This window comes from Trifolium pratense, linkage group LG1 (genome assembly GCF_020283565.1).
Source record: "Trifolium pratense cultivar HEN17-A07 linkage group LG1, ARS_RC_1.1, whole genome shotgun sequence".
Taxonomy (NCBI): domain Eukaryota; kingdom Viridiplantae; phylum Streptophyta; class Magnoliopsida; order Fabales; family Fabaceae; genus Trifolium; species Trifolium pratense.
This window is the reverse complement of record NC_060059.1, coordinates 31,801,129-31,923,024: the sequence shown is the minus strand read 5'-3', so window position 1 is coordinate 31,923,024 and position 121,896 is coordinate 31,801,129. Positions and strand designations below refer to the sequence as shown.

Below are 121,896 nucleotides of genomic sequence, written 5' to 3'. Positions count from 1 at the left end.
ATTTTTATTTTATTTTTGTTACAAACAACTTAATTAATATATAATTAAAAGTATAAGTCCCGTAGAAACCACACCAACAAAAAAGTTTCCATATTAATATATGAGTATAAATATAACCCTATAATATATACACAAAATACCTATGAAAGTTTATCTAATGTACCCCCTCAAATAGCCCTCTTTATCCAAAACGATATAAGACCTGGCTGAGGTTTTTGTTTCTCTTTTATAATAAAGTTTTTGTTTCAAAAAAAATAAATAAATATAGGTCCCGCAAATGTTATAAAAAATGGACAAACTTATTAATATGAGTAAAACACATAGGTTCCCATAATCCCATGTACCCAAAAAAAAACACATAGATTCCCAGAAATCACACAAAAGATTAGGTTCTCGTACTAATATATGATTATAAATATAGCTCTAAAAAAAATAGTAAAAATTTGAAAACTAAAATTTATTTGGAAAAGTGCAAAAAATAGGTATTTATTGGTGAATTAAGATGAGGGTATAATAGGAAGATAATGTGCAAAAATTCACTTTCTTAATTTAGTGTTATCATTCTAACTGAACACTTATAAAAAATCAAAAGGAGTAAAATATTAAAAAGGAATTAACCATCTCAAGAAAAATTTTAAAATATTGAAATTATTTACTAACTTTCAAATATGACACAAAATACCCATGAAAGTGATGATGTGTCAAATTATTAAGTAGGGGATTTTCACATGTATCTAGTTTTCTTAGGTCCTTTGTAATATATATATATATATATATATATATATATATATATATATATATATATATATATATGAGTATGAATATAGTCCCGTAAAAATTATTAAAAAATAGGCGATCTTATTAATATGTTAGTGAAAATATATGTCTCACAACAATCATCAAAATAATTAGGTCACCGTATTAAATATGAGTATAAAGTTAGGTTCTACATAAATTATTAAAGATCAGGAAACCTTATTAATAAGAGGATAAATATAGGTCACTCACAATTCACACAAAAGATTATGTCTCCGTATAAATATATGAGTATAACTCGTATAATTATAAAAAAAAACAACTTTATTAATATAGGAGCAAAAATATAAGGCCCGGAGATATAACAAAAAAAAGAGGTTCCCGTATTAATATGAATATAGCCCGTAAAATTATTAAAAAAAATAGACAACATAATATATTAGTAAAAACACAAGTTCTTTGAGAATCACAAAAAATAGTAGATTTTCGTATTAATATATGAGTATAAATATAGGTCTCACAAAAAATAGTAAAAAACTGACAACTTCATTAATAAGAGTAAAAACATAGGTCTCGCATAAATCCCACAAAAAATTAGATCCTTGTATTAATATATGAGTATAAATATATGTCATGTAGAAATTATGAAGAATGAACAACTTTATTAATATATGATTAAAAATATAAATCTCGTAGAAATCATAAAAATAATAGGTTCTCCCATTAATATCTGAGTATAAATTTAGGTCCAACATAAATTATTTAAAATCAGGAAACCACCTCAAATATGACACAAAATACCCTTGAAAATAATTATGTGTCAAAAAATGAAAAAAGAGGAAAATTTGTGATTTCATATGTATCTTCTTTTTTCCTTAAAAAAAAAAGTATCTTCTTTTCATATATTGTAGATGTGTCATTATATTCATTCATCGGTCATAATTATTAATTTTATGTGAATTTCTATATGTTATTTATTTTATTTTTTTGTAAGGTAAAGAAATGTTTTAAATTGAGTAATTAAAACAAAATTAATACAGCCTATATAGTAGATTGTATAGGATATATCGATGCCCAGCTAATTGATTTTTGTTTAATAAAAAAATTGAATTTATATAAAGTGAGGTAATTTGAATTTGGGTTACATACAAAAAATTGGAGTTTTAGATAAAAAGAAAAAAATTGTGGGAGAAGTAACAAATAAAGTGGTGTTTTGTGGTTACAATTGGACATTTAACTCATATTGGTTCCAAAAATTTACAATATATGAAAAGAAAATTCATATGAAATCACCCTTGAAAATGATTATGTCTCAAAAAATGAAAAAGGGGCAAATTGGTGATTTCATATGCATATTCTTTTCATATATTGTAGATATAAAGTGAGGTAATTTAATTTGAATTTGGGTTACATACAAAAAATTGGATTTTTAGATAAAAAGAAAAAAATCGTGGGAGAAGTAACAAATAAAGTGGAGTTTTGTGGTTACAATTGGGCATTTAACTCATATTGGTTCCAAAAATATAACAAATTAATTCATATGGCTTAGTGGTAAATATAATAAAAAATGTAACTAAAAGGTTAAGTGCTCGAATCCTGCTTAGAAATGTTTTAGCATTTTTCTACTAATTTTTTTAATAAAGACACAAAATACCCTTGAAAATGATTATGTGTCAAAAAATGAAGTAGGGGCAAATTAGTGATTTCATATGTATCTTCTTTTTATATATTGTAGATGAATGAGAATGACTCCATTAAAAAATAAATTGAGGAAATAAAGTGTGTATTTGGACCATTGGATCAAATACATGTGATATTATTTCAATTATAAAAAATATAGAAAAGTAAATCAATGGTCAAAAAGTAAAAACTGAGGAAAATTGAGAAAATCCTTTCTCGGAATGAATAATCTTCTCACGATATGTTGGATTTAAAAAATATTAATATTTTCAAGGTGTTACTTTACTTATGAGGACCAAACCAAAACATGTAAATTATAATTTTTATTTTGAGTGAAACTGAAAATACAGAACTGTTCTATCAAATTCAATCTCAAAACGGCGGTGAAGCATGTTGGTCAGTAAAAAAAAAAAAGGTTTTGCCCAATTATAAAATATTAAATATCAAATTATACACAGTTTTGTAAAATTGGCTAAAAAAGTCTAACAAAAAAGTAAAATAGATTTGTAATAGTTTTGTTTTAAAAAAACAAATTTACAAAACTGTCCTTTATTTAAAACTAACTTAAACTAGTGGCAAAGGTTATTTTGGTACAAATATAAACGGTGCTCATTAATATTGGCTTTCCAAATTTGATATAGGACTTTGGGTCATGTATCAAATTTCATATTAATATAATTAAGTGAATATAAATTAGCAAATGAGTGCACAATATTTAATAAAATTTACCTAATTAACCCTCAATTTTCTAGTGTAAAATAACTAAATGTTAACAATTTTTTGTTCAAAGTAAAAATGTGCGCATTGCTAATTTAAACCTTCATGTTTTTAGGTGGATTTAAATTAGCAAGCCATCTATATATTTAGACTTTGATTAGGCTGAATCTTCACTATTACAAACGAAAATATCAATACTGTGATTAACGTTGAACTTGGTAGGGATGACCACAGTTCAATCTTCAACAGCTACGATTGGGAGGGGGCTAAAACCACTCAATATCATAACTGACTCAGAATCAGGTTAGACAATCTGGTGGATCGAATACTGATTTTTTTTAAAAATAAAATAAAATAAACCACTTAATGTGTGTATAAATATCACCTCATTTCCCATTATAATGCATCCAATATCACAATAACTCTCTCTTGTTCAATATACTTTCATTTAATTGTGTTCATATTTCCAAAATGCTTCAGAACATGAAGCATTTACCAAAGCCGTGTCTTATTGTGTTCTTTTGTTTGTTTGTAATGGCCACATCTCCTCATGCTACAACAAGAATCCAAGGCAGCAGTGAGGTTGATGCTCTGTTGAAGTGGAAAGCAAGCCTTGACAACAATAGCAAAACTTTGCTATCTTCATGGAATATTATTGGTAATAAGCATTGCAATTGGGTTGGAATCACATGTGATGACGAGTCAAAATCCATCTACAAGGTTAATCTCACTAATATTGGACTAAAAGGTACGCTTCAAAGTCTCAATTTTTCATCACTTCCAAATATTCACAGTTTAGTTTTATCAAACAACTCTTTCTATGGAGTTGTTCCACACTATATTGGTGCAATGTCCAATCTAAACACTCTTGATTTGAAACTAAATAATCTCTCTGGTAGTATTCCCAATAGTATTGGCAATTTGTCCAAACTATTTCATCTTGATCTCAGTTTCAATCATTTCACTGGAATTATTCCATCTGAGGTAACCCAATTGATTGGTCTTAATGTATTTTCCATGGCTTCTAACTCTGATTTAAGTGGATCCCTCCCACAAGAAATAGGTAGATTGAGGAATCTCACTACACTAGCTATAGCTTTGTGCAATCTCACAGGGACTATACCTACCTCAATAGAAAAGATAACCAATTTGTCAATTCTTGATTTGGGAGCTAACAAGTTTTATGGCAACATTCCTAAGAGAGTATGGAAAATGGACCTAAAGTATTTATCACTTCCATATAATAACTTCATTGGTTCCATTTCACAAGATATTTTCAAGTTAAGAAACCTAGAGATTTTATACCTCCAAGAAAGTGGTCTTTCTGGTTCCATGCCAAAGGAACTTCAAATGATGAACAATCTAATACAACTTGATATTAGTAGCTGTAATCTCACTGGGTCTATACCAATATCAATAGGAATGTTGGTCAATTTAACTCTTCTCAAGTTATTTAACAACCAACTTTTTGGCCAAATTCCTCATGAAATTGGCAACTTGGTCAACCTCGAAAGACTATATCTTAATAATAATAGTCTTTCTGGATCCATTCCTCGAGAAATTGGATTTCTAAAACAAACCAGCGAACTTGATTTCTCTGCAAACAATCTCTCTGGCACAATCCCTTCAACAATTGGAAACATGACCAATTTACATTTTCTTTACCTGTATGACAACTATCTCAGTGGTAGTATTCCTAGTGAAATCGGAAAGCTTTATTTCATTTCCACAATTCAGTTGTTATACAACAACCTCCTTGGTCTAATTCCATCTTCAATAGGTAACTTAGTCAATTTGAATACTATTGACTTTTCACAAAATAAACTCTTTGGATCAATTCCGTCCACTTTCGGAAATTTGACAAACCTTGCTATATTAGATCTTTTGTCAAATGATCTCAATGGAAATATTCCAAAAGAAATGAATAAGATTACCAATTTGGAAAATTTGCAGTTAGCTGATAACAATTTCATAGGTCATTTACCTCACAACATTTGTGTTGGTGGAATGTTAACTTGGTTCTCCGCTAGTGATAATCATTTCACAGGCTTAGTTCCAAAAAGTTTGAAAAATTGCTCCAGTCTTGTGAGAGTTAGGCTTCAAGGCAATAAAATAACTGACAATATAACAAATAGTTTTGGTGTGTATCCAAATTTGGACTACATGGAATTGAGTGATAATAATTTGTATGGTCATCTATCACCAAATTGGGGAAACTGCAAGAATCTCACATCCCTTAAAATCTCCAACAATAATTTATCAGGAATCATCCCACAAGAACTAGGTGGAGCAACTTTGTTAAGTGTACTTAACTTGTCTTCAAACCATCTTACAGGAAAAATTCCAAATGATCTAGGCAACTTGACTTCATTGATCCAACTCTCATTAAGTAACAATCACCTTTCAGGACAAGTTCCCGTTCACATTGCATCACTTCAGCATCTATCAGCATTAGAACTTGCATCAAATAATTTAAGTGGCTTCATCCCAGAACAACTTGGAAGCTTGTTTGGGTTGTTGCACTTGAACATGAGCCAAAATAAGTTTCATGGAAGCATTCCTTTTGATTTTGGCCATTTAAAAGTTATTGAAGATCTTGATCTAAGTGGGAATTTTTTGAATGGAACCATACCAGCAATGCTTGGACAATTAAATCACTTACAAACATTGAATCTGTCACACAATAATCTATCTGGTACCATTCCCTTGAGCTATGGTGAGATGTTAAGCTTGACAACTGTTGATATATCATACAACCGGTTGGAGGGTCCGATTCCAAACATTCCAGCCTTTCAAAAAGCACATATTGAAGAACTGAGAAACAACAAAGACTTGTGTGGTAATAATGCCTCTACCCTAAAGAATTGTCCAAAATCTAGTGGTAACTCTCATACTCCAAAGGCTAACAAAATTTTGGTACAAGTTTTACCCCTCACTCTAGGCACTGTACTGATAGCACTATTTGTTTGTGGGTTCTCGTATCATCGATGGCGAACTTCAAGCACAAAAGAAAACAAGGTTGCTGAAGAATCACATCCTGAAAATCTATTTGAGATATGGAGTTTTGATGGAAAAATGGTGTATGAGAACATTATTGAAGCCACAGAAGCGTTTGACAACAAGCATCTTGTTGGGGTTGGAGGACATGGAAGTGTTTACAAAGCAGAGTTGCCTACAGGACAAGTTGTAGCTGTGAAGAAACTCCATTCATTACAAAACGGAGAAATGTCGAATCTGAAAACTTTTGCAAGTGAGATTCAAGCTTTAACAGAAATCCGACATCGAAACATTGTGAAGTTATATGGATATTGTTCACACTCACGACACTCATTTTTGGTTTATGAGTTCTTGGAGAAGTGTAGTGTGGACAAAATTTTGAAAGATGATGAACTAGCAACTGCATTTGATTGGAAAATGAGGCTGAATGCCATTAAAGATGTTGCAAATGCTTTATGCTATATGCATAATGATTGTTCACCTCCTATCGTTCATCGTGATATATCCAGCAAGAATGTTATTTTGGATTTGGAATATGTGGCTCATGTATCAGACTTCGGTTCAGCTAAGTTTCTTAATCCCGATTCTTCCAACTGGACCTCTTTTGCGGGCACATTTGGATATGCTGCACCAGGTTAAATTCCTCTTTTGTAGTTTATCATTTATATTAATTGTCTACATTTCATGTTTGGTTTTCGAACCCTATTTTTCACATTGTTAATTGTTATTGTTTGTTACAGAACTTGCATACACAATGGTAGTAAATGAGAAGTGTGATGTGTATAGTTTTGGAGTATTAACCATGGAAATACTTTTTGGAAAGCATCCCGGAGATATTGTATCTACTATGTTGCAATCAAGTGGTTTATACCAAACAATTGATGCTATGTCATTGAATGATAAGTTGGATCAACGCCTTCCTCGTCCTACAAATGCTATCTGGAAAGAAGTGGTATCAATCATCAGAATTGGATGTCATTGCTTAATTGAAAGCCCGCATAGACGCCCATCAATGGAGCAAGTTTGCAATGAGACTGTAATGTCAAAGGCATCTTCAAATATAGCAATGGGGGTGATTTGATCTAATGATTTATTAGACAATTTTCTGTCCTTGTTTTGATTATAGGATATAAGTATTTTATCTTGAGAATAAATTATAGCTAAGAGTTAATCTTCTCCTTGATTTCAGTCAGATAGATAATGTATTGTTCTATTGGTGTGTAACTTTGTTGTATGAGTTAGTATTGTACTCATTTTAGCTTCTTTAAAAATAATACCACTATTCGTTTGAACGAACTTATATCAGTATATTGTATTGTAAGTTTTTTCTTTTCTTGGTTATCATGTTATTTATACGAAGTTTCTACTGCCGTTCCGTTTAGCAGTCACTGATATTCTTCGCTAAAGAATATGTAGGGTACATAAGGTGGATTCTCCCCTTCCCACTAATCTTTTTCTATACGCAAGGCCAGAGACCCCTTACTACTTGCTCTAAACATTCAAAACAGTTTCAATTTTATTTCAACTAGCTAGCTATTACTCCATTTTAAATTTTCACCAAAATTTCTCACAAGAACAGACATGGAACTAAAAACTTTAAGCATTTTAAGCCATATCTCTAGCAAAAAGCCATTTTACTTCTAAATCCAATAATTCAAGCATTTTATCAAATAGTTTGTGCACAATGATGATGATGCCATGGTGGTGAGAATACTAAAATTATTTAACCCCCAATTTATACCCTAAATAATCTAACCCTAATTCATTTTTTAAAGAATGCTTACCTTAAAAATTTGTTTGAAGGATAAACAGAGAGAGCTTCATATACTATGAGGAAGTGATTGCAACGAGGAGAGTGAGAATGAGATCACAATGCAGTGAGGAGAGCGAGAGAGATCGCAGAGACAGAACAAAACACAGAGGCAGCTACAAGCTCTAGTAAAGGTGTTTTATTTGTTAATTACGAGAATACCCCCTCTATACAATGTTCTCGTCGAAAAAACTGATGTTTAAATAATAAATATCATTACACTTTTTGTATTGGTAAATATGTCTTGAATTTAGGTAAATTCTAGTTCATGGTGGACCAGTCACGAATAACATTATAACGAATACGAATTTTATAAAATTTACCGTTGGATTGAAAGTTTAGATCATATAGATCATTCATAAAAAAATTTAAAAAAATTGAAAAGCATTTGATATGTTATTGAGACACATCAAGATTAACGGTTTATTAAATAACGTAAATCTTGATGGGTCTCAATATACTATCAAATGATTTTCAAAAAAATCTATAAAATTTATGGATGATCTATACGATATAAACTTTCAATCCAACAGTGAATTTTGTAAAATTCATATACGGTAGATCACTTGTCTACGGTGGACCACTTGTGAAAATGTCCACCGTAGCATTAGCCCTTGAATTTATTGTATACTATTTTAACTTTTTGTACCACTACCCTTTTTTTGTGTTTGTAAATTTCTTTATAACACGAACCTATATCACAATACTGTATTGTAGTCCCTCCGATCTTATATATTAGAAAAAATTGATTTTTTAGATTCATTGTAGAATTTATGTATCTAGACAATAATATAGTCTAAGTATATTCATTTTACAATAAATCTAAAAAATAAAAGGTTTCTTATATATAGGACCGGAGGAAGTAAGTTTTATTTTGTTAATATGTTATTTGTACGAAATTTTTAGTGTCGTATATCAGTGGTTAATTCTTGTTGAAGAATTTGTAGGATTCATAATGTATATTTTCTCTTTCCAACTAATTACTTTCGTACGCATAGACCCTTACTACTTTCTTAAAAAATATTAAGAAGTAGAGAGATTCATGATTTTTTTTTTTTGTCAAGTAGCCTAGTTGTTAAAAAATCCACCTTAAAGGTGAATAAGTGGAGTATCCCGGGTTCGAACTCAGACTCCTGCACATATAGTGCAATGTCCCTATCAACTAAGTTAAACTCACGAGAACCATGACTTATATATATATATATATATATATATATATATATATATTTGAAACTACGTTTTAGTTTTTTATTTTAGGATTTTATTATTTGCCAAATATTCATGTTTAGCACAAAATAACGAAAAAATGTTTTTGTTTTGATTTAAACTTTTGGATGCTAAATCCAAAACATTGTATGAGATTTGACACAAAATGATATTTAACCGGTCTCTACAATAATAATTTGTATTAAATCGGATGACTCGGTCTTTAAAAAATTCAAAACACTATGTAAAATAAAATAAATTCAAAACACTTTAAATTATCAAATAAATTATGAGGTAATTAACATAATTTCACAAGTTTATCTTTTAAATTCAACTCCATGGACTATAATATAATTTTTTTTAATAAAAAAAGTTAATTTTGAAAAAAAAGAAATTTTCATGAAAAAAATTATTTTCAAACAACTATATAATTAAAAATATTTCTATTTTAATTTTTTTTTTGACAATATTTATATTTGATTTATCTTTTTTGGTGGAAAGTATTTGGTTTATTTATACTATATATAAAGAGGATACAACATTAAGCCACTAGGCTTGATCTAGTGGTGAGGGGTTTAGGTAGTACGTTATAGGCTTAATTTATTTTAATATTTCTTATTATCTTAATTTTTTTTTAGTATTTTATAAATATCAACCCCGATAGACCACTTATATATGTAATAATCACATTAAAAAAAATTAATTTAAGAGTTGTCCAAATTTCAATTATTTTCAGTCAAAGCCATCTCCCTTTTGTTCCTAAAAAGAGCCGTTTCCCCCCTGTGTTCTGTCATCCACAATCCACATCCCTTCATTCAGACCAAACCACCCAAAAACAAAACAATAATAAATTAAATAAATAAATAAATAAATAACCATTCCTCACTCTTCAGTCTTCACAACCAACACAAATCAACAATGCTACTATACTCATTAATAATCCTAATCCAAATCTTAATCCTAATCCTAACACTAAACACTTCAATTTCCTCTTCAACCCCATCACCACCACATTCTCACTTCCAACATCTAAATGTAGAAACTGCAATCTCAGAAACAAAACTAAAACCCCCCAAAAAACCAAACCATCAAACCCAACAACAACAATGGAAAAAAACAAAACTTTTTCACAGAGACATGATAATAAACCTCAAAACAACCACCCATAAAACCCGAGTCAGCTCGCGAATCAAACGAGACATAAATCGAGTAACATTCCTACTTAACAAACTCAACAAACAAACACAAGAAACAAAAATAGCAACAGAAGCTAGTTTTGGATCTGATGTTGTTTCTGGTACTGAAGAAGGAAGTGGTGAATATTTTGTTAGAATTGGAATTGGTAGTCCTGCAAATTATCAATATATGGTTATTGATTCAGGAAGTGATATTGTTTGGATTCAATGTGAACCTTGTGATCAATGTTATAATCAAACTGATCCTATTTTTAACCCTGCTACTTCTGCTTCTTTTATTGGGGTTTCTTGTTCTTCTTCTGTTTGTAATCAGCTTGATGATGTTGTTGCTTGTCGTAAAGGGAGGTGTGGATATCAAGTTGCATACGGTGATGGATCGTATACCAAAGGTATGTATTGTATTGTACTACTAATGTACTGTATGAATACAGGACAGGATAATTGTTTTTTTTGCTTTTTTGACTTTTTGCTTTCTTGAAAAATTCAAAGACTTTTCATTTTGGTTTCACTTTACTTTTACAACAAAAATTTGCAAATAAGGATAACTTAGTTGGTAGGTATGAAGAGACATTATTGGAATGGCCGATGTTCGAACTTCGGATTCTCCACTTCTCCACATTTATAGTGTGAGTCTGGTCACTTGACTAGTGGACCAAAAAAGAAGTTTGCAAGTAAAATTGATGAAATAATCATATAATGTAGTTAGTCACTACTAGTTCATAGTTGAATGTATGTTTGGTTCCATATTTAGAATATGCAAAATTGATTCTAGAAGTATAGAATGATTTTCGACACGTTGGTTGTTTTCGAGTAGAATTGATTTTGTGTTCAGAATTGATTATAGCTTAGATGCTAGAATTTGTAGCCTATACATCTAGAATTATTCTTTAGTCATTTTACATAAACTAATCCAAACGGAAATCACTTTACTTTCGACTCATTGTTAGCTGGAATCAATTTTTAGAATCTCATTAAGTGATTTGAAATTTTCTATTTTACTGATATGTCACCGGGGCAATGTTAAGCTTGATTTTAATGTGCTTTAAAATAGAATAAAATCCATGATGTCTTATTAATCTAAATATTGTTTTTGAATGTTGATAAAGGGATACTTGCCCTAGAAACAATAACAATCGGGCGGACTATTATCCAAGATACGGCAATTGGGTGCGGCCATTGGAATGAGGGAATGTTTGTTGGAGCAGCTGGGTTGTTGGGCCTCGGAGGTGGGCCTATGTCCTTCGTGGGTCAATTGGGGGCACAAACTGACGGGGCCTTCGGATACTGTCTCATCTCTCGAGGCACTGGATCATCCGGTTCACTCGAATTCGGACGCCAAGCAATGCCCGTAGATGCTATGTGGGTCCCTCTCATACATAATCCATTCTACCCTAGCTTCTACTACGTCTCACTTTCGGGTCTTGGAGTTGGAGGCATTCAAGTCCCCATATCCGAAGAAATTTTTCAGTTAACCGATATAGGAACTGGAGGAGTCGTCATGGACACCGGCACAGCCATTACCAGGTTACCCACTATTGCTTACAATGCTTTTCGCGATGCATTTATTGCTCTGACAACAAATTTACCACGTGCTACCGGAGTTTCTATTTTCGACACATGTTATGACTTGAACGGGTTTGTGACTGTTCGAGTTCCAACAGTGTCATTTTATTTTTCGGGCGGTCAAATCTTGACCTTCCCCGCAAGGAATTTTTTGATTCCGATCGATGATGTTGGAACATTTTGTTTTGCATTTGCTCCTTCACCTACTGGCCTTACTATTATAGGGAATATTCAGCAAGAAGGAATTCAGATTTCTATCGATGGGACTAATGGTTTTGTAGGATTTGGACCCAATGTTTGTTAAAGCAAAGATTGTATTAGATGCCAACAAAATTAAACAATCTCAAATTTTTGTAGTCCATGTAATGTCACTTATTGTATCAACACATTTATTATAGGGTAAATGGTGTTTTACCCCCCTGCAAAATAGGCGAAATTTGCGTTACCCCCTGTAAATTTTTTTTTTTGGATTACCCCCTCGCAATGTGAAGATTCCGTCAATTACCCCCCTCGGTGCCACTTGGATTTGGAATCTTCATTTTTGCTGATGTGGCAAACCTAGGTGGCACATGACTGGACAAAAGTGATTAAATGACATGCTTACGTGGCCTTTAATTATTTTTATACTTTAAATAAAAAACTTTTCTATTTTTTTTTTTTATCTTCATCCCTACTAACATGACTTTACAATAACATCATCAATAAAATCCAGAAAAACAAAATCAACAAGAGCAACCCATTACCATCAATAAAAGGAAAAGAACAACCGCAACAACTTGAAGGTGATGAATTTACAAACAAAATTCTAGCTGGAAAATTGCTGCTGATGTCGTAGCTCGACGACGGTGCGCGCGGCGGAGGATATCGTGATGAAGCAACCAATTGACAGAACCTTGAATCTGTTTTTGTGATTGTAATTATCTAGATCTGAAACTTTTCTTGTTATTACTTTTTTTAGATATAAAATTTTAGGAACAAAAAATTAATGAACACATTGATGTGGTGATTTTCATATCTGATCCTTTCATTGTTGTTGTGGTTTTCTATATTTGAACTTTTTGAAGAACAAAATGAATGATTCTTTTGGTTGATTACTTGTTGTGGTTTCACGTTTTTCTTTAATGAGAGAGGCAGAGGCGAGAGATTGAAGAAGGATTCTATGAGTTTTCCGGCGAACGTCTCGCCGGAGAAGATGACCGGAGACGGCGGAGGTGGTGGCGGAGAGGCACTCTAACTTGTTATTCTCTTCACTAAAGTCACAAAGGTGGTTGTCTCGTGTAAAACGGAGATCTGTAGAGGAAGAAAAACATCTTTGAATTGGAAGAAGCTCGCCGGTATCTGGAAATTCACAGTGGCCTTCATGCCAAAGTTTCTAAAATCCATCATTGATTCTACTGATTTTTCCTTTTAATTTGTTGTTGATTCTAGTGGGCAAAATCCAACCTTTGAAGTTGTTGCGGTTGTTCTTTTCCTTTTATTGATGGTAATGAGTTGCTCTTGTTGATTTTGTTTTTCTGGATTTTATTGATGATGTTATTGTAAAATCATGGTGGTAGGGATGAAGGAAAAAAAAAGCAAAAGAAAATAGAATTTTTTTTTTTTAAGTATAAAAATAATTAAAGGCCACGTAAGCATGTCATTTAATCACTTTTGTCCAGTCATGTGCCACCTAGATTTGCCACATCAGCAAAAATGAAGATTCCAAATCCAAGTGGCACCGAGGGGGGTAATTGACGGAATCTTCACATTGCGAGGGGGTAATCCAAAAAAAAAAATTTACAGGGGGTAACGCAAATTTCACCTATTTTGCAGGGGGGTAAAACACCATTTACCCTTTATTATATATATTTACATATGTAGGAAGAATAGAATAATTAATTGGTCAAAGTGTAGTTGTTTATTTGCTTGCTTTCAATTAGTTACTAAACTGAGTTGCTAAAGCAAAATTTTAAGAAACTTGATTAGTTTATAGTTACTTTTTATATTTTAGTGTTGCTACTTGCTCGTGCAATGGAGGATCCAAAGTGGAGAGTAATAGTATATGTTAGTTTAGTGATGTGAATGTGTTTAGTGGGGGCAGGATCCCGACAATCCTGCAATAATCCTCACTATAGTCAAACAAAATCAAATGTCATTCATTTTTTTTCTAAGCAAAAAGGTCATTGATTAGGTTGCTTTGATTGGTTTGGTGCTAGTATTAGAGTAGATATATTTTAAACCAAGATATTGAGCTTAAATGGTTAATGAGCTCTACTAGAACAAATCGTTCGGAAGAAGCCGAATTCGATTTCTGATGGAAACAATTTTTGGTTGGACTTTACTTACCTCACGGCCGAATTTTAGATTACCAGATCCCCTTTCTCTGAAAACAGAGGATTAATATAAACAAAAAAAATTGGAAACCATTCACAGAATCACAAGGGTTTTTATTCAAGCGATGACTTCCCTCTTTGATCTAGAGATCAGATATTAAACAAACCACTTTCCCACTTCTTTTTTTTTTTTTTTTTTACAAATTACTAGTACTTTATCAAGATTAGAAGTAAGAAAATCAACTAGCCATTGACCTAACACTTGACATGATCATTCTCTTCAAGATGACTTTGACACCACAAGCTCCTTGCAAACCTGCTCCATGGTAGGGCGAGAACGCGGGCTTTCAATCAAGCAATACATTGCTACCCTTATCATTGATGCCACCTCCTTAACAATAGTATTTGTAGGATGAGGGAGACGTTGGTCAATCTTATCGATCAATGGCATATTATCAAGTGTGATGTCCATAGCACTCTGTGAAGGTTGTTGCCATAAAGAAGTTACAACATCTCCGGGGTGCATCCCCAAAAGTATTTCCAAAGTTAATACCCCAAAACTATACACATCGCATTTCTCATTTACCTCCATTGTGTACGCAAGTTCTGTAGCAAAAATTAAAAGACCATTAAGTTGTTGTGTTTTGCATCTAACTACAAAAGATACAATACAAAAATATATTATAACTTGAGTAAAATATAAAGACATGGAGTTAACCTGGAGCCGAATATCCAAAGGTGCCTACAAAACCGGTTCGGTTGGAAGAATCGGGATTAAGAAACTTAGCGGTTCCAAAGTCTGAAACATGAGCTACATACTCTGAATCCAAAACAACATTCTTGCTGGATATATCACGATGAACGATTGCAGGATAACAATCATGATGCATATAAGATAAAGCATTAGCTATATCTTTAATGGCATTCACTCTCATATTCCAATCAAATGCAGTTGCTAGTTCATCATCTTTCAAAATTTTGTCCATACTACCCTTCTCTAAGAACTCGTAAACCAAAAACGAGTGTAGTGAATGTGAACAAAACCCGTATAACTTCACAATGTTTCGATGTCGGATTTCTGTCAAAGCACTAATCTCATTTGCAAAAGCTTTTAGATTAGACACTTCTCCATTTTGTAATGAATGGAGTTTCTTCACAGCTACCACTTGACCTGTAGGTAACTCTGCTTTGTAAACACTTCCTTGCCCTCCTACCCCAATGAGATGTTTGTTGTCAAATTGTTCCGTGGCTTCGATAATGTTTTCATACACCATTTGACCATCAAAGCTCCATATTGCAAATAGATTTTCAGTTTGAATTTCTTCTGCATGCTTATATTCTTTTGTTCTTAAAGTTTGGAATAAAATGTATGAGAGCCCATAAACAAATAATGCTAACAATAGAGTGCCTAGAGTGAGGGGTAAAACTAGCACCAAAATTTTGTTAGTCTTATGACTATGAAAGTTGCTACCTGAAGTTGAGCAAGGCTTAAGGCCAGCGACATTACCACACAATCCCTTGTTGTTCTTAAGAGCTTCAATTGGAGCTTTTTCGAAGGCCGTAATGTTTGGAATCAGACCCTCCAACTGGTTGTATGATATATCAACAATCAATAAACTTAACATCTCACCATAGCTCAAGGGAATGGTACCAGAAAGATTATTATGTGAGAGATTCAATGTTTCTAAACGATTTAATTGTCCAAGCATTATTGGTATGGTTCCATTCAAAAAATTCCCACTAAGGTCAAGATTCTCAACAACTTTTAACTGACCAATCTCAATAGGAATGTTTCCTTCAAACTTATTTTGGCTCAAGTTCAAGTGCAATAAGAAAGGTAACCTTCCAAGTTGTTTTGGGATCAAGCCACTTAAATTATTTGTTGCAAACTCCAAGGTTTCTATTTTCTGCAATGAGGCAATCTGTACAGGAATTTCTCCTGAAAGATGATTGTTACTTATTGAGAGTTGGATCAACGAAGATAAGTTTCCTAGCTCCTTGGGAATTTCTCCATTAAGTTGATTCGAGGACAAGTCAAGTATATGTAAATTGGTTGCCCCAGCCAACTCTGGTGGTATACTTCCTGTTAAATTATTGTTCGAGATTTTAAGGGTTGTGAGATTCTTGCATTTTCCCCAATTTGAAGAAAGGTGGCCATAAAAATTATTATAACTCAATCCCAGATAGTCCAAGTTTGGATACACATCAAAGATATCTGCTATATTTCCAGTTAACCTATTTTGTTCAAGCCTGACTCTCTCAAGGCTTGAGCAATTCTTCAAACTTTCTGGAACTGGGCCTGTGAATTGGTTACCATTAGCAGAGAAACGTGTCAACTTTCCACTAACACATATATTGTGAGGTAAATGGCCTGTAAAGTTATTATAAGCTAACTGGAAAATTTCCAAATTGGTAAGCATATTTATTTCTGTTGGGATATTTCCTGTGAGTGCATTTGAGATAAAGGATAATACACTTACTTTTGTTAAATTTCTGATAGTGGAAGGAATTTGTCCATAGAAGTTATTTTTTGAAAGGTCGAGAGTATCCAAATTGACCAAGTTACCTATGGAAGGTAGAATTTGTCCAGTGAGAGCATTTGTGGAAAGAGATAATTCACGTAATTTTGTTAAATTTACGATAGCGGAAGGAATTGGTCCATAGAGTTGATTGTGTGAAAGGTAAATACTATCCAAATTAATCAGGGAACCTATGGAAGGTGGAATAAGTCCTGAAAGTTTATTTTGATCAAGAAAAATAGATTCCAGATTGACTAAGTTACCTATGGATGATGGGATTGGTCCAGCTAGGTTGTTAAAAGACAATTGGATTGTTTTTAGAGAACCAAGTTTTACGACTTCATTAGGAATGCTACCACTAAGATTATTACTATAAAGGTAAAGTAATTGTATATTGCTCAAGTTTCCTATTGAAGAAGGGATTGTGCCTACAATATAGTTAACAGACAAATCAAGTTCAACAAGTTGTTTCAGAAATCCAATTTCACGAGGAAAGGAGCCTGAAAGACTATTAGCACCAAGATATAGTTGCTTGAGGTTGACCAAATTTCCAATTTCACGAGGAATGTGGCCAAAAAGTCGATTGTCATGTAACTTGAGATATGATATATTGGCCAACTTTCCTATAGAACTGGAGATAGACCCAATAAGATTGCAGTTACTAATATCAAGATCTATCAAATTACCCAACATCCCAAATTCCTTAGGCATGAATCCAGAAAGGCCACTTTCTTGAAGATGTAGAAACTCCAAGTTTGGTGACTCGAAAATACTTTGTGGGATGGAACCATTGAAGTTATTATTTGCAAGTGACAAATGCTTTAAGTCCATTTTCCATATTCCACGAGGAATGGTTCCATAAAGGTTGTTTTGTGTTACATCAAGATATGACATGTTGGTTATCTTTTCTATAGATATTGGTATACTCCCGGTGAGATTGCATGAAAAAATATCAAGCTTTGTCAAATTCCTTAATCTACCAATTTCTTGTGGGAGGGAGCCACTTAAACCATTGTTAGTACTCATAGACAATACATAAAGACCAACTAATTGGGTTATCTCATATGGAATAATTCCAGTGAAATAATTGAAACTGAGATCAAGATAAGATAGTTTGGACAAATTACAAACGCAATTAGGAATACTGCCAGAGAGATTATTTAGTGAAAAATCAAGAGTGTTTAGATCAGACATTACACCAATTTGGTGTGGAACAACTCCGTAAAAAGAGTTGTTCGATAAAACTAAACTGCGAATTTTTGAAAGTGATGAGAAATTGAGACTTTGAAGTGTACCTTTTACTCCAACATTGGTAAGATTTACCTTGTAGATGGATTTTGACTCAACATCACATGTGATTCCCATCCAATTGCAAGGCTTATTACCAATATTCCATGAAGAGAGCAAAGCCTTGCTTTGATTGTCAAAGCTTGCTTTCCATTTCAATAGAGCATTTGCTTCGCTGCTTTGGATTTTTGTTGAAGCTTGATGTGATGTGGTCATTACAAACACATAAAAAAACAACAAAACACAATGCATAGGTAAGAGCTTCATAGTATGAAACATTGGGAATAAAAGCATAATTAATTATGATTATTATGATTAAGGTTAATAAGCATAGATGTGGGTGGTATTTATATAAGCAAAGAAACGTCAATAACCATATATAAAATTATTATTATTATTATAAAATAAATAAAGATAACGTTGTCTTGTCTGCACAACACCTTTGTCTTTGTTTTATATATTTATACATATCTAAAATTTCAATAATCCTTCCAACTCTTTCACACTTCATTCCAAACAATGGTAATTTTGTTTACCTTGAAATCATATATATGCTTTCACACATAAACAATTCCCCGACCCCTAATTTTCTTGAAAAAAATGTTCGGTATAATAAGTTTAATTTGTGTTCAATTATGAAGTAGTAATATATATAATATGTTTGTGTTCATTTGCGAGTTGTCATCATGGATGAGAAAGTTAGAATACCTCCATACAGCCATTCGTCATCAATTTGAAAGTTTTACTTTTAACTAGTCATGTATTAGAAAGTTGTGGGAGATTTCATAATTAATTGACAAATACCGTAAGCTAGTCCACACATGTACACACATATAGACCATGAAGTTCACCTTCTTCATTAAAATAAGGTTTGAATACTTTTTTTTATCTCTTATCTATATGAGTTTATGCAATTTAATTTCTTAATTTATGAAAATACGGTATTAGTTTTAAAATTAGAGACTAAGCGATAAATCAAATAAATTAAAAGATCAAATTGAACAAATTTGAAAGTAAAAGATTAAATTGAACTTTTAAAATACATTAAGAGACTATGTGTTGGTATTTCAAGTGTGACTTGAGTCTTGTTGGCGCAGCAGAAGATACACACACTTGAACTGCAAGATTGAACACTCACACACACCAGCTGCTATGGCACAGGGCTTGCCTATGAACACACTGCAGAATTGCTTGGCTTGCAGGTTTTGGTCAATTGAATGAAAAGAATGAAAAGAGAATGATAGTGTGTTGAAGAAGATGATGAAGTATAGAGAAAAAGTTAGTTTTATTCTTCCACATAGGGGCACAAAAGAGGTTACAATCACTAATAATGCACACATTGCATTTATACTAGTTACCACACACTTTGGTAACTTACTTAGATCCTAACTAACTTGTAACCGACCCTAACAAACTCAAAACTAACTATAATGACACTTCTAACTAACTACAAGTTTGTTAGATCAACTAACTAACAAACTAGCTTGCCACCTAAGCAAGTAGTTACAACAAACCTTTGGTTACTTACACAACAAGTAACACTTTGGACATATGAATTACACAAAAGAATTCTATGAATTTCAACACTCCCCCTTAATTCATATTGTCCACTGTCTCAATTCCCATTTCACTTCTCAGATTCTCAAACACTTGGACTGTCACTGCCTTGGTCAACAAGTCTGCAACTTGTTCTTCACTTCTGCAATGTATCAGAGCCAGGTTACCATTGTTTACTTGCTCTCTTAAGTAATGAAACCTTAACTCTATATGCTTGCTCCTGCCATGAGCAATAGAGTTCTTTGCAAGGTTGATAGCAGACATATTATCAATCTTCAAAGTAACTGTTTCACACTTGTCTTGGCTTATCTCTTCAATCAAATTTTTCAGCCAAATAGCATGACAAGTGCTGAGTGATGCTACAATATACTCTGCTTCACAAGAGGATAGGGCTACCACATGTTCCTTCTTAGAACACCATGAAATTGGTGCTCCACCGTAGAAAAACATATAACCAGCGGTTGATTTTCTATCTTCATGATCACCACACCAATTTGAATCTGTATAGCCAATTAGTTTGCATTCTTTCTTTCTGTCACTTGCAGGGAACATAATACCATAGTTTATGGTACCTTTCACATACCTAAGTATCCTCTTTACTGCTATTAGGTGTGAGCTTTTAGGCCTTTTCATGAACCTGCTAACAATTCCAACACTGTAAGCCAAATCAGGCCTTGTGTTGCACAAATATCTCAAAGAACCAATCAGTTTTGTGGGTGCCCAAATCCTATCGCTTTGGGAGAAAACCCGAGTTGACTGAGTTTAAATTTTCTCCGATTTCAGAAAATGGGTTTGGGGCGGATAATGGGGACATTGATATCCACCCCGAACCCGCCCCACTTATACAAAAATTAGATTTTACCTCTTTTAAATTAGAAACTCTAAACAATCTTTTAAATTACATTCATATATATGTTTAGTTTTTATTTTTAATTTGAGTATTAAACAAACTATTTTTTCTATTTCTTTTCTTTATTTACAAAAAATATTGTTGAAACAAAATAATTTTGGACATTTAACTTTTTTTTTAATAACAAAAATACTAAAATTCAATTCAAATTCATGTGGAAAGGGGCGTAACGGGGATTAGAGGTGGGAATAGGCTAGGCCGAGCTAGGCTTTGCCAAGCCTGAGCCTGGCCTGTCAAAAAATCGAAGGTCTGAGTCTGGCCTGTGGCCTATCATAGGCTTAAATTCTAGGCCTGAGCCTGGCCTTTTGAAAGTCTGATGTGGCCTGTTAGCCTGTTTAAAAGTCTATTTCATATGAACATATTTAAATAAATAATTATATTTATTTTGAAATATACTTATGAACTAATAAAATAATGTTCCATTTGATATTTTAGAGAATTTGACTATATATGTCATCATATTTCAATTCTAGTTTATAATAATACATTTATATATGTTAAAAACTAATGTAGATTAATAAACTTAAATTACTTAAAAAGTTAATAGATTTATAATTTAATCAAAGTATAAATTTTAATATATAAATAATAATCGTAATAAAAATATTATTCATGTTAACTTAAATAGGCCGGCCTAGTAGGCCTCAAAGGCTTTTTTAATGGCCTGCGGCCTGGCCTTTTTAGCTAAATAGGCTTATAAAAAAGCATTGGCCTGCTCTATTTAAAGAAATAGGCTGGCCTGGCCTGAGCCTATGTAGGCTAGGCCTTAAGGCCATGTAGGCCGGCCTGGCCTGTTCCCACCTCTAACGGGGATTCCCGAACCCTGTCGGGGATACCCGATCCCCGTTGGGTATGAGTTTAGGGTTATACTTTTTATCTCCGCTCGAAATTAGAATGAATTTGAGAAAACCCGAACTTTATGAGTTTGAGTTTGGGAGGGCAAACTTCGTCCCTGCCCCGCCCCATTAAGATGCCAATCACCAACTTGGTGAGATTGTCAAGTACTGTTGCATATAAGTCATTGAAAATTTATATATACAAAGTGAAAGGACTTATATTCAAACCTATTGAATTGAGATATATAACCCCCAATTATATTTTGGTCTCTAGTTTTTTTATGATATTTAAAATATTTAATTTAATTATTATTCATGTCGGCAAGGTGATTGAGTTGCCATGCCATAAAATATTGTCAACTCAACACAAAATTGAATGGGACTATAAAATCAGAAGGGATAAAATATACTATTTGTTTGCACAAGTACTCTCTAAAAGTTTAAGATTATTGGGGAAAAATCAAGGGGTATATATATATATAGGAATGAAAATAATAAATATATTTGAAAATTGAAAAGAGAGTCTTTGATGAAAAAAAATAAAAAAATTCAAAGTCTTATATTTAGGATGAAGCCATGAAGGTAGTACTATGAATTTAATATTTTGTACGTACTACTATTTTATTTTTTTACTCAACATTCAAATTTATATAAATATATTAATCGAAATCATTACTGTACCGGGCCATGGACCAGGGTGTGATTTGTTAAGGCCCAATACGAAAAAGCCCAATGGGAGCATCTAAAGGAGAAGCGTGAAAACAACAATGAAAAACACATGATAAGCATGATCCACCATGACTTGGAGAAGAAGGAAGAAACTTGGAGAAGAAGGAAGAAGCTTGGAGAAGAAGGAAAAGTAACCGCCCACTACCCATGAATTCCTCTCCAAGCAAGGCAGTTACTTAAGAAGCAAGGGAAGATTTTTTGCCTATAAATAGGGTCTGTTTCAAGAGAAGAGGGATAGAACTTTTTCACTGATTCTACATAGACTCACTCTCATCATGAGAAACCACCATATTTTCATTCTTGTAAAGAGAATCAATTTCTTCTCTGACATACTTGTATCAGTTATCAATCTTGAATAATACAAACCCCTATGTTCTGATCGAATTCTGACTTATAAAACTCTCAGGGTTGTTGGGATTGAACTGAGTGTAATCACACCATTTAATCAATAATACAAACCCCCTTGTTTTTTACCAGAACATTTTGGCGCCCACCGTGGGGCTGCGGTAAAAACATTTGATCCCAGCCTACCACATCAAACTAGACAAAAATTAAACATCTCCACATGGCTGGAGAACATGCATCTGTTCGCACACCATCCAAGAACCGCCACGCCGCCACGAACACACGAAACTGCTAGCCTATCTTCTCTATCGCGACTCTGCTCGCAGTCCAGATGGTGTTTTGTTCCAAATCTCACGCGTCACGTTGTGTGTCACTAAAAGAGAAAGCTTTATCCATATGTGTTCGTTATGGGCGCTGTTGGCCAAGCTCCAGGCGGCAACAACGAAGCCGCCGCCGCCGTCGGTTGGGGAGAAAATGGCATCGCCACAGTCAGACTTGTGAAGGAACCGTCGCGTCGCCGTCGGATTTGTGAAGGAATCGCCGTGTCATAGTTTGATTCGTATAGGAAACACCACATCGTCGCCAGGTTTATGAGGAAATCACTCCTGCGAGCACATAGGGTTCTCAACTTAGAAGTCAATTTGAAAGGACCAACGAGCGACATGGAGAATACGAATGAAACGCTTGGAATAAGAAAAGGTCAAATACAACTTAGAAGATCGGATCCGTCACGTTTGAATTGAAATGATGTCGCCATAGTTGTTGTGAATCTAACTCGCCGAACTGTCGCCACCGAATTACCGTCCAACATCATCGCCTCACTGTCGATCATTTTGTTGCTAGGCACTCCCGATCCAGGTGTTAATGTTCTTTTCCTCTAACTTACCACTTAATCATATAGTTCTCGCTCTCTCTATTGTGATAATATATTATTTGTGCGTATATACGTTATCGGTTTTATCAACATGGTTAATTTATAGTTCATGAATCACATTCTATCGCCATAATAATAATAATAATAATAATAATAATAATAACAATAATAATAATAATAATAATAATAATAATAATAATAATAATCCCATCAATGAGTAAAAGAAAAGAACATCGGTACTTATGTATTTCAAGGTTAATCACTAGAATGAGACTTGTTCTTCTCTTGGTGTGCCACTTTACAAGATCTAAATTCAAGAATCGCTGTTCTGTTTGGTTCAAAACTGTTTGTGCTTATTTGATATGTGATATCTTTAACCCTGCTGTAAATTATTCTAGCACACGATAAAATATTTTGTGTGATTGTATGAACTAACTTTCTTAAGACCTCATGTAAACATTTTAAACATGAAAGAACTTTTGCATGAAAGAACTTCAACTCTGATAAGTAGAATAAGTCAACACTTTAAATTAAAATGACCAAGACAAATATAACCAACAGAGGAAGTATAAAAATTTTCATATGTTTCTACATTTTTCCGGTTAAGAACTAAATTAGTATTCTTCTTACAAAGTATTTTGCTTTTTACTTATAACTAACATGAATATGCTTTCTCTACGTATCACATTTTTATTTGTTTCGTTTATCGATTAATTAAAATTAATCATACATGCAAAGTTTCAATAACTAATGGAGTATATGAGACTTATTATTAGCCGACCCGTTTTTAGTGCAGATACTTGAAGCACTTGCTATAATGTCACCTTCTTTGAAATTTATTCTTTTGAAATCTTGATTAGGAAATTTAGTTTATTCATCTATGATTTCTATTTTGATTCATTGATGTTAATCATAGTGCAGGACAACGAATAAATGTGGAAAATTAACATGAAAATTCAATAATTATCACTCGGCGAGATAGAATCCGCCAACTAATATTTCAGGTTGAAACATATTCCGCGATAACTACCGCAATGGAACTCAGTCTCGCCACGCCAAAACATAATTGTTTTTCTTGCTAGGCGAGGAGCGCCGCAACAAACCGCCCGTGGCGGTATCATTTTTGTTTGTCTTATTTCTCATATATTATTATTGTTGAACTTCTAATGTATCAAAGCTTATTTGCAGAAAATAAAGGAGCAATGGGATACTCTTTTCTCTCGAGAAAACATGAGTTTTTATCGAGGCTCATTGAATTTCAAAATTCTAGTAGTTTTTATCTCCTTACACATGTCAAAATATTTGCGTCAATAAAGGTCAACCTGATTAAGTTACGGGCTCTGAACCAACAAAAAATGGTTATCTCAAACTTGAGCTCTGAATCTTTATTAAAGATCAACTCAGATGTGAGCGCTGAACCAAAAACAAGGTTGAAAGGCCTTGGCGTTACCTGTAAGTCTTACGAGTTGGGTACGTCAGAAAAAGAAAATAAAACAAGGTTGAAAGGCCTTGGCGTTACCTGTAAGTCTTACGAGTTGGGTACGTCAGAAAAAGAAAATAAAACAAGGTTGAAAGGCCTTGGCGTTACCTGTAAGTCTTACGAGTTGGGTACGTCAGAAAAAGAAAATAAAACAAGGTTGAAAGGCCTTGGCGTTACCTGTAAGTCTTACGAGTTGGGTACGTCAGAAAAAGCAAAATAAAACAAGGTTGAAAGGCCTTGGCGTCACCTGTAAGTCTTACGAGTTGGGGGCGTCAGAAAAAGCAAAATAAAACAAGGTTGAAAGGCCTTGGCGTCACCCGTAAGTCTTACGAGTTGGGGGCGTCAGAAAAAGCATAATAAAACAAGGTTGAAAGGCCTTGGCGTCACCTGTAAGTCTTACGAGTTGGGGGCGTCAGAAAAAGAAAAGAAAACAAGGTTGAAAGGCCTTGGCGTTACCTGTAAATCTTACGAGTAGGGGGCGTCAGAAAAAGACAAGTTGAAATGCTTTGGCGCTACCTGTAAATCTTACGAGTAGGGGGTGTCAGGAAAAGATACAGCGAAGAAAGGCGAGATTATTGATGCCGCCAGAAAAAGCTTATACATAACCAAAGCAAGGCGATTCATCACAACGCCAAATCATTTGCAACCGCCAAAAGGCAACAGGTATAAAGTCATTCATAAATGATATATAATTATATTTAAAGTGCTAAAGACATTGCAGGTGCAAAGTTAAAAATTTCAAAGGCGAGATTATTTTCAACACCAAACACAAAGTACAGTGGAAGGGCGACTCCGAGCAGCGCCAATTCTTTCTAAATCTCCAAAGAAACAATAGTTACAAAATAAGGCGTGCAAGCCTGACAGTACGAAAATCAACTACAACGAGACAGATTACGCTAGACTACTTACAATCTTCAAATATAGAATGTCAAAAGAAAATAAGAAACTCATGTTGAATAGAAGAAGCAGAAGTACAGACCAACAAAGTTACTATCCTCAAAGTTTCAATTTGATTTCAAGAAGACAAGGAGGGACGAATCGCGAGAGATGAAGAGGCGAGATTGGTGACAACGCTAGCTTGAAAATGCAAATACAATGAAAAAAAGAGGAAGGGCGACTCGCCAACTTGCTCAAAGTCGCCAAGAAACAATGACAACAATATTCAAAGCCACAAATGGCGTACATCAAGATATTCAAAAGTCATAGAAGGGCGTACAAATTAGCTAAGAAATATCAACAACAAAAGGAAGGCAAAGGCGACAAGCAAACAAAGAATATGAGTCAGCAACAAATGGGCGACATAGAACAACATCGAGGCATAATAATTGCCAAGTGACTTCATTCAAAAGCACTTCGCCTTCTTGAAGCCTCGTGCTTGGGGGGCTGTGTACCGGGCCATGGACCAGGGTGTGATTTGTTAAGGCCCAATACGAAAAAGCCCAATGGGTGCATCTAAAGGAGAAGCGTGAAAACAACAATGAAAAACACATGATAAGCATGATCCACCATGACTTGGAGAAGAAGGAAGAAACTTGGAGAAGAAGGAAGAAGCTTGGAGAAGAAGGAAAAGTAACCGCCCACTACCCATGAATTCCTCTCCAAGCAAGGCAGTTACTTAAGAAGCAAGGGAAGATTTTTTGCCTATAAATAGGGTCTGTTTCAAGAGAAGAGGGATAGAACTTTTTCACTGATTCTACATAGACTCACTCTCATCATGAGAAACCACCATATTTTCATTCTTGTAAAGAGAATCAATTTCTTCTCTGACATACTTGTATCAGTTATCAATCTTGAATAATACAAACCCCTATGTTCTGATCGAATTCTGACTTATAAAACTCTCAGGGTTGTTGGGATTGAACTGAGTGTAATCACACCATTTAATCAATAATACAAACCCCCTTGTTTTTTACCAGAACAATTACAAATTCAATTTCGCTAAAAACTAATAAGGATGAATCTGTAAACAGACTCACGACATCCGAGTTAACAACATAAAACTGCCTAATGTCTAAGACAAAACCTACAATTGATATGATAAACTTCAAATGTCCGAAATAATCATGTATCCGGATCTGCAACGTTGATAATGCTATTGGATCTGCACTGAGTTGGGATCGAAACAAACCTGAAAATCTAAACAAAAACAAGACGGGACAAACTTCGTACTAAGACAGGAAACCAAAACAAAGACTGCACTACGACGAGATTAAAACAACACCAGATAAAAAAAAAATTACAAAAGAGAAAACTCAAATAAAAACCTAAAAAATATATGGATATCACTTATTTAAATAAAAAGAAATAAAAAGCATCAGGTCAAAATGGATCCTAAATCACCCATTCAAAAGTGATAAACCTGAAAGAAGAAACAAGAAGAAAAAATGGAGGCGACAGATAAAAAAATTACAAAAGAGAAAACTCAAATAAAAACCTAAAAAGTATATGGATATCACTTATTTAAATAAAAAGAAATAAAAAGCATCGGATCAAAATGGATCCTAAATCACCCATTCATAAGTGATAAACCTGAAAGAAGAAACAAGAAGAAAAAAATGGAGGCGACGGAGAGAAGAGATATCCCTAAATTAATCCTAAATCATAGAAACTAAAACGAAAATTTAATACTCCTTCCGTCCCAAAATATAAAATTTATTTGACTTCTACACGTATGTCAATTCACAATTCTGATAACTAATATCTTTGATTCTCTATTGTTAAAAATTATAAAACAGAATCTTATAGGTTAATATTAACATCTATATATTATTAAAAAAATATCGTCAAAACAAGATAAATGAATAGTATATTTAATCAAAATAATTCTTATAAAATTGAACAAATTTATAAAGACCAAAATATAATTTTATTTTTCTTTGGATTACTGTATAAAAATTATTTTAAAAAAAATACTAAAACAAATTGGCCCATTAAGGCGAATGGATTACACGCAACGGTCACATTGTGAATCTTACGCTAACTTGCGAGATGAAAAGAAAAGAATATAAAAACTCATTCTTTTTTTTTTTTTTGAAGGAAAAAAACTCATTCTTTCTTTCTTCTTCAAGAAACAAGAATTGTGGAGTGCGATAATCTCTTTTGATCAAACCTCTGTGGATGTACGGTGGTTTTTGCAACATCAACATCAACAAACAACATTCAATCTCTTATGTTTGAAACGGTAATTTTTTCAACTTTCTTTCCATGTATTTGCTTGTTGATTCAGATACCCATTTTCTCATTCTTAATTATTAACTCAAGATTCAATCTTCTGCTAACGAAACAAAACAAAGGAACCTTAATTTTGGAAAAGTGTTCTTTATGTCCAATGACCCTTTTGTTTCTTTGGTACCAATGTTTTCAAAGGATACCCATTTTCAAAACAAAAGAATTTTTTTGTTTGCTACGGTAATTTTTGAGATACCCATTTTTTTTTTATTTAGTTAAGAACATTCAATCTTTTGCTTTAAAAAAAAATACATCTTTACCCATTTTTCTAATTCTTGATCATTCAAGAAAATTCAATCTTGTGCTTGAGAAAAACAAAACAACCTTAATTGTGCAAAAGGTGTTCTGTTCTGTCCCAATCGAACCTTAAAAGACAGTTTTTTGTTTGTCACGGTGAGGGAGTTTCACCCGTTTTTGGGATTTTCATTCTAACATATTTGCCCCATCCTTTTTATAATTGATACATGTTGGGAACGATGGTGGGTTTCCAATTTTGAAGTGTATAAAAACCCTATAAGACTGTGAATCATTGTGTGACGGAATTTTTTTTCATTATCTGAAAAAGGGGTGGAGTATATTGCCCTAGTGACCCTAAATTTGACGGTTGGAATCGATGAATATACTTTGTTTTATAAATTTTGTAATGGATGGATCATAGATGCCTCAATGACAATAGAGTAAACTGTTGGATGAACTTAATGACCCTAGTCCCTGAATGTGAAAGCTATTTGTTGCCTTAATTTCTACTCGAGCAATTGTCGCTATCGGTGTCCGCTTTTCTATTAAAATAGTTATGAATTTTTATTCATAATAATGCATGAATGGATATATGTTCTGCTTTGTAGTCCCTAAATTCAATCATCTGCTTGAAAAAAGGTACAACTTCTGCTTGAGGGGGAAAAAAAACCTTAATTGTGCAAAGGTACAACTTTACCCATTTTTCTCATTCTTGATCATTCAAGAACATTCAATCTTCTCCTTGAGAAAAACAAAAGAACCTTAATTGTGCATAAGGTTTTCTGTTCTGTCCCAAAAGGGGTGGCGTATATTGCCCCAGTGACCCTAAATTTGATTGTTGGAATCGATGAATATACTTTGTTTTATAAATTTTGTAACGGATGGATCATAGATGCCTCAATGACCAATAGAGTAAAATGTTGGATGAACTTAATGGCCCTTAGTCCCTGAGTTTGAAAGGTAGTTGTTGCCTTAATTGCTACTCAAGCAATTGTCTCTATCGGTGTCCGCTTTTCTATTAAAAATAGTTATGAATTTTTTTTCATAATGTTGGATGAACTTAATGGCCCTTAGTCCCTGAATTTGAAAGCTAGTTGTTGCCTTAATTGCTACTCAAGCAATTGCCTCTATCGGTGTCCGCTTTTCTATTAAAAATAGTTATGAATTTTTTTTCATAATAATGCATGAATGGATATATGTTCTGCTTTGATGATCCGTAGTCCCTAAATTCAATCATTTGCTTGAAAAAAGGTACAACTTCTGTTTGAGGGGAAAAAAAAACCTTAATTGTGCAAAGGTACAACTTTACGCATTTTCTCATTCTTGATCATTCAAGAACATTCAATCTTCTGCTTGAGAAAAACAAAAGAACCTTAATTGTGCAAAAGGTTTTCTGTTCTGTCCCAAAAGGGGTGGAGTATATTGCCCTAGTGACCCTAACTTTGACCGTTGGAATCGATGAATATACCTTGTTTTGTAAATTTTGTAATGGATGGATCATAGATGCCACGATGACCATAGAGTAAAATGTTGGATGAACTTAATGACCCTAGTCCCTCAATGTGAAAGCTAATTGTTGCCTTAATTGCTACTCAAGCAATTGTCTCTATCGGTGTCCTTTTTAAAAAAAAATAGAATTTTTATTCATAATAATGCATGAATGAATATATATTCTGCTTTGATGACTCTTAGTCCCTAAATTCAATTCTGCAACTGCAGTTAGAAGTGATTTTGTATTATGAACAACATTCAATCTTCTGCTTCATAAAAACAAAACAAAAGAACCTTAATTGAGCAAAGGTGTTCTTTCTGTCCCGTGACCCTTTTGTTTGTTTGGCACGAATTTTTGAAAGTTTAACATTTTCGTTTAGTAAGGTAAATTTTGGAACTTTCATTTTTTATCCCAGAAAAACAGTTCAAGAACAATTTGGAGGTATTTGCTTATCTTACAAATGCATCACAGTTGGATGATCATACTATTCATCTTCTCTTCAGTGCTAATCGTTGGGAAAAGAGGTTTCTATGCTTTTGTTTTTATTTTCCTATCAGTTATGTTATTATCTCTCATAAGCAGCTTTTTGGGGTTTAGTTTGTGAAGTTTATGTCATGTGAACCGTGATTATGTCTTAATTTCACTTGTAGTTTTCTGAAAGCTTGTAGCTTCTAGGAGGACAGTCTTGTTGGGGGCTTAGGAGGTTTGTTTGTAAAAAGTAGTACGGAAAGAACAGCAAATTTTTTTTATTCATCACTTGCAAGTTTAATATATGGCCATGGACCATTGTCTAGCTAGAAAGGGGATAGAGTATTCCAAGAAAAGTGGGGATATAAAGGAAGAAATGGTAACCATAGACAGCTTAGGCATTTAAGTCCTTTGATCAAAACCTCTAGTTTCCTTAGCCTTTATGAAATCCGCAGAAGCAAGTTGTGATGATGTAGTGTTGTAAAGCTGGCATGGTTTCTGACTCCGAGGGAAGCATAATTCAATAAGCTTGATACATGGCTCTAGTTACTATGTTAATATGGTTATATCCTAGAATGTTGTTCTTATTAGCTAATGTTCTGTGCGAGTTTTATAGCAATAGAACCATTTGGATAATTTTGCTGGTACTTGCTCATGACAAGTGAAATTCCAAGATTTCTTTGATTAAGTTGTATTGTTGGTGGCAGGTCATTGATGGAAACAAAATTGAAAAGTGGAATAACACTCATTGTTGACCGTTATTCTTATTCTGGGGTGGCCTGTATGCTGATTTGGCATACAGTGATGGAAGCTTGCATGTAGAACACAACTGCTATGGAGTACCATAAGCCATGACCAAGTGTTTAAACTCAATTTTTTTTGTTCTTTAACAGATGGTTGTAATACTGAAGAAGTTAACATATGGGGCTCTTCTATCACCGTCTGAAGCTTCAGAGGATTTTCGTGAAGGAATTTTGTTGTGTTTCAGGGCACTGCTTTTGAATTTAAATTCCTGTTCTGATGCGTCATGTTCTTGTAAACAAATTCCTGGTTTACCTGCACTTTCGGATAATGTTTATAACCATAAACTTCATAAAAAATTGAAGTATGATTCAGAATCAGAAGAATGTTTACTTGCATTTCTTCTCAAAGTATGTTAATTTATACCATTGTAGAGTTTTTTTAGAGAAGCTCCAAATTAGTTTTTTTTTTTGGTTGGGACGGGGTACATGATTAAGTTTTTTAATAATTGTTTCTGATCACATTTTATTATGAAATAACCAAAAGAAATAAAAGGAAAACAAATTACCACCAATAGTTGTTTTGTTATCCACAGTTATTTCTATACTTTGCTTATATCATTCTTCTTGTTGTGTAAGAAACATTTTCCTTTATAAAGATTTGGAAATATTTTTTTTCTCAGCTAATCATTATCTTTTGGCTGTTTTTCTTTGAAAAGTTTACCTCTACAATACCATCTTTCATTAATGAATTATTTCATAAAAGAATTTGAATCAATTGATTTGTGTTGGTTTACTTTTGCAGGTTGGTTCTGCAGATGCGTTAGCCTTTTTTTTTACCTGGCATTGTTAGTAACTTATCTTAAGTTTTGCATGGTGCAAAAACAATGATAAGTGGGGCCGCCGGAAGCATGGAAGCTATTGACCTAGCAATTAGAGTTTTGGCTGAGTTCCTTATGATAGTTCTCCAGGATGATGCTAATACATCTGTCCTAGATATGGAAGTGTCTGCAAGCTTTGATTCAGACGAGTGTAAATCTACTATTTCTCTTTTGGACGAGCTTTGTCGCATGCAAGTTAAAGATTCTGTTAAAACAAAAGTTGTTGAAGATAGAATTGTTGAGTCAGAAAAAATAACTAGTTCTCAAACTCAAGTTGAAGAAATGGGAAGCACTGGTCCTGACGGAGAAACCTTGTCTTTGCATGTGACCTGAACAAAAGATTGGATCCAGAAGACATCAGCACATGTAAATAAGCTGTTGACTGCAACTTTTCCGCATGTAAGTTTGTATTGATGGTCAATAACATTCGTTTCCTTGGATTATTTTCAGCTTTCGGAGTTCTTTATGACCATAATGCTGTGTTTATTTTAATACTTCAACGTAATGATTTATGTGATCAGTAAAACCGTTGAATTTCAGATCTGTATTCACTCTTCACAAAAGGTCAGAAAGGGACTTGTTGATGCCATAAAAGGACTCTTATTGGAGTGCTTCTACACACTGGGAGACAGTAGACTGATGCTTCTGGTGAGCTCTGAACTGGTTAACCAGAAATAATGTTTTCTAGGTTTGTGCTATGGTATGTTTCACTGTGGCTGTCTGTTTGACATATTATGACGAAAAAATTGCTTATATAGTTATATGTGCCATAGCTTAGTGTAAGTTAGTGTCCTGTGCAAGCACTTAATACTGAGTTTGATATATGCCTCAGTTAGTGAAGGTAAAGGTGTAGTCTGTAACAACTCATTACTACCAATACATGTAGATCAGATTCAATTCTAGAACAATGACTTTCTCTCTTTTTTCATAAAGTACCATACTTTTTTTTATTCCAAGACATTTCATTGTCTTTTTGTTGGTTTTCTGTTTTATTTTAGAGTAGATTTATCCTCTGCCATATAATCTTCACTAGCAAATTTCTTTTTATTTAATTATTTTTGCTAATGATTCAGGAATGTTTATGTGCTCTGGCTGTTGATGATTCTGATGACGTGTCTTCAACTGCACAAGATTTCCTTGAGTGTTTGTTCTCTCAGAGTTGGAAATCTCGTATAGAGCATGATGCTGCTGAGATATTTATCAGGTTCTTAGTTTTTAGTGACACAAATTTCACACTGCAGCTGGTTCTGGTTGTCCCTTTATCTATGTCCTCGATCATAATTGTTACCTCATTTTGAGTTCAGGCACCTGGAAAAGCTTCCCAAAGTGGTGCTTAGCAACGAGGAGCCATTTGCTGTGTTACATGCTCAACAATTACTAATGATAATATATTATTCTGGTCCTCGTCTATTGGTGGATCAACTTCAGTCACCTGTATGTGCTTCTATAATACGAATATCTTATGTTCTTACTCTGTGTCTCTCTCTCTCTCTCTCTCTCTCTCTATATATATATATATATATATATATATATATATATATATAGGCAGTGATACTTTGACTAACAATGAATTTCACTAATCCAACCGTCAAATAAAAAATTCTTATTCAGTAGATCAATTCCACAATTTTTTATAAAATTTTAAACTATTTGATCCATCCTTAAATAATTTGAAATGAACATATAATAAGCTTTTCTAAAACATAAGTAAATATCAATAATAAGATTGCATATAGCTACGATTGGTGAAATTCATTGTTAATAATGAATTATTAGTAACTCATCTCAGAGTTACTCCTGGAGTCAACGTATCCCCCCTCATATGTATGCGTGTGTGTATCTTTGTATGGGACTATGTCGAACAATATGTAACATTTTTAATTTGTTTTTTGAAAAAGTTTATTTTTCCAAGTATTTTTCTCTGTGGCTCTTAAAACACTATTTTAAAATTTTGTTACCAAAAAGTATATATTAATATTATCCAAGCTATATCTGCCTCAACCACAATTTGACCATGATTAATTATGCCTTCAACTGGTGCCTTCATCAGTTTTGACGGTTGGTCTGCTTTTCTGAACCTTGCTCCTCGCATTCAAAACAGAGGCTAGATATAACACGTCTTTTTATGTTTATGTTTTACATATTAGTGAACTCTTTTCCTATTTTTTGTTCATTGACATCAATTCTTATGCTTGAAAATGATTACTTAAGAGTTGCTAAGTTCCTGGATGTTTTTGCTGCATGCCTAAGCCATAATTCAGTGTTCTCTGGTTCACTTGGCAAAATCACTTTATCAAGTTAATCATCAACCTTAGGGTACCTTCCCGGTGTTCAGTGTTCTCTAATTAATTCAGTCGTGGCCTTCCTCTTTTAAATTCTGGTGTCTGTGAAAACCCCAAGAGCAGCCTTATTGACAAAAAATATGTACAAGAAGCTGATAAAACTGCACAAAAGAAATATGAGCTTCCTCGTATGCCCCCTTGGTTTAGTTATGTTGGTAGTCTTAAGCTATGCCAGCCTCTTGCAAGGATTCTCCGACTTGTTGGTTTATCTATATTGGCAGGTGATTTCAAATTAATGTTATTTTGATCATGGTTCTCATAGTGTTTGTCTTTAGCCTGTAATAACTTTTGTTAACTTCGTCGTTGCTAGATCAAAGAGGTGAAGGGCTTCTGTCTCTGAGGGAAGCATAATTCAATAAGCTTGATACATGGCTCTAGTTACTATGTTAATATGGTTATATCCTAGAATGTTGTTCTTATTAGCTAATGTTGCATGCGAGTTTTATAGCAATAGAACCATTTGGATAATTTTTCTGGTACTTGCTCATGACAAGTGAAATTCCAAGATTTCTTTGATTAAGTTGTATTGTTGGTGCAGGTCATTGATGGAAACAAAAATGAAAAGTGGAATAACACTCATTGTTGACCGTTATTCTTATTCTGGGGTTGACCTTCTCATCTGCTAAGGGACTAAATATTGAATGGTGTAAGGCAAAAGATTCATGAGGACTTTCCAGGAGGTCTTCTATTCTAGGTCAGTCTAGAATTCACATAATTTCTTATGTTCTCTCTCTGTTAGTAAATGGTGAATTTTAAATTTTGCAGGCCCCGGAAATTGGATTGCTTGCTCCAGATCTTGTAGCATACCTTGACATGTCACCAAATGTAAGCAACACTTGCTATGTGGCCAATAAATAGTGGTTTGTTGGGTTAGGTTGAGAACATGATTTCAATGTTGCTTATTTTCATGCTGGAAAAGGTTTTTATTCTGTAAAGCGATGCTTATTTTCTATAATGTTTATCTGCTCCCTTTTCTATGTTCCATGTTGTTGGGTTGGGATATAAAATTTTGAATTAATTAGGGAGTGGGGCGTTGATTTACAAAAGCTAGATGTTACTTTTCTTCAGGAGGGTGGTTCAAGTCCTAATACATAAATGATTTCAGCTCTCTTTGCTTCTAAAGTTCATCCACCTTGATCTTCTGACTTTTTTTTTTCACTATTGATGGGTTACATTGTTTGAGGTTGGTTCATGCATGTTTCCCTGTTTCGCTTATTTATATTCTTTGCACATTCATATCAGAAAGAGGAGGGTATGGTGATGAAAGATATTAAAAGCTTGAGTTTCAGAAGAAAGTTGCCAAACATTACAAAGTCCTTCATGATGCCTCCTGGAAGGTAATGAACTGTTTTTCTGGCCTCAAGAACATTACAAAGACCCATTTTTTCATTTTTTATTTTGTCAAGAACATTCAATCTTCTGCTTGAAAAAGAGGTACAACTTTACCCCTTTTTCTCGTTCTTGATCATTGAAGAACAAAAAGAACCTTAATTGTGCAAAAAGTGTTATGTCCCAAGATCATGTTTGGTACCATTATTTTGAAACAACAGTTTTTGGATTTTTCATTCCAACATATTTGCCCTATCTGGTTTATAATCAATACCTGTTGGGAACGATGATGGGCTTGGATAAAAACTTTTAATCTCCTGCTTAGATAAAAAGTGATTGGATGCCTTGATGCCCAAAACATGCTGGATAAATTACTTAATGACCCTAGTCCCTGAATGTGAAAGCTAGTTGTTGCCTTAATTGCCTTAATTGCAAACGTCTCTATCGTTGTCCGCTTTTCTATTAAAAAAATTATGAATTGTTATTCATAATGATGCATGAATGGGTATATAGTCTGCTTTGATGACCCTTCGTCCTTAAATGCAATTAGAAGTGATTTGCATTATGAACATAATGACCTTGTCCCAAATGTTTCATATGTTTTGTAAGGGGTGGATGGCCTCAATGACCTTTGAGAAAAATGCATTATGAATTCTTTACTCATAATGGAAAAGTTGGATGGTGGCTTTCAAGGTAAATAAATTTTAATATGAAATTTTATTCAAAACGTGGATGGTGTGTATTGTCTTTTTATGACCCTAATTGTGAAACTTTCACCAGTGGTATGGCATACAAAGTTGGATATACTTTGTTCCATGATTTTTGTAAGGAATTGTCTTGGTGGCCCAAAAATGCTGGATGATTTCATATTGTGAAAGCTAGTTGTTGCCTTAAATGCAATTTTAATATAAAATTTCATTCATAATTGTGAAAATGTATATGGTCTCTCTATTGTCTTATTATGACCCTAATTGTGAAAATGTCACTGACATGATTTTTCTTTTTCTTTCCATTATCTATAAAGGGTGGTATGGTATACATGAACCCACTAACTCCAAATTCGATAATAAGATGGTTTTACTTTTTTCCCTGATTTTTGTAAGGGATTGTCTTCTTAACCCAAAAATGTTGGATGATGCCTTAATGCGAAAGCTAGTTGTTGCCTTAAATGCAATTGTGCTTTGATGAAAAATATAAAGCACAAATGTAAGGCACAAGTGTTTGCTATTGTGCTTTGATGACCCTAGTCCCTGAATTCAATTCTGCAAATGCAATTAGAAGTGATTTTGCATTATGAACTTAATGTCCCTAATGTTTCATAAGTTTTGTAAGGGAATGTGAAAGTTGGAATCGATGAATATACTTTTTCTTATAAATTTTGTAACGGATGGATCATAGATGCCTCAATGACCATAGAGTATAATGTTGGATGAACTTATTGACCCTAATCCCTGAATATGAAAGCTAGTTGTTGTCTTAATTGCTACTCAAGCAATTGTCTCTATCGGTGTCCGCTTTTCTATTTAAAAAATTATGAATTTTTATTCATAATAATGCATGAATGGATATATATTCTGCTTTGATATGACCCTTAGTCCCTAAATTCAATTCTGCAACTGCAACTAGAAGTGATTTTGCATTATGAACTTAATGACCCTTGTCCCTAATGTTGATTGATGCCTTAATGTGAAATATAGTTGTTACCTCAATGACTATAGAGTAACAGATGGATGAGATACTATGGAGTCGATGAATATATTATGTTTTATAAATTTTGTAATGGATAGATCATAGATGCCTCAACCTCAATGACTATAGAGTAAAATGTTGGATGAACTTAATGACCCTTGTCCCTCAATGGAAAATGAATTATGAATTCTTTATTCACAATGGAAAAGTTGGATGGAGGCTTTCAAATTCAAAGCAAAGCCATTTTAATATTAAATTTTATTCAAAACGTGGATGGTGTCTATCGTCTTTTTATGACCCTAATTGTGAAACTGCCACTAGTGGTATGGTATACATGAGATCACTAACTCCAAATTCGATGGATATACTTTGTTCCTTGATTTTTGTAAGGGATTGTCTTGGTGGCTCAAAAATGCTGGATGATGCCTTAATGTGAAAGTTAGTTGTTGCCTTAAATGCAATTTTAATATAAAATTTCATTCATAATATAAGGCATGGATATTATCTATTGTGCTTTAATGACCGTAGTCCCTAAATGCAATTTTGCAACTACGATATGAACTGATTTTGCAAATGCATAAGGCATTGCGTCCTTGTGTTTGATTAGCCTACTGATAAGGGTTTCAAAGGAATTCCTTAAGGAAGACATGGATCAACTGAAGCAAAGTACAAAGAAACCAACTCTTTGGAGTCTAAACTGTTTCTTATAATATCTATCTGGTATATATGGCATTATGGCCACGAGGTGGTATCTGTTAGTCTTTTTTACTGCAGATCTATTATGAAATCTGATAAAATTTGGTGGGTGTTGGTATAAGAATCAGACAGTACTATATATTTGTGTTGATAATTATAAATGTAAGTCTTGGATTTAGTAACTGAAAAAGGTAGAACCTTACCCATTTTTATCATTCTTGATCATTCAATATAATTCAATCTTCTGCTTGATAAATACAAATCCTTTTATTGGTGAACATAGCGGTGTTGAGGTTCAACATGCTAATAAGGTGGTTAATTCCCAAGGTTCAGCGGTGATTTCGAAACCGAAATCTCATGGAACTGTTAGTGTTGAAACTTGAAAGCATGCTGGTGGGTAAAGGAAAGGTTGATGGTTCAGGTGTTGGTGTTGATGTGATTTCATGCACGAACTAGAGCAAATTTCTATCCCAAATTTGAAAATGAGGTATATGATTCATGTCTCTGTTTTTTATGTTTTGATTTCATGAGTGGAGAGGTTATATTGTTGAATTTTGTCATGTATCAATTTTCCTAGTTTATATTTTTTTTTTCTTCATAGTAATTGTTTGAATCTCAGCCTTATGGGATATTAGACAATCAAACAAAAGAACATCCAAAGAAACTGATACGCTCTGTGCCGAGACCCTAAATTTGACCATTGGAATCGATGAATATACTATGTTTTATAAATTTTGTAACGGATGGATCATAGATGCCTCAATGACTATAGAGTAAAATGTTGGACGAACTTAATGACCCTAGTCCCTGAATGTGAAAGCTACTTGTTGCCTTAATAGCCACTCAAGCAATTATCTCTATCCGTGTCCTCTTTTTTGTCAAAAAATATATATTAATTTTTATTCAAAATCCATGAATGGATATCTATTGTGTTTTGGTGACCCTTAGTCCTGAATTCAATTTTGCAGTGATTTGAATTATGATCTTAATGACCCTATTACCTAATGTTTCATAAGTTTTGTAAGGAATTGATGCCTCTATGAGGCAATGGCGTCAGAGTAAAATGCATTATGACTCGAATCGTGAATCTGTCACTGATTTGAATTATGATCTTAATGACCGTATTACCTAATGTTTCATAAGTTTTGTAAGGAATTGATGCCTCTATGAGGCAATGGCGTCAGAGTAAAATGCATTATGACCCGAATCGTGAATCTGTCACTGATTTGAATTATGATCTTAATGACCCTATTACCTAATGTTTCATAAGTTTTGTAAGGAATTGATGCCTCTATGAGACAATGGTGTCAGAGTAAAATGCATTATGACCCGAATCGTGAATCTGTCACCGAGATGAATTTTTCTTCATTATCTATAATGCATTGTGTGGTAAACATGAGCCCTCTAACTCAAAATTCAACAATAAGATGAATATATTTTGTTCCGTAATTTTTGTAAGGGATTTTCTTGATGGTCCAAAACTGCATGATGATGCCTTAATGTAAAAGCTAGTTGATGAGAAGGAATTCTCAGGTTATGAGCTATTCAAGTTTTTTTTTTTATGATTTCAAACATGGTTGAATTATTCATTTTAGATTCATATAACAACATATTCTTATATATAGAACTTTGTTCAACAGTATAGTACACTAGTGCAGTTCTGTAATAGCCGAATGTCATCCTTTTAGATTCACAATGAAACCAATTTCCCATAGATGATAGAAGCTTTGGTTGCAGGATATAGAAACTAGGGAACAATTACAGGTGCTGGGAACTTTCTATTGAATCCCAGCTTTCTGGTTGCAGGATAGAAACTAGGGAACAATTACAGGTGCGTGCAGTCTATTTTTGTTTTTGAGAACTTATTCAGCCTATATTGACATTATAACATTAGATTCTTTTGAATTTATACTGACTGCTTTTACACAATTTCTGTTTGTAAGGACACAATTCAAGTATCATGGTCAACATGAGAATTTCTTGAGTTAAGGTCTATTTCAATGATCACATATTATCGAGATAACGAGATTACATTATGATGGTTGTTGTGTGCCGGGAAGTTCTGTTATAATGTGCCTAGAATGCTTGTTTAAAAATGATCAATTACATGAAAATAAGTAGTAGAGAAAGTGGTACTTTATGGCATGTATGGTTGATTTCGGATTTTGGAAGAAGGTTGCAAGGATGAGCGACTCAGACTTTTAATAGGTTTATTTCTCTCATAAGTCTAAAAATAAGTCATTTCAAAAATGATAATGTTTTATGTCATCATATAAGTATATGGATAATTAGTTGCCTTGAAATTTTGTGATAATACTGCCTATAACTAGACCAAGAGCTATTGAATATCAAACTCATAAATTTGAGTGAGACTAAGTTAGTTTGTTGGTAGTTCATCTTTAAATACTGACCAAAATTTGTATAGAAATCCTATGGTCAAATTAAGTATAGTTCAATTTTCTGTTTGATTATTAGTGGACTTGACTGAGGATAGTTTCAAAGCTCACGAGACTGTATTTTATATGTAATATTAGTCCCTATTCTTCTAAGTACTGATTTTTCAGCAAATATATTTCCTATATTGCTTGATTCTCTAATATGCTAAATGTGTAAGCGTGCTTGACTTGGAGCACTTGTGGAAAATTCTCATAAAGGGTGCAAGTGAGGACAAAACATACTGAAAAGATGAAAAGACTCGTGTTGTTTGTGGGGACAATAAGCAATTCTTAAAGCAGTCTGGGATGTTACATCATCACCTATGAAGGTACGTCTCATTCTAAACCTCTTTCTAACTCAAAAGTTTGAAGGACATAAATTAACTTATAAACAAGGACAAAATATTACTCAAAGGAATGATAAATTCACATTTAATTTAGTTAAGGAAAATGCTAACTAGTGCCCCTGGGGCACTAGTTAAAGAACTAAATATGGTAAACAAGTTCTATAGTTTATGTTGGGTGAACGCATTGTAGAATTTATGTTGGGTGATAAATACTATAGTTTTTTTATAAAACCTCTATGAATGTTGGTTGGACCACTCAATCATCTCTATTACTTTCAACATAATTTTGATCAAGAAACTAATATGTTTTGTGCCGAGACCTCGAAAGATAAACTTTTTGGTTTGATGAGGTAATTTTTTGAGTTTTCTTTTCACGTATTTGCATTGCTTCATGTCGAGATACCCATTTTCTCATTCTTGATTATTCAACAACGGTCAATCTTCTGCTTAATAAAAACTAAAGAACCTTAATAATTGAGCATGTGTTCTGTCCCAAGACCCTGTATGGGTACTGATATTTTGAAAGATTAAATTGTTTTTTTTGCTACGGTGATTTTGGAACTTTCATTCCAATATATTATCATTGAAAAGATGAACCCATGTTTTCATTTTTGATTGCCACTCAATCTTCTGCTTGAAAAAAGGTACAACCTTACCCATTTTTCTTGTTCTTGAGCATTCAACTGAACCTTAATTGAGCAAATTTGCTCTGTCCCAAGACCCAGTTTGGTACCAACGTTTTGAAAGATGAATTTTTTTTTTCATTTGCTACAGTAATTTTTTGTTTTCATTCCAATATATTTGATTTGTGGTTGATACCTGTTGTGATACCGATTTTTTAACTCTTGATCATTCAAGAACATTCAATCTTTTTTTGTTAACAAAAAATTAATTGAGGAAACGGCTCAAGTTGATTGATACAAGTTGGTTGATGTCATTCAGTGCAATTTTTATATGAACTAATTTCAAAAGTTTAAGACTCTTAAATTGAGGTAAGTAAAACTGTTTTTTTTTTTGAACGGCAAAATATATTATTATTAATAACTTGTCTCTGTACAAGACGAACAGAGGCCGAGAAGAAATGGAACTACAAAACAAAGGCGCTGTATATAAGCGGATCACCGGTGATTAAGCCAAAACCAAACACCACCTAATAAAGGTAAGTAAAGCAGTACTCTCAAAAAAAATTCTAATAAATTTTATGTCTTTATATTGTGCATAAAAGTATTTGATATTTAAAGATGTACCTATGAAAAACATCTCGAGAATGCGAGAAACACATCAACACATTAAAATTCCAAAAGCTACATGTCTTCTCCTTCCCCCACCTCATTGCTCACAGCCCTCATAAAATTCCAAAAATCCCCCTAATAGTACTTATCGGAAGATATCTTCCATTCACTACTTACAGGTAGATATCAAAATATAAGACTGGGTTTGCCTAAAAAATAGTAATTCCTACCAAAAGTTATATGTCATTTGCTAACAACTCACATTGGAAAATAGCTTTAGGTAGGCTGTAGGGAGATGATTTAGCAACTTGATGAAGAACTAGGATATGTATTGTGAGTTATAATCTTTCCGATAACTCATTTTCTTAGAGGATGTGTGTCGATTCTATCACCAGCATTTTGGAGTAGCATCTTCTAAACACATTGCCATTTTGTTTTTTTTTTTTAATAGACCCTGTTATCTACACAATCAGTCTCGATACGCCTAATTCGACAACATAGAGTACCAATAAAGGGGAAACTTCTCTCCAAACAGATACAATCTATTCCGAGGATTCAAACCCTAGACATATGGTTAAAAGGCCGAATCTAATAGCCACTCAGACCAATATTGTCTAGGAAATTTATTTGAAATGCTTGTTTGCGACTAATTCAACAAGCTTTGTTGGAGAGCTTGATACATATTAGGAGCAATTTCAGGGCATTAGTCTAGCTTATGACTGTGACAAGATTAAGTCTCATGGCTTATAGTCGGTTCTGTTCTTATTTTAGGTATTCTCTTCGCGTTGGGTTCACTTCAGTTAAATCTTGTTAAAGCAAACCAACGGTTGGTTAAAGCTATACTTCTTGCACCCTTGAGTTGTTTGTGCCATAGGCATGAGATCCCTTTGTGCTGTAGTTTAGGCTAGATCCACCCTTGAGTTGTTTGTGCCATAGGCATGAGATCCCTTTGGGCTGTAGTTTAGGCTAGATCCTTGCCTCTTGTCGATCCAGGATCTATTTTGGTAGAGCAGCTACATTGCATCGTCTGTGTGGCTCCCTGGACATAGTTTCTGCTGTCATTTGCAGTTCTGTTACTAATAATATTCAACTTTCTCTTTGAATGTTTTAGATATTCAACTGTTTCCTTTGTATGCATTTATAATAACATGTAATTTGAGTATTTCTTTTTTATATAAATCAATTAGGTGTGAAAGATAGAAAGGAGACATCTCAACTAGGTTGGTACCCCTATCCCTGACCACATAAAGTAACACCTCAAAGTAAAACATTATTAAAAGTTGTAATAGAGAACAAACATGTTGTAGGGACTAGACCAAAACTCAAGAAACAAACAGATATAAGTAACCGCCTCGTTAAAAACCTTATCAGAAAAATCCAGTGGAATAAAACTTGATGATGGAAAAAAGAGTGCAGTGCATACAAAGCAAAAAGCTTAAATAGAATCTACAAAATTTGATAAAACAACTAAAGTATTACAATTGCAAAACAGTGAAGAAGTAGTATTGAAGCATATTTCGTAGGACAATCTTTAGGCTATATATGCGGTTAACCCTTTGAAGATGATCATGACTTTACAAGTTGCTTGCAAACCTGCTCCATGGTAGGGCGAGAACGTGGACTTTCAGTTAAGCAAGAAATTGCTACCCTTATAACCAATTCCAGCTCTTGGACATTGTTTGAGGGATAGGGGAGACGTTGGTCCAACTTATCTATCAACAACATAGTATCATGTGTCAGGTCCATAACACTGTGTGGAGGTTGTTGCCACAAAGAAGTTACAACATCTCCAGGATGCTTCCCAAAAAGTATTTCCAAGGTTAATACTCCAAAACTGTAAACATCACATTTCTCATTTACTTCCATTGTGTATGCAAGTTCTGTAGAAATTGAAAAAAGCAAATTGAAAAAACATGAAATGAGATTAGAAATTTGTGAAATAATTACATGTAAATACTAAAGATGAACTACAAAATAATATAACCATCAATTCATAATATAAATAAAGCAAATTGAGTTGTCAAAAAATAAACAAAAGGAATTGACCTGGAGCAGCATATCCAAAGGTGCCTGCAAAAGAAGTCCAATTGGATGAATTGGGATTTAAAAACTTAGATGTTCCGAAATCTGAGACATGAGCCACATATTCCAAATCCAAAATAACGTTCTTGCTGGATATGTCACGATGAACAATAGGAGGTGAACAATCATGATGCATATAGCATAAAGCATTTGCAACATCTTTAATGGCATTCACCCGCTTATTCCAATCAAAATGATCAACTTCTTCGTTGTCCTTCAAAATATTGTGCACACTACCCTTCTCTAAGAATTCATAAACCAAAAATGAGTGTAGTGAATGTGAACAAAACCCATATAACTTCACAATGTTTCAATGTCGGGTTTCTGTTAAAGCTTGGATCTCACTTGCAAAAGCTTTCAAATTGGACATTTCTCCATTTTGTAATGAATGGAGTTTCTTCACAGCTACAACTTGTCCTGTAGGCAACTCTGCTTTGTAAACACTTCCTTGTCCTCCAACTCCAATGAGATGCTTGTTGTCAAACTCTTCTGTGGCTTCTATGATATTCTCATACACCATTTTTCCATCAAAACTCCAAATTGAAAATAAATTTCCAGTGTGTGATTCTTCTGTAGCCATGCATTCTTTGGTGCTTGATGTTTTACATAGATGATACAACAGCCCATAAGCAAATATTGCTAACAATATAAATCCTAGACTGAGTGGTAAAACTAGCACCAAAATCATTTTAGTCTTATGACTATGAAAGTTGGTACTTGGTGTTGAGCAAGGCTCAAGACCAGAGACATTACCACACAAGCCTTTGTTATTTCTCAATGTTCCAATCGGGGCTTTTTGAAAGGCTGGAATGCTTGGAATCGGACCCTCCAACCAATTGTACGATATATCAACAATTGTCAAGCTTGGCATTTCACCATAGCTTAAGGGAATTGTACCAGAAAGATTATTATGTGACAGATTCAATGTTTCTAAGTACTTTAAACTCCCAAGCATTGCTGGTATGGTTCCATTCAAAAAGTTCACACTAAGGTCAATATTTTCAATAACTTGTAGTTGTCCAATCTCATCGGGAATATTTCCTTCAAATTTATTTTGGCTCAAATTTAAGTTCCATAACATAGGGAATCTTCCAAGTTGTTTCGGGATGAAGCCAATTAAATTATTTGTTGCAAGTTCCAAGATAGTTAACTTTTGCAACGATGCAATTTGTACAGGAATTTCACCCGAAAGATGATTGCAACTTATGGAGAGTTGGATCAAAGAAGTTAAGTTGCCCAACTCCTTTGGAATTTTTCCATTAAGTTTGTTCGAGGACAAGTCAAGTATGTGTAAATTGGTTGCTCTAGCCAATTCTGGTGGTATACTTCCTGTTAAGTTATTGTTCGAGATTATAAGGCTTGTGAGATTCTTACATTTTCCCCATTTTGAAGAAAGGTGGCCATACAAATTATTATCACTTAATCCCATGTATTCCAAGTTTGGATACACACCAAAGCTATCTGTTATATTTCCAACTAATTGGTTTCGTTCAAGTCTCACTCTCACAAGACTTGTGCAATTCTTTAAAGTCTTTGGAATTGGACCTGTGAACTGGTTATCTTGAGCATTTAACAAAGTTAACTTCCCACTAACACAAATATTGTGAGGTAAATGACCTATAAAATTATTTTCACCTAACTGCAGATCTTCCAAATTGTTAAGCCTATTCAATTCTGTTGGAATTTTTCCAGAGAGATGATTTGAAATCACACTTAATGCACCTAATTTTGTTAAATTTCCGATACTGGAAGGAATTGGTCCATGGAGCTTATTTTCTGTAAGGTCAATAATCTCCAAACTGACCGAGTTACCTATGGAATGTGGAATTGGTCCAGAAAGATTATTATTGCGAAGAAAAATATAATTCAAATTAACTAAATTACCTATGGAAGGTGGTATTGGTCCAGAGAGGTGATTATTTTGAAGTAAAATAGAATACAAATTGACCAAGTTACCAATGGAAGATGGAATTGACCCTGAGAGTTTATTGTTTAACAATTGGATTGTGGTAAGGGAGTTGAGCTTTCCAACTTCATTGGGAATGCTTCCAATGATATTGTTTCCATAAAGGTAAAGTAATTGTAAATTGCTCAAGTTTCCAATCGTAGAAGGTATTGCGCCAAAGAGATGGTTCTTAGACAAATCAAGTTCAACAAGTTGTTTTAGGAATCCTATTTCTTGAGGAATAGAGCCAGAAAGACTGTTATTTCCAAGATATAGTTGCTTGAGGTTGATCAAATTCCCAATTTCACGAGGAATGTGGCCAAAAAGTTGGTTGTGGTGTAAGTGGAGAATTGATAGGTTGGCCAACTTTCCAATAGAAATAGAGATAGACCCAGTTAGATTGCAATTACTAATATCAAAATCTACTAAATTACCCAACATCCCAAATTCCTTAGGCATGACACCAGAAAGGCCACTTTCTTGAAGATGTAGAAACTCTAAGTTTGGTGACTTGAAAATACTTTGTGGGATGGAACCATTAAAGTTATTATTTGCAAGTGACAAATGCTTAAAGTCCATTTTCCAAATTCCATTAGGAATGTTTCCAAAAAGGTTGTTTTGTGCTACATCAAGATGTGACATGTTGGTTATCTGTCCTATCGATATTGGTATAGTCCCTGTGAAATTGCACGAAAAAATATCAAGCATTGTCAAATTCCTCAATCTACCAATATCTTGAGGAAGTGAGCCACTTAAATCTTGGTTAGCAACCATAGACAATACATAAAGACCAACCAATTGGGTTATCTGATATGGAACAATCCCAGTCAGATAATTGAAACTGAGATCAAGATAGGATAGTTTGGACAAATTACCAATGTTATTTGGAATGCTACCGGAGAGATTATTTATTGACAAATCAAGAGTTTCTAGATCGGACATCACCCCAATATGGTCTGGAACAACTCCGTAGAAGGAGTTGTTTCTTAAAACTAAACTGCGAAATTTTGGAAGTGATGAGAAATTGAGACTTTGGAGCGTACCTCTTAATCCAATATCGGCAAGATTTACCTTGTATATGGATTTTGACTGATGATCACATGTGATTCCTTCCCAACCACCACAAGGATTATTACCAATCCATGAAGAGAGCAAAGGCTTGCTTTCGTCGTCAAGACTTGCTTTCCACTTCAACAGAGCATCTGCCTCGCGGCTTTGGACTTTTGTTGCAGCATGAAATGGTGTGACATTTACAAACAAACAGAAGAACAAGAGAAGACAGGACATTGGTAAAAGCTTCATGTTCTGAAGCATTTTGGAAATTTGAACACAATGAAATGAAAGTATAATTGAACAAGAGAGTTATTATGATATTGCATGCTTTATAATGGGAAATGAGGTGGTATTTATACACACATTGATTGGTTTTTTCTAATTAACCCTCACATAAATTGAGGGTAGGTGCCCTATGATGATGTGGCACCAATGAAATTTATCCACATTTATTTAAGTCAAACATAATTAATTTTTTACCATAAAGTAATTTAGACTATTTTTATTTTCATTTAATTATATTTTATGTATTATATTCTATGAATTTATATTTTGAACCTAATTACTTCTGATTTGTTTGCTTCTTCTTCAAATTGTATTACGTCTCAAACAACTTTCTTCTTCGCGTAAAAAAAAAACTTTCTTCTTATTGTCAAAAAACTTTCTTCTTCTTCTTAATGCTTTCAATCTCTGCTGCAGCCTCCACCACCGTCATGTTAGCATTCTACGGCTCCTCCGCTTTTGTGTTATCCGATGTCAATCTTTACTGCAGTCTTCGCCACCGATCTATCGGATTTCTTCAAGATTCTAAAACTTGTGATTTTCAATTTCTTAGATGTTATGTTTTTTAGCATATTTTTTCCTGTTTTTTTTTACTTATTTTTTCATCGTCATTTTATTTTTGTTTTCTTTGGTTGTCCATATCGGAAAAAAATTAAAAATAAAATAGTTTAGAGAAGACAAAATGAAATTAGGAAAATGTAATCAAGAAAATTGATCCAATTGATTGGCCACTGAGTTAAGAAGAATTTGATTTATGATTGTTGACTAATAAGGAATATAATTCAATGTTTATTACCATTTTATTGAAAATTCAAAACTCAAATGAATCGAATTAATTGCACCAAGTAATGGGTTACAATGAGTAAACCGTCAAATACCCTCTTAAAATTTTAAAATACGTCAAATACCCCATGAAATTTGAAAATAGGCAAATACCCTTTGAAATTTTAAAAAGTCAATCAAATTGCCCCCTTGCACTACCAGTCAGAGTCCACGCCAGAAGGCAATTTGGTTGACTTTTTAAAATTTCAGGGGGGTATTTGTCAATTTCCAAATTTCAGGGGGTATTTGACGAATTTTAAAATTTCAGGGGGTATTTCACAGTTTACTCGGGTTACAATATGCAATAGACACGGGTTTTGTAAGGAATGATCTAGTAATAAATAAAAATGATTTGTTTTGCCTTTCCATAAAAGGAAATAGAGACTAGGTATATCAAGTAACATACTCTTAAACTTGCACACTATATCAAGGAAATATAGACCATTGTCGGAAAACAATCACACGGAAGCTTGATCGATCACAAGTGCGGTCTACCTAAAATTTATCCGATCAAAATGAAAAGGTTCGACTATTTTAGGAAGACGAACTAACTCTTGAACTTGTTTAGGGTTTAGGGTTTAACTATTGATCATAAGTAAAAATTTAAATAGTTCATCTGAACTAAAAGAAAGGTCGGACCATTGTCGCAAAACAATCACACAGAAGCTTGATCGATCACAAGTGCGGTCTACCTGAAATTTATCCGATCAAAATGAAAAGGTTCGACTATTTTAAGAAGACGAACTAACTCTTGAACTTGTTTAGGGTTTAACTATTGATCACAAGTAAAAATATAAATAGTTCATCTGAACTAAAAGAAAGATCAGACCATTGTCGCAAACCTAAACCTAATTACTTAACCTAATTTTTTCCCCTCTTTTTTCTAAGATCGACATCATATCGACCAACGTTAATCTATGCAATGATTTAAAGAGATTGAAAAAATAAATACTATATACTCCCTCTGTGTCAAATTACTTGTCGTTTTAGAAGGAAAAAAATTTAAGAAAGTGTATTTTTGCACTTAATTTCCTATTATACCCTTATTTTAATTCACCAATAAGCTTATTTTGTTTTTTTCCACGCACTTTATCTTTCCAATAAATTTAATATGTTATGTACCAATTTTTTTAAAAAACAAACATATTTTTTTTTGAAAACTTAAAAAAACAAACTTTAATTTTCCAAATATATAATCTTTTACGGTTTCAACTACTCCTAAATATTTGGAATTTACATGAGTGACTTAGATAGCTAACAATTTTTTTTTCTAAAACGACAAGTAATTTGAAACGGAGGGAGTATTTACACCGGAATAGCATGAATTATTTGATTTGATTTTTTTTGAAGCATTATTTGATTTCATTTAATAAATGTACAAGTGGAATTGTATATTTAAATTAGAGATATTAGTTTTTTTTTCTTTGTTGTTTTTGTTCTCTTATTATTTTTATTTAAACTAACATTGATATATATTTATTTTTTCGAATCTATAACATTGATTTTTTTTTACTAATAATATTGGTATTTTAGAATCAATATATAACATTTAGAAACAAGCATTCAATGATCAAATTAATTCTAATTATATTTACACATAGTCTAAAATATAATTAAAGAAAACTAGTAACATAAAATATAATTAATTGAAAATAAAAGTAGTCAAAATAATTTATGGTAAAAAATTAATTATGTTTGACTTAAATACACGTGGATGAATTTCATTGGTGCCACATCAGCATAGGGCAACTACCCTCAATTTATGTGAGGGTAGAGAAGTAGTCACCTTGATATTTTCATATGTAATAGCAAAGACTCAGCCTAATTAAAGTCTTCCACTTTTGTCTTTAGTTACTACTGGTACTACCTACGTAAGTGGCGGAGCCTGACTCGGGTTGCAAATTTTTAAAATTTATAACTACTATATTTTGAGTTTAATTGATATGCACCGACGGTGTAAAATAGTTTTACACCATCGTCCAATAAATAATCATCATTTTGTCATGTCATGTCAAGAAAGTGGGGTAAAATGGGGTGATGTGACGGAAAACATGGTTGGTATTGGTTGACGGTATAAAATTATTTTACATCGTCGGTGCATATCAATTAAATCCTTATATTTTAACACCCTTCATTCCCCTAGTACAAATTTTTAACATCGCTATCTCTTATTTCAATCTTTCTCAAATGGGTATACACCAAAAATATCCTAAAATTCATTTAATAATAATAGTGTATAAAATAAGTAATTGTGTACCCAAAAAAAATGAGTAATTGAAAATGGTTTGGGTTAGTTCGACTTTTTGAAAGAACGGAAAAAACCTAACAAATAAAAAATAGTTAATTTGTTTTTTGTAATTTTTAATACTAAATTTGAACTAAACCAATAAAACAAATGCTAGTTTGATTCAATTCAATCGGTTGAAATTTTTCAAAGCAATAATCGAGTATTATTTAAATTATACAATTTATAACTAAAGTTATGTATTTATCGAATATATTTTCCATATTAAAAACCGATGATTTATTAGTCTAATAGATTAATTTGTTTTAGCAAACAACTTTGAAGACTTAATATTCGTTCAAATATTAGTGTCATCATTTTTGTAATTTAAACATGAATTATAGGACTACCGATAGAGAAAGTAATGCAGCCACTTAAATCAAGTATGAAATGACAAAGCCGTGTCAAACTGTGGTTGTGGGTGCAGGGTGCAATAGCAAAAGATCAGTGTGTGCAAGCCTAGATTTCAATAGGATAGTATTAGTAGGTGTAATTGCTAAGAAGTCATGGTGTGCATTTGCACCCTCTGGTTTGTATGTAGCACCGCCCCTGACCTCCGTACCAAAATATAAAACATCTTTGACAAAAACACAAAAATTAAGAAGAGTAGTTTTTTTTTCGAAAATCACCTTCAATTATTAAGAGAAAGAAATGATGATATTTGTTGGCGTTGTATGATTGGCCTCATTTTGCTAAAACATGTAATCTATCTTGATGTGGAACGACATGCTTCCACCATCCAGTATAAGCAAGATGTTGGGTACAATGCTTCAACATTGGATACCACATCCAGTGGGTCGGGCCTGTGTGTGTTGTGATCTCGCGCCTTTTTCTAAATATGGAATCCACACTAATTCTTCGAATGCGCCAAGTAGCGCCGTCACGCATGATTCAGAAGGCATTCGTGACCTAGTTTTGGTTGCTAATCAGATCATCCAAATAAGGAAACAAAACATTTAATTGAAGAATATTCCTTGAAGGAACCTTTGATCCTGCTGAGTTTTCGAAGCCCAATTCAAGACCTAGCCCATGCTAGCGCAGGCTATTTAAAGATGCCGACACCATTGCTCAAGGCACTGAAACCAGATTTGAGTTTTACAAAGCGTGAGTTTAGGTTTTAGTATTGTGTCAATTGTATTCTGAGTCTTGTGTTAATCTACTAGACTAGGAACTGTGTGTCTTTGTGTTGTAATATCTCTAGAACTTCTAAGCAAGGAGATAGTGTGTGTATACCATTCCAAAGCTTTTAAGTACGGAAGTGGTGTGTGTGTTATGAAGTGTGTCTTCACCTGTTGAATCTAGAAGTGTACGATCACAGTGGTTGTGGTCAAGAGGAGGTGAGCGGAGGTTCTCATACCTAAGTGTGTCTTAGGTAGAATATAACACGGGTGGTGATTAGGTCAGAAGTCTTAAACGAGTTGTTTATTAAGGGCTTCAAACTAATACTATCATAGTGGATTCACTCCTGGATTGGTATCCCCCAGAGTAGGCTTATGCTAAACTGGGTTAACAAATAACTGTGTTATTTTATTTTTCAGTTTGTTAAGTTTATTGTTCATTTTGTAAGCGTTGTTGGATGTTGAATCGTTGATTCACCCATTGAAAGTATCTTACAGTGGTGAAGCATTGAGTTCAACATCGTAACACGAGTGTGCCAGAATTTCAATATTTTATTTCTCTTCATTTATTTAGAGGTATTTTGTGAAAATTTAATTAATTAATTGATCTTGAACTTTGAAAAAGTTCTTGTAAAATTGGACAACAAAATTTTGAAAAGAGTCTTATATATTGAGACGAAGGTAATATGTGGTTTTGATGAGACACACGGGGTTGGAGTAGGGAGGTAATGAGTTTAACTTGCACCACAAACAAAAACAAAGCTAACTAACATGGTGATCGGTGGGGTTTAGGTTACTTTCATTTGTTATTTCTCCATTTATTCTTCATTAAAGAGAGTTAGACACAAGTGAAGATCAGTGGGGTCCACAAATTAGCGAGATCCACTTTAATGGATCCCGCTAATTCTTACTTATGTGTATCTCTCTCTAAATGGAGAGATAACAAATGGAGGGAACTCAAACCCCTCTTTTGGGGCTAATATCTCACAAGGAGGGATAAAGTCATTCAGGTGGATTTTATCATAGGATTTTTCTGCGGATTTTATCTAAGGATTTTACTAGCGGTTTTACCTTAGCACACAATGATCTACTAGTGTGTAATGAGGTAAGTATAAACATGAATGAAAGGTAAGTAGGCAACAAACTGCATTGCTAATTTTTTTGAACGATAAATATTCATAAACTTAAGAGACAGAATATTGTTATATAGTACTTTTTTTGAACTCATTGCAAAATATGAGTATGATAGTTTTACTAACACACATCTCTCTCTCAGCTACCTCCCCCCTCTAAATCCTAGTGTATTCTTTTTCTGCATCCATCAAAGACGGGTGGTTTTTGGGTCAACTTTTGACTCAAAATCACCCCTTTAAGTTGTTTTTTCTTCTCTTTTCATTTAAGTAAGTGATTTTCACATATTTGTTTGTTTGATTTCCCGTCTGCGTACAGAGTTTTTTGTTGTCTCGCCTTTGTGCGATGTTTATTTATTTCAGGTTGAATGATTAATTTTGATCTAGTGCAGATTCAATCAAATATGTCGATTTTGGTGTTATCAACGCTACAAATCCGGAGTCATGGATATTCCGGATACTTCAATATAGTCTTATTTAAATTTGTAGGCATATATAATTTGTCTGCCGTTTTATGCTATTAACATGGATACTGTGAGTTTGTTCGTAGATTTATCCTTTTTATTTTTAGCGACTTTGAATTTATATTGCATCGATATACTCTATCAATTTGAATGAATGAATATCGTTTATTTTAAGTAAAAAAAAGTTTTACTAAAAATTTTAAGGGACGAATTTCAATTTTTACTATGTTTAATTTCTTTCCATAATTCAACTAATTTTAGCATATTTTTTTGCCTCAATTTATTATTGTATTATTAACTGCAGCTTAGATAAGTGTATATACTTTTTTTTAGAATAAAAAGAATAAATGCATATTATTTGTGTGGATATAATAGTAGGTCTTAATTTTGTATCCACTAAGTGACAATGGTGGCTTCAAACTTCCAACATGCATGGGTGAAGAAGATTCATACACAAATCGTGACAATGGTGGCAAATGCCGTGAGAGCAGGAGTAGGGGTATTGATTTGGATGTGTGAGATAAGTTGAGTAGATGAGATGGTGATTGCATTAGCGTCTAGTTTGGGGATAATATTTCTCAAGGAGGGATAAAGTCATTTATTTAGGTGGCATATATTGTATTTTCTCTGTTTTTAATCTAAAGCACCAACTTAGTTATTACATGAACATTTGACACCAAAATTATTTGATAAATTTGAAGCCTAAGTTTTAATTTGAAACTATAATCTATAACTACCAGAAGCACAAAAAACAAACCAATCTATTTAACTCAAGCACCTAAATAAATTATGACTTTATCCCCTCCATTTAATCTAATTTATATAAGAAAATTTATTGTTCTGGAAAATCACAAATAACCTTACTTAAAATGCTGCCATGTGTCCAAAATAAGGGCAATTGGTGTCCAAATTTTTTGTAACTGAACTAAGAATTCAATAACTGAGCCATATTTAGAGCCAACTAAGTCATTTTGTGAATTTGTGAGAGAAAAAATTACTTTTTGCTAAGCCATAGTTGTATGGGAAACCAAACTGATCGGTATATTTGGAGCCAACTAAGCCATTTTGTGAATTTGTTTGAGCCATATTTGTACCCATGTGAAGCTACCACATCCACTTCGGTTCCCAATGTCTGGCCAAAGTTAATTTTTTTTTTCCCTCTCCTCAATTATTCAAAATTCTATCATCTAACCTCATCTTCATTTCACATTGCATTCTTGGTATCTTCTTTCTCTCACTTTTCTAATATGCATTTTTTATGTCATATTGGGATGATATATATTTTTAATTATTTTATAAAGAGGTAAATTCTAACTGATATATAAATTTTAACTATCGTATACGAGATAAATTATCACTTATAAAAAAATTAAAATAATTATCATATGTGAGATATTTGTTCTAACTGATAAAAATTTCAAAAAACTAATTACACGGGGTAAATTCTAACTGATTTATAAATTTTAACTATTGTATACGGGATAAATTATTACTGATTAAAAATTTAAAATAATTATCATATGTGAGACATTTGTTCTAACTAATAAAAATTTCAAAAAAAACTATTTTACACGGGGTAAATTCTAATTGATATATAAATTTTAACTATCATATACGAGATAAATTATAACTGATAAAAAAGTCAAAATAATTATCATATGTGAAACAAGTTCTTACTAATAAAAATTTCAAAAAAACTATTTTACACGGAATAAATTTTAACTGATATATAAATATGTTCTATGTAATTGTTTCTTTCAATTTAAATATTTATAATTGCAACCAATTTTGATTACCAAATTATAACTTAAAAAAATATCGTCGTAACGTTACGACCCATGCGATAGCACGGCGCGGGTCTATTACTAGTTTTGTTAAATTATTTGATAAATGAGTTTTCATCTATTTGATAAATTATTTTTCATGAGTTTCGTCTCTCAGATAACTCTCGGATAAAACCTCATCTCACTTGATATGTCACCTACTAACTGAACATCATTTATTAATCCTTAACTATGTGCATTAACATTCCCCATGTAATATTAGCCTATGCAAATATAAATACTCTCTCGTTTTAGTCCCTATGAGTTTTTTTAGTGAAGTTTTGCCCCTACAAATTTAAAAGTATAGTTGTTTTTAGTTCCTAACACTACTTTTATTAGGCCATATGGCGTGATTAAATTGGGCAAAGTATGACATCAGTAACTAAACAATAATAACTTTTGAAGATGCAATGACTGAACTCAAACAAAAAAGCAAAACTTATAGAACTAAAACAAAAAATATTACTCCATCAGATGAAATATAACAGAACGAGATTGATGAATTGGGGGATAAAATTGAAGGGAATCCATGGGATGAAATTCATTCCATATTATTTTATTTTATTATTATTATTTTTAAAATTCCAATAAAGGAATATTAATTCATTTCATTCCATCGATTTAAACATAATTACTTAATAAAAAATGTTTTAAATATAATATTATTCCATGGAATTATAATTTTTTTATTCTAGTCCCTATTTTTTTTTATTTGGTCCCTACAAATTAAAAACAATTGATTTAGTCTATAAAGTCACCTTATTGGGCCACATGACGTCATGTGTCATGATTATACTTGACAACATATGTCATCAAAAACTAAAATCATCAATTTTTAAAGTTGTAAAAATTGAAAAAAAATAATAAATTAAAAGTACTAAAAAAAAAGTCATTAGGGAAGGAAATAAAATAATCATTTTTTTTATTAAAAGTTTCATCAAATCTTAAATTTGTAAAAATTGAAACCAAACAAAAAAAAAAACCCGAGAAGAAGAATAGCCCAACTCTGCTCTCTAGGTACTCTAGCCGACTGATCTCGTTGATCATATAACTGGGAGGGAACGTGTCACATTAGAGGTAAGCAATCAAAGATGTTCGATAATTACCACGATGAGGTTGGTCCCCTCTTTTATTTTTGTAGACTAAGCTATGAATATGAATGAATGTCGGACTCTCGTCCACTCAAGGGGTGCGAACACACCTGCGCGGATTACATGTGACAGTTACAAGAATGGCGGGGAAGTTAATAGTACTCGATGACATTCAGGGATGGATGTAGACCCATCGGGCGGGGATAATCATTCTGGTCTTGGGAAAGGTGATTAGTGTTTTGTAGCGGAATTTTGGAGAGTATTTACAACATGTTTAGAGATTAGGTTTTAGGAAGGTTGAACTCATGATTGATTCCAAAATAGTGGTTAACGTTCTCCTTCATCATGATAAGAGTGGTCATTTTGGATGGAGTCTTTGCAAGCAAATTCGTCTATTACCTTAATGGAAATAGAGAGTGAAGATTCATCATTCGTATCATAAAACAAACATATGCGCTAATGTTTTAGCTTATTTAAGTTGTGTGATAGGTCCCACAATAATATTTTTTAAGTCTTGTCCAGCTTAAGTTAATTATTTTCTCGCTGCAAATAATTTTAGGGTTAACTTTTTTCTTGTAGTATGTACCAAAAAAAAAAAAAAATTCTTATAATTAGCGTAGCGTATAATAATATTCTCTCCTTTTTGAACTTAGGCCCTTATTATTGCTATTAAAAAAACAAAAAAAAAAACCTTATTACACAAAACAAAGACAAAATTTGATGAACCACGAGCCACTACATCACTTCTTGCACTATATAGTTTTAACACACAGTTCTTGATTAATGCTTGGCGGCATAATCATCATCATTTGAAATTAGCATGCTCTTACGTTTCCCTCCATTCAACTCAAAACCACCACTTCACATTCTCTTATACCATTCCACCACTACAACAACAATTTCAAAACAACAATGCAAAACCTTAATCCAAACAAAACTACTTCATCAACAAAACATCGTACACGGTCATATCTTAAACTACACAAACATATCCAGCCTCATTGCCAATTACATATCCTTCAATTCCACAAAAAACGCCATTTTACTTCTAGAAAAAAACATCACACCATCTGATTCATCAGTTTACTGGTGGAACCAATTAATAAGACATGCACTTCACTTAAATTTACCTCATGTTGTTTTACGACTTTTCTGTCGTATGAAAAAACTTAACTGGGTTCCTGATCATTATACATACCCTTTTGTTTTTAAAGCTTGTGGCGAAATTTCGAATTTTGAACTCGGTGGTTCGATTCATGGGTCTGTTTTACGATCGGGTTTTGATTCTAATGTGTTTGTTTGTAATGCGGTGGTGTCAATGTATGGGAAATGTAAGGCGGTTGTTGACGCACGGAAGGTGTTTGATGAATTGTGTCATAGAGGGATTTGTGATTCGGTGTCGTGGAATTCGATTGTTTCTGTTTATTCGCATTGTTTTGTTCCGAATGTTGCGGTTTCACTTTTTAGGGAAATGACGATGGGTCATGGGTTGTTGCCGGAGGCTGTTGGTGTTGTTAATATACTTCCTGTTTGTGGTTTTCTTGGTTTAGGGTTACATGGGAAACAGGTTCATTGTTTTTGTGTTAGAACTGGGTTGGTTGATGATGTTTTTGTTGGGAATGCTTTGGTTGATATGTATGCAAAATGTGGGAAAATGAGGGATGCTGATAAGGTTTTTGAGAGGATGAGGTTTAAGGATGTTGTTACTTGGAATGCTATGGTTACTGGGTATTCTCAAAATGGTAGATTTGAGGATGCTCTTTCTTTGTTTGGGAAAATGAGGGAAGAGAAAATTGAGTTGGATGTTGTTACTTGGAGTTCTGTTATTGCTGGGTATGCTCAGAAAGGGTTCGGTTGTGAAGCAATGGACGTGTTCAGGGAAATGTGTGGATGTGGTTGTCGTCCTAATGTGGTTACTCTCGTTTCATTGCTTTCTGGTTGTGCGTCAGTTGGAGCATTGCTTCATGGGAAAGAAACTCACTGTTATGCAATTAAATTTATTCTCAAGGAGGAGCATGGTCATGATGATTTGATGGTTATTAATGCTCTAATTGATATGTATGCTAAATGCAAGAGTTTAGAAGTAGCTCGTGTGATGTTTGATGAAATATGTCCCAAAGATAGGGATGTGGTAACTTGGACCGTGATGATCGGAGGGTATGCTCAGCATGGTGATGCAAATCATGCCCTGCAACTTTTCTCTGAAATGTTCAAAATTGATAACTGTATAGTTCCTAATGATTTTACTATATCTTGTGTACTCATGGCCTGTGCTCGTTTGGCATCATTGAGGTTTGGTAGGCAAATACATGCTTATGTGTTGAGAAGAAGTCGTATTGATTCAGATGTTCTGTTTGTGGCTAATTGTCTCATAGACATGTATTCTAAATCTGGAGATGTAGATACTGCTCAACTTGTTTTTGACAACATGTCGAAGAGAAATGCTGTCTCTTGGACCTCATTGCTCACAGGGTATGGCATGCATGGACGCGGGGAAGATGCTCTCCGTGTTTTTGGTGAGATGAGGAAAGCGGCTCTAGTACCTGATGGCATAACATTTCTAGTTGTGCTTTATGCTTGTAGTCATTCGGGAATGGCGGATCGTGGAATCAATTTGTTTTATAGAATGAGCAAGGATTTTGGCATTGAACCTGGAGCAGAGCATTATGCTTGTATGGTTGATCTTTTGGGTCGTGCTGGTCGTCTAGGTGATGCTATGAGACTCATTAATGATATGTCGATGGAACCACCACCAGTAGTGTGGGTGGCCTTGCTTAGTGCTTGTAGGATACACTCGAATGTGGAACTTGGGGAATTTGCAGCAAAAAAATTGTCAGAATTGGAGGCTGTTAATGATGGTACATATACATTGCTTTCAAACATATATGCCAATGCTAGTCGCTGGAAAGATGTGGCTAGGATTAGATATTTGATGAAACGTACTGGAATCAAGAAAAGACCTGGTTGCAGCTGGGTCCAAGGAAAGAAAGGCACGGAAACCTTCTATGTAGGAGACAGAACTCACTCACAATCTCAGCAGATATATGAAACACTTGCAGATCTGATTCAGCGCATTAAGGCCATTGGGTATGTTCCACAAACAACCTTTGCTCTTCATGATGTGGATGATGAAGAAAAAGATGACCTGCTTTTTGAACATAGTGAAAAGTTGGCTCTTGCCTATGCCATCCTAACACTACCTCCAGGTGCACCTATTCGTATCACTAAGAATTTACGTATTTGCGGTGATTGCCATAGTGCCATTACCTACATATCCACGATCGTTGAACATGAGATCATACTTAGAGACTCAAGTCGTTTCCATCATTTCAAAAATGGATCCTGCTCGTGCAAAGGGTACTGGTGAAAGTACCAGTAGACCGTTTCATTCGGTATATAGCTTTTTGCTATGGAATATGTAATTATCTTCTTTGACTACACATCACATATTTACAGCTACGTTGTGATTGGATTGAGAACATTTGAACAGCTGTTTCATGGGAATCTGCTGATAGCAAATGATTTATTTCGTTGAACATGCCTACTTTTGTTGAACGCAGTCTGTTGGTGACTTCACCGACATATGCTTGTGTCACGCTCACAGTAAAGCCCACTGCACTTGTTTACTACACTTCAGGAATTGGAATACCACAATTATTGTGCTTGGTGCTATTCAAGGACTAACTTATCTACTTGTGGGACTAGAGATTCAGGTACCTCATAGGCTTGTATTTTTAAAGAAGATTTGTTGCCAGATGATTGAGCTGATATATACTGCATTTCTTACTACAATTGGAGTATGAAGTAAATCTAGGTTATGTGACCTATTTGTTAACAGTGGAATATTAAGAATTTTTTATGAACCAAAAGAGAAAAATAGGTAAGTAGTGTATCTTCACTTATTCAAAATGTTTTAGTTATTTTTTCATATATTCTTTTTACAAATAGTTGCCCTTTGTTAGAGACCACAAACACTACTTGTAGAATAGTGAATCATTTAATATAAACATCACAGACCATATATAAGTCTTCTGAAAAGATTTGTCTGAATGATCAGCGGTAGCTTGTGACTGAATCTGTTATGCCCGTGACCTCTATATATAAACATCACAGACCATAACACTTGCTACATATTTTCTGGATATTAGCTTTTGGTGTTGTGCACATTTTGTTGCATTGTTTCCAACCTATAAATTTTCATTTAGTTAACATTATGTTTGGTATTGGTTCCACGTTGTTCCTAACCTTAAGCAACCCATTTGTAACTTCTTTGATCTGGCAATTAAAGAAGGCCTCTTTGAGATCCAGTAATAACAAAGTTTAATTAGATTATCAGGAAAAAGTCATTGCCTTTGGGGTAGATTCATATGTGCCAGACAATGTTCTAAAATTGAGCTTCTATTTACCAATTACATAAGTTGGAACAACTGTTAAGGTAAAAGTAACACATTACGAAACTAATCAAGTCCTTTTGTCAAATGTTGACAAGGGAAGAGTATAGGGATTTTGGACATCGCTTGGATATTGAATTATGATCATCATGTGCTGATTGACCTAGACTTGCCAAACATGGACTACATAGATACTAGGACTGATCGTTCATGTCTGTTGAAACAATTCTTTGCAGACTTATTCTTAAACTATTTTTACTCTTATTGACTCCCAAAACATTTTTTTTTTCATTTTCTTTGTATGATGTCTATAAGACAATGGCGTATTGCCCAGCTTCCCACTTGAATGAAAGGATTGTTTCATCTAAGTCAAGGAGATCACCTGCTGCCTATCCTTTGCATGATCTCAAAATTGTTGAACACATTGCTTCTCCAATTTGGTTTATCTTGCACAATGGCATTTCATTTAATAATAGAAGAATTCACTGATGCATCTTATGGCTAGGAAAAATGCACCCAACTGTGCACTAGTCAGGGTCTTACCCTCAAATCAAAATATCATGTTACTAATGTTTTTAATGTTCTTGTGCAGGACCTGGAGCCTCCGAAGTTTTCAATTTTGCATTTGTGCAAGTTCGCTTAAAGAGATGTGCTATTTTAACCTCGTAAGAGCTTAACAACTGCAGTAAGCTGTGAATTCTTGTTTAAATTAACTAAATCAAGCTTTTAAAAAAAATATATAGAAAGAACTACCTAGAAGAAGTGAGACTCGTGGTTTTTTCATTGTACAATAATCTTCAGCATTAATAAATTGTAGACTAGCATGGAGGCACCAACCAGTACAACTGTACCGTCATTTTAGTTTTTGCTGAACAATTAAGATGTTAATGCTTAAGAATTAGGAGTTCTAAGCTTATAAAAGAGGATGACTAGCTCTGTTATTGAGGTACATTCCTCTGTTGTGTGTATATAATATTATTGCTGTCAAAGGAATGATAGATATGGTTTCAGAAACTTGGATTCCCTTGTACATATCCCTCTTCCTACGTTAAATTATGCACCTTTTGAGCTTTTTCTTTATGATGTCTAAGATAGTAAGCCATGCGAATGAATAGGTGGTTTTGTAAGTAGTTATAAAATTGGTTTTAAGACTGGATTTTGAGTCCAAAGCAGGAAACTTTGTCTTGGATAATTTGACTGAAACTCGACTAATAGTGTGTTTGGAAAACCAGTTGCCTATCACTCGATGCCTGTTTATTTGAAGCTACGTGAGGCTTGCCGTGGATTTTCACCGTGGAAACAAGTGTTTCCAAACATATGCTAGAGCACTGGTGAAAATCCTTTTGAATGGAGAGTTTATGTATATTATTTGATTTGATTACATAATCTTTATAGCATTTCAATGTTGAACTGCACTAGATTCATTCAAACTCTTTCAGCTTTCGCTTTTTCTTTTTGTAAAAAGAAAACAATAGAATTCACCTTATCATGCTTCACATTCACAAGTTTCATACTATGGACTACAAACAAACCTATTCTTGGACAATAAACCTAGGATATCAAAGATCACTGGTAGTACAGAATACAGATAGAATGAAATAAACATTACTGTATACTCCATTCATTTATTTGACTTCTAAACACATACCTATGTAATTCAAACCAAGAATTATTTTCATATGTGAAGCCACATATATACCCAACTAACTCAAGTTACCTTACTTTACAAGACCCAAATTGAGGATACCCCATGAAGTATTCGGCCATGATTTCTCCTTTGCCTTCATTAACAAAACTCTAGTCCAAGCAATCCAACCTTCCCAAGAAACCCTTTTATCCCAATGACATCCCCATTCAAGTAAAAGAGTCAATCCTCTCTCAGCTTCTCTCTCACCCTCTTCAAATCTCCCCTTTGTCAAATAAACTTGACTCAACACCACATGTGGTTCTCCAACAAAGGGGTTTTTCTCAATACTCTTCACCAACAACTCCTCAATCCTCTCCAAACCTTCTTCACAAATTAAAGCTTCCCAATACAAATCCCTTGCAATTATTTGATCCCCTGCATCCAAAACCTTTGTACATTTATTGCAAACCGGCGGCAAAACCAACTCAATATCTTCATCTCTCTCAGAATCAACAACATTAACTCCTAATTTTGTCTTCTTTTCTTCCAAGAAAATCTCTTCCTCTCTCAAAATCAAATTATAAATAGCTCCCATCCTCGAAATTGAATTCAACCACAAACCCGGTTTACCATTTCCAGGCCAAACAGCTCCAAAATTGTTCCCTTTAAACTCAAGCCTACCATCAAAATTCTCAAACAACATATCTTGAAAACCAAAAAGCTGATCACAAAAATCAGCCATAGTCATCATAACAAAAACCGCAACAACTCTCCTCGAAAGCTTCACATCTTCACCTGTACGAATATGCTTCACTTTTACTCCATCGAAAGGAACAAGACCCTGCAATTTCTTCCTCCAACTTTCATCCTTATTAAAAACCCCCTTCTCCTTTGCATTCCTCAAAGACAATTCTGATTTTTCAAGATCATGACGAAGCTCCAAATCAGAATACTGAAAAAGAAGATCATCATGAATAAGAGATTGTCTAGGAACAACACAAAACAAATGAATTAAGCGCTCAGCTTCTACACCAACATGTCCACGAACAACATCACGACTAGTTGAAGGATTGAAGATCGCAAGGTTAACGTATGAATTGGAGTATGCTGAGTGGAACAGTCCACAAAGAGAGACAGCATGAGGTGATTTCCAAAGGTGGAGAATTCGGAATATATCGATAAGGTGTTCAAGGAAAGTTCCATGTTTGTGCCAACATTCAGATGCACCAACGGAACGAAGGATGGCAATTAAGGAGGGGAGGTTGGTGTCTATAGAATTTAGTTCGTTTCGGAGGAAGGGTTTAGCTGAGGTTAAGAGGGTTTCGAGGTATTCACTTGAACTTGAATAGGTAGAATTCGACATGGTCATTAATCAGCTAATAAGTTGGTGAATGATTTTCCTGTTAAAGAGTAGAATTTAATGTGGTGGTGGGGCGTTGGTGTTGTATTGTTGAGGAGACAAAGATCATGAGATAGAAAGTGATGAGTCTATCCTTAATAGAGTGATTGAAACGTTACCAAGATTTTGGATTGGCAAGTGGTGAGTAATGTTGATAAGATGAAGATGAATCAGTGTTGTGTCGCCACAATATCTGGCTAGGATTTGTTTTCTAACGCTGATTTTTCGTAGTCATATTCAGTGTGCTTGTTTGTTTATTCAACTGCATGCTTTAATTACGTGAACAATATGAGCACAGACACGACACTTCTCAGATTGGGCGTGTTCCAGTGTCGGACACCGGATACGTGTAGTGTCCTACACCGATACTTATAATTACATTGAATTATGTTATTTTTTCAAATTATCATCAATATCGATATGTCAGTGTCCGTGCGGATGTCTGTATCTATGTCGGTAATAATTCTATTTTTATGAACTTTTTTTGTTATTTTTTGTTTACTCAACTTTTTGATTTTGTACAATAGAGAAAAGACAGAGAAAAAAATTAATAAAGATAAATAGGACACAAACATCATCAGGAATCAACCTTTGCAGCTGCAAAGGAGGTTGATCAAGGTTGTGAAGTTCAAAGAGAGTCTCCTTTGAAGCTGGGATTTGCAAGCTTTTATAGTACATTGTCAATTTGAATTGTTTCGATTTACTTAACTAATAAATATATTAATTTTGTCAAAAAAAAAACTAATAAATATATTAATGATGTTTTTTGTTAATCAAAGAGCTTTTTTTTTTTTTTAAGGAATCAAAGAGCTATTTATAAACTTTTGTAATTTATAGAAATCATTTCATAGGAACAAACATTATTTCACCATTTCTAAATATTATCCTAATTTCCCATATTTTTTCTTAAAAATTATTCATCTCACTATAATAATGGGCTATTCATAAACTAATATATATTTCTTTGGATTAGATATCATTATATTCTCTTTTCTATATTTCTATCGATCAATGGCACTAAGTGTTAGTGTTTTTTCAGATTAGATGTTGTTAGCTAGCATTATTTCACCTTGAGGGTGAAATTTTCACATGGAGGAATAAATTCTTTCTTCTCAACCAATTTTTTTTTTTTGTAAATAAGAGTTAGATATTGAAACTCTCACCACATCTTATTTAGAATATTTAAATCGCATACTATGATAAAACGAAAACTAAAAAATAATTATCAATTTTGGTTTTTTTTTTTTTAAATGTTTACGGTTCTCTCTTTTTTTTTTTTTTTTTTAATTTGAAATTTGGATAAACAAAATTTACAGAGATAATTTAGATAATATTTTGCTATACACCGAAGTGCACAAAAAATAATACTATGAATGTCCATCTTTTTATAGTTCATGCATGGATTTATTTTTTCTAAACATAATATCTATTTTTAAATTTAATTTAATTCATATAAATGTATTTATTATTTCCTTCACAAAAATATTGTTAATTAATTTTTGTAAATCTATGTTTTATGTTTACATCTTTTTACTGGCACCTATTACCTTCTTTTATGATCAATCAAAGGAAAATTGAGTACCACATTGGTGAAATTAATATACTTATAATTAATAATGTTTGATTAATGGGAACTTTTGTTTTATTTTTAATCAAATTTGAGTATCACAATTGTGAAATATACTTATAATAATTTTATTTTAATCCAATTTTTATTTTTAATCAACTTTAACAGTCATCACATTGGTGAAATATAAGCATTTTTCAGAATATCTTGAAAATACTAATAGTTTAGTCCTAGCTCACTTGTCAATACCAATATCTTTTTCAATTAAACCCAAGACCTCACACTTTATGTGAGTTTTAATGATATATCCAACTTCATCTAGTGACAACAAAATACAAATAATAACAATATAAATTGTTTTACTAAATTATTACTATGAAATCACTAAAAATTGGTTTATTAATGTTTTTTTTTTCAAGTATCTTAGTGCATAGAAAATCTAACTGAATAACTGGAGTGTCGGCGGTTCGAATTCCGACTCTGCACATATAATGCGATATCCTACCAATTGAGATAAGCTCAGATAGATAAATTGGTTTATTAATGTAATTACTTACCTATCATCACTTAATTTTTTACTAAATTATTACTACAATGAAATCACTAAAAATTGGTTTATCAAAATGTTATTACTTACCTTTGATATAAAAAAAATGTTATTACTTACTCCCTCCAGACACAAATATAAACAAAAATACACTTTTTAGGTACATTAAATACCAGACATATCAATATATATTTTTTGACGAAATTACTTACCTTAAAAAATAAAAAGGGTTATATTAGCTTAGGTGTGAAATGTTTTAGTTTGACTGGAGGGAAAGTATAATTGTTAGTAGTAGAATCGAAAGCCTCGTTTCTTCCTTCTCCTCTTCTTTTGGTACATTTCATTCATATTTTAACAGCGCCGTGACGGAGAAGAGAGAGAAACAAACTCTGTCACTGAGAAATGGATTTGGACCAGTGGATCTCTAAGGTTAAAGATGGCCAACACCTTCTCGAAGACGAACTTCAACTTCTCTGCGAATACGTATTCTCTCTCTCTCACTTTCTAGGGTTTCACTTTCACTTTCATTTTTCAATTTCAATCACTTCTTCAAGATTCATGCTTAATTATTCCTCAATTTCAAATCCGTTACGTGTTTAATTTTGCACCGCAATTTTAATATTTATTATTATTACTCAATTATTACGCATTATTATGTGTATTAGAGAGTGAAATTTTAGGGTATAGTTTGGTTCTGATCAAGATTTATCAACGAAATTTTCTGTTATTATTGTTTTATTATTGTGCTGGTTTTTATTTATTTATTTTCTTGATTTTTTTTAGTTTAAATTTGAAATTAAAGTGATTATGAATGTTTCAGGTTAAAGAGATCCTAATTGAGGAGTCTAATGTGCAACCTGTCAATAGTCCAGTAACTGTTTGTGGTGACATTCACGGTCAGTTTCATGATCTAATGAAACTTTTCCAGACCGGTGGTCACGTGCCCGAGACTAATTACATTTTTATGGTATTCTACTATGTTATGTACAGTTGGATCTGGATGATGCTATTGTTATGTAGTTTTGATGAATTTGTTTGTCTTGCTAAATGTGTGTTAGGGCGATTTTGTTGATCGTGGTTATAATAGTCTTGAAGTATTCACCATCCTTTTGCTTCTAAAAGCTAGGTATGTTGCTTTGGTTATGCTTGCTTGCTTGCATATGTCTTAACCTGGCTTGTGTTCATGTGACTTTGAGTAATATTGTAGCCACTTTGTAGTTGTGACTTTCTAATTTATTGGTCTTATTTGGCTATGAAGTATAGACACAGACACATATATGACATATTTTTTTTTGAACAACACATATATGACATACTGACACTAACATGTTGACACTGATAATAATTTGAGAGACTGGACGGTGTCTCCAATTATTGAATGTAACAACATATACAGTGTCATGTCGCGCCTTCATCATGAATTGTCAAGGCCACATAGGTGTTTGGATCTCAAATCTTAGAGTTATCGTGGCTTTCTAAATACTTCGCCTTTTATTTAAGCATCTTTTTAATTTTTGTTTGCTTTTGTAGATACCCAGCTAATATTACTCTTCTACGTGGAAACCATGAAAGTAGACAACTCACACAGGTATGTGTTTAATGTACATGGATATCATACCCGACATTAATTATTGTAGGGTTAAGTAGACCACTTATGCAGTAGATGGGGAATTATTAAAGGTTTCTGCTTCATGTCATTCTAGCAAGCCAATGTTGTCCGTTCTGAATTGTGGAAAGTAGTAGTTTATTCAAATTCCGCTATGCTATAGCGCTACAACACCACCATAACCACTATCTGACAATTATAGGAAGCTAATGATGCGTTTTTGGGGACATATATAGGCCTTTTGGGATCAGGTTCTATAGCTGGACTGGGTTGGTAACTTGATAAAATTAAGTGATTTTGATTTGTCAAAATAAATTAGGAATCTATTGATTATATACTTGATTGATTCAGTGGTGTAAGGACTTGTGAACTATCATTCTAGTTTTGCCTTTTCACTTCTGCTCTTGCAATTGTAAGAAATGTCAAAATTTATGGATTTCTGTTACGAGATCTTATAGATTAGATGATAAAGGGGAAAATTCTAAGATTAGAAATTAGAGATGTGAAAATTTGTGATGCCGATTTATGTTAATTTTGTAATTTAATATTGTGCTAGGTCTATGGATTTTATGATGAATGCCAGAGAAAGTATGGAAATGCTAATGCTTGGCGATACTGTACCGATGTTTTCGACTATCTTACACTTTCTGCAATTATAGATGGAACTGTAAATCTCTTTTACTCTTTCCCTCCCTACTCCTTTCTCTATTCCCTATGCTTATGTAATTAGTGCATGAGTTTTTTATTTTAAAATTCTGCTTTAAGAAAACATAACTTTCTCATATGCTTTGGTTTACCCAGGTGCTTTGTGTTCACGGCGGCCTTTCTCCAGACATACGAACAATTGACCAGGTTCTCTAGCTCCCTTCTCAGCTGCTGGTCAAAATCAATAATAAGTATTGGACCAAGTACATTTGGATCATTTTTTATTTATAACATAATAAGAATGGCACAAAGAATTGGTCTAAAAAGCTGTTTTGTTTTCAAAATTAAAATTAAGCAAAACTAAATGTGTGCCATGCCAACTTGCGAGTTTATATTGGCCAGATGTCTTACATGTTGTCAAACTAAGATTTTGCAAAATTATACCTTGGTATTGTGTATGTGAACTTGTTCACAGTTTTACGACATCATATATAAGGGCTGAGATGTTTATATGACAAGCATGTATTTCTGATACCTCTTTGACTTTGGTTTCATAGCGTACATGATTTTCTTAAATTAATCTTGATTCTCCTTTCTGCCCCGTGCTTCCCTGACTTCATAAACATAGAATATTACTATTTGCATATATTGATAATACTGCACATAATTGGATGATATTTATATCTCATTTCCTTACTCTATGCTAGTAAATCAAAGAGGTATCAGCAATGGCCTGTTTGGTTTGAATTTGAAAACATGTTTTCTGTTTTCATGTTTACTTATATTTTACAAAAATACCTTAATTTCACGCTTCAGTTTATTTCCCAATATCAAGATCTGTGTGGGAATAATCAAGGTGACATTTTTGTACTTAAAAGTCAAAACATGAAATGAAAACCAATTTGTTTTTCAAACCAGACAAACTCTGTTGTGTTATGACAGTTTGACTTCAGAATTCCTCTAGTTTCATTTTGATGTACATGTTTGGTTTATTTTAAATTCTTAACAATAAAAAAATGTTAGTCTTGAAACCGAAATACTATATTCTATAATTTAATGTCTCAGCACTACTATAAGATAGCACTTTATATGCTATTGTTGGATAATTTACTGTTAATTGTATAGCTAAAATTTTTGTTACTTTTTTAAAGGTGAACAACTATGTATGTTGCTTAAAATATAGTAATATAAAATTTATGGCAGATAAGAGTCATTGAGAGGAACTGTGAAATTCCTCATGAGGGGCCATTTTGTGATCTAATGTGGAGTGATCCCGAAGATATTGAAACATGGGCAGTCAGTCCACGTGGAGCAGGCTGGCTATTTGGATCCCGGGTTACATCTGAGGTAATGTAATGAATTGTCAATTTCTTATTGAATTGAACATTATGTGTGGATTTTACAGACACATTCTTTTCGTGCAGTTCAATCACATAAACAACCTTGATCTTGTTTGTCGAGCACATCAACTTGTACAAGAAGGCCTTAAGTACATGTTCCAAGATAAAGGCCTTGTAACCGTAAGTATCTGAATCTTTTAAAAATTGAAGAAGACTTTGATGTTTCATTTTTTTATTAATTGGTCGTTTTGAAATTTGCAGGTATGGTCTGCACCTAATTACTGTTACCGCTGTGGAAATGTAGCTTCTATTCTTAGTTTCAATGAAAATATGGTGAGTCATCCGACACTTTTTTTATTTTGAAGTATATTTTGAGGACTATCATGATTGTTTTGTCATTTGGTCTCATGATGTATGTGGTGGTGCCTTTGTTTTTTGTATATCTCATATGGGAGGAACTTTTTACTTCATGCCGTTTTTTCTTTATAGCATCCAATAGTATTTCTTCTACGTATGACCATATAAAAGAAATCAAGAGACACAAGACTACATGTCTCATTACTCCTGTAGTTGTAGGAATGTAGAAGAGGCATTTATTCTTAAAATTTGAATGGTGCTATTCAGCAAAAAGAAAGACTTCTTGAGGGATAGTTGGCAAGTCCAATACAGTTGGAACAGATGTATGTATAATGTCAGACACATATGGGGTGTCAAAGAAAGTAGTTTTGAATGACTGATACCAGTATTTATCAAGAACTGGTGTAATCAGCGATTTGGATGCTTCACATTATCTCTTCTTGGTTCAAAATGATGGCTTTAATGTTATAGGATTTTCTTTTATAATTGGATGGTGAAAGCGAGATCATTATAGAAAAAACGAGATGGGAATAAATGGTTACTTCTTTTTTCCCTCAAGCTGCTGCTTGGTAAGATCAGTCTGAAATATGAATCAACTTTCTTGGCCTTGGGCTAGTGCTTGCACACGGGTTTTTGTGTTGATTAAATAGGCAAGTTAAACATGGCATTAAACTTTGAACAAACATAAATAAAATATTATGAAGAAACAGTATTAAAATATCAATAGACTTAGATAGGAGTTACATTTTCTTGTAGATGCTATTGAATTTTAGGGATTAGATGGAAAAGGAAAGAAATGAAATGTAGAGGGAATGTGTGGAAAATTGATTGCAGAACACTAATGAGCTATGACTACTTGTGATCTAAATTATAAATTATAATACATATAAAACATACTAATTTTTTATGCTAAACTACAAATTAACAGACCTAGTGTGTTTGATTTGCTGAAAAATGTAGGATTGGACTATATGCTTGTTCTATGTTTAATCTTAAAAGTAGGTAACAAATCCTAATTTGTATGTAATCATATGGAATGACTTTTTGCCCCACCAAAGTAGAAACTTCCATTTTTTTCCTGATAACTCTTTCCCGGCCCTCCTCTTCGTCATCCTTTCTTCCCCCTTATCTCCCTGAAAATACTTTCCCTGTGCATCAATCACGGAACCAGTTGACCGAATAAAAATCATGTAAGGATGAAGAACTGGTTACCCAAGATGTTAAAAAAGGTGTTTAGGACACTAGAAAATAAAGTAGGATGCGATCAGTCAATGTCAATGCATGGGAAGGTTTTCGGCTAAGAGCTTCTGGTTTCCCAGTGATCAGATTTTCCTAATTCTGAGTGGAACAGAGATGCCTGATATAGTAGGATGTTTTGGGCAATTGAATGGTAAAACACCAACAAGGTTAGGCAACAGAGACCTTGGAAAGCCATCTCTGAGCACTCCCTGGGCAAGATGGGGATGCAGCCTTCTAAAGGTAATGGCAGAAATGGGGTGTTGAGACAATAATGTATGCGGCAGCTGGCAGGATAGATCAAAGATCAAACAGGAATTAATCTGACCTGAAAACTGAACAGAAATACTGGGCAGCAAATGTGTTGCAGATTTTGGAGACTTGATGCAGAAATTGAAGCAGAGGAGATCATGTCTTATGTGTGAAAATTTCGAAGATATATGGAAGCAACATGAACACTTTTTTTTTCATACGAGACTGAGTAATTGTGATGCCATATAATGACCCTTGATTTATTTACACAACTTTTGACTATAAAAATAAAAATATTCACTTTATTTTGGTTTTCTCTGCAAGTAGTATTTTGACATGAACATTATTATAATTTGGTTTTTATTTTTGGCATCGAATTCTATTCTATAAATGCTTACATTTGCAGTCTTCTTAACTTATATAGCTCCTTCACTACTAGGGGTATCTATGTTAGGTTTGCACAACTGCTTTTTGAGTTGTGCTGTATTTTGGTTCAAGCCAATACTTAAGCCACTTCATAAAATGGAAGTAGTTAACAAATACACTCACTTATTATAAAACTTTTGATGTTAGTGATAGTTGGCCTATGGCTTTTACATGCCATTAAGGCGGCAATTATGCTGAATTCGTCCATTGAATTCTCTCTTCAAATCATGTATCCCCACTATTTATTTAATTTGATATTAAGGTGGTAAATTTACATAATTCACTTTCAGGCCTAACGAAAGTTACTGCCTTTAACATGCACCCTTGAGTGTTGCAACATTTCTTGGTGTGATGGAAGTCTTTAGAAATAATTTATGCTTGTGGATTTTGATGACTGTGATCACGCTTACATGTTACCAGCATTTTGGTTATTGACCCTTGCATATTTTCTTGTAACAGGAGAGAGAAGTCAAGTTTTTCACTGAAACAGAGGAGAATAATCAGATGAGAGGGCCAAGGACAGGTGTTCCATATTTCTTATAATTTGGCGAAGATTTGACAGAATTTATTGTAAAATTATGCAGTAAATGACTTACTATTATGATTGGACAGTGTTAGTCATGTATCATGGAGATTCAAATGCATTGGTTTTTCTTAGGTGAACCCTGTTTTTGTTATAGTATTCTTTGTCTGCTTCCACCAAATATTGAACATTCTAGTTTTGCAATCCTTTGTATAATGTTCAATACAATATTGAAAAGTGTATTCCTTAGTCCCCACGACTAAAAATGATAAAGTACCAAGTGATATACGCAAGTTCGTTATACGCAAGTGGCACTTTTCACCTGCACTGTTTGTAACCAAAATACCTAATCTCACCTCAGGAGGATACATGTTTTTCAACTGCAAGTGGGGTTTAGTTTCAGCTCCATTCTTTTACATGTTTTTCAAATGAGATTTGTAGGATTGTAATGTTACAAACAGATTTCTGTAGATTAAACTAATTTAGCATATAGGCAATATGTAGTAGTCCTGTTCCAGCTCAGGTGAATTCAAAGAACACTGACATTGTGTGCTGATAAATCATTCATTGGTGTTCTCTGATAGCACTGCTTCGCGCTCCTCATTGTTAAGAAAATCTGTTTGACATTACAAAGAATTTATCTTCTGACAAGAATGTAGTCTCAATAAGTTTTATTATTTTATTTTAGTATAGTTGGAATTTAAATCTTAGACCTTGTATTTGTCGAACTTTGATTGTTACAATTTAATCACTTGAATTACGCCTTGTGGACATTTTGAAAGCTTTGGGAAACACTGTAATCTGTTCAAGTTCTTAATTGAACTTCAACTCTTGTGAGACAACGAAAGTGGGAGAAGAGTTGGAAAGACATGCTTTATGGTTCAGTTATGAACCAACCGACACCAGCTTTCTCAGCCTTCTAGATTGTGATCCGACAATGTCTTGAAAAGTTTATGTGGCTTTGACAAAGCAGTGAAGAATTTTTAAGTTCTTCAATCTCATTTTTCAAAATCTCATTTGTCTTTGTAACTTTGAAGGCTGTGGAAGATGACCATCATTTTGTTTCCTTGAGATATCTCTTTCATCTTCAGATGCGTTAAAATAAGATTCCTCTGGTCCTTGAAGTGTTTTTGTAGATTCTTCATTGAAGGCTTTTAAGTTTCTCATTTTCTTCTCTCAAAGTTGTTATTTCTTGTTGCAAGGATTAACATCTATTTGACTTTTTGTGAGAAAATCTAATTCATGTTTATCAGACTTGCTTTCAATTTAAGTAAGATTAAGTAAGATTACCTCATCATTGTCTTATCTAGTGTGGTTACACAAATTTTCAAAGCTCAAACCTTAGTCTTTCTACTTAAAATTGATTTGGTGTCCCTTAACTTGCTAGCTAAGTTACATACTTGGGATCTTGAATAACATTGCATTCTCCCAAGACTACCATGATTTGCATCCTTGCATCTCATCCCGTTCCACTCAAAATTACCAAACATCTTAGAAGAGAAAGACGGATGTATATAATCAAATTTGATGTATGTATACAATCTTGATTTGCTTGTATCCTAACAAACCATATGCTAAGGTTGGAAAAAAATGAAATTAAATATACACACTTTCTTAAATAGCTCTAAGTTCAGGTGATTGCTCGTCTCCCCCTGCATTGCTCACACATGGGAAATACATTACTGAAAGATATCTTCCGGTGTAATTTAAACTACAGAGGAGGGAAGAGCAATGACCCCAAATTCATTGTCCAGAAGAAGAAGAAGGAAAGTAATTAACAGGTTTATGACAGTTGCAAAAGAAAAGTAAAAAGACCAACATTAATTTGCAATCCATCTCAAGAGGTTTATGACATTTAGTTTGGTTACAGAGGTTGAAGAAGAAGAAAAGTAAAAAGAGTTATGACAGTTGCAAAAGCCATTTGTAACAGTAGAAAGTAATTAACAGATGTGGGGACTTTATGTATATAAATGACAGTTAATTTGCAATCCATCTCAAGATTTACTCTTTCCCGGAAAAGATCACAAACATATGGAGTTACTAAAGCAATCCCATGGCTTCTCCTTTAGCATCACTGAGGGTTTGAGGGATATACATGGTTCTAACTAAGAGGAAAATGTTTGTTTCGGCGCTTGCACACATACCAAAATTCGTGCAATTATATGTTGTCAAGAAATCAGCATCAACTCTTTGCAAAACAAAAAGGCGGAGCTAGCCAATTAGAGTCATGATTAGTGTGTAACAATGTTGTATGCTAAGAAGACTCCTTATCCTTGCATTTGCCAGTCATTGAGAAAGAGCAGAGTTTTGATGTACCTTCATATAGTCGACGGAACAGCCATCCCACAATTTGAGACTCCTGTGAAACCAAATTCCCAAAGGGTCATATATCAAACACTTATCAGTGATATCAGTTTGTAGATTCCAGGTGTTGTAGCATAATAAAGCATAGTTCGTGTTTTGCACAAGATTGAAGATATTTTTCATATGTTATGATACTCTCCATATAAATTATTTTACGTGTGGTGTGACTGATCTGCGAGCTGCCAAATGATCATCCAGTTTCCACTAGCTTTGAGATGTTCACTATCAACTAAATTGGTCATAGCTAGGTGATAAGATGATCTTAATACATACATGTCTTCATCTGGTTCCAATAATCAACTTGTGATTCATAGCCAAGGGAATTAAAGGTGTAGCTAAGATGCATTGACTTCTCTTCTTCAAAAAAAAAAAAAAGATGCATTGACTTCTGCATAAGATCTTCTGCAGAACATAATATCAAGATATTATGCAATCTTATGTTATAAGTCAACAGGACATATAACAAGGTTTTATTTTTACCTTTTAGTAATTTGCACTCCAAAATAAAATATAACAAGGATGCTACTCAATGTATAATAATTGGAATAAGAATGATAACTTACTTTCAAACCTGAATAAAATGTAAAGTAAAAAGTAATGCTCAAGAGATCTAAAACACAATTATAGCACGAAGAATGAACAAAACAGCTTTGAAATGAGCATAAATCTTCTTAAAACATTGAAACCAGATACAAATAGGTGGACAATAATCAATAATTCTAATCAAATGAGTTCACAGATACTTCAAGACAAAAGACGATCCATGACCAATTTCACAACTCTAGGAGCATCAACTGTCACAGCTACTTTTACCGATGGCATATTAGACCATTCAGTGGTTTCTGCAAACCTGGTTTATTACAAACAGAAAAAAAAGATATAAATGAGGTGGCGTATATTAAAGGTAACACAAAGATAAAGTTGATAAAATTTACAATACAAGATGAAGACAAAGAGATCATTACAAAGAGGTTTTTGTTCAACCCCTTTACTAATGTTGAAAACGGTTAAAATAGAGAGCAAACCATCTAATTGGGTTCTCCAAATCTATAGTATGTCAACACATTAGTTTTTCAGAGATTTTATCGTTACATGACAACACCAACAACCAAACCTTATAACACCAGGTGGAGTCAACTACAAGGATCAAATGACGTCATATCATTCTACCATAAATCATATCTCTAGCCAAACCATTGACCTCAAAGATTTTCTTATTAGTTTCTCCTACAGTTTTTCAAGGTGTTCCACTAATTCTAGAGACTGAACTATTCTTTATCTGATCTACTCTCCTAACTCTACAATAAGGTGCTACCCCAACTCTTTGTCTAATGTTATCATTTCTATCCTATCTTGTCTAGTTTTTATGCACATCCAAGAGAACACTTTCTAACTCTCCTAACTCTACAATAAGGTGCTACCCCAACTCGGTGTGGGAAACACTGAGGTTATGGGTGAAACGCAACATCTGGAGCCAAAAACTGAACCAATCCCAATACGGAGGTACAAGCCACCAATCCGACCATAACCCATCTACCCAATTGTAGAGGATATATGAAAATACTAACCCACCAACCAACACTAGGGTACTGACATCCAAAATCCATAGCAAAATGGACAACCAGAAGTGTGACAAGGACTTGAATATAATGGAATACCCAAGTCTCACATCGAATAGCATGAGATTCTTAGTTTGGCTTAGTTCTTACCCCTTAACTAGTTTTCAATGGAGAGTTTCCCAAGTGCTTGAGTGCTGCTTGCCAAATGGTATCAGAGTCGGTTGTCGGTCTCTAAGAAACGGATAACTATGGTGGAACTAAATGAAAAAGGTCGAGTGAAGTGTCGTAGACGCAGAGTGCATCTACTTGGAAGCCGGACCTCCATAGTAGTGTTATGATATGGACTTGGTTATAGGGGGTGTCTAAGTCCTTCATCATGTAGTATGAAATGATAGAAAACTGCTATGAAATGGGCATGAAGATTCATATGAATATAGATAAATTTCTAGTGGTTTATATAAACTGCTAGTGGTTTATACCTTTTCTGTTTATTGTAGAGTATTGTAAGTCCCCTTGTAATGCCACTGGTTTGGACTCTAACAGCACCCTCTGTGCATGTTACAAGTGAAGGATCAACGGCTGCAAGTAATGCTGTTGGGTCGTGAAGGTAAACTCCTGTATAAAAAAAACAGACTAATTAATAATTCAGATGATTAGGTCTCTCCCATTTCTTTGATGCAGTATGAAGACATACCATTGGTGTTGTATGCGTCAGAATGGTAAGAGAAATACACCTCTAAGATTCCGGTCAAGTATTGAGCAAATTTTCCTTTTGAACTTGCCAACTTTTCTCGATCAGAACCTGGTCATTTTGTTTTTGGGATAGGGTAAATCAAAACAAATGTTGCAGAACATGACAAGTGACATGAAGTCATGAACCATAATTAAAATAGCAGTATGTTCATAGCATTTGAGTGATGTCAAGTTCCCATCAATAAAAAGTTTCAGCATATGGTAGACAGTAAATGAATTACGTTATCTACCACAGTATTTCCAAATTCCATCAATAAAAGGTTTTCAGAGAACATTAGTTTGGTTAGAGAGACATTTAATGAAATATGTTGAGCTGAACATGATTAGTGACATAAAATATTGCTGGAACATGATGCCGAAATCCTAAAAAAATGAGTGCATAGGAAATTTGGGAAAGGGGTACCTGACAACATGACTTGGTGAGTAACGTTTATTCCCACTGCAAGTACATCTGCGCCACTTGTGAATACAACATCTGCAGCATCTGGATCACCAAATATCTAGAATCATAACAAATGAAGATTTAGATAGATCAAATAGTGAATGATATAATATTTTATGGATGTTATACAAAGAATTTGAATACAAAACGGAAATACTTACATTTGCTTCAGCAGCTGGGTTCACATTGCCATTTACTGCAAAAGATCCACCAAGAAGAACAATCTGCCCAATGTTCTTAGCGAAATCCGGGTCCATTTGTACAGCCTGCCAAAATAATCTTGTAGTGAAACAAAGTATGTAGAGTAATGACGAAATGACATTGGAAATTGCACAGATATCATACCAAAGCAATATTTGTAAGAGGACCCAATGCGACCACGGTGATTTTTCCAGGGTTAGCTTTTGCTTGGTTAACCAAAAAATCAACAGCTGATTCTTCAATGGGTTTCCCATTTGGTGGTGGAAAATTTTGGTTGCCAAGTCCATCTGCACCATGGACAAAATCTGCAATGCGAAGTTTTGTTCCTTTCTGCAAAAGAGACATCAATTATGATAATTAGTCGAGTCCAATACCACGATATACTGCAGATATACTAATTTCATACTGCAATTTCTAAGTGACCTTATCAGTGAGGTGACTAACTACAATCCATTTGAAAGGAATACACAGATTTCTATGTGCAGAAAATACAGTTTAAATTATGTTTTCCAACTTTAAAAAGTGTCAAAACTTTGAACCATTTAGGTTGATTTAAGGGAGGCAAAGATAACATGCATGATGATGTTATGAGATTATATGAATGGGTGCCTCTCTGAAAATTTCAAGTGTGCAGAATATGTACTACAAATAGCATAAACGGCCCCACTAAATTTATGCGGGGCCTACATGATTTAGTGGGACCCATTTGAATTTCAATTATTTAGAGAGTGTATTCCACTTAAAGATCACATAGACTAACATTCATATGACATTTATAGAAGTTACCAAAAAAGAAGTTGAAATTAGGTAAATAAAATGGACAATAATAGAAGATAATAGTCATTGTGGATATTGGAAAACAAATCAATGTCAGCAATATAATCAAGGTCAAAGATTTAAATTGCGATAGTCACTCGCAGATCTTTGATATTGTTGAGTCGCTGTCAATTGTGGCTGCAGCCTTTACAGGCTGACACAGCCACACAAACACCAGATACAACAATGACACATCGACACTGGTAGAAGAATTAAAAAATAGAATGATTGAATGTAACCACATATGACAGTATCGTCAGACACCAGACACATCTTTGATCTAAAAGTTGTAGAATAACACAGTTATACACAATTACGGATCTTGACCATTGATTTTAGATCGGATGATTCAAATTACACTATTAATATCTACGAAGCATGAACACTCTTTGGATTAAGTGTGTCCCGGTGTCGGACTCACGTGATTCCATTGAATTATGTCATTTTCTCAAGTTATTGTCGGTGTGGACGTGCCAGTGTCAGTATCATGTCTGGTGTCTGTGTCTGTGTTTCATAGATTAGTTCCACACAGCTATGATCAAAGTAGAGATATGGATTCTTATAAACTTACAGTTAATGTAACATGAGATCCTTCAGCAACTGGTATATCAGTTCTTTCAGCAACCTCCAACTACAAAAAAAATGAAAATTTAGTATCAAAAACTCAATTTCATCAATAAAAAAACAAAAACAAATCCATCAAATCACATAAAAACATTACCAAATGCAAAGCATTTCTAGTAGCAAGAGTAGTGTAAACATTTCCATAGATAGTTGTAAGTCCAATAACTTCAATCTCTGGTGATCTTAGAGCAACGAATATAGCCATAGCATCATCTTAAAAAAAACAAAAAATAATTACAATCAGAGTAAAATGAATTGCAAATCTATTGAAAAATAAATATTTACCGATTCCAGGGTCGGTATCAATTATGATCTTCTTTGGTTCGGTGGCCATGTTTGTGATTGATGATGATTTTTGTGATGTTATTCCCTGAATGAAAGTACAGAGGGAACACTTTTTACTTTATAATAATAATGATGTGATTTAGTATGAGTTTATCTATGCGCTTGCTTTTTGGAATGATTGCCGCATATATATATATCTATATATATATATACACTTTTTATCCACAAAAAAGGTTGTTCTTCTTTTAGCGGGTATACTATGAATGATTGATTCATTGCTATATTGTTATTGTTTTATTTGTTAATGGGTCATGGTAGGGGCATTTTTTAACAAATGTAAAATAGAAAGTTTTTATGTTTTTTTTGACAAAAGTTTTATGTTAAAAGTGACTTTTTTTTAGACTTTTCATAGTTTAATCGGTTAAATATGTTTTTGTTCATTATAGTTTCATAGAATTTTCATTTTAGTTCTTCACACTTTTTAGTTCTTGAAGTTTTTTCGATCAATGTTTTTAGTCATACTTTTCATAAATAATTCATCTTATGATAAAAAAAATCTAATTTTTTATCGGAGATGTTCTTATAATATTATAAACAAGAATTAAAAAAATTATTCAAAAATGTGAAAGTATACACGACTTGAGTGAAAAGTAGGACTAAAAACATCGACTGAAAAAACTTCAGGAACTAAAATGTATGGAAAAAATCTCCAGGAACTAAAATAAAAATTATAAAAAACTATAGAAACAAAAAACATATTTAATGATGTGATATTGATATAATGTGAATTTAATTACATTATTTTATTATTATCCACCTAATTACTAAGTTCCAATACTCCAAAAATGAGGAAGTATCGTGTCTGATACGTACTGGATACCGATACTCGTCTGATACTCTCCGATACACGTATCGGAAAAGTATCGGAAATTAATATTATTTTTTTTAAAAAAATATAACCGATACGTGTCGGATACTTCTCCGATACACGTATCGAAAAAGTATCGGACAATTAATGCTCTTTGATTATGAAAATGTAGGAAAGGAGACCGATACAATTCGTGTTTTCTCTTAAGTATTGAATGTTAGAATATGATGTTACCAACTATGTCTTTGGGTAGTACATTTTTTTTTATAAGCAAATTGTTAGTATATTATATTGTTATGTTAGTTATTCTCCTTGTTAGGACTTGAACCCTGGATCTCTAACTTCTTAACTCTTAGTCAACTAATTAACCAGTTGAGTTACCCATCTCACTCATCTTTTTGGATAGTACTTAACTTAAGGTACGTAATTGTTACTTGTTTGCTCAATTTGAGTAATTTGAATGTTAATTTTTTATCATTATCGATTTTAATTATGTTTGTATATTGTGCATTTATATATATTTAATTTTAAATTTAATTTTTAAATAACGTATCGCGACCGTATCGAGAATTTTGAAAATTTTACCGTATCGCCGTATCGGTGTCGTATCGTGTCACGTATCGGGGCTTCATAGTTGATGTGCAGGTTCGTGATCTTCAAATTTTCTACACTCAGCTATCCATTGGTTTCCGATATCATCAACAAACAAATTCAATATTTCCATCGAAGACGTCTTCATCTGGACAAACAACAAAAATGACACTTACACTACTAAAATTGGTTATAACTGATTACTCTCTCTGAAGGACCCGATAATGACCAATAATCCTTCAAACTCTCGCTCTTGGACATGAAAACTTCAATTTCCTAAAAAGATCAAATTTTTCTTTTGATTGGTTGGCTTGTTACAACTCCGTGCCCATCCTCTCTTTGCTCAACCACCGCAAAATGAATTCTTCCACTACTTACGTTTGATGTGGCCTCCAAGATGAGTCATTTATTCAATGCATTCGGGACTGTGGGTTCTCTCGTAACCACCTTTAGCACCACATTGGTTTTAATAATCCAAATTTCTTCTTAAATACAGACGCTTACTATTGGCTCAAGGTGGGTGCCAAAGGCTCACAAACTCTCATTTTTTCTGATGGTGTATGGTGGTCTTGGAGACATCACAACTTGATTTGCCTGAATAATGACACTTGATCCTTAAGCCGAATCTAGTTCAAAATCCGAACTATATATGGTCTAAACGTTCAAAAATTTCTTCTCCCCCGCTTCTAATGGCGGGTTAGTTGATAGATTTGTAAAGTGGAACAATAATAACTACTTTTGTACCATTAGATGAAAGTTATCTCGATTCTCCTGTTCGATCTGAATTTGGCGGAATCATTAGAAACACTTTGGCTAGTATATTTCAAGGTTTTCAGGCTTCCTTTTCAAGGGTCTTATGATATTTTGCTTGTTGAGTTGGATGCAAACAAAGGCCTATCGTCGGTCAATGACATGAAAATTGATGAGCTGTTACTCTAGTTCTTTGCACTGTATTAACCTCTAACATGTTTAGCTTATTAATAATTGTGTTACACACATTTTCAAAGTTTAATGCTAATAAAATGAGTTCACAGCTACTTCAAGACAAAAGACGATCCATGACCAATTTCACAACTCTTGGAGCATCAACTGTCACAGCTACTTTTACTGATGGCTTATTAGACCATTCTGTGATTTCTCCAAAACTGGTTTATTACAAGAAAAAAAGATATAAATTAGGTAGCATATATTAAAGGTAACACAAAGATAAAGTTGACATGAGGATCAATCAAATGATGTCATAGTGTTCTATCATAAAAATCATATCTCTAGCCGAACGAACCATTGACCTCGAAGATTTTCTTAATAGCTTCTTCTTCTCCTACAGTTTTTCTAGGTGTTACCCTAACTAACTCTAGAGACATGACTATTCTTCATCTGATCTACTCTCCTAACTATGCAATCTAAATATCTTCTCCACGAATGTCTAAACCACCTAAGTCGAGATTCAACCATCTTGTCTAGAATAAGGTGCTACCTCAACTTTTTGTCTAATGTTATCGTATCTATCCTAATATTAACTTACCAACCAACTATGGTACTTGCATCCAAAACCTTATACCTTTTATGTTTATCGCAGAGTATTGTAAGTCCCCTTGTAATGCCACTGGTTTGGACTCTAACAGTACCCTCCGTGCAGGTTACAAGTGAAGGATCAACGGCTGCAAGCAACGCTGTTGGGTCATGAAGGTAAGCTCCTGTATAAAAAAAACTAACTAATTAATAAATCAGATGATTAAGTCTCTCCCATGTCTTTGATGAAGTATGAAGACATACCATTGGTGTTGTATGCATCAAAATGGTAAGCGAAATACACCTCTAAGATTCCGGTCAAGTATTGAGCAAATTTTCCTTTTGAACTTGCCAACTTTTCTCGATCAGAACCTGGTCATTTTGATTTTCGGAAGAGGGTAAATCAAAACAAATGTGGCAGAACATGACAAGTGACATGAGACATAAGCATAATTAAAATAGAAGCATGTTCATGGCATTCGAGTGATGTCAAGTTCCCATCAATGTTAAAATAGCGCAGATATGTGACACAAAGGTAATAAAAAGTTTCAGCATAACAACTGGAGCTTTCGAGGGAGTTAGTAATTGACAATTATCATAACGGCTAAAGAACAAGATGTTAAACCACATCAGATTTACAAAGAGATGATTATTCGTTTAAACAAACCGCTACATAAGTATAGCAAAAATGAGTCTAGGGAAATTTGGAAAAGCGGTACCTGACAATACGACTTGGTGAGTAACATTTATTCCAACTGCAAGTACATTTGCGCCACTTATGAATACAACATCTGCAGCCTGTGGATCACCATATATCTAGAATTAAATCCAACCAAAGAGTTAGATAGATTGAGCCGTGAATAATATAATATTTTTATGGAGGATATATTAAGAAGTTGAATACAAAATGGAAATACTTACATTTGCTTCAGCAGCTGGATTCGCATTGCCATTTACTGCAAAAGATCCACCAAGCAGAACAATCTGGCCTATGTTTTTAACAAACTCTGGGTCCATCTGTATAGCCTGCCAAGCAGAATCATGTTTTGAAATGAAGTATGAAGAGTAACGCCAAAACGACATACTGGAAATTGCACACTCATCGTACCAAAGCAATATTTGTAAGAGGGCCTAATGCCACCACAGTGACTTTTCCGGGGTTCACTTTTGCTTGGTTAACCAAAAAATCAGCAGCTGATTCTTCAATAGGTTTCCCATTTGGTGGTGGAAAGTTTTGGTTGCCAAGTCCATCTGCACCATGGACAAAATCTGTAACGCCTAGTTTCGGTTCTTTCTGCAAAAGAGACGTGGATTACAATAATTAGTCGAGTCAAAGATATGCTGCAAAAGATATATACACAGATTTCAACGAGCAGAAAATATAGGTGTTGAGAATTTCTGTCAATTGTGGTTGCTGCCTTTATAGGCTGACATGGATACGGCAATGACACATCGGCACTCGTAAAACATTTAGGCTAAATTGCACTTTTGGCCCCGTAACTTTCACAAACTTGCAATTTTGGCCTCCTAACTTTCATAATAGCACTTTCGACCCCATAACTTTAGCCTATTTTGCAAAAGGCTGACCCCTTACCGATTTTGACCAAGTCAACGCACACGTGGATAATAACTCACATACCTTGTCAGCATATCATGTGAGTCACTGTACATGTGTGCTTCATAGATTAGTTCCACACACTTATGATCAAAGTAGAGATATGAATTCTTAGAAACTTACGTTTAATGTGACATGAGATCCTTCAGCAACTGGTATATCAGTTCTTCCAGCAACCTCCAACTACATAAATGAAAATTTAGTATCAAAACTCAATTTCATAAATAAGTGGTTAATACCCTTCACCAACGAATGAATCGTTCAGAAGAACCCAAGTTCCATTCCTAGGTGGAACAATTTCTTGGTCAGACTCTAATTACCTCACAGCCGAACTCCGGATTACTAGCCCCTTTTCTAGGAACCCGAGGGTTAACACCAAAAAAAAAAAAAAACCATCAAAAGTCAAAACTAATAAAATCACATAAAATCATTACCAAATGCAAAGCATTTCTGGTAGCAAGAGTAGTATAAACATTTCCATAGATAGTTGTAAGTCCAATAACTTCAACCTCTGGTGATCTCAGAGCAAGGAATATAGCCATAGCATCATCTATCAAAAAGCAAAGAAACAGTGAAATATTCATATGAAATGAATTGGAAATCTATTGAAAATTAAATATTTACCGATTCCAGGATCGGTATCAATTATGATCTTCTTTGGTTCTGTTGCCATGTGATGCAATTTGTGTGATGTGAATTATGAGTTATGATTATGATGAGTTTATGTATGTTATTCCTTGAAAGTACAGACTGAGAAACTTCTACTGATAATGATATGTTGGTAAAGTATACAAACCTTTATCCAACAGTTCCTTTTTGAGGATATACTATGTTTCATCATTTGTTAACCAATATAAAATAGAAAAGTTTTATGTTGAAGAGTCAACTTTTTTGTAGAACACTTCGTGTGTAGGCTTTTGAGCACAATGATCCATTGACTTTAATATTGCAGACAATTCCACTAAAATTTGGAATTGTGGTCTATTGTCAATAAAAAATATGAGGTCGAATGCATCGCACACCAACGAGAACTAAGAAGATCTGAAAAATATTGTTGAATGAGTTCTTCAAATTGGAGATGGTGATTATAATGCAGTTGAAAATGCTTGGTTGACTTTGCTTATTCTAACATATTACTTGACATGAAAAATGTCGTATTATTTTCATGAGCGCGGTATTGTTGCACCTACCTATGAATATGTTTAGCCTGTTAATTAATAATTGTGTTATCTTTTATTCTAGGTTAATAATTTGTGTTACACAAATTTTCAAAGTTTAAATCTTAGTCTTTCTACTTAAATAGGATCACAGTGAATGGTTCACTAAAGAGTTGCTAAATGTGATCAAGTACTGCTCTAGAATACCAAATCAAAAGACAGTTGTATGTTGCAGTTTCAAAAGTAAAGAACTGTATGAAGATTTTGAAATTAGATGATGTATATCGCGAAATCTTTGGTATTTTGTATCTGTTTTATACATTTATTTTACATATTAGCATGTAATTTATAAAATAACTATTTCTGATTTTTACAATCATTTCACATTTAATAAAATTTAGGATATGTGATTTTTGGTGTGATGTTTTGAGAGGCAAATATGGTATGGCTAGTTTTGATAATGATGAAGCAGCTAAGCCATCAAGCTCCAGTACGTGGAAAACACTAGTTCAGCTAAAACATCATTTATCTCATAATATGTTTTGGCAAGTAGGTGATGGTTATAATATTCATGCATGGAATCAGGAGTGGATTGAACCTGGTCTTTGTGTGAGGAATCTTTGTATTATACCAAACCATATGCAGGATATATGTGTGCGGGATTTGCTTGATGAAAGTGGTACGTGGAATTGGAACCTGCTTGTGGAATGGATGCCGAGCAATATCATGAATAAAATAGCGGCAATACCAATTCCTAATGATGCAAATGGTCGTGACACACATGCGGGTTTTGGAGGTAGCAGTTCGGTGTTCTCTGTATCTGCTATGTATGAGCAGCTGTGTAATTTTGATAGTCAAAATTGTGATACGTTGTGGCAGTCTGTCTGGAAATTACATGTCGCCGAGAGAGTCCGTTGCTTCGTGTGGCTATTGTTACATGATCGACTCCTTACAAACTATCGTAAAAGTAGAATGGGAATTGGTCATGCAATGTGTCGTTATTGTGGTAATATTGAGGAAACAAGTTTGCACGCGCTTCGTGATTGTGCACTTGTTGTTCCGTTTTGGTTGCAGGTTGTGCCGGCGAAGGATAGAGGTAGTTTTTTTATGGAGGAGATTCAGCAATGGATCCATTCAAATGTGAGGAAATGCGGGAAGAGAAGTAATGGCGGAGCATGGTGTGACTTTTGGGCAACTGCTTGTCATAGTTTATGGATGTGGCGAAATAAGGAAATTCACGATGAACACTTTGTTAGACCTGTCCATTCTGTTCAACAAGTAACTAAAAGAGTAGAGGAGTATTATCAAGCTAGTAGAGTGAATGGAATTTTGGGTTGCAGGGAGGGCATGCTGGTGCAAATTGGTTGGCAGCCTCCAAATGGTTCTTTTGTGAAGCTTAATACGGATGGAGCTAGGAAGGATAATGGTAGAGTTGGTTGTGGAGGAGTTATTCGAGGTAGTCAAGGAGAATGGCTTGGTGGTTTTGCTAAAGGGGTGGGATCTTGTAGTGCGTTTGTGGCGGAGTTATGGGGAGTCTATGAAGGATTGTCGTATGCAAGAAGAATGGGGTTCATGCTTATTGAATTAAATATAGACTCAGCGATGGTGGTCCAAGTTATAAAGACAGGTAGGTTGAAAAGTCCATTTGGCTTGACTTTGGTGAAGAATATTCGGCGATTGGTTGATATGGAGTGGGAGGTTCACATCACTCATGCTTATAGGGAATCAAATCAATGTGCTGATGCGCTGGCGAACATTGGGTGTTCTATAGATAAAGAGACCATTTTTTACGAGACTTGCCCTTCGCAAATTAGAGAACTATTCTTAGCTGATATGATGGGGATTAAGACCCCTAGAGTAATTTATGTGTAATTTCTTTTTTCTTTGGGATTAGGCCCTCTATTCTATCAAAAAAAAAAAAAAATTTAGGATATGTTAACTTTTATATGTCAAATTGTTAAAATGCAGTGACTTGTTTTCCAAGATAAGTTTTAGTTGTTAAAGTCCTTGAATTTAGGGTATGGTTTGTTCAGTAGGGCAAAAATCAGTAAGGGGAAGCTTTGTGAATGTCTTATATGTCACATTAAAATATGCAAGTGTCTTTTGTAAAAATCAGTAAGTGTCTATTACGTTATGTAACCAAATACAAAATCAAGGATTTCGAGCTAGATTTACATAGATGCATTACTAATATTGTTACAATCATAAGACAATATTGTTACAATTCATAAGCAAGGATTAGCATTTTTATGGAAATTGGAAATCTCCACCACCACCGTCTGTAGCATCAGCACCCGTAGGCGGGCTAATGGAAACCCAAAGTAAAGAAAGTATAATTGCGATGAGACCCGACCACACAAATACAATGGTGGGTGTCTTCCCTCTCCTTCCCATCAATCCTTTTGCAAATGGATACAAATGAGCAAGAACCCATAAACTAAAGAATCCTCCTCCTATAAACTTACTCCATTGTGGATTTGCACTATAAATTGTCCTAGAAAATGCAACTGCAATGGCAATGATATTTACCATGGCAATAACAATTGGTGGAATCATTAGGGAGGTCCATTTGACTATATACAAATCTGCGAAGATATCATCGTTGTCCTCTCCTGCTGATTTGGACGTCAAAGTAAAAGAAATCTCGATACCTGCCATCACTTTTAAGAGTCCCTGCACGACAGCGGCCAAGTGAGCACTAGTGCCAGAAATGAGCCAAAATTGTTCATTTCTCCACCACTGCTCCAACTCTACACCGGACCACTTAACCTCGAGAATGGCAAGTGCCACCAGACACACAGTCATGGTGAGCAAGTAGATTAAGAATGCGATACTAAGGGTTTGCACGATAAAATATCCAGAGAACAATGAGAGTGCTGGGAGGAAGCAATACACAATGAGGAAGACGGAGGTGAAGGGGTAGATTCCAACATTGAGGTAAGCAAGACGTTGTAAAATTTTTAGGCGTTTACTTCCGAGGAATGCATTGTTCTTTGAGAAGAAGATCTCAACAGAACCGGTGGCCCATCTTAGCACCTGGTGTAGTCGATCAGTAAGGTTAATTGGTGCCGATCCACGAAATGCATCTCGTTTGGTTACACAATATACAGAACGCCATCCACGATTGTGCATGCGGTACCCTGTAACCACGTCCTCTGTCACCGACCCATAAATCCATCCCACTCTATCTCCCCATTCCGTCTTGTCTTCATACCTACATGTAATAAATGTATTTTTAATTACTTATGTATCAAAGTTAAATAAGTTAAAAGTTTTTATATGTTCTAATAATACATGTGCTAATATATAATATTGTATATAAATACAAATCTTTTGTATGTGTTATATGGTTGTATTCGACAAGATATACATACCAACAAGAAATGACAGAGACAGATTCTGCTACTGTACTAGCATCAAGCGGTGTTCGAGGCTTCCTAAGTTCACCTGGTGGGCGTCCATACTTGACAGCAGGATGATCTGCAAGAGGGCGTCCTTGGAATTCAGCAACTGGTATGCTCTCAGCCAACATGGTTGAATTACCAAAGCGCTTGGGCAACAAGTTTACATCTAGATCTTCATCGAACTCGCTCACATTTAAGGCCGGTGTAGTTTCACAGGCTTCTTCAGTACAATTATGTTTAGGATTTTTCATATCCCAATCGCCTGTGGGAGGGTTAAATCCGTACAATGCAAATCGCCTGAACATGCACCCAGTTCCTACATAGAATGGACCTTGGAGACCGTCGAGGGCTCTCATGTTTCCGTCAAAGAAAACAGTGTTGTGATTGGCATAGCGATCTGAGGGATCAATACCTTCAAATCTTTGAGGGAACTGAATATAACATATGTCTTCACCACCTCTATCCATCATGAAGCACATTCCTTCACGTACTGCCTTGCAATTATAGATATAGTGATCACAGTCAAGGTTGAGAATGAATGGTCCATTTGATAGGATTGCAGATGCTCGAACAAGTGCATTCATGGCACCAGCTTTCTTGTTGTGATCATATCCTGGCCTCTTCTCTCGAGATACATATACTAACATCGGCAAACGTGTATCTACCGTAGAGAAATCTATGACCTTATCGTCTTCACTCCCCATTAATGGATCAGGACTTGGAGGCTTTAGCATCACCTATTCATATGCACAATATAAACATGAAATGTAAGTTAAAGTTCATGCTTGAATTTATTCTGAAATATAACATATAAGTAAATACCTGAAGTATTCCAGCATGATCGCCTTTAGCATGTTCGCTAGAAGCAGTAATCCAAGTACCGGGCCAATGGGTGCCATCAGCCATCCAAGTGGCCTTTAATACTTTGATAGGCTCCAAAGGGTCAACCTTATTCTCCCTCAAATGCTTCATCATCTTCATTTCCTCTCTTGCATTAAATGCATCAGATCTTCTCCTAATAGAATCAGGAAGTCCATTGATGCGCACTTTGAACTCATCGTACTCCCTTTTGACCTTTCTTCGGTCCTTAACAAAATCCACTTTACTCTTGTTCTTGGTAGGATCGACTTTTAAGGAAAAGTAAGAATCAGGATTCCTTGGCTCGATATTGTGTTTGCGACAAAAAGGAACCCATAAATCAGCAAAACTTGCAGCCTCAGCCATGGCTTCGAAAGTCAATAGAGCACCTCCATCATCTGAAACATAACAAGCAACCTTTTCCACAGGATAATCAACTGCTAAGATGGAAAGAATGGTATTGGCAGTTGTAAGAGGTGGCTCCTTCTCGGGATCAGCAGTGGACACAAATAGGTCAACACCGGGTAGATCAGATCTCCCTGTTGGATTTGATGGTGATGGACTGTCAAATTTCTCATGAAGAACAACAAGGTCGGTGGAACGATTCACCGGACAAAGCTTTGGAATTTGGTCCAGTATCCACGAGAATCCAAACCATATCTCACAAGTAATTGACATAAGCCACAACCACACTGCTTCTTCATTTGGGTGAAACACTCTCCAATGTAAGAAGAAGCACATCACGACTAAGCGAACGGCAATAAGCAACCTGCAAATTTATGAAATACAAGCACAATCAAATAAAATTATAACTTACTAGCTAAGTTATATACAATTACATATATAATAACCAACCTATATGGACTTATGATGCCAGATGGAATCGGTATTACTCTGCACAAAGGCTTCCAAGGCGTCTCTTCACCATCCAATATTCCTTCATGCATACCATTTTCTTCATCATCATCTGGAGGCCAATATGCATTGCCAACTCCATAGGTACCATCACTCTCAAACAACCACTTATTGTGATCAAATTCTCCATTTCGATTTTGTTTTGAACCATTTGTTCCTGGTAATGACAATGCTACATTTGAAAATTCATGGCTGTCATCCTCATATTCTGTTACTTTGTATTTCTCCTTACAACCAGGACACTTGCCGGTTTCTTTTTGTGCATCTAAAAAACAATCTCTACAAATCTTGAACCTGATAATTTCGTATATTATTTCATAACAATATAGTTAGTTTGATTGTCCTAATAATACTACCAAGAAAAATTTGAAATAACAAACACAAGTTTTGAGGCAAAATAAATCAGATAACTTAACACAAGATTAGAGACAATTTTAACATTTTTCTGCCTCTAAATTTTTGTCACTATTTCAGTTATTTAAAATACTTATATTTGTAGACCAATCGTTAGTTGGTCCAGTGGTAATTGGCGATGGACTTAGCAGGGAAGACAACGGTTCGATCCCCGGCAACTGCGATCGGGAGGGGGCTGGTGAAACAACCAGACCTGACCTCCGAACCAGATTAGGTGGTCCAGTGGGCCGGATTCTGGTGGTGAAAACCTAAAAATACTTATATTTGTAAGGCATACATACATACCTACACTCACATGGAGTGATATCATTTCCTCTTTCATCCTTCATAACTTTTCCATCACAAATTGAACAAGAAGATCCTTTAGCCCCCGCCATTTGTGGATGAGTGACTTCAGAATCAATTACTCTGTCCATTAGATGAGCTCTTGTTACACTATTGAATCCTCCAGTAAATAAAGAATTTGAAACATATTGTTCTTCAGCTTTCATTGCAACAGAACTATCATCCATTGGTTGGTTATCAGGGGTTGGGGGAATGTGAACACTGTAATTCATATAATCACCTGATACATCTGATGAAGCCATTTCAATATCTTCTTTTGATAAACTAACATATTTTCCACTTGATGTTCTTCTTGCAAATTTTATGCCTTGCTTATCGCCACCACGCGAAGATTTCTTCGAAGGTTGATTCGTCAATGATGCCATTTCTTTCAATTTATATTGTTATCTAGTATCTACACCCCTACATACCAATCTACACATATATAATTTGATTTATTTTCTAAGAGCTAAGAAAATCTACATGCATGCATTCAAGAAGACTTGTCAAAATAATTTATCATGAAGAAAAAATATTGCACAAATTAATTAGACCCTATCCAAATCCAAATCTACAACCTATCATTTTCTTCCATTGCATGCTACAAGGAAGAATAAGAACAATAGCTAAAATATTTCAGGGTAGGAGAAAAAATTAGGATAAATTAAAGAACATGGATTGACATGAAACATATTTTGTCAGAAAAAGAATACTGGTGTGGAAGAAGGTAGATTTATGGTGAGAGACCAAGTCCTTCCTATAATGCAAGCTACTTTCAAGGTTTTCATTTTCTGGTTCTCATTTCCTTATTTTTAGGAGTATGTTATATATGTGACAAACAAACATAATAATCTTAGCTTACATATATGAAAAATAATATTTTTTTGAGGGAAAAAATAATTTCTTAATTTCAATTTTTCGTATCATGATTTGTTTGGTTTTTTTTTTTTTTTTTGACGCTCAATAAACTATCTCATTTCATTACTTAATAACAAAGAAATACAAGTAGGTAAGGATTCAAAAGTACAGCGGCTAGACCAATAAATGGCCGCCCTAGCAAGGGTGTGAGCAAATATGTTCGCTTGCCGCTTAACAAACTCAACCTTGAAGTTTGGATTACATAACATAATATTATTAATAAGGCGAATAATGGAACTAAATTCAGAGCTACCACCGCATAAATGACGAATTGCATCCACCACGTTTTTAGAATCCGTTTCAATAATAACATGAGTTTTGCCACTTTGTTCCAATGCTTTCAATGCTTCAAGTAAGGCTAGGGATTCACCTTCTACAATGCTGCAATTGCCCATCATCCACGCCGTCTCTGCCTTGACAAAATGTTCTTCATCGTCATGAATGCACCATCCGAAACTGGTCCTGTTTTGCTCTTTATGAAATGCCGCATCGACGTTGCACTTGTACCAACCTTAGACTGGTTTTTGCCATCGGGTAGCCTGCTGGTTTTGATCAGATTGGCTGCTACTTTGCTGTACCTGCGCAACCGAGAGCCATTCAGCCCATAAATGTCGTGCTTTAATTCCTAAACATGTTCCGGATTCATTCATATCGTTAGATACATCATTTTGGTTAGATACATCATTTTTCTGCTTCTTTTTATTTATTTTCAAGAATTTCAACTTTTAACTTAGTTTTTTTCTATTCTACCCCTTAATAATTTGAAGATATTTGTCCGATAACTTATTACTTTGTTATTACTAAAAAACCACTTTTTACTTTGTGCCAAAAAAAAACCACTTTTTACAATTTAAACCAACATTAACTAAAGGTTAATTTTTGTACCAAAAAAAAAAACTAAAGGTTAATTTTGTAATAAATTTGTTTCTAAACATCCATAACTATTTTCTAAAAGATACTTAACCATTCAACTCCATTGACATTAATCTTGTTTTTATTTTAACCGGAAACACACTATAATATTTTTTTTGTCCGTAACCCATAAACTTGTTCGGTCTCGAACGGTCTCGAACATTGGATTTGAATCTCTCTAATTTTCCCTTATGTTTTCTCTCATTTTTGTTAATCCAAATGTTGATTTTCTCTCATTTTTATTTTTTGTAATTCACCAATCCTCAGATTAAGAAAAATGAGAGAAAACATGAGAGAAAATTGGAGAGGATCCCAATCCTCTTGAACATTTTGTAATTTCTTTTTATTTTATTTTTACTATTAAAGCTTTTTTGAGATAAAGGTATAAATCAATTCATTTATTATGAATAATAGTATTAATACAATGAGGAGAATAATAAAAGATACTAGCGCTTGAAACTGAAATATAAACGCTTTAGCTAGATTATGAGCGACTCTATTAGCTTGCCTTCTAATAAAAGGTAGATTGTAGCTAGCATTCGATGAAATAAGGGACCTACAACTTGTCAAAATAGCCTCTACTTCATTAAGATAGGCGTCACCTTTTATTATACCATTAACCACAGTTTGACAGACACTCTCAAAGTTGACCTGAGCATAACCACTTTCCACTGCAATTTGGAGAGCAACAAGAAGGGTTGAAGCCTCACATTCAACGGCAGGAGCAACATGAGGGAAACATAAGGTACGAGCTTGCACCAAAGTGTCGGAGCTGTCACAGAAGCAATCGCTTATGCCAAAGGACCTGTCAACTGAAAAAACAACACAATCAACATTACACTTTAACCAACTGTTACTTGGCTTAATCGTTAGCTGAAACAGAGAAGAAAATTCTTATGATGGTTTAGTTCTAGTGAAGAAAATTCTTGGGATGATTTAGTTTTAAGTGTAATGTATTCTTTATGGTGTAGTATGATAATTTAATTTATCGGTATAGACAATGAGAATTATGATTGTCAGTGTAGAAAATTAAGATTAAAGATAATTTTTACAATCAAGGTGGAGATTGTTGCGGTTGATGCAATGTAAGTCTCACATTGCTAATGAAGAAAAAAAAAAGGTAACGGAAATTATATTGGAGAAGTCCCACATTGCTTAGAGAAGTGAAAGGTTGGGGAGCTCAATGTTATTTATAGAGACCTCAAATTCCTTATTTCAACACACCAAGCAGTAACACTCAGAAACACTTCAAATTTATATTTGTGTATTTTTCTTTCTCTTAGCTCTTTTTTTAGAGTATTGTAAAATGTGGTTCAAATATTTACTTTGGATAGTGTGGATTTATTGGGCTCATGGAGTGGTTGAGAGTGAAATCTATGTGTTGTAACAATTTTCATATAGTGTTTATTCTTTGGTTGTTGGTTTAGACAACGGCATATTGGTTTTTTCTCCGGTTTTGGAGTTTCCACATTATACTCTCGTGTTGTGGTTTTGTTCTTTTATTTTTCTATGCCTGTTTTTTTCCAAGAGTAGTAAACAAGTTCCGGAAACGTCGAAAGGTTTGTGATCCCACAAATACTCCAGAGAGTGGCTGAAACACTCTTCTTGATATCGTCATTTGAACTGTGAATGTGTAGGCATAAGATTTCGTCCTTTTCCCCACTACAATGTTAGCGAATTTTAGGTTACCCCTTATTGACCATGCCATCATCATTTGTGTGGATGTTAAGTCAACACATTGCATCAGGGAGCTAAATAAGAGAATCTTCACATTATAGTGGGGTAAATCAAAAAAATAATATTATTGGGGATAAACCAAAACTCGTCTACATTGTTGAGTCTTAGAAATGAGTATTGGGCCTAACTCTTCCTTACAAAACGGGCTTGTAAGATGAGGATTGCCTCTAGTTTATAAACACTTAGTCAGGTCATCTCTCAACCGATGTGGGACTCTTAACACACCCCCTCACGCCCAGCACTATTGGGCTTGGTGCGTGGATATAAACGGTGGGTGCCCGATAGCGGAAACCTGATAACAGGTGGCCTAGTGGATCGTGGAGAGACTCTGATACCATCTTAGAAATGAGTATTGGGTCTAACTCTTCCTTACAAAACCGGGTTGTAAACTGAGGATTGCCTCTAGTTTATAAACACTTAGTCAGACCATCTCTCAATCGATGCGGGACTCTTAACATAGTGGGTAAACACCTATTATCCCTTGATGTATCATTAGAAAAATTGTATCACTATGAATTTTTTTGGACTTAATTACTATGAATTATCATGTATTTGCAAAATAGTATATAGAAATCTCGTAAACATCGTGATTGTTAAGCCGGACATTTTTTTATGGTTACCCAAATATGAACCTGAAATCTCTGTATGAATTTTTAGATTTTGTCATATATCTACACACTCCTAGAAACAAGGAAATGAAAACCATGAAAATAGCGACATATCAATGACTTGGTCTCCCACCATAAAATCCATTTTCAACTTCGGTAGTATTCTCTTTTCTAACAAAATCTGTTTCATAGTCAATCAATTTTCATTTTCTCTAACCACTTTTCTCCTTCCATAATTTGAACCTTGATTGTTCCTTGTAGATACACAATGGGAGAAAATGGTTTGTTCCAATGATGGTGAATTGAGGAACAAATTGTATTTCTTCTTCAAGAATTATATAGGTGAAACAAATAGGCCATAAAGTTCAATGCATGTTCATATTGCAAGGTGTAGAAGGTGTAGATTTACTTAGCAGGTAGAAAATAAATAGAATTATATACATATTGCAAGGTTTAGAGGTGTATATATACCAATTATAATTTGAAAGAAATGGCGTCATCATCGAAGAAAACTTTACGTATTGCTGGAGAAGGAAGTAATGCGGGCGAGAAACCAAGTATAAAATTTGCAAGAAGAACATCAAGTGGAAGATATGTTAGTTTATCAAAAGAAGACATTGAAATGTCTTCAGAACTATCAGCTGATTATATGAATTATACTGTTCATATTCCTCCAACACCTGATAATCAACCAATGGATACTTCTGTGGCAATGAAAGCTGAAGAACAATATGTTTCAAATTCTTTATTTACTGGAGGATTCAATAGTGTAACAAGAGCTCATTTAATGGATAAAGTAATTGATTCTGAAGTGACTCATCCTCAAATGGCAGGGGCTAAAGGTTCTTCTTGTTCAATTTGTGATGGAAAAGTTATGAAGGATGAAAGAGGAAATGATGTCACTCCATGTGAGTGTAGGTATGTATGTATTTCAAGTTTTGCATATATCATATATGTGTGCGCGCGCATGTGTGTGTGGAAATTGGCAATTTACTTTCAGAAAAAATGTAGATTCGTCTACTGTAATTTAATCGCTATATGTTAGAGGGTTCTTAATTGACCGTAGTAATTTGTCCGTGCAGTTTTACACAGTTTTAAATTTCAGGTCAATGATGTGATATCAGACGATTCAAATTACATGTTCATTAAATTAATTTCTGATGATGTTTACCATTGATTTTAATTGGACAATCAAATTCAAATATTGTGTCATGCAATAACATCATCCAATTTTATTATGTGTTAGAGACGCCAAATTTGATGACCTGTATATTTTTACCAGGTACAAGATTTGTAGAGATTGTTTTTTAGATGCAGAAAAAGAAACCGGTTTGTGTCCCGGTTGTAAGGAGCCATACAAAATGGGAGATTATGATGATGATAACAATGACAGTTCACATAGAGCATTGCCATTACCTGGACCAAATAATATGTCGGTTATGAAGCGAAATCAAAATGGAGAGTTTGATCACAATAAGTGGTTGTTTGAGACCAAAGGTACCTATGGAGTTGGCAATGCTTATTGGCCTCCAGATGATGAAGATGATGGTGATGGTATGCATGAAGGAGTATTTGATGCTTCTGATAAACCTTGGAAGCCTTTGTGCAGAGTAATACCAATTCCATCAGGCATCATAAGTCCATATAGGTTGGTTATTATATATGTAATTGTATATAACTATATATATATATAACTATTATAGGATTAAACATATATAACTTAGCTAGTCAGTTATAATTGTATCTAATTGTGCATGTGTTTCATTAATATGTAGGTTGCTTATTGCCGTTCGCTTAGTAGTGATGTGTTTCTTCTTACATTGGAGAGTGTTTCACCCAAATACCGATGCAGTATGGTTGTGGCTAATGTCAATTACTTGTGAGATATGGTTTGGATTCTCGTGGATACTCGACCAAATTCCAAAGCTTTGTCCAGTTAATCGTTCGACTGACCTTGTTGTTCTTCATGAGAAATTTGACAGTCCATCGCCATCAAATCCAACAGGGAGATCTGATCTACCCGGTGTTGACCTCTTTGTATCCACGGCTGATCCTGAGAAGGAACCACCTCTTACAACTGCCAATACCATTCTTTCCATATTAGCAGTTGATTATCCTGTGGAGAAGCTTTCTTGTTATGTTTCAGATGACGGCGGTGCTCTCTTGACTTTCGAAGCCATGGCTGAGGCCGCAAGTTTTGCTGATTTATGGGTTCCCTTTTGTCGAAAACACAATATTGAACCAAGGAATCCTGAATCTTACTTTGCCTTAAAAGTCGATCCAACTAAAAACAAGAGCAACTTAGATTTTGTGAAGGATAGAAGAAGGGTGAAGAGAGAATATGACGAGTTCAAGGTGCGTATAAATAGCCTTCCGGATTCAATTAGAAGAAGATCTGATGCATTTAATGCAAGAGAGGAAATGAAGATGATGAAGCATTATAAGGAGAGTGGCGCGGATCCTTCTGAGCCGATCAGAGTATTAAAGGCCACTTGGATGGCTGATGGCACCCATTGGCCTGGTACTTGGATTACTGCATCGAGCGAACATGCTAAAGGTGATCATGCTGGAATACTTCAGGTAGATTTGATTATGAACTTGCACTTACATTTGTTGTAGTGTATATATTGTATATTTGAATTTAACTACATACATGTATATGAATAGGTGATGTTAAAGCCTCCAAGTCCTGATCCGTTAATGGGAGGTAGAGACGATAAGATCATAGATTTCTCTGAGGTAGATACACGTTTGCCTATGTTTGTATATGTATCTCGAGAGAAGAGGCCAGGTTATGATCACAACAAGAAAGCTGGTGCTATGAATGCACTTGTTCGATCATCTGCAATCCTATCAAATGGACCATTCATTCTCAACCTTGATTGCGATCACTATATCTATAATTGCAAGGCAATACGTGAAGGAATGTGCTTCATGATGGACAGAGGTGGCGAAGACATATGCTATATTCAGTTCCCCCAAAGATTTGAAGGTATTGATCCCTCAGATCGCTATGCCAATCACAACACTGTTTTCTTTGACGGAAACATGAGAGCCCTCGACGGTCTCCAAGGTCCATTCTATGTGGGAACCGGGTGCATGTTCAGGCGGTTTGCATTGTATGGATTTGATCCTCCTTCAGGTGACTTGGAAATGGAAAATGCTAAAAAGAATGGTGGTGATGGTGATGGTGAATTGAGTGAAAGAACACCGGCATTGACTCCTAGTCAATTTGATAAAGATCTAGACATACACTTGTTGCCTAAACGCTTCGGTAATTCAACCATGTTGGCTCAGAGCATAGCTATCGCTGAGTATCAAGGTCGGCCTCTTGGTGATCATCCTGCTGTCAAGTATGGGCGCAAGCCAGGTGCACTCAGGGAACCTCGCCAACCACTCGATGCTAGTACTGTAGCTGAAGCCGTGTCTGTGATTTCTTGTTGGTATGCATACCTTGGCCAACACACACATTTACACAAAATAGAGAACATATTTTTACATATAATAAATCATAGAAAAACAATTAATTTATATAGTTTCATTAGATCTTATTACATATATATCATATTACATGTAGGTACGAAGACAAGACCGAATGGGGAGATAGAGTAGGATGGATTTATGGGTCGGTGACAGAAGACGTGGTTACAGGGTACCGAATGCACAATCGAGGATGGCGTTCTGTATATTGTGTAACCAAACGAGATGCATTTCGTGGATCAGCACCAATTAACCTTACTGATCGACTACACCAGGTGCTAAGATGGGCCACTGGTTCTGTTGAGATCTTTTTCTCCAAGAACAATGCATTCCTCGGCAGTAAACGCCTACTACTTTTACAACGTCTCTCTTACCTCAATGTGGGAATCTACCCCTTCACCTCCCTCTTCCTCATTGTGTATTGCTTCCTCCCAGCACTATCATTGTTCTCCGGATATTTTATTGTGCAAACCCTCAGTATCTCCTTCTTAATCTACTTACTCACCATGACCGTGTGCCTAGTGGCGCTTGCCATTCTCGAGGTTAAGTGGTCTGGCGTAGAGTTGGAGCAGTGGTGGAGAAACGAACAATTTTGGCTCATATCCGGCACTAGCGCTCATCTGGCTGCTGTTGTGCAAGGACTGCTAAAAGTGATAGCAGGTATCGAGATTTCTTTTACTTTAACATCGAAATCAGCAGGAGAGGACAACGATGATATCTTCGCAGATTTGTATATAGTCAAATGGAGTTCCCTAATGATTCCACCAATTGTTATTGCCATGGTAAATATCATTGCCATTATAGTTGCATTTTCTAGGACGATTTATAGCGCAAACCCGCAATGGAGTAAGTTTATAGGAGGAGCATTCTTTAGTTTTTGGGTTCTTGCTCATTTGTATCCATTTGCAAAAGGATTGATGGGAAGGAGAGGGAAGACACCAACCATTGTATATGTTTGGTCAGGTCTTATTGCAATTACACTTTCTTTGCTTTGGGTTGCAATTAGTCCGCCGAGGGGCGCTGATGCAGGTGGTGGTGGAGATTTCCAATTTCCATAAACTGATAATGCATTGCATTGCATTGTTGATTTCATCATAATATATGTATGTATGTATGTATGCTTCTAAGAATAGTAATTAAGTATATCTTTGTAAATGTAGCAACATAGACTTGGTTGCTTATTGTAATAGGACTTAGTTAATTTCTTTTTAATTCATTGATCTATTGAACATATACTTGATCATGTGAGTTGTACATTAAACATTATGAAAATAAAATTACTTGGCTGATTTTGTCTTGTATTTGGCCGGTTTCTTTTTGGTTGTGGTTAGGGAATTAATCCACCCTTTGTACTTTCTTGGCTTTCCCTATTACTTGTTTTTTGGGATATGCTATTTTAATAAAATTTGCATTTTATTATAAATTCTTTGTATATATATATATAGACACACTCAAACAAATTTAGTTGAGTGTCTCCAAGACCAAGTTAGTTGTGGTGAATGCCTTGCATCATGTAATTTTTGTTATTAAACCTTACAATTTTCAACATGTACTATTAAAATGTGCTTATAGAAGTACATTTGATTTATAAATACATTTGTTTTTTCTATATAGCTTTCAATCCTATGATTCTTTGGGTGGGTCTACAGTTAGTTGTTGTATTCCATTTATGTTATCCTATTATTTCTTAGCATTGATTTTAATCTGATTATAATTCTTATCACTAATATGTTGCGAATTTTTTGTCGTGTATGAGCCTCAGGTTAGAAAAATTTAGCTTAGGAATAGATAAATTTAGTGTTAATAAACTTTAAATTTATCAATTTGCATAGTTTGAATAGTATAAGAAAATAAAGACAAAAAATAGCCTGAAAGAAGGGCAGCTTTCAAAATAAAAAATAAAAACGTTTGCCATGAATCTTTAAAGTATTATTTAGCTACGGTTTCAACCGTAGCAAACCTACGTTTTCTAGCCACTGTTTTGCCATGGTTTATCCGTGACTAATTGTTAAATAACCGTGTTTACTAAATTGTTACCACACTTTATATCGATTTGGATCCTTAGCTGCAAAATTCTCTGCCGCCTCCCTTGCTGCACCATTCTTGACCATCGGAGGAATCGAGTGGTTGACGTACAACTACCAAAATAAAAACATTAAAAAAACTAAGGCACTATATTATTATTATTTGTTAGCATATGTTCCTTTCACCTTGTTCTTATTCATCATTTACATTCTTCTTGGGTCGATATTTGCAACCTAATAACAGAGTTTTGTACACTAATAGAAAATTATTGGTTCGTGAATGAGTAATCCATCTTTTTTGCTTCCTATAAAGAACAAATCAATGAAAATAGAAAGAAATATGAAAATCATTAATTAAACTTCAATTCAATTAACAACATAGTTCTACGAATAACACAAAACAGAATAAGTTTATATTTATGAGTAATAACAAAGCAAACAAGGTGTGAAATATATTATTTTTTTTGGTAGAGAAACAAGGTATGAAATTCTTCATTTTGATATATGTGCTAAAATTCGGTAATTTAAGTTTACAGCACCTTATTTGTAGTGGTCTAATTAATAATATGCTTAATTACTTTGGTTCCTTGAGTTTATTTTAGGTTTTAATTTGGTCCATTATGTTTAAATAGTTTCAAGTTTGTCCTTTTAGTCAAATTTCTATTTAAACTGGCCATGTGGCTAACATTTTTGCATATGTGGACAACTTAGGAAGGTGTCACGTGAAAGTTTTAGACGAAATTAACTCAAAATTTAATTGAAAGTTTGCTAAAATTTAACAAAAATGATCAACTTATGTTGACATCAGTAACATAAGGGGTCAACTTGAAACTTTTTAAACGTACGTAAGAACCAAATTAAAACTTAAAATAAACGTAAGATACCAAATATGCAATTAAGTTCTACGTTTTTTATATGTTTTTTTATTATCAATGTTTGACCATTACAACAAGAGTACAACTAGCCATTAATATTAGTGTCCAAACACTCAATATTGATGGTGCACTAGGTATCTTGAGATGAGTTATGTGTTTTTATTTTATTTTTTGGTACAAGAGATGGGTTATGTCTTTATTTGAACAAATTAATATTTTTGGTACATGAATATTGACCTTGCATTAAGAAATTAAAGGAGCAACCTGCTTCTCCTACCACGTGTGTCCCATGAACATTAAGTGTTGCAGAACTTGATTTTCAGAACTTGATTTTCATGATATATATATATATATCAAGGCAAAGGAAATATAAGGGAAAGTATTCTATTAAATTCATATTTTAATTCTTATAGTAATTGAGTTGTTACTAGGAGTAGTTAGCATGTTACTGTCAAGAAAATAAAATATAAACCAGTTATGTTAGGTGCTAAAATAAGACCGTTGATCATACACTTTTTTGACAGTGACTGTTGATCATATTTTAATATATACTTCCTTTTCTTCAATTATTATCTTAATGAAAATGTTAATGTGTACTCTTAAGATATATATTAAAGAAATAAATATAAGAAAAGAAATTGAAAATTGTGTATTTGATATTTTTTATATTATTAAATACAAAACTTTTATATTTAACTATGTAACATGTATGTGCATTCATCAAGCTTACTATAAAAATTATGTGGAACCTTAATTTATTTAATTAACTAAAAAAATGCTAAACAGTATCTCCAAATCATAAGCATATTAACAAAGAAATGTTGTCTTAAAATTTGCGTATTCAAAACTTTAAAAGTTTAAAAAATTATCTTTCAAATATTAATTTTTTTTTCTTTTTTTACTATACTTAACAAATGTACGAGCACTGTTTAGCATCAAAGTCTTATGAGTATAAAATCTATCGGTGCCTATGAATGAATGCTCGATATTGAAACTAGATGTAAATACTACTCCATATAACTTTTTACATCTAACATATGTTAGACGGATGCAAATACTATGTCATTTTTCTACTAGTGGATTTAATGTTACATCACGTTTTCCATGCAGAATCGCACGCATAGCTATTTAAATCATGTTCATAATAATCATTGAATTTTGCTTTCAAACGTAATTGATAATCCTAGTATTCGATTTTATTTTTTTTATGCATATAGCTATTTAATAATCCTAGTATTTGGTTGGATTTTGTTTTGATCTCTTTTACTTAGACGTGTGGTTTTTGCTTTGTGTAGACCCACTCTTTTGTTATTAGTTGCTGAGAAAGTCATCGCACAAACTCAACACTTCATTGTTTAGGCATACTTATACAAAGAATAAAAAAATTAAAAAGAAAAAATTAAAATAATATTGATTGACGTGACTATTATATTTTTCTTTTAATTTGTTAGATATGTGTATATGTCTAAATAAATTTTATTGGCGATTGTGCCATAGAAACATGTCACTTAGTTGTGTGGGGATATGTTTTTTGTTTTTACTAGCGTTCAATGTGTTTGGACTTTGGAGACCGAATCCTCTCTATTAAGACAACACCGAGACAATTATATTAAATTACAATGCAAAAGGAGATTACAAAATTTTTATATAATTTAATTTTTATTTACATTTTTCTATTAAGACAATGCAAAAAAAATTATTTAAATAATTTAATTTATAAAAATGAATCTATATTAATATAATAAAATAAAATAGGTTGACTATTGTATAGTACGAAATTAGTCTCATTACAAACTTACTCGTTAGTGTAAGATTGTTGTCTCGTGTATGATAGTTATAATTATAATATTTATCAGCGACAATTTGTTTATATTTGATAAAGTTTCAATGATAAACATATGTGTCCTACAAAACATAAAAGTAAAAAAAAAAATGTTAATTAAAGTTTATTATAAATTTCAAATTTTGTTGGTATTCACTATAAAAATTTTCAGTAAGTTTTGGTCTCACAAAATACATCACGTCTCACAATTTTTAATTAGTTCATTTTTTAAACAAGTATACTCTTCACATTTGTTAATGAGTTTTATATTCATGTTCATAATATTATAAGAATCACTCTCACAAAAAATTTAGAATTTTTTAACAAAAGATAAATTAAATATAAATTTTTAATATAAAAAAACATATTTAATTCATGACTCTTTAAAAAAATTAACATTTTACAAGAGAAATTTCTAAAATGTGCTAAAAATGAACACGGAGAAAATTTTCAAATTTTCCAATGATACACATGAATTGAAAGGACCAAAGTTGTGACGGAAAATATTTTGAAAACCAAAATTTGTTGAAATTTTTGATACGAATAAAAATAAAATTTAAGATATTTATAGAAAAAAAAACTTATTTAAATATAATAATTGTAAACATGATATGTCGATCATCTCTAATAGAGTATTAGGTATGTATAAATACAATAATAATTAGTTGATTAGTAGATGTATCTTTCTTATATATATATATATATATATATATATATATATATATATATATATATATATATATATATATATATATATATAGGGAACCCCTAATATGGACCTCATATTAAAGGGACCATGGGTGGAACTCAATAAATTACTTGCTATAGCCGATGATTTACCAATTTTGTGGGGTCTACTGACATTTTGTGTATTCCTCCTTCTATGCTCTTTTTCTGGTCCTAAAACTACTCAATAAACATAGCAATGTTGGCTCAAACACAAGATCTATCCCTCATAAACTCTTTCTCAAGAATCTTAAGCTACTGCATATGATGTTTTCGAGCTACATAAATAGCTACTTTCAAGTTTACAGATCTGATCAATTTAAAAACATATGGACAATGACTTTTTTCCTCATTTCAAGCAATATTTTTATATGGTTTTTCCAATAGTCGTAACAATCTCAAACAAGAAGACAATAAATTAGTTAGTTGATTGCATGCCCAACACATCTCTTTCTTGAAAAAAATAACCTCATACTTGTGTTGGTACCAAGTACCAACTACTATGGAAGCTTCAAAGCTTAATTTTTGTTTCAATGGTACAAAGTTGCAAATGAAAGTGGGGTAGAAAGAAGGAGGTTTATGGGTTTGTTACTAGCTCACTAGACAACGAAAACTAACCAAATGAAACCAAACCTTGAAAGTAACTTTTGACCTGCAGAACGAGTTTTCAACGGTCCCATAATATTGATATCACTTGACCTGCTATAGCAAGTAACTTAATGAGGTCCACCAATGGTCCATTTAAATTGAGGTCCATATATTATGAGCAATTATTAAATACCGTTAGATTGAATGTGATACATGATATTATAGTGTACCGTTAGTATCATATTTATTTTTATTTTTGTGAAAAAGTTTTTGATTTTTTCGGAAAAAAGTTTTCGATATTTTTTTGGGAATTTTTTTTTCATTTTTTGGGAAAAAAGTTTCGATTTTAGATAAAAACAATTTCAGAGTGTTTTTTGGAAAAAAAGTTTCCGATCTTTTGTCGGAAAAAAGTTTCGATATTTTATTCGAAAAAAAAGTTTCGGATATTTTCCGAAAAAAAGTTTCCGATTTTTTTTCTAGAAAAAGTTCCGATATTTTATTTGGATATCGGAAAAAAAAGTTTCAAATATTTTCGAGAAATTTTTTTTTGAAACAAAGTTCCCGATTTATTCGGGGAAAACAGTTTCGAAATATTTACCTAAAAAAATATTGCTGATATACAAAAGAGAGTGTAAAAAAAATAAAAAAAAAATTATATAATACTGACGATACACCATAATATCATGCATCAGATTCAATCCGATACATAAAACTTGTGATGCACCGGTGAAAGATATGAGATGGTCTCTCACTCTACCGTGAGCCCTTTATAAAATGCATCTCCACTAAAACTTTAAGTTTCCAAATTAAATTATAAGTTATATTCATCACAATGCTCAACTTCATTATTCAATCATACTAGAAAAAACCATGGAGCACCAAAAGGTATGCATAGCCATGGTTCCTTGTCCAGGATTAAGCCATTTAATCCCACTTGTAGAATTTGCAAAACTACTTATTCTTCATCACAAAAATTTCCATGTCAAATTCCTCATTCCAACACTAGGTCCCCCAACACTTTCAACCAAATCAATCTTAAACTCTCTTCCACCAAACATTGATTTCATGTTCCTTCCTCAAATCAACATCCATGACCTTCCTCCTAACATTCACATGTCAACACAAATGAAACTCACAGTTAAACACTCCCTACCCTCTTTGTACCAAGCTATTAACACAATTTTAACTTCTTCACAATTAGAAAACAACAACCTTGTTGCTTTGGTTTTTGATGTTTTCTCAAGTGATGTTATTGATATAGCTAAAAAGTTCAACCTTTTGTCTTATTTCTTTGCTACTTCATCAGCTATAGGAATTCAGTTTTGTCTTGGTCTTCCAAAACTTGATGAAACTCTTTCATCTGAGTTTATAGACACAACAAAAACTTTTGACATTCCAAATTCTAAGGTTTCTTTTAAGGTAAAAGATTTTCCTGACCCTGTTCTTTTTGGAAGATCTAGTGAAACATACAAAGCATTTCTTCTTTTGTGTCAAAGATTCTCTTTGGTAGATGGTATCATCATCAATAGCTTCAAAGATTTGGAACTAGATGCAATAAGATCTATGGAGGATTTTCTCAATGTTTACCCTGTGGGACCCATCATTCAAAAAGAGTCAAAGAGTAAGGAAAATGAGTCAAAGTGTATTACATGGTTGAACAAGAACCCTAAAAAATCTGTTTTGTTCATTTCTTTTGGGAGTGGTGGAACACTCACTAATGAACAAATCAATGAAATAGCTTTTGGGTTAGAATTAAGTGGTTGCAATTTTTTGTGGGTTTTAAGAGTTCCAAGTAAGCAATCCAATTCTGCTTATTTTAGTGAATCATCACCAAAAGGTAATCATGATTTTGATGATGACCCATTAAAATATTTGCCATTGGGTTTTTTGGAAAGGACTAAAGATCAAGGCTTGATAATTCCTTCATGGGCCCCACAAGTTGAAATTCTGAGTCATGGTTCGATAGGTGGTTTTTTGACTCATTGTGGTTGGGGTTCATCTTTAGAGGGTTTGGTTTTTGGTGTGCCTATGATTTGTTGGCCATTGTTTGCTGAGCAAAGAATGAATGCAGCAACTCTTACAGATGTTTTTAAAGTGGCAGTGAGACCAAAAATTGATGAGGAAGATGGGATTATAAAAGGAGAGGAAGTTGCTAGAGTTATAATGATTATAATGGACCAATGTTCAAGGGATGGTGAAGGCTTGCAATTAAGGAGAAGAATTGAAGATTTGAGAGTTGGAGCTGCTACTGCTGTGAGTGAAAATGGTTCCTCTAGAAGGGCATTATCTAATTTAGTGCTCAAATGGGAAGAAAGAGTGATAACTCAAAAATTGAAATGTTTTCCACACATGAATTAGTTTATTATGTATTTTTGCATGTAATTTATATTACTAATAATTGATTATTCATCAATGTTTCATACTTTCTTCAACACAAATATAATATTAATGTTTGATACTTTGAATTTAGTTTTATATTTCTTAGGTCCATTTATAAAATTTCATGGTCACCTGGTGGTGATCATGATGAGTTCGAATATTATGCATGAATGGAGAATGTCTTAGACTCAAACTTTATTTGAACAAAAAAAAAATCATGTGTACATCGCGGAATGATAACTAAACAGTAAACACATAATTTAGACACATATATACAATGTTATGCATAGAAGAACAATTTCGTAACATAAAGGGCAAATCTCATAAACATAAGTGTGAGTTCTCTCGGCTTTTCTCTATTATTTCATCTATGTTTTCCCTCTTGGCACCCACGATGTCCACTACTAGCCACCTCCGTCAAACTGGAGCCGCTTAGGAGCGGAGGAGCTGCAAACTTCGTTAGTCATTTGATGTGTTCTTCAGGTCTTGAAATCAGGCTTGCTGGAATTACAGCTCGCGACATTCGACAATGACTCACAAAAACCTCAGAACACTATAGTTTTCAAAGATGAAACCAACTTCATTAACGGAAATAGCAAATTTATTTAATTGGATTTTTTTTTGGTACAATATTTAATTGGAATTTTTCTTTCATTTAATTAGAACTTTAGTGCTTAGATTACTGGTTCTCTTGCTGGGCATTGGGGAAGAAAAAAATTTGAAATCATCGGTTCTCTTGCTAGACGTAGTAATAATCAAAGTAACTCATTCTAAAATTACTCTCCTTAACATTTCTTTGTAGACTGGTTTGTGTTGTGTTGTATTTGACAGGTTTCTTACTGGTTGTGGTTTGGGAATTAATCCACCTTTGTACTTAGCTTTCCCTTTTACTAGTTTTTTGGGACATGCTATTTTAATTTTATTTTAATAAAATTTGCATCTTTAAAAAAATTCTTTGCAGATATTGAATTTCACGCGTGTGTATAGATATACCATTCTCAATTACGGGATACTTTTACAAAATTTTTTTATAAAATATTTAAACTTTTAGGGATAGTTTATCACTATTTGAATCCCACAAAATTCAAGGAATCAATCTCTACAGTTGCACGTAGAAGATGGTTTACGCAAAAAAAAATTGAAATAATTAAATTATCATTAAAATATTTTTTCCTAACAAATTAATTTTTAAGATTTTTCAAATATAAAATTAGCGAATATTTGTTATATATTAAGTAATTTTACTAATTTTAAAAAATATATTAAAATGAATTAAGTTTATAAATAATACAGTATACATGTTTAATCTCAAATTTCAAAAATAAAATAAGTGAAATAAATAAATTTTTAGTTTAGTGTTATACATACGGCTTTTAGAGATGAGTTCTTGGTATGCGGTGTTTGGCTGAAAATAAGTAAACTCTTTCGAAGAATCTTCCTCCCACAGAATTTTCATGCCCCATAAGAAGTTAAATGTTTCTATAATCGCCATTTTAACAGCGACAACTAGAACATATCAATACTCAAAAAGAGGTTTCATTTACTCCGTATGTCTCTAAGAAAACTAAAAAACAAAACCTATAGATTCTGCGCAATGTTGAGAGTTATCATACCAGTCTAAGAGTCCACCTCCGCCATACTCTTGATGATTCCTTTATAGGAGTATTAGAGTGGAATGAGAAATTGTTGGCAAGTTGATTTCTCTTCGGCACATTACATAGCTTTTCTTTTTTGAGAAACTTAACCTCTTGTCTTCATGATAACTAGTTTAATGATAGTCTCTCTAATTTTGGATTTGTGTTTTTGTTCTTTGTTTTGCTTTTTATCTAGGTAAAGTTTAATCCTCCACTTTGTATAATTTTTTATTTATTTTATATATTATATATGAATAAAAATGCATAAAATTATTGCTACTATATGACCCTCTACTATTTACTACTCACTATAACGTTTTATAATGCTTTTAATTTACCTAAAAAAAATAATAATGGTTCTATGTTATAGACTTTTTCTCAATATTTTAGTGCATGAAAATTAAATTTTTTAAAATATTAACAATAAAATAATAAAATAGTTTTCGGTTGAATAATTGAAAATATTCTAAAAGCAATTCAACAAATGAAAAAAGAAAATATTTTTAATTTTTTATTATATATATATTTTTTAAAACAGTCTAATCCATTCTTCAAAAAACAGTCTAATCCATGTACCGAAAAAAAAAAAAAGCCTAATCAAAAGAAATGATAAACCCTGCGATTACATCACATCATCACATCGCATATAAACCGAAGAAGAAGAAGAAGGAGAAGAAAAAGGATTAAGGTTCAAAGTTCAAACCTTCTTCACAATATACATTTATTCATTCATTTCATTTTCATTTCCCTCCAATTCTTTCCACTCCATTCCAATGTCTTTCACTACTTCTCTTTCTCCTCACTTTCTCTCTCTCCCAAACAAAACCCCATCCCTAACCCCTTTCAATTCATCTAAACCCTTATCATTATTCCCTAAACTCCACCCAAAACCACTCATCACAAAAGCTTCATCGTCGTCGTCGAAAAACCCTAACCCTAATCAACCCAAAGAAAACGAAATTGTTGAAGTTGAAGTAGAAGAAGAACTTCCATGGATTCAGGAAAAAGCTCTTGACCTTGTTGAGTTCACTGGTTCGGTTACACAAGCTATTCCTGGACCTAGAGTGGGTCCCACTTCGTTGCCGTGGATTCTCGCTGTTCCTCTTGGTTATGTTGGTGTTACTTTTGTTATTGCGTTTGTTAAGACTGTTAAGAAGTTTACTTCTCCTAAAGCACAGCGACGTAAATTGGTTGGTTTCTTGTTTCTTTCGAACCTTCCTTTTTTGTTCAGTAAACTAAACCACCAAATTTTATGAATATTTCCAAAAAGGGAATTTATAATGTTTTTTGTTTGTTTGTTTTAGGTTGGTAAAAATGCGATGCTGTGTAAGTCGGTGGATGAGTTGTTGTTACAAAGAGGAAGAGATGAAGTTAAGGTTGATGATCTCAAGGCAATTGCGGATAAGGTGAGGTGTATAATATGAAAAATATCTTGTTTAAAGACAATGGCCAATGTTTTATATTCTATCCTATGTATATGTAGTTGTGTATGGTTCTAAATTGTGCTTGTGGTTACATTGAGAATCTTGATATTGCGGCAAAATGCAAGCAAATGTGGCTGCAATTGCAATTGTGATGCTGTTGTTAGGAGTTAGGACCTCTGAAAAATTTATATTGCGGCAGGCAGCAATTGTGGTTGCAGTCTTGCAGACCATACAACAACCAAGTCTTATCCCGCTAAGTGGGACTGACTACATGGATCAAATGACCGCCTGTATGCAGACCATAGTTTGGAACTATTTGCGTCGCAATTTTGATATTATGAAAAATCGTAGTTAAATGTGGCTTCAACTGCGGTCACTTTGTAGGCATAGAGACATAAAAAACTGTTAATATTGAAGGTTTATATTGCAGTTGTGGACCTTTTTTTGAAAAACCTTGAATATGGCATGTAGTCACTATTTGTTGTTGAATAATGTATGGCCCCCTTATTCTGTTCTGGATGGTAATGGAATCACTTTTTAAATTGGTGTCTACTAACTGTAGAGAATGATCGTTCTTCCACATGTATGTTGAGTGCTACCTTGAGAGAAATTACACGAAGAAACTCGCAGTAGTTCTAGTAGTAATAATTGACAACAGAATACAGTCTTTGTATCTGTTGAGAATTAGTATCAGTCATACAATGCTAGTGTAAGAGAATAAAAAACTATCACGAACAGATGCAGTTAACTTGAGTGACAATAGTTTTCATTTTGATGATATTTTTTATAGTATATAGACTAAGAGTCTGAATCTGACATATTGCATCTTTATCCTGTCTAACCTTAGGTGAAATTTTTGTTGTTAATGTGTACTCCCTCCGGTTCTGAATATAAGCAAAAAATAACATTCTAGGTTTATTGAATAAAACATGTATCTGGACCATTTTATTCAATGAACCTAGAAAGTTATTGTTTTCTTATATTTAGAACCGGAGTAGTATATGCTTTGTTTCCTAATCATGATATGTTTTTCGGTGCAATTGAGTAGACAATTAAGCAGCTACCTTTGTGGCTTTTCTAATATAGGTATCATGCCAGCTGTCTAGATAAAAAATTAGTTCTTACATTTCATTTTGCTAGCTGAGGAAAATCTGATGGAAGATCTTGTTTCTGTTTGCTTGCTTCCCGTAATTTTGTCTTTCTGTGCATATGTGCCATCTGATTTTATGTAACAACTGCAAATTCATATCCAGACAGGTTTTGGTTTGCAAGAAATTTTGCGCAAATATATCCGGTATGTTCTGAATGAGAAACCATTCAACCCTGATGTTGTAGCTGATTTAATTCAGCTAAGGAGAGCTTCTACGTTAAATGACTCACAAGTTGCTGAGATTCTAAATGAAATTTCACGAAGAATTGTGCGAGACAAAGGTAATATATAATGTATTCTTAATATTAGACAAAATTTTCATCTGAGTAGTTCTTGTGCATGGTAGTATATTTTGGCCAAGGCTGCATAGGAAAGTATACTGATGAACTGTAGCGAAAATGATTATTTCTCTCTGGCCTTAAAATTATCAAAACTTCTGCAACTTCACAAGAGATGTCTGTGGACCAGAACCAGAGTTAGTTGAACCTGAAACTTCAAATCCTCACAAAACAATAGAGGCAATGGTTGTGAAATGCATGATGTGAAATTTTCCTTTTCAAATGGGTAACACATGAAGGACAAGATGGATGTTACCGTGTTTAGGCTAGTTAAAAGTGATGGGTGACCTGCCCATCTGTTTGAATAACCTGGGGATTAAATTGTCATTGAGTATTTTGGTTTGTGACCTGAATCTTGGGGTTGCAAGTTTGCAAATTGAACAAAACCCAATCACCTACTTGAAAGTGAACATTCAATCTGCGCTTATCTGATTGAGTTTTCATTTTGGCCCAAGTATGACACAGATTCACCTTCAAAACTGCTGGCATGGCATCCTGTTCACCAGCCATATAACTTCCCCAGTTGCTGAGGGAAAAGTAGTTCCTTTCGGTAACATAGAAGGGTCTTGGTCATATTAGGTCACATTTGTGCCATTGATTTGTTTTTTCATCTGTCGAGCTTCTCATATCGATCTCCAAACACTTATTCATCACTTTTGATTGGCCGTTTGATTTCAGATAGTAAGTAAAACATAATTTGTTTGTTTGCCTTGGATGTATAAGGCTGGCTTGGTGGTTGGGGTGGAGAAACTCATCCGGCCTCATTAACTGGTCAATGTTACCAAAACTTGATTATATGTTTGTTGGTGAAATTTATATCATGGGATCAGAATTGGAATAAAAAAAAATAAAAAAAATCTGAATTTCTTTGGTACCAGCTAAGTGAAACAACCTAAATAAAAAATGTCACCTTGCCTCAGTCCATGACTCGATGCTGAAAACCAGGCAACTGAACCACCTCTTTGAGAAAAGTCTCAACTAGATCCTTTGAAGTAAAACAATGAGTTAGATAAATAACATGATAAAATCCAACCACCAGCAGAATTTTGTCTTCAAGATTAACTTTTTGTAAACTGCCCATGATAAAATCCATCAAGATCCCCGCAATATGTGGGTAGGAATAGGTAAAGGCTGTAGACTCCCTGCAAGGATCGGATAGACTCTGATATATGTTTCTCTGAACAGAACAATGTCACAGGCTGCCTTAAACTGTTGAATGTCCTGTTTCATCCTACCTAGCAAATCAACCCATACATCTTTTGTTGCAAGTTTGGGGAAAAAAATAGAAAACTACCAATAGTGGAACTAAAAAATTTGGATAAAATAACAGTCGAAAAAAGGAATTTTAGTAACATCAGCTGGTCTGGTCAAACTCCCACAACAGTGAAATGCAACACCAGCTGATTCTCACAGTGGCCGGAGGCTCTGACATGCCAATCTGCCACTAATGATAATATGCATGGAATTGCAACTATGTATCTATCGAGATTGCTTTTTTCTTAGTCTGTTTCTCTGTCGGCAGCATACTGAGGGTTGTATACTTTGGTTTTCCATTACTATAAAGCTATTTTGAAGCTAACACACTTTTAAATAATAGCAAGTTCTATGTCAGAACAGACATATACTGAATCATTTTTTCTCAGTCCATGAAATTGTTTTTTTCTGCTAATATTTAGTTAAATTAAGAAGTAGGCATTTTTATATCTATTCTCTGACTCTAATTTTTTTAAATGATTTCTAGGCCCAATTGTAATGAATAAATCAGGTTATACTGAAAAGGGTTTCAAGAGAAAACTAGCTGTTCAGGCCCTTTTTGGAAAGGTCTTCTATCTATCTGAGGTGAGTCGCCTTAAACAGTCCATTCGACACAATTATTTTTGTCTTTCTTTCTGTATGTCAAATACAATATCTGCAATTATGTGTAGTGCTCAGAGCCATTAAGAGGCTCTGATACCATCTGATATGGTAACCTCAATTGTGGTTTCTGAATTTGTTCAACAATTTATATGGGCCAATAATACGGAAATTGTTCTAGGCTGGGAGATGTGAAAATCCCAATAATACACCATACCACAAGTACTATGACTTGAGTATCTTGAATCCATCATACAAAATGCCAAGGAAATAGGGAGAGAGAGGTAAACCATAGGGTTCAAGTAAGGTGGATGAAACATAAGAATGCTTCAGTGTAGTTTGATGCAAAATTACCACACATGCCTAACAAGGCAGAGTATCGTGGCTTTGGTGGTTTGGACATGTTGGAAATTCTGCCTTGATTGCAGTCCATCCCTAGCTGCTTAATGGCGGCATTTGTGTTGCCTTCATTGCTGCCTCCAGCACCTTCATTGTGCTGGGTGTGACCGGGGATTTTGTCCCACGTTGCCGGAAGACATTGCTTAAGTAGTGATTATATAGTTTGGACAGTCCTCATCTTATACGCTAGTTTTGTAGGATTGAGTTAGGCCCAATCCAAATTCTAAGAGGACATGTGCGAAGAAGATCTAAACAAGAAACATTAAAGAAGGGTAGATAAGATAAAAATAAAGAAACTATGATTCAATTGTTAGTGATGGGGATAGACCACATACAAATATAGGTCACCAAGAAATATCTGGTTTTAAATGATGTCATTAGACATGATTCATAATAGCCCATGCCACTTAAAGGGTAAAGGTTATGGTTTTTGCAATGTTTATTTTGACTTTTGGGGAAATGCTTAAAAGGTCGTATATAGTTATTTTTGGAAAGGAGTGGTTCTATTTGCTGGTTTTAGGAAGATACCTTGTCGTTAACTATTGGGTATATATATTATATTTTAACATTGAATAATTTAGTTGTTTTCAAATCTGAAATTTCTCATACTTTTTAATATATATGTTTTAGGTGAAAGGCTAATAATGTACATTCTTGTTATTGAGTTTCTTGTTTTTAATATATGATGATGAATTGATTAGATTTTTTCCTTTTATTCTGATTCCAGCTGCCAGAGTTCTGTTCAAGTGATAGCTCTTTAGTTGTCAAGGAAATCTTCGGGGTTACAGAGTATGCGTTTATATGGTTTTTTCGTTCATACTAGTTAGTTTGATTGAAAAAAAAAAGTGTGAAGAATCGATGCTTTACATTTTACTTCTAACTATTATTCCCACTCTGAAGTTTCTTAAAGAACTTGATATCTCTATCAGCATTCTCACATAAAATGAACTTAATGTCTCACATAACTTTTTCTCGTAAAAAAATTAACAATAGATACTAGCTATGAATGTACATGCTAGAAATCCATTGAACTTTTTTTTATCAATAGTACTGTCTCTGTTGTCAGAATACTAAAGTATCATGCTCAGAAAGAAATGTTTCTTGGTTTTCTTTTTCCTCAGTGAAGACGCCGACCTACTCAGATTACAGACAACTTCTGAAGCTGGCAACCTAGATGCACTTGAGAAGATGGCTGATATTTCAGATTCAGAAGATTCTAGCGAGGCTTCATGATGCAAATATACTTCAGGGTTTTGAATTCGAAAAGGTTGAGGAATCTGTTCTGCAAGATATCTTCTCATTACGTGGTGCTGCAAAATCTACATTACCATCATCATCTCCCATCCAAAACATGGAAGTAAAAAATTTCAATGTGTAGGGCAGGGGTTTTTTCTTAATTTCTTTTTTACGATACAACTTATGTACTTTCAGCTTCCTTCAGGATTAAATTTTGTGCTTGACATTTTCATTAGTGTCCTAGAAGTCAGTCTTTTACAGATATAATGCTACTGTTGAGAAATTGAATTAACAAGTGTAATAAAAACACATTTCGGTATATGGATATAGAATGAATGAATGATATTTTGTGTTCGTTTAGGAATATCACTTCAATAATAGGAGGCATTTTCTCCCCCATTTTAACATCAAATGGTATGGTTGGGCTGTGAGTTTGTTAACTCAATTTCTTCTATTGAAACAACTTTGGCCACCTTCCACTTTTCCAAAAATACCTCTTTGGAAGTGTATTTTGTACAAGACAAAACCTGTATTTTTTGTGCAAAGGTACAGATCTGAACACTACAAACTCATAACGCTACAAATAATTTGCATAAGGTTTGATATGAGGAGCGTGGGAACTGATTTGGGAGCTTCTGGGTCGATGAAGAACCATTCTTTCCACTAGTTTGTAGATCATCCATATAAATTTTTTGATGCTATTGAGATTTATAAAGGTTAAAAAGTATATCTGTTTTTATTGAACATCGTCAGTGCTCTCGGATTCAATATTTATTTTATGAGAACCGGAGTGGCTATAATATATTCATGTTGTTCGTGCCTTAAAATCTCAAGATTCCATGATAGAGGAAATTTCAGTTTACGTCTCTTGCGTGTGGGCGCATTAGGCATGCGCGGGGTGCATAAGGTCCGTTGTTTTCTTGGTTTTGGATTGTGCCGGTTACGCATGGAAGCATGGATCACCCGCAGAGCGTAGAAATTATTCACGGGGAGCATTTGCCAGATATGGTATAAAAACCTGTTTTTTCTTACAGTTTTCTTGGGATGTGTGCTAGGGTTTTAGGAATCTTAGAGAGACAAAAAGAGAGAATCATTGGGTCATTAATAATCAATGATTGAGAGCTTTTTGAGGTATATCTAGGATTGAGAAACACATTACAAACATCTTGGAAGTGAGATATATTGTTCATCTTTGTTCTTGAGTGAAGAGTAAAACGTAAAGAAAATAGGTATTGTTCTTGGAGAACAATTCTAAATATTTTCTTGGTACATTTTCTTAAGTCTCTTGTTCAAGGGAAGAGATTGAGAAATGGGTAGAAACTATGATTGTTCTTGGAGAACTTTTGTAGCTAATTTCTTATAACCCATTTTATCTCTTGTAAACAAACTTGGAATAGTGAATTGGAGAGTAGCTCTCTCCCCCAAACGTATGCCATTGTTGGAGCGAACTGGGTAACAAATTTATCGATGTTTGTTCTTTCTTTACTTGTTTTTGCCTTGTGGGTTGTGGCATGCACTTAGGTTGTTAGAACTTTAATTGTTTGACTTGCATGGTATTGGTTACTATTGATATTTGCTCCACTCTTTGCTAGTGTTGATTTGGACAAAGAGGTTCCCAATTCACAACAATCCAATTTAAAAATTGTACTACCTTTGTTTTATATTATATAAAGTTGTTTTGACAATTTCATACAAATCAAGAAATGTAAATTTTTTTTGGTTACCAATCAAGAAATGTAAATAATTTCATTTGAAAAAGGAAAATTATAGATAATTTTACAAAATTATTCTTCATTAATGATATGAAAAAGGTAAAGAGAGAATATACTTTCATCCAGTCTCATATATAAACAAAAAATATCTAATAATCGATGTATTTCTGGAGAAAGTAAATAATTAAGGGTATAAAAAAATAATATTAAATCTTCATTAATTTTGTAAATGATTTATAATTTGTGAAATTGTGAGTATTATAAAGTTGGAAGGAGGGAATAGTGGCTTTGTAACATTTCTTTTCCTCATGTATAATAGTTGCTTCCATTGATCACACCACACCACTATGATAATCTCTTCTAATAACCAAACTTAAACCACACTATTACCTATGAATTCATCATTAATTCGAACACTCTCCAACACAAAACAACATTACCAAAAACAAATAACCTCATCACAATACCAACTCCAACAACTACTCTCTAATTGCACCAACCTAACTCACCTTCAACAAACACATTCCTTCATGCTCAAAACATCACTCGACCAAAACGACATCAACCTCTCCCGTTTCATTCACAAATCCGCTTCACTCAATTTCCCAAACTACTCTTACTCTATTTTCACTTCCAATCACAACCGTCCATTACCCATCTTTGTCTACAACAACGTTATTTGGGCTCTTTCTTCATCTAACCCTACACGTGCCGTTTCGTTATTCAACGTTGTTCGTAGTTTTGGATTGTCGTTTGATTCTTATTCTTTGCCTTATGTTATGAAAGCTATTGTTTCATTAAACGACGTTGTTTTGGGAAAACAGGTTCATTGTGTTGGTATTGTTACTGGTTTGGATTGTTATTTATCTGTTGTTAGTTCGATTATTCAAATGTATTCTTGTTGTTGTAATGATGTTGTTTCTGCTCGGAAGATGTTTGATGATGATCATGGGTTTGGAAAAAATGGGTCTGTTTGGAATGCTATGATTGCTGCTTATGCTAAAGTTGGTGATGTTTGTAATGCACGGAAGTTGTTTGATTCTATGCCTCAAATGGATAAGGATGTTATTTCATGGACCACTCTTATTTCGGGTTACACGCAGGTAATTTTGGAATGTAACAGGAATTGTTTTGTTCTATTGGGACATTAGTAAATTGGAAATGGAATCCGGGTCGTTGGAATATTCTGCATTCATGCGATTTGTGCATTGGTGATTGTTGGATGTAGATATCGACATTTTTTGAAATAATGAACTTGGAACTTTTACTGTTTGATCTTGACCCGACAACCACTGATGTGTTGATTGATTGCATGAATGTTCTGTCGACTAAAATTTTCGGACTTGGATTCTTCATGGTCAAGAAAAGCAAGCAGTCGTGCGATGAAGGAGTCTTGGCTGTTAGATGAATATAAGAGGACTCTAAATTCATCAAATTGGCTTTAAAATACATTTTGGAATATGAAATATCTGATTTTCATGTGACGGTCGAAATCTACAAATGTGTGAGTACATGACTAGAGAGAATCAAAATCTTGAATTGTCTTAAACTAATGTGTGTTGAAGAGTTTAATTGATTTACACTGTCAGTGTAAATTAGTTTTATGTTGATATCAAACTATTTTCATGTCATTCAATTAATTCAAAAATACAGTTACAAAAGCGAGGTGATGTGGTAAAATAGTGAATTTTTATTGGATGTCGGTGTAATTTACACAATATATATTCAGTTTTGCACTTTTCTAATATGTTTACCAAATGTCTTTGCAGACTCATAATCCCAATGAAGCTATTAAGCTCTTCCGTAGAATGCAGCTAGAGAATGTGAAACCAGATGAAATTGCAATTTTGGCTGTACTATCTGCCTGTGCTGATTTGGGTGCTCTTCACTTGGGAGAGTGGATTCACAACTACATTGAAAAGCACAAGTTGAACAAGATTGTTCCTATTTACAACTCACTCATAGACATGTATGCCAAATCCGGCAACATACACAAAGCACTACAATTATTTGAGAATATGAAGCATAAAACAATTATAACATGGACAACAATGATCACCGGGCTTGCTTTACACGGTCTAGGAAAGGAAGCCATTCATATATTTTCCTGCATGGAGAAAGAGGGTCGAGTGAAGCTCACTGAAGTCACCTTTATCGCCGTCCTTTCTGCTTGTAGCCATGTTGGATTGGTAGAACTAGGCCGCGATTATTTCACGTCTATGAGGTCTAGATATGGAATTGAACCTAAGATTGAGCATTATGGTTGCATGATTGATTTGCTTGGACGTGCTGGCCATCTTCAAGAAGCGAAAGAACTGGTTTTGAGGATGCCCTTTGAACCAAATGCAGCTATATGGGGATCACTGCTTGCTGCCTCAACTAGATGTAGTGATGCTGAGCTAGCAGAGGAAGCTTTGCGCCATCTCACGGTGTTGGAGCCTGGCCATAGCGGAAATTATTCACTCTTGTCCAATACCTATGCTTCACTCGGTAGATGGAGTGAATCTCGGGAGGCAAGAAAGGTTATGCGGGATGCAGGTGTCGAAAAGATGCCGGGTGTCAGTTTTATTGAGGTGAACAGTAGAGTATATGAATTCATTGCTGGAGACAAATCAAGCATTTACTTTGTTGACATATTTGATATCTTGCATAACTTAGATTTGCAAATAAAAATACAGACCCATTAGATATTTATGGGAGTTGATTTCCTTGCTGCTGGATTCCAATTTGTGTGACTGTAAATTCCTGACTTGAGTTTTTTAATACCATCTTGTCCCGTACATATCCCAGCTCTTTTTAAGAAGATAGGTTTGTTGATTTCTTAAATATACCTGAATATATACATCTCTCCATTCTAATACCGGAATTTCCTTAATTGTATGTATCATGTATTTATGGTTTTCTATCATCACACCAAAAAAAAAAAAATATCTGCTAAGGGGGGAGACTGTTAGGCCAAATTATAAAAGAACACGGCGATTAAAGAAAGAAAAATGCTAGATATCGCGAGAGTATATTTCACGAATAATAGCGAATGACGTCTCACCTAACAATTTTAAACATAATAAAAAAAAACTTGAAGTTTCAAAATAACATTATAGTATCTTACAATTTTAAATATTAAAAAAAAAAACAACTTGAATTTCCATAACATCACAATACCGACAAAAGTTGTTTATCTAAAATTACATTACAACACCAAAATAACATCACAGCACAAAAAATAAAAACAACTTGAAGTTCAATTAATTTGTTCGACTGACTTGGTAATTGGGCTATGTATATTGGAATATAAATATATAATAGTAACTTAATGCGGTTTTTGCGGTACCTTAGTTTTTACGGTTTGCGGTTTTTGCGATTTGCGGTTTAGTAAGAAAGTCATCCAAATACATCCAAATCAAATGCGGTTTTTGTGGTTTGGTTTGGTTCGGTTTGCGGTTTTACTTTTGGATTTTTTCGGATACGATCACCCCTACTACTGGTGAATGAAACATCATAGCAGGTGAACCGCATCAATGAAGCCATCAGATCAATCCAATGGCTCATATATTAATTGGATTAAATAATGTTTCGTATATGATTAAATCATCACATCTATGTTATTTACATTGATTTTTCATATATGAGATGCCTTACGATGGCTCACATCAATGAATGTTAGATGCGATCATTTCACACATATTATTTGGCGGTGATGCACATAATATATATTTGCCTCAAAATATAACATGAGATTAATTCAGAAATATAATGAATTTTATGTTTTTTATATTATTTCTCGATAATTTAGAGGTATTTATGCAACCATCGAATAAAACAAGTCATATGAATGTAAGGTAAAATTTGATTAAAAACTAGTTATAAATATTACATATAAATCTACTTATATAATTTATTCTTATTGTTTGTTGGGTAAATGTCCTAAATTTATTGATCCGTATATGAGTCATTGGATTGATCTAAGGCTTCATTTATGCGGTTCAGCTGCTGTGATGCTTCATTCACCATTAGTTTCTCATAACCATTCATCTTATATTGACAACCCATGTGATGTGACTCTACATCATTCAACAATAGTATCTCATAACCATTCATCTTATATTGGCAACACATGTGATGTGACTTTATAGTCTACTAATCATGCAGTTTCACATGGTAATAATTTTGGTTGTTGATTTGAGATTGGACAGTCTAAATTACTTACACGAAATTATCTCAATGGTCTATTTAGATCGGACGATTGAGAACTATAATTGTGTGCCGCAGTTACATTAGAAAATCCAATTTCGATTATATGTTCGATAAATCCCAAGTCTTGAAACCGAGTGAGAATTTAAGGGTACAATTTCAAACATCATATCTTTGGTTAGACATTGATTACAATGACACTTAAATTTCTATAAGGATCAATGATTATGTAGTGTATCTAAAATTACCATATATACTTAATACACCATTCACAAATCTTTTAAACATTGAATCATGAAAACACTCTTCTTTCTTCCTGCATAAATGTAAACTCATGCAATAAATAATTTTATGTAAACCCATTAAGTATCTATGGTAATTTCAGGGACTTGTTACGAGTTTTTTTTTTTGTTGTATCCAATGTTTAAACATTCATTGCTTGACTAATTGCTATCACCTCCATATGGCAATAAATAACACTGTTTCCAAATCACTTCAGTAAAACGCAAAGCTGCATGCATGCACAAGTAATTGGAACACATAATGATGACCTTTGTTGCAGCCATTCCGAGGATGAGATTAATTGCTATCAAAGAATGAGACTACACATGAATATGTTTTTGCATTAAACTGATCCCATTTTAGCATCGAAAGAAGCAAGGATCGAAACCACCATGATAGTTCCGTAACACTCTTGTCTTCCGCAGCCTGTTACACCTGTCGACGTACTCAATAATGATTTCTTTAATATATATCTTCATGCATGTATAGACTCACATAAAAATAGGAAAAAAAACAAAAAATTATAGAAAGTTTAGTCTATAAAAAAATTATAGAAAAATAAAATAAATAGGAACATCTACTACTAAGCTACTAAATATATATATTAAAAGTAATTATAAGATTTTAACAGAAATATATGATTTTAACATTTACTGCTAATCTACCCAATGTTAAAATGTACGATTTTAAAATCTAGGTTTAATTGCATATTTGGTCCTTATGTTTATTTTAGGTTTCAATTTGATCACTTATGTTTAAAAAGTTTCAAGTTGGTCCTTTTAGCAAAAAAATTATTTAAATCGTCTACGTGACTAATGTATTTGCATAGGCGGACAACTTAGGAGTGTACTATGTGAAAGTTTAGAAGAAATTAACTCAAAATTTAACAAAAGATTAGAAAAAATTAGCTCAAAATTTAGTGAAAAGGACGAACTTATGTTGACATCAATAACATAAGGGATCAACTTGAAACTTTTTAAACATAAGTGACCAAATTAAAACCTA

At 33.8% G+C, this 121,896-nt stretch overlaps 14 protein-coding genes and 2 pseudogenes across 16 annotated transcripts; 10 read left to right on the top strand and 6 right to left on the bottom strand.

Annotated features, from left to right (window-relative positions):
- The first annotated feature begins 3,564 nt into the window (after positions 1 to 3,564).
- On the top strand, positions 3,565 to 7,471 carry LOC123922703 (probable leucine-rich repeat receptor-like protein kinase At1g35710). The gene is made up of 2 exons (XM_045975404.1): positions 3,565 to 6,784; positions 6,891 to 7,471. The coding sequence occupies exons 1-2, from the start codon at positions 3,625 to 3,627 to the stop codon at positions 7,229 to 7,231; spliced, it is 3,501 nt and encodes a 1,166-aa protein (XP_045831360.1). The 5' UTR covers positions 3,565 to 3,624; the 3' UTR covers positions 7,232 to 7,471.
- Positions 7,472 to 9,958: 2,487 nt separating this feature from the next.
- LOC123903010 (protein ASPARTIC PROTEASE IN GUARD CELL 2-like) lies at positions 9,959 to 12,273 on the top strand. The gene is made up of 2 exons (XM_045952861.1): positions 9,959 to 10,751; positions 11,469 to 12,273. Exons 1-2 carry the CDS (start codon positions 10,085 to 10,087, stop codon positions 12,227 to 12,229), a joined length of 1,428 nt encoding a protein of 475 aa, XP_045808817.1. The 5' UTR covers positions 9,959 to 10,084; the 3' UTR covers positions 12,230 to 12,273.
- A 2,009-nt stretch (positions 12,274 to 14,282) lies between these two features.
- Positions 14,283 to 18,360, bottom strand: LOC123910542 (MDIS1-interacting receptor like kinase 2-like). Its single transcript, XM_045961691.1, has 2 exons — positions 14,956 to 18,360; positions 14,283 to 14,843 (listed from the first exon to the last, which is right to left on the bottom strand). Exons 1-2 carry the CDS (start codon positions 18,335 to 18,337, stop codon positions 14,518 to 14,520), a joined length of 3,708 nt encoding a protein of 1,235 aa, XP_045817647.1. The 5' UTR covers positions 18,338 to 18,360; the 3' UTR covers positions 14,283 to 14,517.
- A 4,467-nt stretch (positions 18,361 to 22,827) lies between these two features.
- On the top strand, positions 22,828 to 35,589 carry LOC123892440 (annotated as a pseudogene).
- LOC123910582 lies at positions 31,759 to 34,763 on the top strand. Its single transcript, XM_045961743.1, has 5 exons — positions 31,759 to 32,219; positions 32,361 to 32,468; positions 32,894 to 33,024; positions 33,125 to 33,254; positions 34,701 to 34,763. The coding sequence occupies exons 2-5, from the start codon at positions 32,460 to 32,462 to the stop codon at positions 34,746 to 34,748; spliced, it is 318 nt and encodes a 105-aa protein (XP_045817699.1). The 5' UTR covers positions 31,759 to 32,219; positions 32,361 to 32,459; the 3' UTR covers positions 34,749 to 34,763.
- Positions 35,590 to 43,375: 7,786 nt separating the features above from the next.
- On the bottom strand, positions 43,376 to 47,450 carry LOC123910551 (annotated as a pseudogene).
- Positions 47,451 to 56,629: 9,179 nt separating this feature from the next.
- On the top strand, positions 56,630 to 61,385 carry LOC123910558 (pentatricopeptide repeat-containing protein At5g16860). Of its 2 annotated transcripts, none has more exons than XM_045961714.1 (2): positions 56,630 to 59,697; positions 60,968 to 61,385. In XM_045961714.1, the coding sequence occupies exon 1, from the start codon at positions 56,805 to 56,807 to the stop codon at positions 59,349 to 59,351; it is 2,547 nt and encodes an 848-aa protein (XP_045817670.1). In that variant the 5' UTR covers positions 56,630 to 56,804; the 3' UTR covers positions 59,352 to 59,697; positions 60,968 to 61,385. The 2 variants fall into 2 exon arrangements, with proteins under 2 accessions (XP_045817670.1, XP_045817677.1); XM_045961721.1 differs by having other exon boundaries at positions 56,630 to 59,864.
- A 460-nt stretch (positions 61,386 to 61,845) lies between these two features.
- LOC123910570 lies at positions 61,846 to 63,639 on the bottom strand. Its single transcript, XM_045961733.1, has one exon. It carries the CDS (start codon positions 63,369 to 63,371, stop codon positions 62,094 to 62,096), a length of 1,278 nt encoding a protein of 425 aa, XP_045817689.1. The 5' UTR covers positions 63,372 to 63,639; the 3' UTR covers positions 61,846 to 62,093.
- A 2,127-nt stretch (positions 63,640 to 65,766) lies between these two features.
- On the top strand, positions 65,767 to 72,201 carry LOC123909311 (phytochrome-associated serine/threonine-protein phosphatase). The gene is made up of 10 exons (XM_045960139.1): positions 65,767 to 65,998; positions 66,336 to 66,482; positions 66,574 to 66,641; positions 67,046 to 67,103; positions 67,678 to 67,788; positions 67,923 to 67,973; positions 68,970 to 69,113; positions 69,191 to 69,286; positions 69,368 to 69,439; positions 71,837 to 72,201. Exons 1-10 carry the CDS (start codon positions 65,918 to 65,920, stop codon positions 71,918 to 71,920), a joined length of 912 nt encoding a protein of 303 aa, XP_045816095.1. The 5' UTR covers positions 65,767 to 65,917; the 3' UTR covers positions 71,921 to 72,201.
- Positions 72,202 to 74,804: 2,603 nt separating this feature from the next.
- Positions 74,805 to 79,213, bottom strand: LOC123909288 (probable uridine nucleosidase 2). Its single transcript, XM_045960108.1, has 9 exons — positions 78,945 to 79,213; positions 78,757 to 78,872; positions 78,607 to 78,666; positions 77,364 to 77,549; positions 77,180 to 77,284; positions 76,980 to 77,076; positions 76,518 to 76,625; positions 76,303 to 76,438; positions 74,805 to 75,114 (listed from the first exon to the last, which is right to left on the bottom strand). The coding sequence occupies exons 1-9, from the start codon at positions 78,991 to 78,993 to the stop codon at positions 75,009 to 75,011; spliced, it is 963 nt and encodes a 320-aa protein (XP_045816064.1). The 5' UTR covers positions 78,994 to 79,213; the 3' UTR covers positions 74,805 to 75,008.
- A 2,143-nt stretch (positions 79,214 to 81,356) lies between these two features.
- Positions 81,357 to 84,590, bottom strand: LOC123909297 (probable uridine nucleosidase 2). Of its 2 annotated transcripts, none has more exons than XM_045960120.1 (9): positions 84,155 to 84,590; positions 83,965 to 84,080; positions 83,654 to 83,713; positions 83,024 to 83,209; positions 82,837 to 82,941; positions 82,635 to 82,731; positions 82,180 to 82,287; positions 81,965 to 82,100; positions 81,357 to 81,548 (listed from the first exon to the last, which is right to left on the bottom strand). In XM_045960120.1, exons 1-9 carry the CDS (start codon positions 84,201 to 84,203, stop codon positions 81,443 to 81,445), a joined length of 963 nt encoding a protein of 320 aa, XP_045816076.1. In that variant the 5' UTR covers positions 84,204 to 84,590; the 3' UTR covers positions 81,357 to 81,442. The 2 variants fall into 2 exon arrangements, with proteins under 2 accessions (XP_045816076.1, XP_045816083.1); XM_045960127.1 differs by having other exon boundaries at positions 82,635 to 82,713; positions 84,155 to 84,375.
- A 2,262-nt stretch (positions 84,591 to 86,852) lies between these two features.
- LOC123923283 (cellulose synthase-like protein D4) lies at positions 86,853 to 90,988 on the bottom strand. The gene is made up of 5 exons (XM_045975975.1): positions 90,564 to 90,988; positions 89,805 to 90,158; positions 88,914 to 89,718; positions 88,062 to 88,828; positions 86,853 to 87,901 (listed from the first exon to the last, which is right to left on the bottom strand). The coding sequence occupies exons 1-5, from the start codon at positions 90,986 to 90,988 to the stop codon at positions 86,935 to 86,937; spliced, it is 3,318 nt and encodes a 1,105-aa protein (XP_045831931.1). The 3' UTR covers positions 86,853 to 86,934.
- Positions 90,989 to 95,267: 4,279 nt separating this feature from the next.
- Positions 95,268 to 99,315, top strand: LOC123921271 (cellulose synthase-like protein D4). Its single transcript, XM_045973750.1, has 5 exons — positions 95,268 to 95,546; positions 96,127 to 96,425; positions 96,553 to 97,357; positions 97,445 to 98,220; positions 98,355 to 99,315. Exons 1-5 carry the CDS (start codon positions 95,268 to 95,270, stop codon positions 99,313 to 99,315), a joined length of 3,120 nt encoding a protein of 1,039 aa, XP_045829706.1.
- A 5,770-nt stretch (positions 99,316 to 105,085) lies between these two features.
- Positions 105,086 to 106,757, top strand: LOC123902943 (hydroquinone glucosyltransferase-like). Its single transcript, XM_045952785.1, has one exon. It carries the CDS (start codon positions 105,163 to 105,165, stop codon positions 106,648 to 106,650), a length of 1,488 nt encoding a protein of 495 aa, XP_045808741.1. The 5' UTR covers positions 105,086 to 105,162; the 3' UTR covers positions 106,651 to 106,757.
- A 2,094-nt stretch (positions 106,758 to 108,851) lies between these two features.
- LOC123895525 lies at positions 108,852 to 115,070 on the top strand. Its single transcript, XM_045945954.1, has 6 exons — positions 108,852 to 109,495; positions 109,610 to 109,711; positions 110,983 to 111,160; positions 112,959 to 113,056; positions 114,198 to 114,259; positions 114,592 to 115,070. The coding sequence occupies exons 1-6, from the start codon at positions 109,079 to 109,081 to the stop codon at positions 114,701 to 114,703; spliced, it is 969 nt and encodes a 322-aa protein (XP_045801910.1). The 5' UTR covers positions 108,852 to 109,078; the 3' UTR covers positions 114,704 to 115,070.
- A 1,664-nt stretch (positions 115,071 to 116,734) lies between these two features.
- Positions 116,735 to 119,247, top strand: LOC123895447 (pentatricopeptide repeat-containing protein At5g56310-like). Its single transcript, XM_045945842.1, has 2 exons — positions 116,735 to 117,521; positions 118,188 to 119,247. The coding sequence occupies exons 1-2, from the start codon at positions 116,811 to 116,813 to the stop codon at positions 119,103 to 119,105; spliced, it is 1,629 nt and encodes a 542-aa protein (XP_045801798.1). The 5' UTR covers positions 116,735 to 116,810; the 3' UTR covers positions 119,106 to 119,247.
- The last annotated feature ends 2,649 nt before the right edge of the window (positions 119,248 to 121,896 follow it).

Bases quoted from the DNA above. Each gene is read 5' to 3' on its own strand.
- LOC123910558 (XM_045961714.1), top strand. From the start codon at position 56,805: ATGCTCTTACGTTTCCCTCCATTCAACTCAAAACCACCACTTCACATT.
- LOC123923283 (XM_045975975.1), bottom strand. From the start codon at position 90,988: ATGGCATCATTGACGAATCAACCTTCGAAGAAATCTTCGCGTGGTGGC. The intron at 88,829-88,913 runs GTATTTACTTAT...GCATATGAATAG, and splicing joins ATCATGCTGGAATACTTCAG to GTGATGCTAAAGCCTCCAAG. The intron at 87,902-88,061 runs GTATGTATATCT...TATTACATGTAG, and splicing joins GTCTCTGTCATTTCTTGTTG to GTATGAAGACAAGACGGAAT.
- LOC123895447 (XM_045945842.1), top strand. From the start codon at position 116,811: ATGAATTCATCATTAATTCGAACACTCTCCAACACAAAACAACATTAC. The intron at 117,522-118,187 runs GTAATTTTGGAA...ATGTCTTTGCAG, and splicing joins TTATTTCGGGTTACACGCAG to ACTCATAATCCCAATGAAGC.
- LOC123910570 (XM_045961733.1), bottom strand. From the start codon at position 63,371: ATGACCATGTCGAATTCTACCTATTCAAGTTCAAGTGAATACCTCGAA.
- LOC123903010 (XM_045952861.1), top strand. From the start codon at position 10,085: ATGCTACTATACTCATTAATAATCCTAATCCAAATCTTAATCCTAATC. The intron at 10,752-11,468 runs GTATGTATTGTA...ATGTTGATAAAG, and splicing joins TGATGGATCGTATACCAAAG to GGATACTTGCCCTAGAAACA.
- LOC123910542 (XM_045961691.1), bottom strand. From the start codon at position 18,337: ATGCTTTTATTCCCAATGTTTCATACTATGAAGCTCTTACCTATGCAT. The intron at 14,844-14,955 runs GTTAACTCCATG...TTTTTGCTACAG, and splicing joins CTTTGGATATTCGGCTCCAG to AACTTGCGTACACAATGGAG.
- LOC123922703 (XM_045975404.1), top strand. From the start codon at position 3,625: ATGCTTCAGAACATGAAGCATTTACCAAAGCCGTGTCTTATTGTGTTC. The intron at 6,785-6,890 runs GTTAAATTCCTC...TGTTTGTTACAG, and splicing joins ATTTGGATATGCTGCACCAG to AACTTGCATACACAATGGTA.
- LOC123909297 (XM_045960120.1), bottom strand. From the start codon at position 84,203: ATGGCAACAGAACCAAAGAAGATCATAATTGATACCGATCCTGGAATC. The intron at 83,714-83,964 runs GTAATGATTTTA...TCATTTATGTAG, and splicing joins CCAGAAATGCTTTGCATTTG to TTGGAGGTTGCTGGAAGAAC. The intron at 82,732-82,836 runs GTAAGTATTTCC...ATTTAATTCTAG, and splicing joins ATCCAGCTGCTGAAGCAAAT to ATATATGGTGATCCACAGGC.
- LOC123910582 (XM_045961743.1), top strand. The intron at 33,025-33,124 runs GTTCTTAGTTTT...TTTTGAGTTCAG, and splicing joins GCTGCTGAGATATTTATCAG to GCACCTGGAAAAGCTTCCCA. The intron at 33,255-34,700 runs GTATGTGCTTCT...TTGTTGGTGCAG, and splicing joins TGGATCAACTTCAGTCACCT to GTCATTGATGGAAACAAAAA.
- LOC123909288 (XM_045960108.1), bottom strand. From the start codon at position 78,993: ATGGCCACCGAACCAAAGAAGATCATAATTGATACCGACCCTGGAATC. The intron at 77,550-78,606 runs GTAAGTTTATAA...TCTCTTTTGCAG, and splicing joins GATCTCATGTTACATTAACT to AAAGGAACAAAACTTCGCAT. The intron at 77,077-77,179 runs GTAAGTATTTCC...TTATGATTCTAG, and splicing joins ACCCAGCTGCTGAAGCAAAT to ATATTTGGTGATCCAGATGC.
- LOC123895525 (XM_045945954.1), top strand. From the start codon at position 109,079: ATGTCTTTCACTACTTCTCTTTCTCCTCACTTTCTCTCTCTCCCAAAC. The intron at 109,712-110,982 runs GTGAGGTGTATA...ATTCATATCCAG, and splicing joins TCAAGGCAATTGCGGATAAG to ACAGGTTTTGGTTTGCAAGA. The intron at 114,260-114,591 runs GTATGCGTTTAT...CTTTTTCCTCAG, and splicing joins GAAATCTTCGGGGTTACAGA to TGAAGACGCCGACCTACTCA.
- LOC123921271 (XM_045973750.1), top strand. From the start codon at position 95,268: ATGGCGTCATCATCGAAGAAAACTTTACGTATTGCTGGAGAAGGAAGT. The intron at 95,547-96,126 runs GTAACAAGAGCT...CCCGGTTGTAAG, and splicing joins TTACTGGAGGATTCAATAGT to GAGCCATACAAAATGGGAGA. The intron at 98,221-98,354 runs GTATGCATACCT...TATTACATGTAG, and splicing joins GTGTCTGTGATTTCTTGTTG to GTACGAAGACAAGACCGAAT.
- LOC123902943 (XM_045952785.1), top strand. From the start codon at position 105,163: ATGGAGCACCAAAAGGTATGCATAGCCATGGTTCCTTGTCCAGGATTA.
- LOC123909311 (XM_045960139.1), top strand. From the start codon at position 65,918: ATGGATTTGGACCAGTGGATCTCTAAGGTTAAAGATGGCCAACACCTT. The intron at 67,789-67,922 runs GTAAATCTCTTT...TGGTTTACCCAG, and splicing joins CTGCAATTATAGATGGAACT to GTGCTTTGTGTTCACGGCGG. The intron at 67,974-68,969 runs GTTCTCTAGCTC...AATTTATGGCAG, and splicing joins ACATACGAACAATTGACCAG to ATAAGAGTCATTGAGAGGAA.